Here is a 144,179-nt window from a genome sequence, read left to right as displayed (position 1 = left end):
GTGCTGTTTTCAACTTGCTCCAACCTAAGGCTTCCCAGCCACGCCCCGAGGGAGCGGAGATGCACACCCGTTACCGGCGCATTGCCCTTGAAGCTAGGTAGCTGCTCAGTCCCGCCAGCAGTTCCGTGGCCCGCAGGAGCAGTCCCTGGGGTGTGTCCCATGACCGTCCAGCGGGGCTGCCTCTAAAAGCCTCCTCCAATCATGTGCCCCTAATTCCTTTGCCATAGTCCTGTGCTTGGCTGTGGGCTTCATTAACCCTTGAACCTAAACTAACTGCTTCAAAAGTTGTTGTTTTCTTTCTCAAAGGCAGCTTTCTGTTATCGCGCGCGCGGCTGCTTCGCGCAGTCGCCTCCACTAACTCTGAAATAAGGACCCAAAGCAGTTGTACCTAGAACACAAGAACGCTTTTTATCTGATTTCAGGATCTGCCCGTAAAACCTGAGCCATTGATTCTTCAGAACTTTCTGCAGTTGTTGACTTCATAGATTATGGTGGTGTTGTTTTTTTTTTGTTTTTGGTGTTTTTTTTTTAAGTTTTTTTTTAAAAAAAACATGTTGCAGAAGAGCAGATGCCAAAAATAAAATAATAAAATAAAATAAAGCATCTCCCTGCGAGTCACGTACAAGTGCACCGCTGTAATGTGGCTGGCAGAGGGCTTGGCCACGCACCCTGAGCTGCTCTGCGCTGGTGTTGTCCGCATTAAACAGCAGCTCCCTGTGTTCCCCCATCTAGCCATTTCGGAAGACACCGAGGAAGAGGAGGAAGACGAAGATCAGGACTACAGCTTCCCCATATCTTCCATTCTAGAGTGGTAAAGCCGCCAGCAGTGTTCAGTGTTGGCCTAGCCTCTGGGCAGAAAACAAAAAGGAAAGAAAGAAAGAATATATATTGTCCATACTGTACATACGTGTATGCTTATTTATTTGGGGGGAAAGTATCCACAGAGGACCTTGGTCCTCCAGCTCTCTCCCAGGCCACCTGTCACTCCTCGCACCCGGAGGGGCCGCCTCGTGAGGTCTGCTGGATGAGGCCCGTCGTCGAGACGTGTAGACATTATTTATACTGTGTCATGTTTTATAATTTATACATAAAATGTCTGGTTGACTGTACACCTTGTTTTTGAAGAAATTTATTCGTGAAAGGAAGAGCAGTTGTTATTTATTGTGAGGTCTCTTGCTTGTAAAGTGAAAGCTTTGTTTGCCTTGTAAACCATCGAACCATTCCTTCCTGGTCACACTCTCCCCCGCCCGCTCCATCGCGCCGTCGGCAGGCCCTGCTCCACTTGAACGCACTTGCATGTCGGTGTGTCCTGTTTATTTATTGGATTCTCTGCTGCCTGTTCTGTACGTACATGATCCCTCGGGTTTTGTTTACAAGGAATCTTGACTGACCAAACGGCATTGTAACTGGCTCCGACCGGAGGTACAGGGGCGCCAGCTTTGAGGAAACTCCTGCTTCAGTTCTCCGGTTGCGACAGAGACGGTTGCGAGACTGAGGTGATGGCGACCTGAGACTTCCAATAATCAGTACTTTTAAGATGTTCCAGATCCAAAGAAATGGAGTGATGGGTGTCGGGGGACTGCCGGAGGGGGTGTTGCACACTCGTCTTTCGTTGGGTGTTTCCTGGAAGCTGGGCTCCTGTACCTTTAAATGCGTTCTTTTTCAACCAGTGTGTTATGGCAGAGCTTTCTCAGTTCAAGTTTCTTGCTTTTCATAATACTTTTTTTCTGATGCAATTTTATATTTTCAAACATGGCAAGTTAAATAAAAATTCATTTAAATATATAGTTTTGTACTTTTCTACCATGTAAATGTGCAATGTATATAAAAGTTATAATGTGTATTTGTAAATAAATGATGAGTGAAAAAATAAAAAAATTTTAAAAAGCCAAAGGGTCTCAGTCGCTGATGATGTCAAAGAAGTCATTTGGGCTTTGGGGTGAAAAGGTATGGAATGCATTTGCTGAGAAATAGAGAGATCGCCAGAAGTGAGCGGCCGGGGCAAAGTGAATGACAAGCACCCCCTCCCCCCCCCCGCCCGCCCCCCCGTGAGTGTGAAATGGAAAAGGGACCTGAGGCCCAGCAGCCCCTGTGTGAGAGCAGACGGGGCTGTCCCTCTGAAGCACCACTGAGCCTAAGCCTCCTCCTGAAACACGCCCTCCTGGCTGCTCCTGCGGCGGCTCCCAGACCCGAGGTCCGAGATCTCGCCGTACAGCCGCGCAGGGAAAGGGCAGATGGGCCACGCGCACGGCAGACACGGGCCTGGCGGTGCTGGCGTGAAGGGGACGCTGCGAGGTGAGGGTGGGATGATGGGAGATGTCTGTGTGTGATGGGGAGGGAATGATGCCGGGTGAGAGGATGCAGCATGTCACAGTCAACCTTCGAAGTCACGCCGAGAACCGCAGGTTGGCCTGGGGGCCACAGGCCCCCGTAACGCATGATGCTACATAGTAATAAGGTCATCAACATGCGTGTCTGTGTTTCTGATTCATCGGGCGTTAATTCCTTTTTAAAAATATATATATTTTTATTGATTTCAGAGAGGAAGGGAGAGGGAGAGAGAGAGAGAGAAACATCAATGGTGAGAGAGAATCATGGATCAGCTGCCTCCTGCATGCCCCACAGTGGGGATCGAGACAGCAACCCAGTCATGTGCTCTGACCACAGAATCAAACCGTGACCTCCTGGGTCGTAGGTCAATGCTCAACCACTGAGCCCTGCTGGCCAGGCAGGTGTTGATTCCTTGACTAAGGATATTAACAATATCAAAAGTGTAAGATGCAAGACGGGACCGGGAGGGAAAGCAAAGAACGGTCAACATTGCCAACATTGCTCAACAATAACTATTCAAAGTGACTAGGTCTGATTCCAAAAAAATACGTTTGTTCTTTCCTAAAAATAAATAAATGCATCGATAATGATGATGCTGGTACAAGACTGTTGGCTCTCAACTGTGGTCACCAAATGAGAACTGTGGACACCGGGGAGGAGGGGGCGGGGGGCCCTCAGGGGAGGCGGAGACTGTACGATGGATGGTTCGCAGCCTGAGGGTTTTGTCAGCCTCCAGCCAGATCCCACAGAGAAGGGGCAGCCAGGAGAGGGACAGGCTGCCGTTAACCTAGAAGACGCGTCAGGACAATGCCTGGGAGCTCCGCTGCCACTGGGAACATCTCCCGGGAACGGGAATGGGAACGGGAACGGGAAGACAGCTGGCAGCCACGGTTTCACGGCCCTCCCTGGAGTGGGTTTCTGACTGCCCTGGGATGCTACCGACACTGGAAAGCTCAGCATTGCCATTGACCATGAGGGTAAAGCTGTCACTGTTAACAGGCACCCCTGTGTGTCCTGGCAGGAGAGAGTGATAAAATCAGCAGCTTGCCTGTAAAACAGCACTCAGATTATTTAAGAATTTTCTTTCATATTTGTCAGCATCAATCATGCCTCTCAAGCAAAAAAAAAAATCTAATTTTCTCCCTGGGAGTTTCCTATTTTTCCAGTAATCCTGCATTATGCTAGTGAGTATCAAGAAATAGAAGTCTCCTTTAAAATTAAATTAATATCATTAAGCTATTGTTAAAATTTCAGCTGTGGCCCAAAAAAGTAATTCACTTAGGCATATAATGTAATTAATAGAAACCATCCTAGTAACTAGTTTTCGTAGGAATGTGTACATCTTAATGATCAGGAATTGCAAAATATCAGGCAATAATGAAAAATATCAGAAGTCTGATTTTCATGTCCACTTGAGATTGCTCTAGGTTAGGTGGGTATGTTGCCTAGAGTATGGCAAAAGTAAAATTGGGCATAATTAGAATCATTCTCAATGCGGTGGCTGGCCTTAGGCGGATTCTGCGCCCGGGGACGGGAATGCCACATGCGGACAGAACAGGGCCCGTGCTTAGATCAAACTACTGCACCGATGTGAAATGTACTGAGAGTGATTGCTGTCATGTGGTCACGTGAGAGAATATCCCTACACTTGGGAAAAACACGCTCAAGTTTGTATTTAGGGAAAATGGCCAAAATGGATATAACTTACTCTGAGATGATTCAGAAAGAAAAAATGCAGCTTTATATAGTTTTCCCCCCCATATACTCAAAGGGAGTCACACAAAGGTTAAAAGAAGTAGAGTGAAATATAACAATAAGTGAATTTGAACAAAAGGTATATGGGTATTTTGTTTTGTTTGTGTTTTTTACTCCTCACCCGGGGACATTTTTCCATTGATTTTTAGGGAGAGTAAAAGAGAGGGAAAGACAGAGAGAAACACCGGTGAGAGAGAGACACATGGGTTGGTTGCCTCCTGTAGCATCCTGCACACACCCCGACCAGGGCCCGGCCGGGGAGGAGCCTGTAACCGGGATACGTGCCCTTGACCAGAAGCAAATCCTTTGGTCCTGAGGCCGACGCTCTATCCATTGAGCCACACCGGCCAGGGTGCATATGGGTATTTTTAATACTATACTGTGGCAACTTTTCTGTTAGTTTGAAATTATATCCAAATAAAGAGTTTGAGATTTTAAAAGCAAGTCTCATAAAGGAGGGGTGCGCAGCAATGGCTCCCCGTTCTCTAGGAAGGCAAAGGCAATAGCTGTCCTTTAACAAAAGCTCTTAAATGACCAAGGGCTCCAGAGAACAGTTCCGGTGACTTCACCAAGCGACTGACAGACTCAGAACTGGCCAGGAGACTCGCTGCCACCCACGCCACACCCGCCTCAGCAGCCGCCTTTTCTTTCCTGTGATCCGCTTAAAATGCAGAGTGGTGGCGAGCTTTGTTAAAACGCTCCAAACACCCGACCCCCGCTGCTCCCCCCGCTCGCTATCTGCTACGCGGACAGGTCATCGCGCCTCTCCGCGCCGTTCCCACGCGGTCATCAGAATCGTGCGAGTGTCTGCTTCGTAACGGTGCCGTGGAGATTGAAAGACGGGAGATGTGCAAGCGCTGAGGCCAGGGCCTGGCACCTACAACGGTCGGCAAGTGAGTGTCTCCTAGGCTCATAAGCATTGTTATTAAAGACAAAAAGGACGGAACTGGGGCTCCTCAACCAACCCCTGCCTTGCAAATGCAACGAGTGAGGCACCCAGGCCGGAGGCTCGCACAGGAACACGGTGTGTGCTGGGAGACAGCGTCCCTGAAAGGCGCGCTCGCCCAGTTAACATTTAACACGTTTCCGGGGGTGCTGGGAGCTGGAGCAAACGTGCAGTTCAAAACAACAGGCCCAGACAAATGACTCCCCGCAGAGATCTGGAAAAAGCTCACTCGCCCACCATCATTCCCAAAGCCACACACACGCCCTTTGCCCGGGCAGTCACACACCCAACACAACCCCGCAGTCAGCTACACGAAGTCAACCTTCCTTCGTTCTCACACGACTTCCCACATGAGGACGACAGATTCCTAAAGAGGAATAAACTATCTCCAAACTATCAGAAACCCTAATGTAAGTGATACAAGTGCCAGGTATTTTTTAAAAAATGGACATGTTATTTAATGAATAAACATGTTTATCAAAAGGCGTTTTTCAAAACCTGGGTCCTCATGTGCCCCCACTCACGTGCCGCTTTCCGTTCAGACCGGCACGCCGCCCTCCCCCCGCCACGGCTGCCGTGTAAATAGCCTGCCCCGGGCTCGGCGGACCTGCCCGGACACGTCCCAGGCCCGGCTCCGAGTCACTGGAACCCCCCGTGAGGACGGATGGTCCCGGGCTTGGCCCTCCTTGGCCCTCAGATGTCTTGGCTGGTGCCCTCGGGATTCCTGTGGCTGAGTCCTGCAGACACTTCAAAACATATCCTCTGGATCACACCAAAGGCAGCCCTGCAGAGCTGCACTTGGTCATTTTTCTATTTTAAGAATATGGCCCTGGAACCAACTGGTACTGTTGGGAGCCAGACACATTCCCACCCGAAGTCTCTTGTAGCCATTCGCGAAGGACTCGGGTCTCTGGCTAAAGAACCAGCCTAAGTTTTTCTCAAGAATTTGGGGCCAGCAAGAAATTGGGAACAAAGGTACAATGCTGGTGAGAAAGAGAGGCTCCGTGTCTATTCCAGTTCCAAGAAGGGATCTTGGTACGTCTCTGCCTTTTCAGCACCAAAAATAAATTGGGGGAGGGGGATGATTTTTATGGTCGGGATGCGTCCCGTAAACAGTGGTGTCCGTGAAAGAAGGCCAGGCGCTATGGTTTCTTGAGATTGCTGTGGGCTGATGGCCCAATGGCAACATGGAGCCGAGGGATTGGATTACGAAAAGGCCAGCAATACTTGGAACCTCTATGGTAGTCTTTTGTGGGATCCGTGCCCCAAAGCTATCAACATGGACTTAGGGCAATTTATTCCCTGGGTTGTGGAACCAGGACCCAGTCAATAAAATTCCCCAATATAAATGTTCTTCGTCAAGGCGGAGTGCCCTGCCAGCAGCAGTAGCAGCATTACCTCGGAGCTTGTTAGAAATACAAGTTCAAGGACGACCCCGGACCCCGGAACCAAATTCACTGAGGGCAGGGTCCCAAAGCCTGTTTCCCCAAGCACTCTAGGTAATTCTCGTGAATGCTGAAGTTTGAGACCTCCTGTCCTAGAGGCATCCAAGCTCTGCGGGAGGCGTGGCCACCTGATGTTCTGAGGGAGGCGTGGCCACCTGAACACCTATGCGTGGGGCTCTGGTAGAGCTCCCTGTGCCCCGCGCCCGACCTGGCCAGGATCCCCACACATAATCTGACCGACCTGGCCAGGATCCCCACACATAATCTGACCGACCTGGCCAGGATCCCCACACATAATCTGACCGGGGCCGCAGGGCTGTACTCGTGGTGGCAAAGGCATTCGGCCATAGACATCACAAAGCAGATGTTTCCTGAGAATGTTCTCACCCTCTGTTATCTTCAGGGAGATCTTCCCATCGAGACTTAAGCGTTGCTGCCTGGGAGTGTGGACTTGCCTCCCATCCCTCCCAGCCATGTGCACCGAGAGGGAAGCTTCTCAAGAAGAGACTTGACTGCTGGCTGGAGCGAAGTGGCGTTCCAGCCCTGGCCCTCTCCTGGGTTGACATTTGGTTCACTTCTCTTCCCCGAACGTGCCTGCAACTTCTTCCAGGAAAGCTGCACTGTCTTCCTAGAGGAGCACCTCGGCTCCAGCCATGGGGCAGGGAGCCAACCGCTACTACCCGGCTGACCTTCGTCCAAGGACAGGGAGAGCTAAGCAACCGCATGCAACAGACACGCGGGCTCGAAGCCACTGCACCGGAGGGAAGTGGTATCCTCCACGGACGCGCCCAGGAGTGGCAGCGTCTCAGGCCCACGGCCTGAACGGAGGCTGAGAGCGCCATCCTACCCTCCTGGCCTCATAGCATTTCCTACCTCAAGCACCTCAAGTTTCTCTCACCAGGCCCTGACTGGTTTGGCCCAGTGGATAGAGCGTTGGCCTGCGGACTGAAAGGTCCCAGGTTCGATTCTGGTCCCAGTGGGAGGTTGTGCAGGAGGCAGCTGATCAACGTTTCTCTCTCATCGATGTTTCTAACTCTCTATCCCTCTCCCTTCCTCTCTGTAAAAAATCAATAAAATATATTTTTAAAAAAAAAAGATTCTCTCACCAGATCTGTGGCTCTGTAAATTACCATCTATTGATCTCCCCACACCTTCTGGCCAAAATTCTAACTTTGGCTCAGTGCAATCCACCTTCTCCACACCTGCACCTCGGCTGCCGAGCAAGAATGAAATCCTCCAAACATACCAGCTGGCGCCCCTGCACAGGTGTGAGACGTGATCTCAGCCGGCTTCTCCCACCTCCTGAGCAGTATTCCACATCCAGCTCTTCCCCAGCCCCTCTGGCCTGTCCACGCCCTCACCGCCTCCCCGAGCAGCAGGCCTACGCCCACTCTCCTCACTTCAGGGAACTTGAGCTCACCTGCTTACCTGGAAAGCTGCTCACATCAGGAAAGAATGACCTCAGCTTCCTCCTGCCAGCATTCACCATGTCTGCCCAGGTCCCTTCCATTTCTAATTACCTTCCCTCCAATCACAGAGAATCTGGTTTGCATATCTGTGCTTTTCACCACGCCCCTTCCACCCCCTCCAGAAAGTCAATCAGCAGCTTTCCCTCCATCATTTTTAATTCCTCCCTCTGTGATGGTTTTAACTTGAGCCTTAAAAAAACGCTTCATTCAAAATTTTTAAATAAGGTTATCTAAAATTGAAATAATATCATTAATAAAACTTTCCTAACTCAAAGACACACACACACACACTCAACACACACATGCTTCAGCCTTGCCTAGTGGCCCCATGGTCAGCAAACTGCGGCTCGCAAGCCACATGCGGCTCTTGGGCCCCTTGAGTGTGGCTCTTCCTAAACCTTAGGAGTACCCTAATTCAGTTAATAACAATGTACCTACCTATATAGTTTAAGTTTAAAAAATTTGGCTCTCAAAAGAAATTTCAATCGTTGTACTGTTGATATTTGGCTCTGTTGACTAATGAGTTTGCCGACCACTGGCCTAGCCCATACATTTTTTTTTTTTAAAAGCCTTGTGACTCGTTCCAGACACAACTTGTGGAGTAATCTCCACTCTGTCTACTGCCTCACCTCACCCTCATTCCTCAACCCTCTGCAATTTGGACTCATCTCCTATTAGTCATCGGAAGAGGTTTAACAAAGATTATCAATGACTTTTAAGCTCCCAATACAACGGACATTATCCTGTCCTTATCTAGTGGACCTCTCTTTGATTGGTACCCTGTGGACCAGACTCTGGGACTCCCTCCGGGCATGTTCACCCCCACTCCTCCTATCTCACATTCTTATGTGGCTTCTTGATGACTCGCGTCTTCTTCCCAGTGAAGCAGGGATCAAAATCTGCCAATCCACACACTGTGTCTGACTTAGATTTTATTTGATCACACAAACCTGTGAAATAATTTTGAATTAGTTGACACTATTTAAAATGTAGGAAATTCCAACAACAACAAAATCTACTTTCTCTTGAAAAATCAGAAAACCAGGTATCCCTGGGTCTTTGAGTCCACATGAGCACAATCACCAGAAACAGAGCAGACAGCAAGCAGCTCCCTCATCAGGCGGGGCGAGCCTCCCTGGTTCACAGCGTCTAGCCGCCGTCCTTCACTTGCTTCAGTCCACTCACCTGCCTCCCCTGCCTGCCCTGGGCACAGTCTCCCATGTAAGTGACAGAATTCCAGCATCACCATATCTTCACTACCGTCCGTCGCTAGAGGCTGCAGACCTCTGCGACCAGCCCTGACACACTATGAAGCTTGGATCATAGCTCCTCCCTGTGATGGAGAAATCTCCTCACCTGCTTGTTTCCGGACACAGATTCCTCCCACACCGGAATCTGGTAGGAGAACATCTGATTGGTGAAGCCAAGTCCCGAGCCAGGGAAGCTGGGAAGTGCAGAGTTCAGCTCTGCATTGGGAAGGTGGAATTCAGCATAACGAGGAATGAAATTTAGAGGTGTCCTAAAGGGCGTGGCAGCCACAGTGACAGGTGGAGACACTAGAAATCTAGACAAGGCTCGGTATAAAGTTGTTACAACGGGACCTGCACGTGGCCGCAGCCAGAGGGACGGTATAGACTTCCTCACCCGCAAGCTTCAAGAGTATTTTCTCAGAAGCACTCAGCAACCCAGGAGTCGTCCACCATCTACTACCCGTCCAATGCTCCATGCAATTTGACGGCAGCTTAACACTCGGCATTGTCCCAACACAACTGCGAGGACCATGGCAAGGGCAGAGAAATGGAGCAGAGAACAGCAAGCGAAGCAAACGCAGAGAAAAGCAATTTCCCAAATAATGAACGGCTGTTTGCAGTTGGCAGCATGTTTTTAAGGGAAAGTCCTTGACCTCCAGCGGCTAGTGGGCCATACAGGAGCCTGTGGAGGCAAATACTGACTGAGGAGAGGAGCCTGAGCCCTCGGGCAAAGGCCAGTGGACAATCAGTAATTCTCTGACAGCACCAAAGGCCCTTCTATGGGAGTCAGATGCCCGGGGCTAATGATGGGGGCAGATCCAGGTGACCAAGAAGGACCAGCTCAAGGTAAACCATATCCTATCCAGGGGCAGCAGGAATGAATGGAGGCTGATGGAACATTGGGAAAGTTGTTTTGTCTGATTGATTGATTGATTGATTGATTGTTCATCTGTTTAAAATGCTCCTGAAGCGCTTCGCTCTGTGCCCCAGACGTTGAGCCCTAAAGCAGGGTCTCTGGCCCCCATGGGGGCTGGTTTCCCTCTAGGGCTGGCCAGGCCCCGGGAAGGGAGCAGAGGATGGGAGGAGAGAGAGGGGAGGTACATACCCCCTACTCCCTCCCTGTTTCAGCCTCAGCTGCTTCTTCCCTCCAGGACCGCCCAGGAGAAGCGGGGCAGCCCTACTGGTCCTTCCTCCCATAGGACAGTAGGGCTTCCTCCCGACCGTGCTGGCCCAGGTGCCTGCCCTCACCTTCTTCCTCCCTCGCCTGCCCACCCTGCTGCAGAGGCCTGGCCCGAAGGTAGTTCCCACAATTGTCTGGGCTGAATTCTCTCTTTCTGCCAAGAACCCTGACTGACAGGGGCCTCTAGACTTCCTGCTCAGACCTGATTTAGGGTTGGTCAGTCCTTAATTCGTACACAGAAAGGGAACGAGAAGACACCCGGGGACAGAGTAGTTCCTACCTCAGCTAATAGGACTGCTCCTCGTGTGGTCAGCCTGGTTTTGTACCATTAAAAACACCGCTACTGCCCTAGCATTTTGGCCCAGTGGATAGAGCAGCGGCCTGTGGACTGAAGGGTCCTGGGTTCGATTCTGATCAAGGGCATGTACCTCACTTGCAGGTTCCCAGGTCCTGGTTGGGGTGCGTGCAGGAGGCAGTCAATCTATGTGTCTCTCTCACATCTATGTGTTTCTCTCTGTCCCTCCCTCTCCCTTCCACTCTCTCTAAAAATCAATGAAAAAATATCCTCGGGTGAGGATTAACCAAAAACAAACAAACAGAAACACTGCTGTTGCCAACCCAGCTCCTAAACTTTGGATCCTTACCCAACACACCTGAATGCATGCGTTAATTTTTGTGCCTAATTTAGTGAACATGGCCCTTTAATGCACTCACTAGGCAGCAAAGACTGGCAGCTTCCACTGAAAACCTGGACTGAGCAGGCCATCTAATCTACCACGCTCTGCTGAGACTTGTCTCCAAGGACCGTGGTGCCCATGGGTGTGAAAGCACGCTTTCCCGTTGTGCATTTGACAGTGAGTGTGCTACAAGCACTCTTGTCTTCCCTTGCACACTGAGGAGAAAAGTCTCACCTCAGAACCTGCTACACGTGTGAATGAACAAGGGAGCTTATTCTATTCATACAGCGGAGAGGACCATTATAAGACCTGAAAGATCCTAGCCAATGGGTGCACTACCACATGGAAGCCAATAAATTCAACTTCTAAAGACAATATATTTATGGCTTCAAGTGAGTAAATGTAGTTTCATATAACAAATATTGAAGTACATCATTTCTTCTAGTAGGCATACTTAAACACGCTTTAAGAGTACATGGCCTTAAAATGCTAGGTTACAATTGTTAACCAAAAGACCTTTAGGTTTAGAAGCTACATATCATAGAAGACTTTTATACATAATTATGTGTAAAGGAGACAAAATTTGTACAAATTTAAAGTGGAAACCCAGCCAGCGTGGTTCAGTGGTTGAGCATTGACCTATGAACCAGGAGGTAATGGTTCAATTCCCAGTCAGGGCACATACCTGGATTGTGGGCTCCATACCCAGTGTGGGGCATGCAGGAGGCAGCCGATCCATGACTCTCTCTCATCATTGATGTTTCTATCTCTCTCTCCCTCTCCCTTCCTCTCTGAAATTAATCAACCAATCAACCAATATACATTTGTATATATATACTAGAGGCCCGGGTGCATGAAATTCATGCATGGGGGGAGGGGTCCCCTCAGCCCAGCCTGCACCCTCTCCAATCCGGGACCCCTTGGGAGATTCCCAATCCCTGGGATCAGGCCTAAAACGGCAGTCAGATATCCCTCTCACATTCCTGGACCGCTGGCTCCTAATCGCTCACCTGCCTGCCTGCCTGGTCGCCCCCAGCTGTCCCCTCCCTGCCAGTCTGGTCACCCCATGCAGCCTGCTCTTCAGTGGTTTGGTCTTCCCTCATTAACCCGCCCTGCCAGCCTGGTCGTAGGGTTAATTTGCATATTACCTCTTCATTATATAGGATGACTTTAGTAAAAAATAAATAAATAAATAAATAAATAAACAAACAAACAAATAAAGTGGGAGAGCTTTGCTCTCCCTCCCTCCCTCAGCTGTGAGATGTTTATGTGCCCTGTTCTTAAAAGTTCCTGAGAAAGGCGTGTTTGCTTGGCTCAAATGGGAAATGCCTACACATCTATAAAATGCAAAGAGAACAAAAGGGCATCCACAGAAGAAAATGCTTCCCCCACCATCCTGCCCTCGTCCCCAGCTCCCTTCTCTGAAGTCACCAATGTGATTCGTTTCCTGTGTATTTCTCAGGAATACTTGGTGCGTAAGCAAGCAGGTACCTGTATTTTCATTTTGTTTTGTTTTTTGCAAAAATGGTGCCAGACTAGAAATTCCATTGTGCGGTTTGCTTCGTCCATCTGTTATATCTTATCTATTGCTCCACGTCGCTATGGCGCAGGCTCACTGTTTTTAAGTGTTAAACGGCATAGATGGAACACAGCGTGGTCTGTTTTATAAGACCTTCCTCGCTGTGGGGCCCTGGGCTAGCTACTCGTCAACCGTTCATCTCTCCCTTACCTCTCAGTCATTGGGTACCTTTTGTTCGTTTGTCCTCACGTATATAGCAGGGAAGATAAAAACCAATGTGATGATGGTGATGGTGATGGTGATGATGATGATGAAGGGGAGAGGAGATGTAGAAGGAGGAGGAGGAGGAGGAGGAAGGGGAGGAGGAAGAGGAGGAGGAGGTGGAGGAGGAGAAGCAAGAGGAGGACGAAGAGGAGGAGGAGGAGGAGGGGGAGGAGGAGGAGGAAGGGGAGGAGGGGGGAAGGAGGAAGAAGGGAAGGAGGAGGTGGAGGAGGAGAAGCAAGAGGAGGAGGAAGAGGAGGAGGAGGAGGAGAGGGAGGAGGGGGAGGAGGGGGAGGAAGGGGAGGAGGGGAAGGAGGAGGAAGAAGGGGAGGAGGGGGAGGAAGGGGAGGAGGGGAAGGAGGGGAGGAGGAGGAGGAGGAGGGGAGGAGGAGGGGGATAGAAGGCTATATGAGTGTGAGGAGACAACTTGCTCCCGCTGAGGATCTCCCAGCAGTGCACTGGGAAGTGCGACACGGCAACCAGCTCTCCAGAGAGAAGGTTGGGGGCGTTTGCTGATCATGGTATCACAGTCAACTTCAGGTTTCCAATGTGAGGTCACTGAGCCGACAGCTGGGATGGGCCACGCCCCATTCTATAGTGTGTGCACTGAACAGATACAGACTTAACCTTGTCATCACAGAAAATGGTAAAATAATGAGGAAGGGATTTGTTTTTAAAAGTGCACTATTTTTGTTTTAGTATAATTCATTTCATGCACTTTGTGCATTTTTTTTATCATTTTCTATTTTTAAAATGTTTCAGTTACAGCTGACAAGCAATGTTAAATTAGTTTCAGATGTACAACGCAATGATTCAACTTTATTCATTTTTATAGCTTATCTTTTCACCGACAGTTTGTTAATTTTTAACCGCTGGCTCACAAAATTCCTGCAAACGTAACGGTCGGCGTTTGAGATCTGGTGTGAGCCAGCTCTCGCCCACCTCCCTGTGCTTACCTCCCTGAAGAAGTACCTGCATTCACACACGCCTACAGGCATCGTCTCTTGACTGATAATTCAATGGGTCCAACACCACACTCCTGATCACCCCATCCCGAAACCCTCCTTCACGGTCTTCTGTGTCCTAGCAAACAGCAACTCTGCCCTCCCGACTGCTCCCACGGAGGCCCTCGGGTCATCCTTCGCTCTCTTCTTCTGCACTCCACGTGGACTCTGTCCATGAGCCCTGCTGTCCCTGCATCCAAACATATGCAGACCCAGCCCCTCCCCTGCACCGCCACTGCCACCAGCCTGGTGCCCGCTGTGTGCCCAGCACAGAACGTGCCTCGCACAGAGCAGAGACTGACAGATATTCAGGGACAGAACAAAGGTCTGACCGCGAGGCAGGGTGTTGTGAAAAAGTCTTAATCTTATTTTCATAGGGTTTAACTTTCCTATGACTTTATCCAACCGAACACCTGCAGTGGGTCCTTATTTCCTAGAAAAGTGTTTGCAGTTTGTAAGTTAGAGAGTCTTCAAAGGGCCCACAAATCCATGTACATGCCAAACATTGTAATATGTCTGGTCACATGTGAATGTCCATTTTCTTCTATGTTTGTAGATGCTTTGGTGATGCATACAACACAAACTGATTTTAAAATATCATTGAATGTATAGTAGCTTTTTGTCATTATACATTTTTTCAAGGAAGGCATCATGATTACAATGGAGTGCCTCTACTGGAAAAAAAAAATGGGGAAAAAAAAAACTAACCTAGGGAAACAAGTCCAAACTCAGTTGCATTTAATTTTAAAACTCACTAATTAAACTTGTGCTGGTTGATACCTATAATGCAAAGGTGTGTACTTGGCTTTGTGAGGAATAAATGTGAATAGGACACGGTCTTCGTCCTACAAGAATTCTAATCTACTTGGGAGGTAGGCACGACTCTCAATAATTCTCCCGGGAGTTCTGTTGTGAAACGAGTGAAGTGTGGGTGAAAGTGCGCAGTGGGATCAGAGAACCACAATAGAAGGGGTTTTGTGGCGTCTGGCTGGAAGGCGGAGTGGCAGGAGACACTGGAAAGGCACGTTGCCATCAGATTGTCGTAGGTGAGGCTGATGAGTTGGTCTTTGTTCTGGAAGCAAAAGGCAGCCTCTGACGTTCTTCAATGGCATTCAACAAATGCCTATGGCACCTACAATGTGAGCAGCAGGGCACCAGGTACGAGAGATGCCATGGTCACCAAGGAGGTGAGATGCCGCTGATCCTCATCTGCAAGCAGGAGGATGACATCATCTGATCTCTGGTTTGGGAGGTCAGACTTCTTGTAGAAAAGATTGACTATCTTCTTAATTCTTGATCACTTGTAAGAGGACATTATCTTGGACACATAACATGTTGTTGTTAGGAATAATTGCCCTCACCCGGAATTCTCTCCAACCCCTTCGATAGGGAAGATAGGGCCTAAAGAAAGAGTCACTTCATTCTGAAGAAGGATGGGAAGCGGGAAGATTGTTAGGGGGTAGAATCATGTCCTCTGAAAATTAACACATTTAAAGTCCTACTCCCAATACAGTGGGGCCTTGACTTACGAGTTTAATTCGTTCAGAGACGGAGCTCGTTAAGGAGCTCGTTAACTCAAATTACTCTATCAACTCAATGCAAAAAATCCCCAGAGAGACAGCTGGTATCTCAAAAAACTCATTAGTCGGGACACTCATAAGTCAAGGCCCCACTGTACTTCAAAATATGACCTTACAGAATTATTCATATATAAATATATATATATGAATAATTCTGTATGAATATATATATATATATATATATATATATATATTACATGAGGCCATTCAGGTGGGACCCTAATCCATTACGACTGGTGTCCCTCTAAAAGGGGGAGATGTTATAACATCGCCGGGTGGCCTTTGCTGGAGCCTAGGACCTACTAGGAATAGGTAAATAAACCTCGTGTGATTGCACACTAATTCTGTCTTGTGTATTCATGTGTTCTGGTTCGGCTCAGCTGTCTAGACATTGAAGTACCAGGGGATAGGCTGTTATTGCTGATTCCTGGTCACCTGTGTTTGTCCCACTAAGTCTAGACAGATAATTAGTTAATTGGGGCATAATTGGGACAGGAGATCTGGATGTGGTTGCCCACACAGGGAGAACACCATGAGAAAATGAAATTGGACATCGTGGAGATGGTCTACCCACCAAGGAATGCCAGCGACCGCCAGCCCACCACCAGAAGCTAGACGAGAGGCATGGACAGATTCTCCCTCGCCCCTCTGGGAAGGACCCAGTCCTGCCAACACCCTGATCTTGGAGTTGTGGCTCTACAACTGTGGGACAACACCTTTCTATTCGAGAACCACTCCATTTGCAGAACTTCGTTATGGCGGTTCTAGGAGGCTGATAGGAAGATAAAAGCTAAAATACTCTACACTTAGAAAGAATAGAGAGACACCCTCGGTGCGGTGAAATCAGCCTGAAGAAGGCTGAGTCTGTGAAGCCGATAGGTTGCTTGGAAGGTCAAGGGGAAGACGGGAAGTTAAAAAGGAACTCTAAAGGGGAGAACAGAAATGTCTAATAGGAATTTTCAATTAAGCTTTACTGTGTGGTATGTGATAATCATTCTCCAGATCCCCCAAAAGTATTCAATGAACTACGTCAGTGGTTCTGAACCTTTTTCTGGCCATGCCCCACCTAAGCATCTTTAAAATCCTGATGCCCCTCCTGTGACATATAATTCTTATTATTCAAAAAGTGAGCTCCTGTTCACGTGGAGGAAGCCTAAAAGGCCATTAACTTGGTCTCAAAAAGCTTCCAAAGTACATGGCATCCACGAAAGAGAAAAACAAAAGAACAAAGGGACAGTGGAAGTCCTGAGGAAGAAATCACTAAGAAATTGTTTTAAAAAATAATAATATGGCCCTGACCGGTTTGGCTCAGTGGATAGAGCATCGGCCTGCGGACTCAAGGGTCCCAGGTTCAATTCTGGTCAAGGGCATATACCTTGGTTCCGGGCACATACCCAGTAGGGAGTGTGCAGGAGGCAGCTGATCAATGTTTCTCTCTCATGGATGTTTCTAACTCTCTATCCCTCTCCCTTCCTCTCTGTAAAAAAATCAATAAAATATATTTAAAAAATAATAATAATGATATGAAGTGATATGAAAAAAATAGCAAATAAAGTTTCAAACATATAATAGAGAACTGAAATGCATAAATATGTCACAATATATATTTTTATACTGTATATGAGGTCCCTGGAACCATAAGACATGCAAACAAATTCACTGTTAATAACTCATTCTCAAATTGCCCCCCTTAAAAATCAAATTGCCCCCCTGTGGGCGTGTGCCCCGCGTCGGGAACCACTGCTCTACCTCACTTGCTTCCTTAGGTGATTGAGACTTGAAGTTTTTGGATGAAACAGGAAGCCGAGTCCTGGTTCAAGGCACACATGGAGGCAATGACAAGGCTCCCACGGAGCCCTGTGGCATCTATGTTACACTCTTACCCAACCCATGGGCATCTGGTCAGCACCAGTTGTGCCAGGCACATGTCCGGTGTGTAGGGCTACGTAATAAACTAGACGGACACAATCCCTGCCCTCCTGGACCGTCAAGTCTAGTGAGAAAGACAGACAATAAATACACTTCTATTTAAATCACACTCCTATGTAAATGGTTATTGGAGTGAGTAATTTTACTTATGCAAGTAATATGTGTAAAGGCTAAGAATAGAATGCTGTCGCTGTGTCACCTGGACTGGAGGGTCTCTGAAGTTGAGTCTCAGAGGTTGAGGAAGGCTAGCCGATGGCCATGACCTTGCGTTGGGATGGGTGGTGATGAAGGTTTTCCCAGAGAGACAGGCAGTTGGTGTTAATACTCTGAGGCAGGGGTCCTCAAACTATGGCCCGCGGGCCACATGCAAATACAAATATTGTATTTGTTCCCGTTTTGTTTTTTTACTTCAAAATAAGATATGTGCAGAGTGCATAGGAATTTGTTCATAGTTTTTTTTTTAAACTATAGTCCGGCCCTCCAACAGTCTGAGGGACAGTGAACTGGCCCCCTGTTTAAAAAGTTTGAGGACCCCTGCTCTGAGGGATCACAGAGCTTGGCTCCTTTGGGAAACAGCCAGGAGGTTACCGAGCACTCGGTAAGGGAGGCAGAGAAAGGCAGACCGTGAAGCTGGAGCGGGGACAAGGGCCAGAGCGCGCAGAAAATAGCAAAAGATGAGATCTTCAAAATAGCATGCACTTTCCCTAAGCCTCATTGAGACAGTTTTGTAAAAAATCTATTACAAAATCTTACTAGTATTTAAACTGAAAAAAAAAAAAAAAAAAAAAAAAAAAAAAACCCAAACAGAACGTCCAGCCGTCACTCTGCACTGGAAACACCTCCATCAGCCACACCCTGGAGCTTTATGCTGCCTTTGCTGTGACGCGAAATATTCTGGGTTGTGATTCACCAGACCCAAACCTGGCATCCGCTACCAGGAGATGAGAAAGGCCACGGCGTCAGTGCTTTGCTCGCCGTCACTCTCAGGAGCATCGCGTGCACCAGCAGGCTCCTGTCACCCGAGGTGAGAGTCAGAATCCGTTCAGCTCACCCATGCTGCTACCAGTGTTCCTATCAGCTGGACTCTAAGCTCCCAAGTCCAAGAGCAGCATCTGCCTAGTTCATGGCAGCTCACCCGTCACCCAAGACAGTGCCTGACATGGAGTAAACCCTCGATAGATGTTTGCAGAGTGAATCGCCGCACTCGGTTTTAACATCATCCATCATTACGTAGATTTTTGTCTATAATTCTTCACTGCAGAGAATCCCATGCAGCTGCCTAATCTACTAGCCCATGTGACTCCTCATCACTGGGCCCACAGAAGGAAATTCCTTAGCTCACCTCACTCCTCGCGCCTCTGAGAAGCCCTACATTACATCTGTGGGTCTGTGGAATTCAGTCATGAGACTGACTGTTTCTTTGACCAGTTACAATGCCCTTTGAACTGAAGTCCTCAACCAAAGTACAGAAGCCTTTCTGGTTAAAGAATTCTTATTTCAGCACACACACCACGACAAAGAGCATAAAGACAATGTCAATGATAGCATACCATAATCAAAATTCTCGAGATAGACAAAAGAAAGAGCCACGTGCCTGACAAATGTTTAAGGGCTCTGATTAAAAACAAATGATCAGCTCGAGGTTTTGCAAAGTCATCCAAAATCGAAACTGGGGCCCTAACCTCCCTGAGGTATCTTTGTTATCTCACAATGCGCCAGAAGAGCTGAACGACTCCCCGGAGGCCGCCAGCACACTCCTCTGAGCCCTGCCTCGAGCAGCCCTGATCTGTGGCAGCGCTGTTGTTGCTGGAGTGTTTCACGTTGGAGCTGTGTGTGTGTGCGTGCAGGGAAACACATGGGGTACTGCTTGGTTAGGCATTTTTCTCCTGATGAGTCAATTAGCAGCAATACATCATCACACACCAGACTGACTTCGCCTCCACGTGAGGCCAATCTGTCGCTTTCCTTGCACGTGGGAAAAGTAAAGGCCAGAGAAGTGGGAGTGAGCCTGGGCGGCGTGTCGTGGTGAACAGTGTCAGCCCTGGTCACTGGTGAAAGGGGTGCCCCCTGCAGAGCTGAAGGGGCTTCAACAGAGCCCAGCCCCAGAACCGCTTTGGGTGGAAAACACAGGTGGTGAGTAGCGGAGCCGTGTCGAGGGGCTGACCGTCCTCTGTGCTCCCTGAACCCGAGATGCCATGACCAGCAGCTGTATGAACAAGTGGTTGGAAGGACAGACAGTCAGGAGCATTTCTCAACTCAGGATCCTGGAAGAGGATAGAATCAAAATGGTCAATATAGCCCAGTCAGCGTGGCTCAGTGGTTGAGCATCGACCTATGAACCAGGAGGTCATGGTTCCATTCTCAGTCAGGGCACATGCCCGGGTTGCGGGCTCGATCCCCAATAGGGGGCGTGCAGGAGGCAGCCGATCAATAATTCTCTCTCATCATTGATGTTTCTCTCTCTCTCCCTCTCCCTTCCTCTCTGAAATCAATAAAAAAAATATTTTGAAAAATTGTCAATATAATTGACACTCCTCTCTCTGTAAATGCATCCTTGTGCTAATAGAGAATTAGTACATTAAAATGATTATATTTGACAACTTTAATTTTCAAAATGAATCATCACAGACTACATATGTACTTGATTCAATTCAAGCAGCAGTCTTTTGTGAGGCTTACCCTCAAGCCCAGACTCTGCGGAATGCATCAGGTTTATAAATGAAATACAAGTTTCTTTCCATGGGCCAGAGCACAAATTCACTGGTGAGATAAGGAACTCGCAAAGAACACAACTGGAAATAATACAAAAGAGTATACAATTAGAATAACAAGAAAGGCCCAGAGTAAGTAGAAGGAAGGAAATAATAAAAATCAGAGCAAAAATAAATGACATAGACATTTAAAAAAACACACAATACAAAAGACCAATAAAACCAAGAGCTGGTTTTTTGAAAAGATAAGCAAGATTGATGAACCGTTAGCCAGACGCGTCAAGAAACAAAGGGGACTCAAGTAAGTAAAATCAGAAACGAAAGTGGTGACGTAACAACTGACACCACAGAAATACAAAGGATTATAAGAAAGCACGATGAACCACTATATGCCAACAAAATGGACAACCTGGATGAAATAGACATCTTTCTAGAAAAATTCAATCTTCCGAAACTCAGGAAGAATCAGAAAACCTAAATAGGCTGATAACAACTAATGAGATTGAAGTAGTCATCAAAAAACTTCCAGCAAACAAAAGCCTGGCCCAGACGGCTTCACAGGGGAGTTTTACCAAACATTCAAAGAAGAACTAACACCCATCCTCCTCAACCAATTCCAAAAAATTCAAGGGGAAGGAACACTGACAACCTCTTTTTACAAGGCCAGCGTTACCTAATTCCAAAACCAGGTAAAGACACTACAAAAAAGGGAGAATTACAGGCCACTATCCCTGATGAACACAGATGCTAAAATCCTCAACAAAATATTTGAAAATCAGATCCAGCAATATATTTAAAAGATCATACACCAAGTGGGATTTATTCCAGGGATGCAAGGCTGGTACGATCTCCGCAAATCAGTAAATGGGATACATCACAGAAACCAGAAGAAGGATAAAAGAGGAGCATATCCATGGGGGGGGGGGGGGGGGGGGGGGGGGACAGGAGGAAATTAACCAAAGAACTTACAAGCATGTAAGTCTGGGTGGGGCGGGGGCCAGAGTAGAGAAGGGTGATGGGGAGAAAGCGGGGGACATATGTAAAACTCTCAACAATAAAGATAAACTTTTTAAAAAAGAAAAAGGGGGGGGGGGGAATTGTATATAATTAGGAGCTGAGCCATTTAATGTGAACCACACAATCCATTCTACTTACTTATTTTTAATTTTTAGTGTTTTTAAAACTTGTATTTATTGAGAGACGGAGAGGGGGAGGGAGAGAGAGAGGCAGAGAGAAGCGTTGAGTTGTTCCACTTACGTATGCATTCTCTGGTTGATTCTTGTATGTGCCCTGACTGGGGATCCAACCTGCAGCGTTGGCGTATCTGGATGATGCTCTAACAAGCGGAGTCACCCGGCCAGGGCACTATCGGTTCTATTTAAACTGAACAAGTCCAGGCCCCGTTCCTAGCCAGCCTCGGACTTAATGCTGCTTTGTGAAGTGTGGATAGAATGGGTATCAGAAAGGAGGATGAAGGTATTCTCCATAGAGGAACATCAAAAGTCAAAGCCGAGCCCGGCCAGCATGGCTCGGTGGTTGAGCGTCGGCCTATGAACCAGGAGGTCAAGGTTCAATTCCCGGTCAGGACACATGCCCGGTTGTGGGCTCAATCCCCAAGTGTGGGGTGTACAGGAGGCCCCAATCCATGATTCTCTCTCATCTCTGATGTTTCTATCTCTCTCTCCCTCTCCCTTCCTCTCTGAAATCAATAAAAATATATATTTTTTTTAAAAAAAGTCAAAGCCAAGAAGTGAGAGCCAGCCTGGCGGTACCACACAGCAATGAGAGCAGCTTGGCGCGGGGGTGGGGGGGATGGGGGGGGTGGGGGGGGTCCTACAGCCCTGCCTTGGTGCTGACATCAGGGTGGAAACCACACCAGTTATGGAGCTCTTTACCCCAAGGTACCCCGTTCCCAATGATGGTGACCTATGGGCACCCTGTGGTCTTGGCTTTAGGCTACCGGCACCTGCGGGGGTCAGGCCATTCCCTAGCGACGTGCCTCTGTGCAGCGAGGTGAGCAGTGACCTACTTTATCAGCGTGCTCCGCGATGGCTCGTTCCCTCAGTCAAAACAACCCGCCACGCTCCTGCTACATGGGTTGAAATGTGTCCACTCTCACTTAGCTATGCAAAATATTATACCTTTATTTATTTTAAATAATCTGCTCCTGTCCTTGACTCCGCACCGCCGCTGATAACGGACGAAAAACAGGGCCTCATTAAAATTAATCGTCCCCTCCACTTAAAAGTCTCCTCCTCAATCCATCACGTTAACTCTTCCTCTCGCTGCTAGCCCGTCCTCGCTGCTGGGAGGGTCTCCTCGCCGCCTCGTCCTTGTCAAGACTGTGTCTGACTCGGAGGGGAGCTGCTCTGTCACGTACGTGCGGGTGGGAAGGAGAGGGGCCTTCGGTCGATCTGCTCTTCTCTCCGTGTGTGGGGTCCAGTACAGTCTCACCGGCCACACAGGACTCTGCACCCCGGAAATGTGGCTGAGCCCAATGAAGACGTGCTGTAAATATGAATATACACCAGCTTTCCACAGTTTAGTAAAATATATATAATTAATATATTCTATTGATTACAAGCAGAAATGAAAATACTTTTAATATATTGGGTGAAATAAAATATGTCCACTATTAAAATTAATTTCACCTTTTAATTTTTTACCTTTTTAAAGGGGCTACTAGAACATTTTATTTTTTTAAAATATATTTTTATTGATTTCAGAGATGAAGGGAGAGGGAGAGAGAAACATCAATGATGAGAGAGAATTACGGATCGGCTGCCTCCTGCACGCCCCCCACTGGGAATCAAGCCCGCAACCTGGGCATGTGCCCTGACCAGGAATCGAGCCGTGACCTCCTGGTTCATAGGTAGATGCTCAACCACTGAGCCACGCTGGCCGGGGCAACTAGAACATTCCAAATGGCCTGTGCAGCTAGCATTGTAGTTTCGTGGGGCAGCACTGCTCTGGGCCCTGTCTCCCGTGAGGCGAAGCGGATCTGCCCGCCACAGTGGGCACTACGGGTGCTGGGCAGGGTCTGGTCCTGCGGGATGGCGCCCTGATGGCGCCCCGATGACGACAGTCCCCAGTGTGGCCGCCGCTGTAAATTCTCCGTCAACTGCAGCTTCCTTTCCCGACGTCAGCCACTCCCACACGTCCATCTGTGACACGGTGATTTGTAAGCAATATATCCAGTGTTTGGTCTTCCCGTTTCCAGCCCAGAGCTCCTAAAAACCTTGGAATTTCCTGTGATGTTGCAGATAAAGGTTTCTCTTGTTGTGTTGAAGAGTGACCTTGGGAGCCCACCTAAGGGTGGGGGCTGGTTGCCAGGAGAACCAACCAGGGATTAGAGCAGCGGTTCTCAACCTTCCTAACACCTCGCCCCTTTAATACAGTTCCTCATGTGGTGGTGACCCCCAACCATAAAATTATTTTCGTGGCTACTTCATCACTGTAATTTTGCTACTGTGAAGAATCGTCATGTAAATATCTGATATGCAGGATGTATTTTCATTGTTACAAATTGGACATAATTAAAGCATAGTGATGAATCACAAAAACAATATGTAATTATATATTCAATATGTGTTTTCCGATGGTCTTAGGCGACCCCTGTGAAAGGGGTCTCGACCCACAGGTTGAGAACCGCTGGATTAGAGGCTTGGAATTTTCTCTCCAACACTCTGACCTCCAACGGACTGGACCTGGAAGCTGAATGGATGAGCAGTGGTCAAGGATTTAACCAGTCACCTGTGCCAAGGTGATGAGGCCCATAAAACCCCAAGAGAACAGGGTCAGAGAGCTTCCGGTGGACGCGGGGGGGGATTTGGGAGTGTGGCATGCTCAGAGAGGGCATTGCGGCTTTGAACCCTCCCTTGTGCCGCCCTTCCCTCTCCCCTGTCTCCTCCATCCGGCTGCTCCTGAGTCGCATCCTTTTACAATAAACTGGTGACCGAGTGAGTAACAGGGTCCTCTGAGCTCCGTGAGCCGCTCTAGCAAATTCCCTGACCCCAAGGCGGGGGTCATGGACGCCTCTGATCCACCGCCGGTGGGTCACAGCACAGGGGACAACCTGGACTTGTGATTGGCATCCTAAGTGGATGGGGGAGGGGACAGTCTCACAGGATTGAACCCTGAACCTGACGTCATGGGAGAGAGGGGCAGACTTCAGTTAAATGGTGGGACACCCAGCGGCGTCTGCGACTTGCAGCTGGTAGCCTGGGAACGCCACCACCTCGTCCCACACGGCACCTGGGTCTCACCCAATGCTTCCCACCACCAAGCAGCATCAGGAGCGCAGTCCAGGCCGTGGCTCCAATCCTCCCTGCCTGCGGCTGGCCGATCCAGGGCTGCGGCTGGCCGATCCAGGGCTGCGGCTGGCCGATCCAGGGCTGCGGCTGATAAAGCAGGAGGAGGCCAGCGGGAGCTCTCAGAGGCCCCTGCACCATCGGGCCCTGTCCTCTGGCCACACCCTCCTTTGCCCAAGGCCCAGAGTGACGGTGTACCGAGTCCTGTTCTGGAATTCAGTTCTGCTCATCTGGCCTCCATGCATTCCTGCCTAATCTGGCTCCTTCGCTTGCTTCCCTCGCAGAAAGCTTTCTCTTCCCTGTTTCTCCTGGGGGTTGTGTCCCCTCCATCACCTTCTCCCTGCTCGCTGAGGAGGGTGACACTCTAGGACAGGGCTGGGCAACCTTTTTGTGAGTGCGTGCCAAAACCTAATTTTTTGAGAACATGTCACGCCTACTTGATATCTCTTCAGGTGTACGTATGTGAAGAACCTTGAAGAAATAATAAAATTCATTCGAGCGACAAAAACACAGTATATGATGATGAAAAATACATTTATTTTTTAATGTATACATGGACACTGATAGTCCGACAGAAAACTTTATGACTCCGTTTGATCTTATCAGTGGGACTTTTGCTGCCGCATCACTGATGACAGAGATTTTACATCAGGTTTATATTTTGTGACCTTCAGAGATATGCACGAGCTACTACTTTCATCCGTCAGGCTACTCCTATTACGAGACTTAACAAAATTCATCACTGAGAACAAAGATTCACAAGCGTGTGTGGATGAAACCAAAACACTGGTCGGATCTAGGAAGGCAGGGAGAGTTAGGGCAGAGGCATAGAAATTGCTCTTCCCCTCTCTCGTCCATCCATGTCTATGGTCTTTAAGATAACTTGTTATGTAAAATTATTTATTTATCTAAGATGCACCTACACTGAATTTATCTGAAAAATAAAAAAGTCGATTTTAAGAAAAAGATTGTAAATGGAAGATTATAAGAGAGGGTTTCGCGTGCCAGCAAATGTTACTGGCGTGCCATGTTTGGCACGCGTGCCAGGGGTTGCTCTAGGATCTGGGTCATGAGACTGGATCTTGGTATTGACAAGAGAGCCTGGACGGTGGCCTCCAGAGCCATCCAGCTCCACCGGAGAAGACGGCAGCACCGCTAAGGCAGTGACACAGATGCACTTTCCAGCTTCAGCCGGACCCTCAGGACCTCCTGAAACCCTGCCCTTCTCTACAGAACAACCACTCGGTCTCCACTGAACTGTTCCACTCCTTCCTCTGACATGTGGTAGATAACAGATGCATATTCATGTTTTAAAATGGAAAAAGGACAAAAAAGGCCAAATCAGAAAGACCCTGTGTCAGAGGCGGGCGGAGCGGACGTGGGGGCTGCTGGGGAGACAGCGGCTGAGAAGCAGGAAAGTGGGAAGAAGGGGAGCAGAGCTTGCCACCCCCAAACTCGCCCCCCTGGGATAGGAGGGTTTCAAGCTGGTGATTCTTCAGCAGCGAGAGCCTCGGGGGAAACCTTTGATCTTCCCCAGAATCGCCTAAAAGATTCCAGATCGCGGCCTGGCTCCAGGGAGCTATCATCGCAGATAAGTGCCGTTGAATGCGAGCGCGTGTCACAGGCAGGGGAGCCGCGCCAGGCCTGCGATCAAAGCGCTCGCTGTCCCGTCGCTACAGATGGCCCGTGGGCCTCTGTTTACCAAACACGTGCCTTTCCAAGTCCCCGGGAAGTCCCCTTCTCCTCCGCTCGGCTCGGGGTGGCACGGAGCCCCTCTTCTCGGGGATCCCCCCAGGCACATGCCAGTACAGCTGGGTGTCCTCTCTGCTCTCTCTCTCTCTCACGTCCACTTGACTGTTAGACCAGCCAGAGGCACGAGGAGAAAAAGAGGAGGGCGTGTCCCCTCCTGGCCAGGAGGACGCAGGATCGGGGCATGAGAAGCCTTCGAGGGTGACGCCAACCTGGAGGTTTGGGATCCAGCAGGAAGCTGTGGGCAGAAGGTGCTTGTGAAGGGAGCACTGGCGGCAGGTGGGCCCCCAGGCTGCTCCGAGTCGGGTCCTGCTCCTCCCTGGCTGCGGGCTGTCCAGGGGGCTGTCCAGGGGGCTGCCCAGGGGGGCTGTTTAGGGGGGCTGTCCAGGGGGCTGTCCAGGGGGCTGTCCAGCGGGCTGTCCAGGGGGCTGTCCAGGGGCCTGTCCAGGGGGCTGTCCAGGGGGCTGTCCAGGGGGCTGTCCGGGGGCCTGTCCAGGGGGGCTGTTTAGGGGGGCTGTCCAGGGGCCTGTCCAGGGGCCTGTCCAGGGGCCTGTCCAGGGGGCTGCCCAGGGGGGCTGTTTAGGGGGGCTGTCCAGTGGGCTGTCCAGGGGCCTGTCCAGGGGGCTGTCCAGGGGCCTGTCCAGGGGCCTGTCCAGGGGGCTGCCCAGGGGGGCTGTTTAGGGGGGCTGTCCAGTGGGCTGTCCAGGGGCCTGTCCAGGGGGCTGTCCAGGGGCCTGTCCAGGGGGCTGTCCAGGGGCCTGTCCAGGGGGCTGTCCAGGGGGCTGTCCAGGGGGCTGTCCAGGGGGCTGTCCAGGGGCCTGTCCAGGGGGCTGTCCAGGGGCCTGTCCAGGGGGCTGTCCAGGGGCCTGTCCAGGGGGCTGTCCAGGGGCCTGTCCAGGGGGCTGTCCAGGGGGCTGTCCAGGGGCCTGTCCAGGGGGCTGTCCAGGGGCCTGTCCAGGGGGCTGTCCAGGGGGCTGTCCAGGGGCCTGTCCAGGGGGCTGTCCAGGGGGCTGTCCAGGGGCCTGTCCAGGGGGCTGTCCAGGGGCCTGTCCAGGGGGCTGTCCAGGGGCCTGTCCAGGGGGCTGTCCAGGGGCCTGTCCAGGGGGCTGTCCAGGGGCCTGTCCAGGGGGCTGTCCAGGGGGCTGTCCAGGGGCCTGTCCAGGGGGCTGTCCAGGGGGCTGTCCAGGGGGCTGTCCAGGGGCCTGTCCAGCGGGCTGTCCAGGGGGCTGTCCAGGGGGCTGTCCAGCGGGCTGTCCAGGGGGCTGTCCAGGGGGCTGTCCAGGGGGCTGTCCAGGGGCCTGTCCAGGGGGCTGTCCAGGGGGCTGTCCAGGGGGCTGTCCAGGGGCCTGTCCAGCGGGCTGTCCAGGGGGCTGTCCAGGGGCCTGTCCAGCGGGCTGTCCAGGGGGCTGTCCAGGGGGCTGTCCAGGGGGCTGTCCAGGGGCCTGTCCAGCGGGCTGTCCAGGGGCCTGTCCAGGGGGCTGTCCAGGGGCCTGTCCAGGGGGCTGTCCAGGGGGCTGTCCAGGGGGCTGTCCAGGGGCCTGTCCAGGGGGCTGTCCAGGGGGCTGTCCAGGGGCCTGTCCAGGGGCCTGTCCAGCGGGCTGTCCAGCGGGCTGTCCAGGGGGCTGTCCAGGGGGCTGTCCAGGGGGCTGTCCAGGGGCCTGTCCAGGGGGCTGTCCAGGGGGCTGTCCAGGGGGCTGTCCAGGGGGCTGTCCAGGGGCCTGTCCAGCGGGCTGTCCAGGGGGCTGTCCAGCGGCCTGTCCAGGGGGCTGTCCAGGGGCCTGTCCAGCGGGCTGTCCAGGGGCCTGTCCAGCGGCCTGTCCAGGGGGCTGTCCAGGGGCCTGTCCAGGGGGCTGTCCAGGGGGCTGTCCAGGGGCCTGTCCAGGGGGCTGTCCAGGGGGCTGTCCAGGGGGCTGTCCAGGGGCCTGTCCAGGGGGCTGTCCAGGGGGCTGTCCAGGGGCCTGTCCAGGGGGCTGTCCAGGGGGCTGTCCAGGGGCCTGTCCAGGGGCCTGTCCAGCGGGCTGTCCAGCGGGCTGTCCAGGGGGCTGTCCAGGGGGCTGTCCAGGGGGCTGTCCAGGGGCCTGTCCAGGGGGCTGTCCAGGGGGCTGTCCAGGGGGCTGTCCAGGGGCCTGTCCAGGGGGCTGTCCAGGGGGCTGTCCAGGGGGCTGTCCAGGGGCCTGTCCAGGGGCCTGTCCAGGGGGCTGTCCAGGGGGCTGTCCAGGGGGCTGTCCAGGGGCCTGTCCAGGGGCCTGTCCAGGGGGCTGTCCAGGGGGCTGTCCAGGGGCCTGTCCAGGGGGCTGTCCAGGGGCCTGTCCAGGGGGCTGTCCAGGGGCCTGTCCAGGGGGCTGTCCAGGGGCCTGTACAGGGGGCTGTCCAGGGAGCTGTCCAGGAAGGTCTGTCCTCGGCCCGAGAGCCTGGGAGCGAGGAGGGTGCCAGGTGCTACACGCTGGCCTGTCCACACAGCGCTGCTGGTCACTCTGGACTCAAAACCATGCTTCTCCGACTCTCCCTGGCTCCTCCCCTGGCTTCCCCTCAACCGAACGGGAAAGGGGCTCTGGCTCAGACCGCCCCATGTGGTCCTCCGGGCTCAGTCCCCGCCTTGTCCACTTGTGTCTGTTTGTTTGTTGGTCAATATCCTTTTGATTGTTGTAGCATCTCCCTCGCCCCCTCTGTGCAGGCGCCCTGCACTGTCTCACCACCCTGCGCCCGTGTCCATGGCTACGGACATAAGTATACGAGGCCTTTGGTTTCTCTCTTCTCGTCCCCCTGCCCCACATGGAAGTATGTTGGTCTGTTCCCTGCCTCCTGCTTCGGGTCAGCCTCGTTCATGTTGTAGCTCAAACGCTGTGTCTGGAACAGTCCCCGGGGCTGGGCGCTGCGCAATGCCCGTGCCCGCCTCTGCCTGGCCACACCCGGGGCCTGTCCTCCGCTGAGACACTAGAGCGGCAGCCTCGGGGCCTCTCACCCACGGGCCTGGGGCACCTGCCCGTATCCCGCCTGACTTCTGTTTCCCGCCACGCCCGCTTCTTCCCCTTTGGTGTTTTCTGTCTCAGTCCACGGCAGCCACCGTCCTCCTCGCTCTCCGCAACCTCATGCAGCGAGTCACCAGGTCTTGTCTTGTGAAACCTCAGCCGCCTCCCGATCTGCCTCTGCACCCTCACTCCCTGGCCTCTTCCAGGCCCTGGCGTTTCTCTTCTAAAATCCTGCAGCGGCCTCCGAGCTATAGCCTCTCCTTTCAGCTTTGTGTCCTATTTCCATTCACTCTTATGACCAATTAAGTAAATGAAACGTTAAATAACCGTGTCTCTGGTGAGGGAAATGCAGATTAGAGCAACATGGAGATGTAGCTTTACCTGTTGTATTTGTTCCCTGTGGCTCTATCATCAACCACCACCACTCGGTGGCTGAAAATGATAGAAATGTGTTCTCTCCAGGTTCTGGAGGCCTGAGGTCTGAAATCAAGGTGTTGGCCACGTTCCCTCTGGAGGCGTCAGGGAAATCTCTCTCCTCATCTTGCGTCTCCTGGGGGCTGCCGGCCAGCATCCCTGGGCTTGTGGCCCCCTCACTGCCATCTCTGCTTCTGTCCTCACATGGTCTTCTTTGCACGTCTGCCTCAAAACTCCCTCTGCCTTTCTCTTCGGAAAATACATGTGATCGGCCTGGCCAGCGTGGCTCAGTGGTTGAGCGTCGACCTATGAACCAGGAGGTTGCAGTTCAATTCCTGGTCAGGACACATGCCCAGGTTGCAGGCTTGATCCCTAATGTGGGGCAGGCAGGAAGCAGCTGATTGATGCTTCTCTCTCTCTCTCTCTCTCTCTCTCTCCCCCCCCACCCCCCGCCTCTCTAAAATCAATAAAAATATATTTTTTAAAAAAGAAAGAAAATACATGTGATCGCATTTTGGGCCCACCTTAATCCCAGATAAAGCTGCTCTCAGATGTCTGCCTTAATCACATCTTCCCCATGTAAGGTGATACTCACAGACTCCAGATGTCAGGATGTTGACTCATCTTCTTGAGGGAGCCACCCTTCAGCCCACCACGGCTATCAAATTAGCAGAGCTTTCCATACAACAAGCACTCCGGCAGGCAAGAGAGCCGAGAAAACAGGCACCGCCTGCACAGCCCGCGAGGCCGGGAGCGGCGGTGGCTCTCAGAGCAGTGTGGCCCGTGAATTAAGACCATTCAAAATAGTGCTACTCTCACCCAGCAATTGCACATCTAGAAATCTGCCTTAGACAAATACATTTTAATGCGGACAAACAGAAAATTCACATTTATATATGTATACAAATTTATATACATACAGAGAAAAGACTAGAAAAAAATGCAGCAAAATAGGACATAGGCATTCTTATTTATACTTGTTGATGGTTTTTGAACATTTTTTGATGAACATGCATTACTTTAATAATCAGTTAAGTCTGTGTTCAAGTGTAATCATATGAGTTGTGGATGGGAGTTTGATTCACAATGAAAGAAGAAATGACTAGTCAGAGAAGAGTTGCAAATAACTTTCCAAAATATTTACAATCCTATTTGGCTACGTCTCCAGAGCCAAAGCAAGACAGAATAAAGGACTGGATTCTGGAAATCAAACTTCTGAGACTTGGGATGGAACCCCCAGAGGTGCCAGGATCCATCTATCTCTGGGGAAAATGAAAAGTGAGAGATGAGGGGAGCTGGTGTGGGCGGCTAAGATCACCCTGGTCTGCGGCTCAAGGGGACCAGGGAGATGCCTCGTTTATTGAAGCATCAGTGATCATTTCAATACCTAAAGGCAAGCAGCTGCGCTCTAGAGAAAGGTGAGCGAGAAGCCCAGTCTCTCAGCTGGGCTTCCATGTTTTAAATATATCAACCCTATTTGGCCATGTTCTGCAGGCCCAGTAACCGGAGGGGAGGTGTGAGTCTGTGGGTTTTCTTTGAAAGAAAATTAAAAGAATTAAATAAACAAAGAAGAAACTGCTCCTTGGATCGTATGTTAAATCGAGCTGCATCCAGCACACTTGATGCTTCTATTTATAATGCCCCTGTCTGAATTCTGGTTTAACATCAAGACATTGGTAACACTTACTAAGCAAGTGGCTATCTCTATGTAAAATATGGTGTGTGTGGGGGGAAAGGCGGAGGGGAGATTCCCCCTATGATGAGAAATTTTTTAAAATGTGCCAAATGCAGTTAGGACTAATAATGTTCAGCCCTCAGAACTGAAGACATCACGTAGTTCAACAAAACAGATGCCTTTTTTATGAAGAAATGCTATCGCATGTGGTTAGATAGAACCCGAAGGCACCCATTAACCTTAAAATATAGTCAAAGAGGATTTATTGAGCCTGTGCGTCCTTAGCAATTATTAACTTCATCTATTCAGTGCCTTCCTCGCAATCCCCGAGAAGCAAACATCGTGCAGAGCCTGTCTCAGGAAGCCTTACAAGAACTGATGGCTTCCCCATTCAGGACACACAAAACATCTTGAGGATTAAGACAATTGTAGTCAAAGGGCTCTCCTCTTCCATTGTGTACACGGATCCCCAAACCGTTAACCTCCCGAGATTATGCAGAAATGTGCGCAGTTTCCCCAGAGGATGACTAACCCCATGAGAAGATGAGCACAAAGAAAGGGACCAGGGAGACAAGCTGGAGGTGAGCCATTACCCTGGCAATTAAGATCCCGTTAGGGCCTTCTTCCTCCAGCCAGTGGCTACGGGTCCGAAAAGCGTCCTTCAAATGCTGCTGGATTTGCAAGTGACCTGTTATTGGAGGCATTTGTTTGGTGAACATATTTGTGTTTTGTTTTCATAATCTGTGGAGGGAATACTTTCAAATAGAGAGTGAGGCAAAAATGAATGCATACATTATGTCAACATACACACATATTTCAAACACACATACATACATGGACACACAAACTCAGACTAGGTTTAAGGTCTGTCTTTTGCGTTCTTCGGTCAAAAGAAATGATGAAATGACAGAAATAGCCATTTTTAGAGTAAACTCGAAAAGGCTTCGGTCTCAGGAGATTGGTGTGGGGGTAAGAACTTAAGAAAGACCACAAGAGCGGCTAAGTAAATAGTCCAGCACTGCATGAAGCAACACTAGCCCACCAGCAAAAAAGACGACATAGACGTATTTCTTGTAACATTCTTTATTATAGAAAAGCATGTAATAGAACAGAAAATACAGTATGTCTGTGTGTGTGTGTGTGTGTGTGTGTGTCTGCATGCACGCGCATGTGTGCATGCACCAGTGTATGTAGAAAGATGTCTCTCCATTCGGTGAGCATCGAATTAATGCTTGTTAACTGAACAGGATTAATCACCGGGTATTAAGACCTGAGTGAATTTCAGTTTCTTCTTTTTCTATATTGTTTTGTTTTTTCTAAATTAAAATATATCTAGAAGTAGGAAAACATTTTTAGTATTTTTTTAAAGGGGGAAAAACAGACAAAAATAATAACATGATTGCTTCTCTACATGTGACTCAGGCATGCAATATCCTAGAAATACCACTCATCACTCCATGTGGACGCCAGTGGAATTCATTCTGCTGTTCCAGGTCTTGTCTTGTTCAACAGCCCTGGCTTCTGAGCCCTGGGTTCCTCAGAGATGGAAGAATTTGGATGAGGAAACCTCATTGAAGGTAATGGTGTGTGTCTGAGCTACCATAAAGTTAGGAAAAGATTGCACGTGTGTGTGTGCAGACTCAGCATTTCTCACACTTTCCTGCTCGGGCACCCTAACTCTAGGGAGAGGCATCTGGAAGGCCTTCACAATCTTGAAATTTCCTTAAAGTCTTCTGTTGATCTAAAAAATTATGCGGCTTTTGCATTGTATCTCATAACGTGTCTGTAATTTTGACACAGCATGAGGTGTAAACGTATTTATCCTAGAGTAAGATCGATGCTCCGAGAAGGAGCTGGCCACCCTGCTTGTGGGTGAGTGAGCGCTGCTGGTGGGCTGCAGGGGTGGGATCCCCCATCTGTGGAAGCAATAGCGTCAGCCCCCAGAATACACTGGGTTGCATCAGCGTTGCCCGCAGACCAGCTGTTTACAGGTCTCTTCGCCACTCAAGTCCTAACCGTCAGCATCGTCCTGTCAGCAGGAAAATATGGCTGGCAAGGCAAGCAACGCATGGTTACCGAGGACTCACCTCAGCACATCAAAACGCCAGGGGTGAAATTGATAGGAATTCTTCATTTCAGAAGGTTTTGTATCTGTAATAGTCTTATTGGTGTTCTGATAAAATTATACCTTTGCTACAGATGTTTTGTAAAATTTAATGTTTACAGATGTTTATGAGAAAGCGAATAAGCCCCAGGTGCTCATCAGTTACCCATACTGTCAACTTGAGTTTTAAAACGAGGTACAATTTCCTCCTCTTCCAGGACAACCAAACAAAATGTACAACACACAGAAATCCTCCAGACGATGGTATCCCCACAGCCTGCCATTCCTCTCTTAAGGAAACTGTTCGCACAATCCTTGAGATTAGAAAAAGTAACTTTTAATAAAGCATTTAATCATCTTTAATTTTATCACTCTTCTTGTTTGGAAAGGAAAAATATAATTACCTTTTATCACTCTTTTATCACTCTTCATGCCTAGAAAGGAAAAATATAATTACCCAGTGTATCTCAATAAGAGGAAGGGATGGGGTAATAAAGATACCAGTGGATGAACATTAAATTAAAACCATGCGGAAACTTGGCGAGAGGATCAGAACAACCAATTACCATTAAAAAATTAATCTTTTTTTTGAATGTTTGGTAACTGAGCAATCAAGAAAAATAAATTCTGTGTTGTTATGAACAAGTTACTGCTCAGAAACTCTAAAATAACAATATCCTCTTGCAAGAGAATGAAATAGAGCTGACCGGCCGGGGGAGGTTTGCAGGATGACATGGAACTTCAAGGGTCCTTTTTGTTTGTTTGTTTGTAATTATTCATTTCTTGCGTTCAGTGAAACGTGTGGGGTCACAAAGAATGATCTTATTTTGTTTTTCTTTTCCCCACAAAACGTAGTGTTATACAATAAACATGACAGAAAGGGGATTAATCGACTTCTGGCAAAAAGGGGCATTTAAATAAGAACGCCAGGGAGGTGTTTTTGTTGTTGTTGTTTGTTTGTTTTTTTACATTGAAAAAGCAACTCCTCATAGTAAATGACTGTATCCGAATATCCTATTTTTGTCACACCTTTAAATTGTTGAAGCCTGAAAAAGTGAATGCCAGTGCTGATTCAAAGAGATATTTATCGCAGTCTCTCAACTGAGGGAAGAATACGCTGCCACAATGGGGATTACAGGACTCTTTGATGAAGCCTCCGGATTGGAACCTGTTTTTTCCTCTTCCTGGGAACCACAGATCATCTCCCCGACCTAAATATCTCCCCCTTCTGAAACATGGCTCAAACAAAAGATAATTGAACCAAAGGAGGTAGTGAACACACAGTGACGTTGGGAAATAATAAATAAATATAAACACAAAACACTAACATTACATCTCTCTCCACTCTGTTTTCCAGAGAAGAAAGGCACGGAGCAGGCAGCCGCCCTCGATGGAGGAGCTGAAGAGCCGGGCAGCCCAGGGGTCCATCCAAGCCCTTCCGACTAGTTTTGATGTGTTAATGTGTGAGCTCCCCCCTCCCCCTTTCCGAGGCCATGGCTGCGCTTTCCTGCCGGCTTCCCACAGCATTGTTGGTTGTCTTCTGCTGCAGGCTCATGCTCATACAAGGTTACTTGTGGCCGTGTCTATACACAGGAAACCAGATGATGTCCCACTTTAGCTTCTCACCGTCCTCTACCTTCCGCAAGCCAAGGAAAGGGAGCAGATGCCTGCATCCTGACCTGTTCTTCTCTTCGATAGCTGCAGGTGCCATCTTTAAGCGATACTTACAGATGATCCAAAGAGAGCAGGGGGCCACCTCCCAATTCCTGTGGGCTGTTCACCATCACCGACCCTCTCCAAACCCTTCACCTCAACCTGTCGCAAGGCTTCGCTCTGCCGTGGAGGGGCGGCCGGTGAAGAAAGGCTAGTTTAGATTTGTGACTAATTCCCTCCACATATGATGGACGCCAAGGTGCCTCCGTTTTATCTGACGGAGTTACTGTCACGTTGCCTCCTCGTGCTTTCTGTTGGGGGTGGGGGCCTCAGTCTGACTTGAACGGCTGGCGGTGTCCAAGGGTCAGGAGGGCGCTAAGCCTTCTGGTGGCCTGGGACAGTTCCGTCCCGCTCTCCCAGTTGTTGCCACGGGGCCACATGACTGGCTGATGGCTTCAAGGCCAGCTCTGGAACCCTGACATCTCCCAGAAGTCAATGTTCCTCCTGCTGATCTCCTGCACGGGCCCCTCCGGCCCCCCCTTAATGCCCGGGGAGAGGCAAGCGGGGAAGGCGAGGAGAGAGAAGGCTGGGCTCGCTGCTCTCAGGGTGAGGTCTGAAGACTTTCAAAGGACAAGTCTAATCTGTTTGGGAACACCGCTAACAGCTTTTATCATGGTCTTCATTCTAAAATTCTGCAAAGAACGGTGACAATCAGACTTCGAAAGCAATTTTTCAAAACTGAATTAACTATACACGTTTATAGTAATTCGTGTGTGAGTGTGTGTGTGTGTGTGTGTGTGTGTGTGTGTATGCACCCGCGCTCATATGGTCGACTCTTCCTTACCCAGGACTGATATGCCTTCGGCATTTCTTAAAAGTATTCTTTCCTTGTTTATTAACGGCCAGCACCCACATATAGCAGCATAAGCACAAAGCTAACCTGACGAGTAAAGGAAGTGGCCGAAGGATTTCCGAGGCTGCTGACTGGGTACTTACTCGGCGGTGCGCCCTAGTCCACATTCCGCCCGCGACCCACAGGGAGGCTCGTGGAAATAGCACGTGTGGCTCCGAGGCTGGCTTGAAAGATGGCCGGCTTCAGGGCCGCGGGCCTGGCTCCCGAGGGGGGCGACCAGGGACACGGGGTGACCAGACCCCTCAGCCTCTCGGCTGGCAGCCCGGCCCCTGCAGGGCGTGCTCTTTGGCTGAGGGGTGTCCCAGGTACCCCCCTATAGACGCACATCCAGAGCGGAATCCCCCCGAGGGCCGTGCAGATGTCCTGGTTCCCCGCCTGTGCGTTCTGCACAAATTTGCACCTAGTCCTCAGGGTGGAAACTGAAAACTAAAGCCGTCTTGTCACTCAGGGACTTAGGGTGGCAGGGACTGCCTCGCTTCCAGCACACGCATTACTTTTCTTTTCTTTAAAAAAATATATTTTATTGGTTTTTTACAGAGAGGAAGGGAGAGAGATAGAGAGTTAGAAACATCGATGAGAGAGAAACATCAAACAGCTGCCTCCTGCACACTCCCCACTAGGGATGTGCCCGCAACCAAGGCACATGCCCTTGACCGGAATCGAACCTGGGACCCTTCAGTTCACAGGCCGACGCTCTATCCACTGAGCCAGACCGGCCAGGGCTCTTTTCTTTTTCACATTGTATTTCCCGCGCACACAGCCAGCCCGCACATCCCAGCCTCCCTGCAGTATTCTTCCCTCAGCAGGCCGAGCCCAGCTAACAGTCCTGCAGCGGGAGAACGCAGCCTCAGGTCCTCAGCGGCTCCCGCATCTGCTCCTCTGTGCATGTCCCCCCTCCCCCGGCCCGACCAGGAGCCTGGAGAGGGAACGCACCTGAAGAGGAAGGGCCACCAGGTGGACCAGCCGCCTTTGCTTGGAGGGGAGCTGCCCCAGGTCAGGGGCGCTTGTTCTGTGCGTCATGTGAGTGAGAAATCAACTCCTTGGAAGCGGAGATTCGCTGAAAACAGCAACGCCAGATTCCTGACATTGGCCCATGGCTGAGCATCAGGTGAGGAAGCCAAGCGGCTGGGGAGGCGCAGAACCAGGACATCGACAAAGAAGAGACACGGTAGAACCATCGCCTCGAGAGCCCGAAGGAAGGCGGCTGAGCGCAGACCTGGGCACGCGGACCCCGGGCACTCGCGGACCCCGGGCACTCGCGGACCCTGGGCACCCGGACCCCGGGCACTCGCAGAAAGCACCGGAAAAGTCAGGTGGCCGCTTTCGGCAGCCACCACGGAAGCTGATGTGCGTAGAAAAGAACTGCAGTTGGCAAACAGAAATGAAAGGGGATAAAGAGACTCCAGAAATTTAGTTCCTTGAAGGGTTGGAAAAGTCAACCCCTTCTAAGCCCTACAGAACAGGAAAAACTAAAAAGGGAAAATGTTTGACAAGAAAGGGCCAGTGTGTGCTGCTTGGCCCGGGACAGTCATGGCTTAAGCCTATGTTCCTGCCTAAAAAAAATATGACTCATTCTGAGGCAAAAATAGGATTATAGGTGTGGCAGGAAAAGTCACAGTATAATGTAGTCTATCAATTGCTGTGTAACAGTCAGCCCTAAACTTCGCTTAAAACCCAACCATGTATCTGCTCACGCTCATGCCACTGGGCAATGGCTCAGTGGGGGTGTCTCACCCGCACCCACAAGGAATGAGCGAGGGTCACTCGGTCGCTGCATTTAACTGGACTATTTTCATAAGAGACTAGGAAACAAATAAGTGAGGCTTGGGACTGATGTCCAACAAGGACCTTAATGACTGTTGCATGGAATCAACTGAAAAGCACACAGATCAGAAACCAACTATGACTCTGAAGGAATTGAACTAACAACACAAGTACGAGCCCGAACTCGAGCACCAGGAGGCAGCAGTAAAACGGGCAGCCCCCAAGAAGGGCGCGCGTCGGCTGTGTCTATGGAGGGCGCTGAACAAGGAGGAACCTCCAGAGGGCAGGGTCTGGAGCCATCGAGGACGATGGCCAAGGGACTTCCTGCCAGAGAGGAATCAGGGTCTCATCCAGGTCAAGGCCTTTGTGATGCGGGCTCAGCAGAGCTTCACAGTTGTGATGACCCACCGTGGCTGTGCCTCCCTGAGGCTCTCCCGGCCCCAACACGAGTGTTCATTACAGCGCTGCCCCCGTTCCACCGCTGTAACTTGTGTGTATGCTGATGGACGTGGGGGACAAACAACTTGTCTTGGTTCGTGTGGGTGTGCGACACGTGGGTGCATCCGTACGGACTTCACATGGATGCAGCGTCTGCATGAAACTCTGGTTGGTTTTGCTTGGGAAGGAAGCGAGCGTTCCCTGTGTGCAAGCAGAGACGAGAAAGAAAAGGTTTGGTAATCAGAAGAGCGGGCTGTGGCCCTAGCCGGTTTGGCTCAGTGGGGAGAGTGTCAGCCCGAGAACTCAAGGGTCCCAGTTTGGAATCCGGTCAAGGGCACATAACTTGGTGGTAGGTTCCCTGGCCCCGGTTGGGGTCCATGCTGGAGGCAGCCCATCGAGGTGTCTCTCTCACATCGATGTTTCTCTCCATCTCTCCCTCTCCCTTCCAGTCTCTCTAAAGATCAATGGAAAAATATCCTCGGGTGAGGAGTAACAGAAGAGCAGATTACGTGTTGACCCAAGTCCATTTCCTTTTCCTTCAAGGCCCACCGATTTGCCACTTTTCCCAGAATTCTTCTTGCAGGTAAGCGTTGCTGTGTGACGGAATCGTGGCCAGTGACATGAGGGTAGGAGTGATGCCTACCATCCGAGTCCAGAACTTCCCAGTCATCGACTGGGTGCCCCCTCTCACCCCCGGGCACATGGAAGGCCTCCAGGACCTTGGCCGCTGGAGTCCGGGCCCTTGGCCTGATGGACACCCTGGTTCACTGATGTGAGCAATGCTTTGTTTGTGTTCAGGAGCCACCGAGGACTGAGGGTTTATAGTTAGCATTACCTTCACTAGCATAAGGAAACTAAAGGACCGAAGAGAAACATTATCTGATGCACAAATTACTATCCGGTTAGTCGTGCTGATGATGAGTAAGCCCAATTCTGTTCATTGTCAATAGATATTTTAACGTCTTTTATGGGTTCGGGAGAAAAGGGGAAACTAACGCTATTTCTCCGAGTGGTACTTCTCTACTCCCCCTCTCCAGCGTGGGGGTGGCCTCCGGCACTTTTCCCTGAGTCTGTGCGACTAACTCGCCCCTCCTCCCTGGTCCCAGCCCCCACTCGGCCTCCCTGCTCTGGTTGCAGAGCCCACCGGAGGACCCCCGCTCTGGGGGTGCCGGCCGCTCCTGCTGATTCTGTTATCTGAGTTGTCTCCTGAGCCCCCTTGTTTGGCTCCTCGGCAGCCCCGTCACCTGTGTAAACAACTCCCTGAATTAAATTTCCTCCGTTTGAAATATCTGAAGTGGTGTCTGTTTTCCTGCCAGGACATTGACTGATATGTGTGTATGATGTGTGTTTGGGAAAGCCTGGTCCCAAAGGTGACATTTGATCAAAGACTTAAGAGAGGAGGGAGTGAGCTATGTGGGTATCTGGGGGGGAGTGTCCTCCAGGCCAGGGAGGCCCCTTGGTGAGAAAGGGCCTGGCCTGTGGAAGACAATCAAAGACAATCACCGGGTAGGAAGGAGACAATAGCAGCTGAGGTGAGAGAGGTGCTGCAGCCAGGTTATCTCCGATGGGAGGGCCCCCTGCAGGGTTTGAGCAAGGGGACCACAGGAATTGCCTTATATTTTAAAAGACCATTGCGGCAGCTGCGTTAACACATACTCTGCAGGCAAAGATGGGAAAAGGAAGCCTGTTAACGGATTCGAGCAGCATTCTAGGCAGGAGATGGTGGCAGCGTTGACCTGTGCGCGGGCAATTGGGGTAGTGGAAAGTGGTCACATGACAGCGATAACTCCAAGGCAGAGTCTAAGGAATGTGTTGGAGTGAGAGGTAAAGAGAGGCATTATGGGAAGGGGCCCAAAGTCTGTGAGTGTAGTGAGGAGCCTGTGTTCCTCTGTATCTGTACAGATTTTATTTCCCCCCGTGTTCTTCTGGACATCTTCCAGGGCTGTTGGTTGAAAGACATTAAGGCCCAAGCTGGTGTGGCTCAGTGGACAGAACATCGGCCCTCGGACTGAAGGGTTCCGGGTTCAATTCTGGTCAAGGGCACATGCCTGGGTTGTGGGCTTGATCCCCAGTAGGGGGCATGCAGGAGGCAGCCCACCAATGATTCTCTCTCATCGTTGATGTTTCTATCTCTCTCTCTCTCTCCCTTTCTCTCTGAAATCAATAAAAATATATTTAAAAAATAAAAAAGAAAGTCATGAAGGTGGTTTCTGGTAACTGTGTTTAGGTGTTTAACTGACTGTTGTCTGATCTCATGTGCAGGGACTCTATGAACTCTGCAGGATGGAATCATTCCTCAGAAACACCCGCGTGTGTCGGAACTGGTCTAGCAAAGAGAGGGAGTCGAGGCTAACTCAAAAACTCGAGCAACCAAAACAATGGAGTTCCCATTAGTTAAGACGGGAAGGCTGTGGCGGGGGGCAGGTTATGAGGAGATCAGGAATTCAGCGTGGGACAGGTTACGTTTGTTTTATCGATTAAATATCCACGTGAGGGAATTCAGCAAAAAAGTGGAAATAAAGGTCTTCAATTCATTAGAAAAGAAGGAGCTGGAGATAAAGGTCGGGAGCTGTTGGTAAATAGATGACATTGAAAAGCCATGAGGCTGAAGGAGGCTGTCGCGGAAGAAGAAGGCCATGCAAGGATCTTGCCCTGGGCACCACCCCTCTCTCCAGCACCCCCCCCCCCCTTTCTCCAGCACCCCCCCTCTCTCCAGCACCCCCCGGCACTCCTGAGCACTCCTGGGCACTCCCGGGCACTCCCGGGCACTCTGGCTGTGGAGCGGAGGGGAGCCAGTATGGAGGCTGATGAGCAACTTGTAAATGAAGGAGGAGGAAAGCGAGGACAGCATGGAGGCCTGGGAAGCAAGTATTCTGAGAACTGAGTAATCAGTTGTGTCAAATGAGATAAAGTCTGTGAACTGACCGTTGGATTTAGCAGCGGGAGGACGTTGCTGATCCTAAATGAGCGGGTGCAGAGGAGCGGCGGGAGCATGGGGAGCTGGGCACAGTGCACACCGGCAGCTCTCTAGGGTTATCATGGCAAAGAGACGGGGCGGTAGTTGGTGGGATAGATTGAGTCAACGGAAGTTACCTTTTCATGTTTTTTAGAGAGAGGAAGGGGGAGAGAGAGAGGCCAAAATATCAATGTGAGAGAGAAACATTAATCAGTTGCCTCCAGCATACACCCCAACCCGGAATCGAACCTTCAATCTGAGCATGTACCCTGACCAGGAATCAAACTCGCCACCCTCTGGTGCAGGGATGATGGTCCAGCCAACTGAGCCCCACCGGCCCCGGGCAAGCTTTGCTTTCTGAATGGGAAAGTGGCCCTGGCCCGTGTGGCTCAGCTGGTTGGGCCTTGTCCCACACAGTGAAAGGTTGCTGGTTCAATTCCTGGTCAGCCTGTGTGCAGAAGGCAGCCTCATGTTAATGTTTCTCTCTTTCTCCCTCTCCCTTACTCTCTCTCTAAAAAAGTCAACTTAAAATCTTTTTAAAATTAATACATAAATTGCCCTGACTGGTTTGGCTCAGTGGATAGAGCGTTGGCCTGCAGACTGAAGGGTCCCAGGTGCGATTCCGGTCAAGGGCATGTACCTTGGTTGCACGTACATCCCCTGTAGGGGGTGTGCAGAAGGCAGCTGATCGATGTTTCTCTCTCATTGATGTTTCTAACTCTCTATCCCTCTCCCTTCCTCTCTGTAAAAAATCAATAAAAAAAATGTTTTAAAAAAAAAGTAATACATAAATAAGCCACATGCTTGTGAGCTGAGGTGAGTGTCCCAGGGGCTCGTGAAAGAGGCATGCTGGAGGGAAGAAGGGGTAGAGGTGCCAGAAAATGAGCTCAGGGGGGCGGCTCTCTGGGAGGGCAGGTGCTGGGGCTGGGGCCTGGCCAGGCCTGGCGGCTTCCCTTTCATCCGCAGCAGCGGAGGGAAGGCAGTCTTCGAGCGCAGTGGCTGGTGAGTTACACGGTGGTGCTTCTGATTAATTCCATTTCCTCAGGGACGTGGGAAAGTCATCAGCAGGAAGGGGGTGTGGGAGAAGCGGCAGGCGCGGTTGGAGGAGTGAGAAGAAAGTGCCAGTCATCTAAAGAAGTGAGCACATGAATGGCTCAGAATACCTGCGTGTAGAACAGAGGAGGTTTAATAGGCTGTCCAGGTAGCATGAAGGACCACTTTGAGGTTCCTGCCCCGTGAGCCCCATCCGTGTGGTTTAGGGCTCTTCCCAGGCGTGTTCAGATGCACGGGGGCAGGTGCAGGCGAGATCGAGTCCGACTTGACGGAGGTGGCAGTTGCACGGAGTATAAGAAAGTGAGGGGGCAGGGGAGCTGGGAGTGTGAGCAAGAAAATGAGGATGACATTGGCCACGGGATTTCATCTGGATAAGGTGGGGAATTCTCACCAAGAGAGGGAACAGGGAGATGGAGGAAGGACGAGAGGATCGCAGCTCTGAGGGGACCCGAGGATGGATGGCAGGTCCGGGCTGGTCCACCTCATTCTTTGCTCCTCGTGGGCATCTTGTCTGGAAGACCCAAGTCTTCACCTTCACATCTGGAGAGCAGGGCGATAGAGGAGGTAGACAAAAGGGGGAAAGAAGGGGGTGCAACTGCTCTCTTTGTTTAAAGAAGGCTTCCCAGTTGTCACATGACAATTTTCCTTTTATTTCATTGGCCAGAACTGGTTGCAGGGCTATTTCTAACAAGAGAGAGGCTGAAAAATAAAGTCTTTATTCCAGAGACCAATAAATAATAAATAAGGACAAAGGAAGGAAAATGCATTGGGTTAGGCCATGATTCTATTTCTTTGCTCCTAAAAAATGTGCATTTCCGCACATCGTGCCTCTCTGAAATTGGGATATATGATATATAGTTGGTCGTGTGTAACGGTTTGTTGCATTTTTTTTATTTGTATTTAATAGTCCAGAAAACAATGATGCATTTTACAGTCGACGACATCTCATACTGGAAAGAAGACGGTAGTGTTTTGCCAAGACAGAATTCTGGAGGGAGGAACAGAGTTGCTGTGGGTAAGAGAAAGGGAAGGAAGATAATTGGTTTGGTTTTCTGCATGTGAAGTTTGAGAAGTTAGGATTAGGATGCCAGACTGTGATGGGGCATGTGAACAAATTTATGTGGGAAAATTCCACGAGTTCTTCAGTATCCTGACTGCTTGTACCCTTTTTTTTTTTTTCAAAAATAATTTGAAGTGGCAGTTCTTCACTATAGGTAGAAATCATTTCACTTGTTGCCAAAGACTCAACGGCCCTGCCAAATAAAATAATAATTTTATAAGATGATAATGTATTAATTCAAGGTTTTCAAAGAAACGAGCAGTGAAAAATAAAATGCGATTTAAAATATTAGTTTGTAGCCAAAAAGTGATGGTGAAATATTTTCCTGCCTCTAGCGATTGCATGTGAAACTTCTGATAGAAATGTCTGGTTTTAATTTATTTTCTTCGGGATGCTTTATTGAAGACCCATGTGCAAGGGGAAAAAATTAAAACCAGACAACTTCAGATCCACTGTAAATTTCACATGCCATCAGAAGGACTAAACTAAATGTTTCTCTTGGCCACCATGCTTGAAATACAAACAAAAAGTTAAATGAATTCACATTTTAATACTCCTATTTGAAATATTAAAATGGCATTGAGACCTAGACATCTATGAAGCCTAGTGGTAGGATCTATAATTTGGGTGAAATTGTAAAAAAAAAATAAATGCACATAGCAAATTATTGCTATTCCTGAAAGGCCTATATCCTGTATTTGAAATGTGAGGAATAAGGAAATGAAAGGGATTATTAAATTTTTTTTTCCTAAAATGCGAGTCTAATAAAAGGTAGATTCACGCTTTCAGGTCTCTTGCCAGCAACACTGGGCCCCGCTCCCCAGCATCCCACCAAGGCCTTCAGAAATGGCACATGATCAAAGATGAAATATGAGAAACCAGTAAGATCTGTAGACCTGAGAGAACAATCACATTAAAAATAATTTGTACAACAAATTGGTAGCTCCAGAATCGTCTCGGGGATGTGAACGACAGCACAGGGAATAGAGGTAGTAATATTGTACTAAGCACGTGTGGTGTTAGGTGGAGTCTAGACTTACTGGGAGGATCACTTTGTAAGTTACAAAAATGTCTAACCATTATACTGTACATCTGCAACTAATATAATATTGAATGTCAACTGTAACTGGAAAATAAAAAAAAATTGGACGAGCTTTTTTTAAGCAAAAATAAAAAAAGGGCACTTTCTCCAACTTAATTTTTTAAAATCTATTTTTATTGATTTTAGAGAGGGAGAGAGGGAGAGAGAGAGAGAAACATCAATGATGAGATAGAATCATCGATCGGCTGCCTCCTGCACGCCCCCCCCCCCCCCCCATTGGGGATGAAGCCCCAAACCTGGGCATGTGTCTTGACCAGGAATTGAACCGTGACCTCCCTACTTCATAGGTCAATGCTCAACCACTGAGCCACACTGGCCAGGCTCCCCAACTTATTTTTGATGGTTAAAAAACTTCAGTTAGATTCATTCGCTCATCCAGCCACCCATTCACTCATTCTACACCTTCCTGGGAGCCTATTATGTGTCAGGGACGAGGCTAGGTACTGGGAAAATGATCAGCAAAAACATACATGACCTCTGTCTTCAGAGAACTTACCTTCCATTTTGCAGAAAGAGATGATGGCATTGCATTAAAATGCAGCGTGGGGCGGGGGGTGCTCTGAAGGAGAAAGACAGAGCGCAGGTGGGTCTACAGAAGAGGAGTGGACGTGGGCAGGAGAAGCCAGAGAAGTATTCCTTGTGTAAGAGCATCGGTGAAGACATGTTTGCTGCAGGATATCTAACAAATAGAGGCTTAGCCAACCAAGCCCCTCATTTCTTATAACAAGGATCCTGGAGGTATTTTGGTCAGGGTTGGTTCAGAAGGTCAACGCTATCATTAAAGACCTGGGCTCTTTCCCGCTCTGCTCTCCCTGCCTTTTCTGTTGGCCAAGCTCTCATGCTTGCGCCCTCCTGCTGAGAAGATGCCAGGGCTCCGGGCATTGTGTCCTCACACAACTGCGTCCTGAGGCAGGACGAGGCATTTCTCTTGTGGGCCCCTTTTGTTCTGAAGCATAGCTGCAAGAGCTGGTGGGAAAGCCAGCGTAGGACATGTTTAGTGTCTGTAGAAGGAGTCTGGCCCTGTCAGCAGGGAAGGGGTAGGTGGGAAACAGCCTGCCTATAAGATACCTACAGATTCTGGGAGTGGCTCCCAGCTGTGATCTTCAGGGCCAGGAGGCTAAGTAGATAAGAGACCTGAAGGTCCTGCCAGCAGGCAAAAGCTGCGAAAGGCTCCAGGGCAGGACAGAAAGACAGTCAGTGGCTAGAGAGAAGGGGGCGGGGACAGACCACATGGAGCCCGGCAAATGAGGTTAAGGGACTTTGTCCTTATCCCATCGGCTTTGTTTTTCTGGGAAATCCTGATTAACATACCGTGACATGCTCCTCAGCAATAAAAAGGAACGAGCTGTTGATACATGAAATAACGGCGGATCTCAGGCCATTATGCTGAACGATGGAGCCAATCCGAAGAAGTCACTCTGCGTGCGTCCACTGACATCTCCTTGAAATCTCAAAATTGTAAAAATGGAAACAGCGTACAGTAGTGGACTTGATTTCAACATCAGGTTCGCGGCTTTGATATCCTAGTAGAGTTAAGATGTATCCATGGGAGAAACTGGGTGAGCACACCTCTCTGTACTGTTCTTGCAGCTTTTTCATGAAATCTATAATTTATTTCAAAATAAAAGGTTTTAAAGAAAATCCCCAGAGACACCTCTCCCTCGCCTTCCTTTATCTTTCTGTGCATTTTAACCTCCCCAGGACGTGGCTTTCTGTCTTTGGTGCTATGTTGCTGAATCTCTTTCTTCCCCCTTTTCCTGATGTACTGTTTTCTTTCAATTGGCCACACTGGGGAAGCCAGTCATTCCCCTCCTGCTGTTAATCCTATTCTTTTAATAAAGGTTATGTTTCTCCGGGCTTAATTCTAAACGCGCAGCAGCGTTCTATTTTTTTTTTTTTAAAGATCTCTTTGAAAACCCCAAACAAACCACAAGCGAACCTGCTTTTTATTTTATATAATTATCGTTCATAAGGTCAGTAGCTCATGCGACAAACATGTTTCCAACACGTGTCTCAGAAGATAATTTTTTTTATTTTATATGGATGGAGCATTAATATTCTTGGTGTCTGTGGATTATGATCACACATTCAGAAATTACTGGGAATACGGTGGCATCAAACGTTATGTTCCATGAGGTTTTCCTATAAATCCACGCATCAAACAATCGTAGTCATAATAATAATAAGCCCGTGCCAGGCCACGTCTGGAAAACTAGGACCGTCACGATGACTGCCCATCACTCCGAACACAGCCCGGGCCCTGGAGCCTGCGAACTCAACCTGGCCACACTTTGCAAAGGTGCTGCTTCAGGTTCTCAAGGTCAAAAAGGGCCTTCTGGCTCTGCCCCAACTATTCCGTGCCCTTTCAAAAAATTATGAGTTGCAAGTGTTTAAATTCAAGTATTTTCTTTTGGTCTTTTCATTAAATACAAACAGTTGTACTTTCAGGGGGTACTGTCCACACTTGAAGCAGCTGTGCATCTTCCTCCCACCAGCCTCCCACCTCGGTTCCGACCCGCACCCAGCGGGAGACCCCACCCCAGCGGAGGGCTAAGCCCCGCCCGCCGCGCTAGCCCCGCCCACAGCGCCAGGCCCCGCCTCAGCGCTAGGCCCCGCCCACCGCGCTCCGCGGGCCCGAGTCGGAGGAGGCGTGTCCCTCGCGGCGCCCCGTCCGGCGCTCGCGGGCTGCAAGATGGCGGCGGTCTCAATGTCAGAGGCGCTGCGGCGCGCGCTGTGGGGCCGCAGGGCCGCGGCCGCGGCGGCTGCCTCCGCTCTCCGGGCTCCAACCAGGTAAGAGGACCGGCGGGCTCCTTCTGCCGGCTTCTCGGCGTCCCCTCCGCCGCGGCGGGTCTCTGCGGCGGGGCCCCGGCCAAGGCCTCGGGAGAGGCGGGCGCTGCGGGGAGGCCGCGGGAGGCCGGGCGGGGCGGGGCGGGGCGGGGCGGGCGGACGGGGGCGCCCGGGTTCCAGGGGGCGTGTATCTTGTGGTTGCTGGTCTGGTCTGCGGAGCCCAGAGAAGGGGCGGAGGCTCCCCGCCTCCCGCACCTCCGTTTCTCACCTGCTGGTCCTCACCCCGTCCTCACCTGGGGGTGACGTCACCCGTTGGCCGTCACCGCGTCCTTACCTGGGGGTGATGTCACCCGTTGGCCGTCACCCCATCCTTACCTGAGGGTGACGTCACCTGCTGGTCTGTCACTCGGGTCCTCACCTAGGGGTGACGTCACCTGCTGGTCTGTCACCCCGTCCTCACCTGGGGGTGACGTCACCTGCTGGTCTGTGACCCCGTCCTCACCTGGGGGTGACGTCACCTGCTGGTCTGTGACCCCGTCCTCACCTGGGGGTGACGTCACCCGTTGGCCGTCACCGCGTCCTTACCTGGGGGTGACGTCACCTGCTGGTCTGTCACCCCATCCTCACCTGGGGTGACGTCACCTGCTGGTCCTCACCCCGTCCTCACCTGGGGGTGACGTCACTTGCTGGTCTGTCACTCGGGTCCTCACCTGGGGGTGACGTCACCTGCTGGTCTGTCACCCCGTCCTCACCTGGGGGTGATGTCACCTGTTGGCCGTCATCCCATCCTTACCTGGGGGTGACGTCACCTGCTGGTCCTCACCCCGTCCTCACCTGGGGGTGACGTCACCTGCTGGTCTGTCACCCCGTCCTCACCTGGGGGTGACGTCACCTGCTGGTCTGTGACCCTGTCCTTACCTGGGGGTGACATCACCTGCTGGTCCTCACCCCGTCCTCACCTGGGGGTGACGTCACCTGCTGGTCTGTGACCCCGTCCTCACCTGGGGGTGACGTCACCTGCTGGTCTGTGACCCCGTCCTCACCTGGGGGTGACGTCACCTGCTGGTCTGTGACCCTGTCCTTACCTGGGGGTGACATCACCTGCTGGTCCTCACCCCGTCCTCACCTGGGGGTGACGTCACCTGCTGGTCTGTGACCCTGTCCTTACCTGGGGGTGACATCACCTGCTGGTCCTCACCCCGTCCTCACCTGGGGGTGACGTCACCTGCTGGTCTGTCACCCCGTCCTCACCTGGGGGTGACGTCACCTGCTGGTCTGTGACCCTGTCCTTACCTGGGGGTGACATCACCTGCTGGTCCTCACCCCGTCCTCACCTGGGGGTGACGTCACCTGCTGGTCTGTGACCCCGTCCTCACCTGGGGGTGACGTCACCTGCTGGTCCTCACCCCGTCCTCACCTGGGGGTGACGTCACCTGCTGGTCTGTCACCCCGTCCTCACCTGGGGGTGACATCACCTGCTGGTCCTCACCCCGTCCTCACCTGGGGGTGACGTCACCTGCTGGTCTGTGACCCCGTCCTCACCTGGGGGTGACGTCACCTGCTGGTCCTCACCCCGTCCTCACCTGGGGGTGAATTCCTCTTTGCCGTCAGTGGTGTTGATGAGGTTTCTGAACAGAAACAGTGTTATGCATCCTACTGCTTGGGAGGGAGGGACATCTGGTGGGAAGCCGATGTTGGTAAAAATATCAGAAGGTAATTTTTCCAGTCAACTTCCAGTGGTCACGCTGGTGGTCACGCTGGCAGGTTTCCCCATCCAGAATTTCATGAAAGCCTTGAAGTGATTCAGAAGTTTCTGTTATTGTTTTGTCTTGAAGCATTTTTTTGTGATGGTGATTTTTTTTTTTTTGAGACTACAGACTTCATGACTTACTCCTCCATTTCCCGAATTTTCCTGAATTTATTGCAGCCCTAACAGGACAGCACGTACACATACTCAGCATTCTTATCTGCGAATGATTATTAGGTTTTCTTGCTGTTTCGAGCTTGTTAGTCTAAATGTGAACAGGGCTCACATAGAGTGCGTTCTGCCTGAGGCTAAGTGCTGCTGGGAACCAGGACGGAAGGACTGGGTGGACTGATGGGCAGGGCATGGGGCGAAGGGGAGAGGTTAGGATGCCAATCAACTTAGTGTTGTAGTAAATACGTGCAAAGGGAATGCAGGGGGTTAGACTCCAGTTAGGAAGGATTTGGGGAGATAATTTTTATTAAGGTTTTAAATAGTGGGTTTGGGCGGGGCCATTGGGTTACGGAAAGGCTTGAAGGCGGTAGTCCAGAGATATACAGGGTGTCCCAGAAATGTATACACACACTTAGAATACAGGCAGTCCTCGGGTGACGTCGGACTCGACGTCCGTCGTTTCGTGGTTACGTCGCCATCTCCCAGTTATTTATAAAATAAAAAGTTCCGTCATTTCGACGTACGTACATATGTGCTTTATGTTTTTTATTATTTGTTTACCACAAGTAAAAGTCAGGAATTGTTATCTTTTAAATTTTTTTTTACTGTTTCCCTTCATTACTGCTGTGTCTATGCTCCATGTGAGTGACGTAGGTGTTTATGTAGGTGGGTTCCGACTTACGGTGAAAATCACCTTACGTCTCGCTGTAGGAACGGATCTCCGACGTAACCCGAGGACCTACTGTAATTATAAAAGTGGTGTTTATTTTTTTTATTTTTTAAAAAATATATATATATTTCTTTATTAATTTCAGAGAGAAAGGGAGGAGAGAGAGAGAGAAACATCAATGATGAGAGAGAATCATTGATCGGCTGCCTCCTGCACGCCCCTACTGGGGATCGAGCCCGCAACCTGGGCATGTGCCCTTGGCCGGAATCGAACCTGGGACCCTTCAGTCTGCAGGCTGACGCTCTATCCACTGAGCCAAGCCGGCCAGGGCAAGGCGGTGTTTATTAAAATACATTTCATTTTCAAAATTGAGCTGTCAGCTGTTCCAGTGTGTATACGTTTTGGGGGGACACCCTGTATGTATAATACAGAATCATTGGAAAATAGATGCTAAGATGGGGGGAAGGTAAGTAAGTCTGCAGTTAACTGTTCTGCATATGGGGGACTGGAGGAATGGAAAGCATTTATCTGAGGTCAAGTACTTCCCAGGGTGACTCAGGGCTGGGCTGGAGGTGACTCAGCTCAGCCTTGTTCTCCTAGACATAATAAGGTATCCACAGTTGCCCTAGACTGAAAACAGATTTGAAGGGCCCCCTGGTGCATGGCTAATCCAAACATGGCTGTCTGCCAGCCATTAAAGTAGCCGAAGTGAAGACGTTACATTTTGGAAACGTTGGCGATAATTAATACTGTTTACCCAGATTTAAAGAGTACCTGCTTGCAGATGTGTCAGATTTGGAAGGAAAATAAAAATTTAGGTCATATAAGATGACTTTTGTTTCACACGATTAAAAAACCCTAAAAGTCAAGGAAACAAATTTTAAACACAAGTCAAATGACACATTTATTTGTTTTGGTGCCACTTTTTTACTCAAAGAGCTTATGATGTTCCTCTCGTTCCCAGAGACATGGATGGCCCTTCTCCTTTACAGATGACTTGCTGTTCATCCTTAAGCACGGTCCTTCCCTTGGACTTTGAGGGTAATGAGGCTCTGAAAAGGTTGGATGTGGAAAGAGAACCAATAATGTTTGGAAAGCATTTGCAAATGGTGTACATTTCAGATGACATGAATAAAGTGAGGGGTAGAACCAGTAAGGCACTTGTAAGGAGGAGGGTAGTGAAAAAAAAGATATTGGAGAACAGGAACTATCAGTAGAAGGAAAGAAGTAGTTAACGGCTATTAACTTATGAACGTAATTATCATATATTAGAAAAAAGAAAAAGGAAACAAAATCAAAACATACACACAAGCAAGAGAGAGAACACTTACTTGAACAGTAGATGACTCAGCTGATCCAGTAGCTGAGCTCCTGCTCTGGAGAGAGTCTCAGTTTCCGGGGGCGTCTGACGCCCCAGCTGGAGAGGGGACCCCGATAACTGCCTGCAGGCACCCCTACTTTTCCTGACTTTCCTAGGGATTGTCCCCAGTAGGTTTAACTCTTTAGCATATTAATCTGGAAATGGCACCCTGTTTCAAAATAGCAATTCCTAGGACTCCAGAGGTTTGACGCAGTGGTTTTTGTTTGTTCCTTTTACCTATTCGTGTACACTTATCTCATCCAGCCTGTCTCCTCACTTCTGAATTTGGACTGAGTTGTGCTCACTTCAAACATAGCTCCTTAGGGTCTGCAGCAGCTGTTAATGACGGTGGGGTGACTAGGGATCTGGGGCCTTGTCTTCGGGCCTGTTTGGGGCTCCAGTCTCCAGTCCACCCCGTGGCTCTGTTTCCTTGTTTTGGGCGTTAGGTAAGCGGGGTAAGGTTATGAGTCTGCAGGAACCTCTGATGAGTAAGAGGTCCTAAGGTTGACAAGAGTTCTGTGGTTATCACACCTTTACTGAGAGAACGGCTCAGCTCAAATTTGAGATACATTTAGGGCCAGTAGGTTGGCTGTACTTCAGATAAGCTGGGTAAACATTCCTCTCTGAAGGGCAGCTACTTTTGCTGCCTTTGGAACATATCAAAGCCAAGTTTTGTGAATTTGAAATGGTTTTTAAGTGCTTTCTGGTAGGTTTCATTGTTTGGCTTATTTTCCTCATAAAAAATACTCATAATTAGTTGGTTTGTTTCATCAGTAGCAGTATTTTTGTTGAATGATTCTTAGGAGAAGTAAACATTTTAAGACTAATAAATATTAGAATAGTGTCTGGCACATTGTAAATCTTACCTGAATAAAATGTGAATTTATGTTAATTCAAGCCTGAATATTTTTCTTGAATCTTGGTGACAGATTAGAATATTCACTTCCGTTCCCTGTGACAGGATCATACATCAGGGCCCCATTGGCCGGGGGCTTGTTGTGGCCAGTGCAGTGTTATGGAGATGCAGTGCCTGTCAGGCAGGAGCCTGAAGCGGCCCCTGTTCTGCCAGGTCTCGTTTCCCTTTGCTGTGAGGGGGACACACTAGAGTCGGGTCTCCTGGCCTAGACCCTGCAGTGCAGGCGGCACGCAGAAAGCAGAGGCTGATTCCCGTCGGCCCGTGAAGCATCCAGTGCCCAAGAAACAAGCCGCTGCCGTCTGCCACCGAGGTGTTTGGGTTGTTGGTGGCCTCAGCATAACAACCTACACTGACTCTTTGTACACACACATGGACTGATGTACCAGGAGTGAGGTCACAGGAAAACAATTTTTATACTTTTATTTATTGTTGTATACTTCATGGCACCCAGTGTGATGGCTCGCACTTAACAGGTAAATGCTTATGGGATATAGATGAAAAAATACATATTTAGAGATGTGTGATTGTGAGGAAAAGGAGGAAGCCATAAACGGTATTTCTATTAATAGCCACAACAGTGAAAGCCACGTTAGGTACTAACCTACATAAATGTGAATACGAAATACCAAGAACACCTACTCTTTTCTAATTATTTGTAATGGTCTAAGTTTACTGGGTTGAAGTTGTCTTATAAATAGACTTTTTTGTACTCGTTCATTTATTTCCTTTGGCAATGTCCTAACTCCTCTTTTGTATTCAAATTAAAAGAGGTGCAGATGAACTTATTTGGAAATGGGTACTCATGAAACATGAGAGCTTTAGGGAATAATAGTAACTACATTTGATTATTAGACTTGCTCTCTGCAGGCTACTGTACCTGAAGTTCTTAAACTTTTCTAACCCCTGGGCGTAGCGGAGAAAGATGGAGCACCTCCGTTCCCAGGTCATACCCATCGGCAGAGGTCTGTGCTTGGTGTGGGTGGACACAGAGTCACGTCATTTCAAATGGAAACGCTTCTAGAATACATCATGTGCCTTAGTGACAGTTGAGAATCATTTTCATGGCATTTATTCTGAACACAAATTAATAATAGCAGCTAACATTTATTCCTCTCTCACTGTGCATTAGCCACTGTGCCGAGGACTTGACCTGCCTTATCTCCGTTTCTTCATTTTTTTAGATGAGGAAACATACCGGCGAAGCAACAGATTTTCCAGTTTACAGGCATACTGTGTTTTATTGCGCGTGGCTTTATTGTGCTTCACAGATGTTGTGCTTTTCACAAGTTGAGGCAAGGCCTTCCACCAGCAGAACGATCACGACTCGCTCATTGTGAGATTGGCTTTACTGCGGTGGTCTGGAACTGAACCCACAGTATCTCCCAGGAGTGCCTGTACATTACTTGGGAATAGTCTGAGTTAGCAGTCTGAAGGAATATGTGGACTTTTGCAGTGAGAAATATTATGTCTGATAATGGTAAATTGCAATCTCAGTATCTCCCCTGATTTCTTTTCCTTTTCAGTAAAGCATGTTCAGTAAAAATGCCTCTTTCAGAGACTATCTGCTCTTTACTTTCCCTCCACGGTTCCTTTTTGTACAGCGAGTCTCTTTGTTTGTTTGTTTTCCAGTTAGGATATTTCCTGTAAAATTTGTAAATATTTTTGGTGAGAGACTTTCTATAGGTGACTTGAAATTTATGCGTTCTCACCCTCTTAACCAAAATCCGTAAGCGGTGCACTAACAAGGTACACTGACCACCATTTCCTGTTGTCCTGCTCGGGTCTCGTGAAGACAAACACTCACTGTCCTCTGCTGCCTTTCAGCCTCTCCAGTCTGTGTTGTGTTCTGAGTTCTTGCGTCTGCTGTTTAATAGTGTTTCTGGGTCCCTCCTTCACTGGTCTGCTTCCCTCTAGCAGTCTCACTACCCTTTTAATTGATCATGGGTTTGGATAGCAAGCAAGTAACCCTGTTAGAACTGTGTGTAGAATGAAGTTGATCGCCGAAATTTACCTGGGGATTAAAGCCTTGGGCTTTTTTAAGGTTGTCAGATAATTACATATAGCACTTACTCTTATTATGACTTTTCTTTTTAGTTACCCAAGAGTCTGATGGAACCTTATTCTACCTGAATTATTCAGTGGCCACATTTTTCATAGCTACATTCATCTAAATATTTAGGTATTGGAGTGAACTGTTTTAGGCCTTTTGTCCTTTAAGATTTAAAGTTTTAAGTAATGGCATGAGAGCAGAGTTCTATTTCAAATCCTCCTTCTGCTGTCTGTTAGGAGTATTTTGATGAGTGAATAAAACCTGAGGTTCTTTAGGACTAGTTAGTTGGTCAGATGTGACTCTTTCTTCCTCCTTACTCAGCAGACTGACTTTTTCCTTTATGGGAATCATGTCCCATTCGTCTTTAAACCCTTGCTGTGCATCACAGCCACCTGTTGTGTGCGTGAAAATCCGGTGCCTTGGCCCTGAGATGTGTATCTTGGTTCAGGTAGTCTAGGTTGAGGCTTAGCTTTATGGTGATTCTGATGGGCAGCTGGAGCTGAAAACTACGATTTTTCTTTTTTAACAGTGTCCATGCTGTATCTTGAAGGACCTCAAAATGCATTTTTCCTTTGGAGAAGGGTGGAGATTTCCAGAAACAAACAAAAATTCTACCATTTTTGCATACTTTCCTTGTCTAAATTAAGTTTTATGCTTTTCATCCATGCACTGGATAGAGGCTTTTTCTTGGAGAAATTTTCCTTTGAGGCAGAGCAGGCATTTTGAGAATTTTGGAGAGAGCAGGCCATGTTACTCTCTCTCCAGAGACTCTCGTTCTTCCTTTTGGAAGGGCTCAGGTTTAATATAGCGCAGCTGTTGAACTCTGCCCTTCGAAGTTGTAAGAAGAAAGTGTTTTACCCTTTAAAATGGAAATGCCTCTTTTAGGGAGGTGGTCTTTGGTGGATATAGTTCTCTAAGAAAGTTTCATGCTTTTCTAGAGTTCTTTTGTTTCATTGATTTCTTAGAATTGTTTCTCATGTTGAGAGCAGAGTCTTTGAAAGTAAAGATCTGGCTGCTTTTGTACTATGTTTTGCTGCCTCCTTAACAAAGCTAGTTGAAGAGTTTATTTCTTTGTTTTTTCTAGGACTCAAAAATATGTGTTTTTCCTTTATTCAGCCACTCCATACATAAGTAAATGGACCTTGAATAGGGTTTACTAGACAAAAGGTTCTGTTCTAGATGACTGTTCAGCAAGCCATATGCTTCTCCTAAAAACGTCAGTCTGTCTTGATGAGCTTTAAAGTGAATGCAGATGTTTTGGCTCTTTTGAGGACTACCACTCTTTGTGTGAAAGAGCACTTCTTTTTCCAGAGATTTCTTTAAAATGCTTACAGAAATTTGCATGAAATTTACTTTTATATCTTTTGTCTTTTAAGTCTGATGAAATGAGATTTAATTAAACATTAGTAATTTAAATTGAAATTTAATATCCTTAGTACAAATGTGATGTAGAGGTTTAAATAGGTCTCAATATGTTTTTTGTTAAGATTTTATTATTTACTTAGTCTTTTTTAAAATTGGGAACTTAAAGTGCTTTATAATATTTACTTTTACACAGTGAAAGGTGATGTTTTGGCAGGAAAGGATACCTTTTATGATGTTCAGTGTTTTCTACTTTGGTAGGTTAACCCTAGAAGTTAGAGTTGATAGATTCATATAATGTTTGAAAAATTTAGGATCATCCTGTTCCACCTTTATTTAATGCAAGACTCTCTAGAAATTCCTGCTTCTTGATTATCTAGCAGAGGAATATATGGTAAATTTCTGGTAGCCCTAGAAATCTCTCTATACCTTTATACTTGTTGGCAAATGATGTTTCCTTTTAATATTACATAGAACAATTCTGACACACATCCCCCCCCCCCCCCCCCCCCCCATGCACATGTCAGCCCTTCAGACAATGGGAGACACTAGTCATCACTCATTCTTCCTCCAAGTCTGGGCTCCAGACTTAGCATGTCCAGCTCGTTTACCCTTTATTAATGACCATATTTCTTAATGCTGTATCTCTTGGTAGTCCTTAGAATGTGTTCTATGTTGCCAGTATTTTTCTTTGAACTATACATATAATTTTCTTGTTGAGCTTTGTTCTGGATACAAGTCCTTTGTTATATATATATGGTTTGCAAATATTTTCTCCCAATCTGTTTTTTTTTTAATTCTTTTAACAGTACCTTTTACAGAGTAAAAGTTTTTAATTTTGATAAAGTCCAGTTTACCAGATTTTTTCTTTTATGGATTATACTTTTGTTTTCATAGATAAGAACTCTTTGTCTAACCACAGATTTTTTTCTATATTATCTTCTTGAAGTTTTGATATATTATGTTTTACAGCCAGATCTATGATCCATTTCAAGTGAATTTTTGTATAAGGTATGCTATTTAAGTTGAGGCTAATTTTTTTTTGCATGTAGATGTATACTTGTTCTACCATTTATTGTAAAGACTGTCCTTTTTCCATTGAATTGCTTTTGTATCTTTGTCAGCAATCAGGTGGCTACATCTGTCTGGGTCTGTTTTTATATTCTCACTCTGTTCCATTGATCTAGATCCCTTTGGCAATACCACACCATCTTGATTACTATGGTTTTATAGTAAACTAGAGCCCCGGTGCACGAAATTCGTGTGTCGGGGTGGGGAGGGGGAGTCCCTCAGCCCAGCCTGTGCCCTCGGGGGATGTCCAATTGCTGGTTACCAGCAGGACACTCACCGGCTGGCCCTGCCCCTGATCGCCATCACTGGTCACCTCCCTGTGTTGAGTGTCTGCCCCCTGGTGGTCAGTGCGCGTCATAGCTGCTGGTCGTTCCCCTGTTCAGTCGATTTGCACATTAGGGTTTTATTATATAGGATGTGTATTGTAATTGAGTAGCTGTGATTCTTCCAATTTCCTTCTTGTTCAAAACTTTTTTAGCCATTCTAGCTTCCTTGCCTTTCTATTATGTAAATTTTAGAATAAGCTTATCTATAGCTATAAAAAAAATCCAGGTGGACTTTGAGTGGCATTGCTTGAAGGCTATAGATTAATTTGAGGAGAGTTGTCATTTCTTAAACTTTTTTTTATTGATTTCAGAGAGGAAGGGAGAGATAGAAACATCAGTGACCAGAGAGAATCATGGATCGGCTGCCTCCTGCACTTCCCCCACTAAGGATGGAGCCTGCAGGCATGTGCCCTGACCTGTAATCTAACCATGACCTCCTGGTTCATAGGTCGACACTCAACCATTGAGCAACACTAACTAGGCGAGAGTTGTCATTTTTACTATGTTGAGGCTTCCAATCCATAACATGGTATGTCTATGGACAATTATATTGTTGTTTACTCTATTCCTAGGGTTATAAATAACTCATTTATTGGAGTTTGCTTTATTCACCAATATGCTGAAGCCCACAACAACGGATCAGAAACTGAGGTCTCACAACTCCCGTAACTGTAAATAATAATAGAAGCACTCTAAGGAGGAGGTGGTTCCTTCTGTAGGATTCAGTGTTAAAGGATTCATGATGGCCGAACCGGTTTGGCTCAGTGGATAGAGCGTCGGCCTGCGGACTCAAGGGTCCCAGGTTCGATTCCGGTCAAGGGCATGTACCTTGGTTGCGGGCACATCCCCACTGTGGGGCGTGCAGGAGGCAGCTGGTCGATCTCTCTCATCGATGTTTCTAACTCTCTATCCCTCTCCCTTCTTCTCTGTAAAAAATCAATAAAATATATTAAAAAAAAAAAAAGGATTCATGATGGCTGGGTACTTTTGCACTGTGTAGTTGACAGGGACTGTGTGTGTGCAATACCCAGCAGACAGGACCTCCCTGCGGAGCTTGCTTTGAGAATGTAACCGATAAGGCTAGCGGCCCGTAGCCTGGATGATCTCCTGTGGGCGAGCATATAGTCTCTCTTCACTGAGACTTTTCCCTACGGCTCCCTTGTAGGCTCTTCCTCCTGCCCCACGTCTGACTGACTGCTGTGGTGTCGCCTTGTCTTCTGTCTTGTCACTGTGCTTCAGCCATTTCACTGCATGGGTAGCCCTGGGATGGGTGCCGCTGCATCTGAGGGTATCTCACAGCTTTCAGCTTCCCTCTCCCTTCTTGAGACGCACATGTTGTTACTCTGTCGCTGATGAAGTTCATGATTTAAGTATACCTAAGGTACTGCTTGTAAGTGGTCCCTCCTTAGGGCTCACGTTTTAATTTTGGTCTCAAATATAATCTTTTGGCTTTGAGTTCAAACTGTTGATGTGGCCAATTCCCTTAATAATCTCTTACTATTGTCTTTGACTCTAGCTTTGGGAAAAACTGTTTTCAGAGATTTTCTATGAACTCCTGATATTAGCCATGGCTGCATTAGCTTTCTCATCCTTGAACTACTCTATTGGATCCTTCTATCAGTATAGCATCGTAGTTAGGAGCACACGTTTTGAAGTCAGCCCTACCAGCATTTGAGTCCTAGCTCTGACACGTCCTATCTCTCTGCCTACTTTGAGTCTGTTTTCTGTTTTATAACATGGACATACTAATCTGTTTCATACAGTCTATACAGTCCTGAAGGCAGTGCCTGGCAGAGGCTAAGTGCCTAATAAATTGTAACAATAACATAATCATCACCACCACCACTACCACCACCATCATCATCCTTTCTTTTGTGGCTTTTTTTTTTCCTTTTCCTTTTGTTCCTTTCTTCCTTCCCCACCGTTTCTTTCCTAATTCTTTTCTAGATTCTAGTTCCTTTTTCTGGATTATCAGAGCATCTTGGATTTTTTTTTCTACTTATTAAAAGTATTTTATTCATGCGTCTATAAAAGAATGATCCGCACCTGGCTTTTTCCAGATTGTGACCTCCCGTGCACTCCGCAGTTCCATGCAGTCTATTTTCAGCATCCATCATTCCACCGAAATAGCTTTCATCAAGGTTGACAGTGACCCTGTTGCTAAATGAATAGACTCTGCTCAGTCCTTCTCTGGTGTGACCTTTGCAGTCCAAAAAGATGACTTTCTCCTTCTTGAGAGATTCTTCCTCTGACTTCTATTTGTTTTTCCTCCTTCTCAGTTCCCTTCGAATGTCCATCTTCTTTTGCCCACTCCTTGAACTGTCAGTGTTGGAGACTGATATTTAGCTCTTTGTTTTAAAAAAATGTTTTGCATTACATGAAGTCTATATACACATGAATATATGTAACATATAAACATATATATGTTAGGGAGCATAATGGCAAAATGAGTTTGTGTGGACCCAAGCAATCTGAGAGCTTGAGAATTACCGATGTCTTTATTCTTTGCATACTCTGTGCTGAGTAACCCACCCCAAATGTTCATCCGAACCCCCCAAACCTGGGGGCTTTGCAGATTAATCTGAGTCTCTCTTTTTAAAATATATATATATATATATATATATGTTTTTATTTTAGAGAGGAATGGAGAAGGAGAGAGAAGATAGAAACTTCAGTGATGATTGAGCCCGCAACCTGGGCTTGTGCCCCTGACCAGAATCGAACTCGGGACCCTTTAGTCTGCAAGCCAACGCTCTATCCACTGAGCCAAACCAGCTAGGGCAAGCTGAATCTCTTGAGAGAGGTTACCCTAAATTATCCCATGGGCTCATGTAATCACAGTGGTTCCTCTGAGACGCATGTGGGCGGAGTCAGAGGAGAGGGAATGCCAGCATGGAAGCAGAGACCCAGAGCTGTGCCCTGTGCCTTGTGCTCAGGAATGCCAGCAGCCTCGCAACGCTGGCAAAGTCGAGGAGCAGGTTCTCCCCAGAGCCTGCAGAAGGATCAGCCTGGCTAACACATTGATAGGAGCCCTGAGACTGGCTTTGCACTAAGGACCCCAGAATTCTAAGAGACGAAATCGAGTTGTTTCAGCCAACCAGCTTGGTGGTAATTTGCTGCAGCAGCAATGAGAAACTAAGGGACTCTCTGTCTCCCATCATCTACCATGACTTTAGCTGCCCCTAGTTCCGCTGAAGCCACAAAGTGTGTAGTTCATGTGCATTGAACTCACTGTTCACTCAAGGAAGCCAGCACATATACATGGCAACTGAAAGAGTAGAAAATATTTCTAAAAACATTTAGAAATCCAGGTTAATTCTCTCATCATTCTGCCTACTGATCATTTAGCACTCAACCAAAGAAACAGCAGTGTGTTCCAGTGCTAGAGGATTGGATGATTAAGAGATGGGATGTGGGTCTCCACTGGGGGGTAGTGGGGCTTCCTAGAGGGTTTAGAAAGAATTTTTCTATTTGCAATTTTTGCCTAAGGCTCTGACTGTAGGACCTGGTCTTCATGTAAGATGTGACTCTATATCCTTTTCTTGAACCTTCTACCCTGAGAACTAACCAGGACATCGCCTCTGGGGTTTTCCACAGGCGCGCCCATTACAGCATATCTGACACAATTTGATGACCATCTCCTCCACCACCACCAGGGACTCAGCCAGGAACCCATGTAGCATTCTCGTCTCTTCTCTCTCAGGCCTTCCGTCAGTTAGCATCCAGTCCTAGTACTCACCTTCCTGACGCTCATTCCATTTCCATCCTTACTGCCTCGCCGGCACTGCCGTCTGCTCCCTAGCTGCTCTGCAGGCCATCGTCTTCTCTTCCTCTCCTCCAGCCTGTGGGCGCAGGCCTCAGCGGCACAGCGCCCTCTCCTTCCGTTCCTCCCCCGCTCCTCCGTCCCTGTGGGTCTCAGTCGTCCTCAACTACTTGCCATCCTGGCCTTGCTCGCTCTTACAGTGCAGGTTCTGTCTGTGGGGACAGTTTCTTCTGCTTCCCCTCTGCTTCCCCTGTCCCTCCGCCCTCCACACCCTTCATCTGTTTTAGTTCAGCCAGCCTTCGTGGCACTTTAAACATCGCCGTCTCTAAGGAGCACTATTTGAGGTCACAGCGTGGGTTGTGATCTGGGAGCCCCGCTTGCCTCTGCCAGTGCTCATGCTCCTTGTGATGGCTGTTTCCTTCTCTGTTTCCCGTAGACTGAAGTTCTGTGAGAGCAGGAACTGTTTCTTCTTCACCTTTGTTTTCACAGCATAACACAGTGATCAGCATGCAACTGACACGCAGTAAACATCTGTGCACACATTTGATTATGAAATAATATAGAAATTTAAAAACTATTTTATAGCATCTTAAGCAGGATAGCATTTGAGATATTGGCTTTCCTTATTAAAGGTAGCTGTTGTGCACAGTGATGTTACAGACCACTGAAAAGTGATGACTTTTACAGTTTTATGATGTGCCCGCTTCTTCCTTATGTTGAATAATAGTATTGGTGACTTTATCTTAAGGCAGTATTTATTAAAATGTATAAGTGGAATACTGTCAGAAAGCTTTTTGTGTGATCTGGGATTTTACTAGAATTTAATGTTTTTCATCAAAAAAATAATGGGAAAGATGGAAATGTATTGCAAATTTAAATAATTACCAGTAGTCAAGTAATTTTTTTTCTCTGTGATAAATAGCTGTGTAGCTATTATACTACAGATATTGGAATGGCAGAGTGCTTGATATACAGAATAAACTCTGACTTTTGAGATTGAGGATTAACATTCTGCTGTTATAGTCCACATTAAACAAATGAAATGATTTTACTTAATTAGTTAAATTTGTTCTGTTTTATTTATGTCTATTAGAGATAAAAGCAAATACAAAATGGAATCTATTAAGATTTAAGGCATTTGGAATATTGTAGATATTGTTAAATTTTACCATTTTGTTTAATTTACTGGGAGGGAGTTGGGAAGAGGCAAAATAAGTATTGGTCGAAAAATAAGCTTTTAAAAATAAAGAAAGAAAGAAAAAATTCATGACTTTTCAACCAAAATCTAAATTACTGGTTTTGTGGTGTTATACCTAATTTAAAAATAAGCTATGAACATGTTTGTCAAGACTGTACCACACATAATAGGCACTAAATGTGTGAATTAATATGCAAATGTTTTTTTAATTCCTTTCTCAATCCTGTAATATTGGATGCTCAGTGAAAACAAAGTAACTGGGCAGCACAGGCAACATTAGGGAAGTTTTCCCTGACAGTCCTGCCACATGCACACCCCTCCATCCCCCAGGGCACAGTTGCTCCTCCTTGCATAGCAAAGCACCTGGTATGTATCTTTATCATAGAAATTACCATCAGCATTCAAGGCAGTGACATTGGAATTATTGCTTATATGTTTGCTTTCCCCCAGTAAAATCTTCAAAGCCAGCTCCTGGGTGTAGCATTGTGCAGAAGATGTAGTAGATGTTTTAATAGATGTTTGATGAATTGGGACTAGGAATTAGAATCTTGGTATACATTCTCAAATATATATGATCAGCTGAGTACACTATTTTGTAGTCAATAAGTATTAACTCTTCCAGGTCTTTCAAACTTCTCTTCAAAGAGTATTTTATTGACTGGATTATTCATCAGCATAGCCAAAATATCTTAAAAAGAAAACATCTTTTTTAGGTACAGCATAGTAATTATAGTTAATAATATTGTATTGCATATTGCTAAGAGAGTAAGTAGTTCTTAAAAGTTCTCATCACAAGAAAAAAATTGTAGCTATATGGTGACAGATGGCAGCTAGACTTATTGTGGTGCTCTTTTCACAATAGTTACAAATGTGCCATCCTTATCTACACTTGACATTAATATACTGTTATATATCAATTATACTTTAATTTCTAAAAAATCTTTAGGTGAATATATTTTTAAAAGGTGAAATTTTTTTGGAAAGTCAATGGAAAAAGTACTAGTTTCATGTCTCATTGTCTTGTATTAGTTTTGTGATTGAAATCAAATTGCAATATATATATATTTGAGAATGTATACCAAGTATTGTCTAATTCTGACAATACTTAAAAGTTGTAAAATTAGGTGTTTTAGTTAAGTGGGAGCTTTAATTACTCTGTTCAGGTCGAGTAGTCAACAGTTTTATGACTGTATTTGGATAAATCTTAAGTTTTTCTTAAATGGTATGAAGGCCTGTAAAACTATTAATTAACAAGCAAGCTATTTTCTTCATTAAGCTAAACTACTGTGAAGTGTAGTTTGTGTGTCTTTGCATTTATGTGGCCTTTTGTGCCCTTGTCTGTATATATTTTGTTTTGTTACATTTGTGAGGTTTTAAAGTCTAGATTGTATTTTATACTTATTTTTAAAATGCTTTATGAATTTTATTTAATTTAAATGAAATTAAATAAAATTTAAACAAAATTTTAAAAATATTATTTAAAGAAATTAATAGGTCTCCAGTTTATAGACATGAAATATTTTTTAAAAACACTGTATTTCAAAGGGACACTGCTTTGCTAACTAGATTTATTACTAAATCTTTCCTTGGTTTATGTCTTATTTCAAAAAATAATTGCTCTAAAGTAGGTCATAGGTAACAAACATCTACTGTAGCTATTTAGGGAAATGAATTATTGTTTAGTTATTTTTAATTTGAACTTTTTTTGTAGTTGAATCTGTATCTTAGAATTGGGATCAATTTCTGGGTTAAACTAATAAACACTTAAAACATCTCAGTGGAATCTAATTTTTAGTTTAACAATATTACTTTCTCAAAAATAATAATGATTGGTAATAATTTTACCTGGAATATATCAGGACCAGTGCTAGTAGCTCATCATTTATATCTCATTTAATCTCAGTAGCTCCATGAGGTGATACCTTGGTAAACTATAAAGGTAGGTGATAAATTTTGATAGACGAATGGTCTGTGGTCAGGTCCGTTAGCAGGGCCTCCATGACCAGGTGGCTCCCAGGCCCTGTGAAGAGAATATTGTTTCATTAATGGTGATCAATAGCGGTAGGCAGATGGCAGGACTGGTCAAACCGGGCAACACTGTCTTCCTTGCGGTGGAGATCGTAGGCCCGAGAGGAGCTTAGACCGTGGGTTCTGTTCGGAAAGGCCAGCAGCGGAGCTTGCTGGGTTGTAACCTCGTTCAGTGGTGCTCATGCGGTTGTTCAGATACCACTCATTCTATCGAGGAAAAATACTTTGTCTTGATTTATGCCAATAAAAAAAATCTTATGATACGAATTTTGATAGTGGTGTTTGAAATTCATGTTCGTAAGTCACCTCTTCTGGAGAGGGCAGCTAACATCCCAGGAGTGTGGATGAAATTAACTTGTACGCATTAGGTGGTGCCACTGATACTGAAGATTTTCTTTTCTTACTTCAGCAGCTGGACTAGCTGACATTTATTGAGCCTTGACCAAGTGCCAAGTACTTACTAAAGCTTTTATATGTTGTCTCATTTAATCCTCATAGTAACTATATGCAGTGCGTAAAAATATGGTCAGTGTTACTTTTCAGTGTAATATTTTGAATAAATAATACAGCCATAGAGTCTTATGTATATAAATTATATGCACAGATCTTCCTCTCATCTTTGACCCATCTGCTCATTTATCACTGCTCTCCCCACCCCGCAAGAAGTCACTGTTACTAGTTTCTTACACTTGGAGTTTGTCTATGTATGTTCAAGCAAATTCATTCTTATTCTTTTTCATTTTCTACAAATGAAACATGTTAATCATCATATTTTTCAGTTTGCTTTTAATTTTACAACTTCTTATTAAAATCTTTACACCTGGAAAAAAGAGTACAATGAATTTATAAACCCACCACCACCTAGATTTGACATTGTTAATATTTTGTTGGTTTTTGCTCATTTTGCCTTTATGCATTAGATGTGTAATAGATAAGCAAAATGCATGTATCTGAGCATATATGCATATATATGCATGATATATATGAGCAAGTTGCACATATAAATATATGCTTTTTTACCTAAGCTATTTGAAAGTAAATGATAAATATGGTACTTGCTCCCTAAATACTGTCAGCCAGTGCAGGCTTTGAAGCAGAGTGGCGGCGTGCTTGGCTGTAACGACTTGGCGTGTGGAAGTGGGGCCATTCAGCTGTCTGTTCGGTGGTCCAGGGAAGAGGTATCTACAGAAGCAGAGTGGGGTAGGGGGCTGGGGGCGAGTTGGGGGTTGGGAGCACTTTGTGGTTAATTGGACAGAACAAGGAAAGGTGGCTATTCACATTTTTTAGAGAAAATCTGGAAAAGAAGTGTTTATGAGTTCATGTTTTGTAGGGTTCCCTTTTCTCTCTTGCCACTAAACGAACTGGTCCTGTGTGTTACTCGAAAGGAAGAAATGGACACTCCATGCCAATTACTTACCAGGCTGCTTCACTCCACCAGCCGTCCCGGGAGGGATTGTTAGCCTCCTTTTTGCAGACGAGGACGTTGAAGTGCAGAGTGTGAAGTCATTTGTTCGAGATCGCATTGCTCTTCAGTGGCAGATCCGGAATTTTAACCTGGGTCTGACTGACTGCAGTTACTGTGACCATTTTTCCAAATTGTTTCATGAAGTTTAAAAAAGTCTATGCATGTTGGTGATTTTTTTCTCCTAAATATATTTTTAATCATGTAATCGTCAGCCTTTAAAAAACAGTATGCCCCCGAGTGCTAGATTCATTTGCCCATGGACAGATACTCATTTTTAAATTGAAGAACAAATACCTATCAGCTGGCTTCCTCTTTGATGTAACATTGCTAGATGGTGAATGCTGGTCTGTCCACCTCTCATCTTGTATAAATTCAGCATTGTTTTTGTGATAAAATTTATTGTTTATTTCATTTAAAATATATTTATGAGACAAACATGATTCCAGTGGTTTTTATGGCAGCTAGAAGTTTTAAAGCAAAAGATTTTAAACTGAAGCAAATAAGCAACAAGTTGGGATAATTGAAAGTGAAGATGAATGAAGATAAAATGCATAGCCTTTAAAAAAATTAGGTAAGCTGTCCAAGATGAAACAGTAGTATTAAGTTGATATGAAACAAATTATCTAATGGATTTTGACACACTCTAACCTTTGAAGGCATAAGAAAATAAATTATGTTGCCCTTAAAGACCAAAATGTAGCTTTTTAAAAGTGACATCTTGATTCACTTGAAAGTAGTAAACTCTCCATCTATCATACTCCCAACCTCACATGGTCAGTGTGAAACAGACATCATACAACTTCAGTTCTCATACGACACTCCCTAGGGAAAAAGCACATGGACAGAGAATTGCGTAAGAAGCTACATCAGTCAGGATAGAAACCCCAAAATACCTGTGGCTGAAAATAACAAAAATCTATTTCTTGTTTATGCCGCAGTCCCTTCCTGGGAGCTCTACCCTTCCATTTGCCTCACTGGGGGCCCAGGCTAACCACTGTTACTGGGACAGAGGGAAAACAATAGGCAATTATGCAGTGACTTCTGACACTTCTGCTAGTGTCACTTCTTCGGATGGCTGACCTAAGTCACACGCCCACAGCAGGCTGGAGAGAGAGCAGAGCATATGCATGGTGGGCGAGCTGGAATATTGGTGCACAGCCCTAATGTCCAACACACCTTTTGGGAGCATAGAGACTGTGAATCAGTGGAGTCATTTTTAACAAGATGCTGAATACCTCTGAGGTGATCCCACAATGATTAAATTAAAGATACTGATTCTGAAAGAGAGACTAGATAGACAACTAACAAATGTCCAGTAGTTTCTTATTTGACCAGGGGAGTAGACTGGTTCATCTGGGCTTGCTTTTCCTTCTGTTTTGTACATTTTTATAATATACTAGAGGCCCAGTGCACAAAATTTGTGCATGGGGGGGGGGGGGGGAGTTGCAGGGGGTGTGTCCCTCAGCCCAGCCTGCACCCTCTCCAATCTGGGACCCCTCGAGGGATGTCCGACTGCCCATGGGGATCGGGCCTAAACGGGCAGTCGGACATCCCTCTCACAATCCAGGACTGCTGGCTCCCAACCGCTTCTGCCTGCCAGCCTGTTCGCCCCCTAACCACTCCCCTGCCAGCCGATCACCCCCTAACCACTCCCCTGCTGGCCTGATCGCCCCCTAACCACTCCCCTGCCAGCCCGATCGCCCCTAACCAATCCCCTGCCAGCCTGATCGCCCCTAACCACTCCCCTGTCGGCCTGATAGCCCCCTAACCACTCACCTGCCGGCCTGATTGCTCCCTAACCACTCCCCTGCCGGCCTGATCGCCCACAACTGCCTTCCTCTGCCAGCCCGATCGCCCCCTAACCACTCCCCTGCCGGCCCGATCGCCCCCTAATCACTCCCCTGCCAGCCCGATTGCCCCCTAACCACTCCCCTGCCGGCCCGTTCGTCCCCAAGTGCCTTCCCCTGCCAGCCCAGTCTCCCCTAACTGCCCTCCCCTGCCGGCCTGGTTGCTCCCAACTGCCCTCCCCTGCCGGCCTGATCGCCCACAACTGCCCTCCCTTGCCAGCCATCTTGTGGTGGCCATCTTTTAACACATGGGGGCGGCCATCTTGTGTGTTGGAGTGACGGTCAATTTGCATATTACTCTTTTATTAGATAGGATTAATGGTTTGCTCTTTGTGCTTATTTATAACATAAATCTATCAGTGAAAATTCAAAATTCTCAACTATTTTTGTGTAAAACGTGTTGAATAATGGTGCAAATGCAACAATCTTGTAATTGGTATTAAAATAGATAACAAAGTATCACCTATTTTGTATTACATACACATGCACTAGAAGTTCTTAAAAAGTGTATAATTTGGGAAAATATGCTACATGAGTACAAATAATCATATTGAAGTTTAACACCTTCAGTTTGGTCTTCTAAAAGTTTATGAAGAGTGATATACACACACACACACAGAATACTTCTACATGCATACACGAATAGGCTTTTTCTAAGCAAAGTTATAAATCTTTTTCATTTTTGACAAACTTTTGTGTGTTCCTATTTATTGGTGGTGTATACCAGGGCTTAACAGTTTCTTCGTAAGGCATATTGTTTTCAATTTTATTGGTAAGGTAGACATAATGAAAAATTTACCATTTTAATCATTTTGAAGTGTAGTTCAGTACAGTAACATTAAGTATGTTCATATTGTTGTGCAACCATTACTACTATATATTTTCAGCACTTTTTTTTATCTTCCAAAATCGAACCTCTGTATCTGTTAAATAATAGGTCTCTGTTATCCTGTCCACCCAGCATTCTACTTTCTGTCTCCATGAACTTGACCAGTCTAGGTGTTTTATATGTGCGTGTGTAGAATTACTGTGTGTGTGTGTGTGTGTGTGTGTGTATGTGTGTATGCATGCGCGTGTGTGTGCTGTCATTTTTATTTTTTCTTGATTGCCTTAGGTTTATATTGCTCTCTTTTCTGTGGTTTTCCATGATGGAAACTTAGGTTATTAATTTGGACTTTTCTTTTCTAACACATGCATTTAATGCCATAAATTTCCAAATGCTACATTTGCTGTATCTCACACATTTTTTAAAGGTTGTATTTTTATTTTCATTTAGTTCAAAATATTTTAAAATTTCTCTTGAGGCTCTTTGACTCATAAGTTATTTAGAAGCGTGTTTTTTAATCTCCAAGTATCTGGGAATCTTCCAGTTTTCTGTTACTGATTTCTAGCTTAATTCCGCTGTTGATTGGGAGCATGCATTGTTTGATTTCTACTCTTTTAATTTGTGAAGATGCATTTCATAGCCCAGAATGTGGCCTATCTTGGTAAATGTTCCATGTGAGCTTGAGAAGAACATGTCTTCTGCTGTTGTTGGATGAAGTATTCCATAAATGTCAGTTAAATCCAGTTAATTGATGGGCTGTTCAGTTCAGCTCTGTCCTTACTGATGCTCTGCCTGCTGGCTCTGTCGGTGGCTGTTAGAAGAGTGTGCAGTCTCCAGCTCCAGTGATGGATTTGTTTGTTTCTCCTCGCACAGAGTTCTTTCAGTTTTTGACTCACATATTTTAACATTCTCTCGTTTGGCTTGTGAACCTCAAGGATTGTTAATGTCTTCTTGGAAAATTGACCCTTTATCTTGATGTAATGCTGCTCTTTATTCCTAGTAATTTTTTTGTTGGTTTGAAGCTCACTTTGAGAATGATATAAGTACTGCAGTAAGATTTGATTACTGTTAGCATGGTCTCTCTCTCTCTCTCTCTCTATCTCTCTCTCTTTTAATCTATCTGTGTCTTTATATTTAAAATGGAATTCTTTTAGGCAACATATAGTTGCGTCCTGATTTTTTTTTAATCCACTTTGATACATTCTCTCTCAGTTAATTTATTTAGACCATTGTCATTTAAAGTGATTATTGATATAATCGGTATTAATATCTGCCATGTTTATATATGCTGTTCTCCCTTTTTTGGGTGATTTCTGTCTTGGTTTCTAAGAATTCTTTATATACTCTGGATATTAGTCTTTTATCTGCTATGCGTGTTATACTTATTACCTCTGATATTTCCTTATTTAGTTATAGTGCCTTTTGTTCAGAAGTTATTTTTCTTTTTCATTTTGTGGGTATTATTTCTTATTAAGAAAACTTTTCATCCTAAAACTTATAAAAAATCCTTATATTTTATTCCAGTAATTGACACACACAACACATTGTGTTTGTGCATCTATCAATCCATGTAGAATTCTTTGGTATCTGATGTAAATATTTTTTGAGATTCAAACATTTTTCTTCCATGAAAGAATAGCCATTTATCTCAGTATTATTTCTTGAATAGTCTAGCCTTTCACCACTGATTTGGAACTGGAATATTATTGTATACTAACTAGAGGCCCGATGCACGAAGATTCATGCAAGAATGGGCCTTCCTTCCCCTAGCTGCCAGCACCGCCTTCACTTTTGCCTGAGCCGCCTTTCCACCTTTGTTCCTGCCCGGAGCCACCTTTCCACCTTCCCACGCTGCCCAGAAGCCCGGAGCAGCTGGGCGGTAGGGAACACCTGCGTCATCCCCATGGCGACAACGCAAGTGTCCCCCCCCCACCCCTGCCGCTTGGCGCCTGTGTATGCAAAGTAACCCGCCAGCTTTGTGGGGTTAATTTGCATACCACTCCTGATTGGCTGGTGGGTGTTGCGAAGGTATGGTCAATTTGCATCTTTCTCTTTCATTAGTGTAGATGTACAGATCTATAGAATCTGACCTATACTACTTATTTGATATGTGTTCTGACCTGTACTACTTATTTGATCTGTGTATCTGTGCCTATGCTCATACCATATTTTAATTATTGTATTATATTAGCTGGCAAGGCAAATCTTATAGTTGTTCAAATGTTCTTGGTTATTTTTGTGAATTTTTTCTTCTCTATGACAATCATTTAATTTTATAAAAATTCTGCTGGAATTTTTGTTATTATAATTAATTTGTAGATTAATAACTGACATCTTTGTGGTAAATTTGCTTCCAGTTATTGAGAAGACATGCCAAAGAACAAGCAGCTCAGTTCCTTCCTTTAAGGCAGTGGTGCTCAACCTCGGCTGCACATTACAATCACCTGGGAATCTTTTTAAAATCCTGGTTTCTGGGCCTCATCCTCCGGAAATTCTGTTTCTTTGTTACTAATGTTGTGGCCCCACCCCATAACAAAGAAACAGAATTTCTGGAGGACGAGGCCCAGAAATCAGGATTTTAAAAAGATTCCCAGGTAATTCTAATGTGCAGCCAAGGTTTAGAACCACTGCTTTAAGGCTTTCCAAACCAGGATCGCTCAATAATTTAGCCGTTAGTAAGTGTGAACTTGTCATATGCTTGTTGTGTTTTGTAATATAGTTACTATCATCACCAGAACATTTATATTCCTCATTCCCTTTATGTTCACCTTATTTCTATTTATTTTGATAACCTAGTGCTATAAACTTGGATGTGTTTTTCTCTCCTTTACTTGCTATTTTCCATCATGCCCTCCAGTTTCTGTGTTACCACCCTCGGAAACCTTGCCCACATTCTCCTCCTTATTACTCCTCAATATCATTTCAAAGCCTGGTATGTGAGCATAATTACCCTTATCCTCTTGCACAAATTTTTCCTTCGTCTGTTGGATGACTCTCAGAGGATTAGTTTACGTTTTTGGCTTGGGCTGTGTCCAGAGGCACAGTTGCTATTAGTCCTGCTGCAAGTTCCACCTGGCTCCGAAGAATGGGGAGAAGGACATCTCTGAGCAGGAGATTTTTGCTTTTTACTGACTTGGCCAGTTGGACACTTAAAGTTTTTAAGTGCTGTGCATGAAGATTAGAAGTTATTGTGATAAATGAGTGAGAATCAAAGAACTTATTTGTGAATAAAGTATCTTCAGTTATTTCCATTGAACTTAACTAAAGTAATTGTAGGGTCTCTTTCTTTCCCTTTACTTCACATTATTTCCAGAACATTAAACTAGATCCTTGATCTCTCCTCTTTAGTTTTCCATTAACAGTTAGTTCTTTCTGGTTTCTCTCTAGTGAGTACAATATGTTGAAGACAATTTAAATTTTCTCTCTTGTTTTAAGATATTGAAAAGCTTCAAGATCAACATGAAGATACTTGACCCAGGAATCAAAAAAATTTTTTAAATACATTTTTTATTGATTTGAGAGAGAGAGAGAGAGGAAGGGAGAGGGAAAGAGAAACATTGATGAGAGAGAAACATCGATTGGCTGCCTCCTGCATGCCGCTTACCAGGGATTGAGCCTGCAACCTGGGCATGTGCTCTGATTGGGAATCAAACCTTCCACCTTTTGGTGCATGGATCAGTGCTCAACCAACTGAGCCATACTGGCCAGGGCAAGATTAACATTTTTAATTTTTATTTATTGATTGATTTTAGGGAGAGAAAGAAAGAGAGGGATTTGTTCTATTATTTTAAAAAATATTTGTTTTTTTTTAAATGATTTTTATTTATTTATTTTTTAATTTATTGGTTGATTGATTTTAGAGAGAAAAGGAGAAGAGAGAAACATAGATTTGTTGTCCCACTTATTTATGCATTCATTGGTTGTTTCTTGCATGTGCCCTAACCAGAGATCAAACCCACAATCTTGCCCTATCAGGAGAGCTACCCGGCCAGGGCCCTATGTATCAACATATTTTAAGCCTGAGGTAATTATTGTGACATAGAGACTAAGTATATATTATTATTTTATTATTTTGGTTAGAACAGTGGTTCTCAACCTTGGCTGCACATTAGAATCACGTGGGAATCTTTTTAAAATCCTGATTTCTGGGCCTAAGAAACAATTTCCAGAGGAGGAGGCCCAGACATCAGGATTTTAAAAAGATTCCCAGGTGATTCTAATGTGCAGCCAAGGTTGAGAACCACTGGGTTAGAACTTTTAGTAATATTTTCTTACAGTTTAGTATGGAACTGAACACTTGCTGATTTAATGTGAATTTGGGTTCATTCAATTTGCAATAAATTGACAGCAAACATAATTGGCTTTAATGAAAAGGCTAAGGATTAATTGATTTCTTAATTTCTTAGGATTAAGAATTTTACTCTGTCTAGAAGTCCAGCAGATCATTTCTGGTCCTTTGAAGTTACTGGTTCAGTTTTAATATTTTTAAAGCCATATTCATATATTTATAGGGATGTTTTTGCTATCTATCGTTCAACACAAACTACACCGATACTCACCTTAAAACAACAGCAACCATTTGTTTTGCTCACACATTGGCCACTTGGGCAGGGTTTGGCAGGGAAGCTTATCTCTGCCCCACGTGGTGTCCCTGGACGGCTTAGCCTGGGCTAGTGACCCCCAGGTCACTCACAGCCGGCCACCAGCGTGTGCTGCTTATTCCTCGGCACAGGTCTCTCCGTGGCCAGTGTGGACGTCCTCCTGATAGAGCGGCTGGTGTAGGAGGAGGATATCCCAGGAAACAGTGTTCCGAGAGATAGGAAGTGGAAACTGCCAGGTGTGTTACGGCCTGAGCCTGGGAACACGCATCGGCTCACGTTTGTATTATATTGATTGAGCAGTCCCAGAGGGCAGGTTTTAGGGACCGGGAACATGGAACTCTAGCTCTTGATAGGACGGAGGAGTATAAACAATTTTGGAGCCATGCTTTCAACTGCTGTAATAATAGGGGAATATTGCCATTCTTAATTGATAAGGTTAATTTGCTTCAAGGGGAGAATAGTGTTGAAACTTGGAGACAGTGATATTATTTCTATTCAGATATTATTTTCCAGTACAAATGTGTGTGTTTTTTTATTTTTTCATGACTTTTTGAAGTATTAAAAACAGTATTGCAAGATATATGTGAGGAAAACTAGAAAACTCTGATGAAAGAATAAGAAAAGACTAATGAATGTATATGGATAGGAAGACACGATATTCTTAAGATGTCAGCTCTGTTAGCTTGATCTGTAGGCTCAGGAGCAACCTTTGTCAGAACCTCTGTAGATATTAAGAAACTTATTCTAAGTTTATATAGAAAGTCAAGTGATACCAAATATGGAATATGATAGTGAAGAAGAATAACAAAGTCAGAGGAATGACACTAACTTCAGTATTCAGTGCAGAGCCACAGTAATCAGGACAGTGTGGGGGGAGTGAAGGAGCACAGGTCAGTGGGCAGAATTGGTAGCCCAGAAACAGACTCTGAAATAGAGTCAACTGATGTTTGGGAAAGGAGCAAAGGCAGTCCAGGGGAGGAGAGAGCGGAGGTGGGACTGGGACTTACCCACATGCCGAAAATGAATCTACACACAGGCCTCATGCCTCCACAAACATGAACTCAAAATGGATCTTAGGCCTAAATGTAGGAAACAAAACTACCAAACTTCTGGAAGATAACATAAGAGAAAATATAGGTGACTTTGATTTGCTGCTGAGTTTTTAGCTATAACACTAAATGCACGATCCATGAAAGAAAAAATTAGACGAGTTGGAATTCATTGAAATTATAAATTTCTCCTCAGTGAAAGACAATTTAATAAAGTGAAAAGACCTGCAGAGAGAATGTTTGCCAAACACATATCTGATAAAGAGATCTAGCCACAATATACAAAGAACTCTTAAATTCAACAATAAGAAAACAAATGACTTAATTAAAAAATAGGCAGAAGGACTGAACAAACACCTCACCAAAGAAGATATGTAGATGGCAAATAAGCATATGAAAAGGTACCTCAACATATGTCCACAGGGACCTGAAAATTAAAACAACACTGAGATGCCACTACACATCTATTAAAATAGGTAAAATCCCAAACAGTGACAGCACCAAACACTGGCAAGAATGAAGTGTGACCAGTAAGTCTTTTTTTAAAAAAATACGTTTTTATTATTTTTTTTAGAGATAGAGAAAGGGAAAGGGATAGAGAGGTAGAAATATCGATGAGAGAGAAACATCAATTGGCTGCCTTCTGCACATTCCATTCCAAGGATCGAACCCACAATCTGGGCATGTGCCCTGACTGGGAATCCAGATGGTGACCTCTTGGTTCATGGGCCACCGGCCGGCCTGACCAGAAAGTCTTATTCATGCTGGTGGGAATGCAAAATGTACAACTACCTTTGAAGACAGTTTGTCAGTTTCTTATAAAACTAAACAGTCTTTTTAAAAAATTTTTTATTGAATTTATTGGGGTGACATTGGTTAACAAAATTACACAGGTTTCAGGTGCACAATTCCACAACACATCATCTATACCAGTGATGGCGAACCTTTGAGCTCGGTGTGTCAGCATTTTGAAAAACCTTAACTTAACTCTGGTGCCGTATCACATATAGAAATTTTTTGATATTTGCAACCATAGTAAAACAAAGATTTATATTTTTGATATTTATTTTATATATTTAAATGCCATTTAACAAAGAAAAATCAACCAAAAAAGTGAGTTCGCGTGTCACGTCTGATACGCGTGTCATAGGTTCGCCATCACTGCCCTATACGCTCCCCCACCTTCCCCTGCGCACCCTCCCCCAGCAATCACCAAATGCTATCAGTGTCCATGAGTTTTCTCTCTTTTTTTTCTTTTGTGCTCAATCCCTGCACCCCCCAACCTCCCCCCCAACAGCTGTCAGCCTGCTCTCTATCTCTGAGTCTGTCTCTGTTTTGCTTGTTAGTTCGTTTTGTTTATTAGAACATACAGTCCAGCAATTGTGTTCTTAGGGATTTGCCCAAATGAGTTACAAAAACCTGTGCCTGAGTGCCTTTAGCACAAACAACCCCAATGCCCATCCGCAGATGACTGGGTAAACAAATGTGGTAGATATGTTTTTGAAAGTTTAAACTCCTTAGATTTTTAAAGAAAAACAGATTATGAGTTTAGAAATTATTATGTAGCATTTTCCATAGGGGATTATTAAACTAGGACTATACTCATTTTCATTTATTAGAATCAAACTCATCACTAGATGAAACTTTAGAGCAACAAGTTCTCATTTTACAAATTTACAAAGAGTGAAATTGAGATGCAGAGCGGTTAAGTGATTTGCTCATAGATGCAACTAGTAAATAATAAAACCAGAGTTAGAAATAAGCTCTCTTGATATCCATATCATTTTCTTGCAGGAAACTTGACTGAAAAGTACATATAATAAATGGCTTGTACACTGCAGTAATGGTCATTGATAATAGCAGTCATAGCCCTTAGGGTCTGTAAGAGACCTGGCTTTGTGAACAGGCCAGCTGACAAAACCAATAGTGGACAGAGGTAAACTACTGAGGCAAATAAAGTTTCTGATTTTCTAAAAAATGGGAACTAAATAGCAAAGTGAAATTACCATTTGTTTACTGATGACTGCAGATTAGTCATCCCTACATGTACACTTAACTTTCTAGTGTTATGATACATTGCCCAGTAAAATATGATTACTAACATTTTGGCAATGTTTGCTTTTGGCTATTGTGAATAATGCTGCAATGAAATTGGTGCACAAATATCTGTTTGAGTTCTGCTTTCAATTCTTTTGGGTATATACTCAGAAGTGGAGTTGCTGGACATTATGGTAATTCTGTTTAATTTTTAAAGAACTGCCATACTGTTTTCCGTGGCAGCTGCATGATTTTATGTTCCCACCAGTAATATACAAAGCTTTCAGTTTCTCCATATCTCACCAACACTTGTTTTTATAACCATCCTAATATATGAAGTAGTCTCTCACTGTGGTTTTGATTTGCATTTCCCTAGTGCTTAGTAATGTTGATCATATCTTTCTGTATTTATTGGCTATTTGTAGGTTTTTGGATACATGTCAATTCAAGTATTCTTCCCATTTTTAATTGGGTGCTTTGCTTTTTGTTGTTGTTTGATTCCCTCTTTTGAAACCTAAGAATTATCCCTACTTACTGATTTGTAGAAGCTCTTGTATCTATTTTGGATATTGAGCCTTTACTTTCTTATTTTGAAAATATTTTCTTCTTGCTATGTTTTATTTTTCATTTACAGTACCTGTGGTTTAGAAGTTTTTATGTAGTAGCTTCTGTCATGTTTTTCCTTTATACTTTCTGGGTTTGGTATCTTAATAATGTTTTTATACTCTAAATTATTAAAAATATTGCCTTTACTCCTACCATTTCATTGATGAGACTTTTTATAGGCTAACCAGCAAGTAGATATTTGCTATATAATTCACATTTAATTTGAATTTAACCATAGATTATATTTTGTAGGTATGACAAATTCAGTGCTGTGTTCATAATGAACTCTGGATCCTTGCTGCTACTTTAACTATCTACAATTGGAGGAAAATGTTTTCCCACAGCTGAGATTTGATTTTTTTAAAATAATTGCTGTCTTCATGTTTAGGGATTAGTTACCTAAATGACCCCCCCTTGTCATACATAAATTCATATATGTACGCACATGTTTTGTGTGCTTTTTTACTTACGTAGTTTTTTCCTGAAATAAATTATATGAATATATTGTTTCAAATAATAAAAATCCCTATATGTGCTCTCTTTGCAATCTAACCTATCTTAAAAGGTTTTTTTTCTTATAAAAAGTTTTAATTGTGACATTTAATTCTTTCTGCTAGATGTTAAATAAAAACATTTTTCATCTTTTATTGTGTTACCTTTTAAATATAGTCTGATTGAAATATGAGAATATTTTGTCTGTGTTTTGTTTATAATAGCTGTCTGTTTATAGATAATGATATAATAGCTTTATTTTATGATTAGTTGGACATTAATTTAAAATTATGAAAGATCTATATAGTACATATACTTTTTAAAAAATATATTTTTATTGATTTCAGAGAGGAAAGGAGAGGGAGAGAGAGATAGAAACATCAATGATGAGAGAGAATCATTGATCGGCTGCCTTCTGAATGCCCCACATTGGGGATCGAGCCCGCAAACCGGGCATGTGCCCTGACCAGGAATCAAACCGTGACCTCCTGGTTCACAGGTCAACGCTCAGCAGACAGAACTAATGGGGGAGGAAAGGGACTCCTGTGACCTCCTCTCTTCCTATTTCTCTTTATAAGGTCGTGTTGTTAGAGTAGCTTGTCTCTGTAATGTTCGTCTGCCTCTCTTGTCCCTGTGCATGGATCATTTTTTAATTTAAAATCTTGCACTGCAGGTCGTTGAGCACTTCCACATGGAGGTTGGCACAGGACCAAACTCGAGACTCGCAACTCATAACAGTTGATGAAAAATTGGTAAGAATTTTTATATACGCTGCTAGGATTCTGCCTTCAGGGTTATTCTTATACAATAGATTTTAAGAGGGGTGTTTTGTGGGAAGTGATGTGAATTTGACTGTCCAAATTGTATGTAAATTTACTTTAAGAAATATTTGTCACAAAATGATAAAGATAATTTATGTTAAGCATTATACACAAATATTAAGTCATACAAATATTGAGAAATTAAAATTACAAAAGGCTTTCATTTTTTGGTGTTTGTAAGTAGCAATTAGAACATTTTTTATTTTTATAATGCATGCATTATTTTATATTTTTCAGTTATACTATTTAATTAAGTTGTAAGGTACCAGTACTATTTAAAATTAAGTATATTGAGTTTTTCTGGAATCAGTTGTTTTTGTGTGTATACATTCCATTTTACATTACACATGAGAGATTACAACTAGCAACAAATAAATAATGTTCTTCACAACAGAAAGAGTTTTGGTAACCATGACATAAAATTTTCCAATGTGTGGTGGCATTTCAGATGCAGCTTGTTATTGATGCTTATATTATATGATAGCATACATTTTGTAAATGTCGTAAGACTTCCAGTAAAAATGTGTAGTCGTATTTTCATTTTTATCTGGCTTACCATTATCAAATATATGGGTTTGTTTCTTAACTACTCCCTTTCTAATCGTTGTATATTCTTTTATTGCTCAATTTTGAGCCTGTGAGCATAATTTAAATAATAGGTCACACTTAAGTTTCTATTTGCACCATTAAAGATCTAAATAGGAAAATTAATAGATAAGGAAACAGTAAGGAAATCCCTAAATATTTTATGTTTAAGGCTGGTTGATTTGAACTTTAAAACCAAAGGATAACCAAAATAGTCTTTTTAAAATGCTGGTTTTGTCATCCTCTTCTGAAAAATCTTATGGTGCTTCTTATTGACCTAAGAAGAGTAAACATTAAAATCCTGACATGGTCTCTGAGGTCGTCCTCTCTAGGTTTACCTGGTCCCACTCTCTCTATCCCCTTTGCTCTGTGCCTGTGACTTGCTGTTCCTTTTCTGCTTCAGGGCATTTAGATTCCAGTTCAGTCTGCCCAGCTGCTGGTACCAGCCCCCCAGGTTTTCGTTCAGGGCCATGTGCTTATGCTTCACATGTTCACCTCCTAGCCCGTGCTTCCTCAGGTGTAGACGAATTGAGGCAGGAATGGAAGAGGAGGAGGACTCACCGTGCCATGTGTTCATTAATGAAGGAGGGTCCTCTTTTAATGTTTCTACTGCATCTCTTCTAAGCCCCAAGAGATTGCCTTCTTGTTCCAGTACATGGGGTTTACTCTCTATAAAATTTCAAAGTTTACGAGTGATGCTTCTAAGTTCTGTTCTCTCTAGTTTGGATGCATAAGTCAGAACAGACACCCCTCTGTTGCTCTAGACAAGGTGCTGTGAAGCACACCAGGAGCTGTGGGCTGCTCTGAGTGTTACGTTTTTCATTGTCTCACAAATCAGTTGCATACTTTTAATGAATTTTGTTGCCCTGTATAGATTTTCTCCAGCTTTGTTATGTCTTTCTTGAAGTGTGTGCTAGTCAAAATATAGGCTTGATATTCCAGCTAAAGTCAATTGAGGTCTTATGTGTAATTATTCATAGTTATTGAGTAATATTTAATATGGATAGCTGAAACCCTTAGCCATTCATTTAAGTTTATATTAAAACAGAAGTATTAAATAATCATGTAGGTAACGCAGTGCTAACAAGGGTTTCGGCTTTTTTTGCTCCTGCGTACAATCAGATGAAGGCTTCAGTGAGTAGCATAATGACAGGACCGGGGGATGGAGGGACTTACAGCAATGCTGAGCAAGTGGAATTGATTAGATTTGCATTTTGAAAAAAAAGATTCTAAAAATATATATCAGTATTAATGATGAAAATATTTCAAAAGGTGACGTAAAAGAAGATGTGGAAACCGCATTTTATAGTATAGAATAATAATACTATAAACCAATTTATTAACTTAGGATACCATTTTTCTTAACCACTTAACAGCCTATATAATAAAAGGCTAATATGCAAATCAACCAAACGGCCCAATGACCGGTTGCTGTGACGAACACTGACTACCAGGGGGCAGACCCTCAATGCAGGAGCTGCCCCCTGGTGGTCAGTGCACTCCCACAGGGGGAGTGCTGCTCAGCCAGAAGCCCTGAGCCAGGCTCACAGTGGCGAGAGGGCGCAGGCTGGGCTGAGGGACTCCCCCCAGCCCTGACTTCACAAATTTCGTGCACTGGGCCTTCAGTTAGTTATATTTGTACCTGAAATTGGACAGAAACTAGAATTTTAATTGTGTGGTAAGGGAATTAGCCATTCTCATGATTTCTATTGGATATCTTATGGGATGTAGTTTTAAAATTAATACAGGTGATGCATGTGGACTAGGTCTTAAGCATGTGGACTAAACTTAATTGGGGGTTAGTTTTAGTGTTTATTTTCAAACCGGAGGATAACTTTAGATGTTACCTAGTTACATTATTGAATCTATTTTTCATTTAAAATATTTTCAACCTTTTATTCAAGAGAAATCTTATGTGGGACTCCAACAAGTAATCAACTAGATGAAAGCTGAATTTGCTGGAGGGTGAGGGCTGGGAGCCCGAGGGACGATGCAAGCTTTCCTTAGGACAGTGGCTCGCGGTGTGGTCTGGGTGGGAGCCCAGAGCCCTTGTAGGAGGTCGACAAAGTCAGACTATTTTCCTAATCAGACAAAGGCTTTTTAAAGTCAGTTTCACTTAACATTCTTGATGAAGCAGTAAAAATGATTAATATTTAAAAATCTCCACCCCGCATACTCATCTTTGTATTTCCTGTGTGGCAAAACAGGAAGTATTGTGCATAAGACACGTCTGCTGCATGTCCCCAGGTATCACTGGGTCTAAGGATAGCTACTTGTGTTGCTGCGCTGCTGTTGCACATTGAAGCTGGCCACTTTCTTCTTGGAGCACCTCTAATTGCAAAAACAATAACAGGTGACACAGTGTGGTTTTCCAGTCTTCAGCACACGGCAGACATTTTCTAGAAAATAAACCTGCTGCTTCAAGGAAGCATTACCCATGATAAACTTCAAGCTTCCAAGTAAAAATGAGAATTTTTGAACTTGATTCTGCCACTGATCTGATTGAGCCTGACAACTTCCCAATAAAGACTGCTGTGATGGTACTGGTGGTTATGTTCAGGAATGTGATTTAGGAGACTAGGTAGTGAAATGTGCTAACATTAGGAAGATGGGCATACCTCCTGTGAACCTGTGTTTTCCAGATGAGCAATGTATGATGTTATAAAATCATGCCTGGGTAAAACTTTACAGTGCAAGATAAAACAATGCTTTTAATGTGAGTATGACAATATTAAGGCTATTAAAATATTGCTCCCTTTTCTAATTACATGTCTCTTTTAGGATGAATTTTCTTCATATAGTTCAACCAAGATAGCTTAGTACAACAGTTTGAACAAAAGAACAGATGTTAGAATTAACCTGTCTTGTGTTAAGCTATTCATTAGAGATTTTCAAAAATGCCTATCAGTTGTCCCTCTTCTCACTAAATTCTTTAGCTTTTGAAAATACACATAATAATATTACCCTATATAATAAAAGGCTAATATGCAAATCGACCAAATGGCGGAATGACCGATAGCTATGACGCACACTGACCACCAGGGGCGGATGCTCAGTGCAGGAGTTGCCCCCTGGTGGTCAGTGCGCTCCCACAGGGGAAGCACTGCTCAACCAGAAGCCGGGCTCATGCCTGGCGAGCGCAGCGGCGGTGGTGGAAGCCTCTCACCTCTGCTGCAGCACTAAGGAGCAGCAAGCCGAGCGGTAAAGAGCAGCGAGCAGGTGGGTGGTAAGGAGCAAGGGGTCTTGGACTGCAAGAGGGATGTTTGACTGCGAGAGGGCACAGGCTGGGCTGAGGGATCCCCTCCCCCCAAGTGCTCGAATTTCGTGCACTGGGCCTCTAGTTTTTATAATAATGTTCTATTAATATATAATTGGTTTATTATCATTTTAAACTAAGTGTATATTTAAGTTTTTCTCCATTTAAATTTCTTATGGCAAATATCTGCAGATATATTTATATAAACGAAACCTTTTTGGGTCCAATAATTTTTATTTTTATTTCATATATTTTTCAATTAAATGTATTGGGGTGACATTGGTTAATAAGATTATATAGGTTTCATGTGTACAATTCTATGTTCATCATCTGTATATTGCATTGTGTGCCTACCACCCAGTAATTTTTAAGAGGGTAAAGGAGTTCTGAGACCAAAGTGTTCGAGAATCGTTCTCCCAAGTCTTCTTTTTCGGTTTAAACATCCCCAGGGCTGTGAGTCACATCACATGGATCCTAGTTCATTCATCATCGTGATTATCTTGCAGTTGAACTGAATCCCTTTTACACTGCTGTTGCCGGGATTTCTTGTGATGCTACAGACGTGTGGCAGGGCCTGCGGGGGATTATGACCTCCATCCCTGCCCATCCAGCAGTCCGAGGAAGGCGGCTTAAAGCTCAAGAGAAACTTTTTCCCTTTACCCCCACCCCCACCCCGGTTTCCTTTCAGCACATTTGATGAGAGCATGTTGTCTTTTTATATTCACGTGGACTATACAAAATAGAGACGTTAACTGTTCATTGTTCTTTAAAGATTTTGAGCTTCTTCCGTAGGTGGAGCTCATGGGGAGCTAAAACCCAGACCTTTTTTATTTGTACTGTGACCAAGTCATGTTTCATTTCTTCCATCTTATATATATGCTGTTATTCTCAGATAGTTCAGAGGCCATGCTACCAAATAAAAAGTTTACTTTTTTTTATTACTACATTTAACAGGCAAAATTTAATATATAGAACATAAGAAATTAAGGGAATTTTTATAGTATTTCATAGATGTCAGTACCCTTATAAGTACAAAGAAAAAGATGTTTTATTTTGAGTATCAATTGTGTATTGATAACAGGTACCTTATCTTTTCTGGCATAAAATGTAAAGGGGAGAAGTCTGCCTAGTATTTTCCAGGGTAAAGAATCTATTCTTTCATTTTATTTTTGCATTTCTTTTTTCAAATTTATTTGAGAGAGAAAAAGAAACAGAAACATCAAGAGAGAGAGGAAGAGGGAGAAACAGAAACATCGATTTGTCATTCCACTTATTAATGCATTCACTGGTTGTGCCTTGACCTGGGATCAAACCCGAAACCTTGGCGTATCCGGACCATGCTCTGACCACTTGGCGACCTGGCCAGGCATTGTCATTTTCGAACTATATACAATGTTGGCAAATAGAGAAGAAATCTTCAGAGAATAAAATCGTAGTATTTCCTAATTTCCTAGATTGCTATTAATGAATCTTATCGCTCAGCACATGGTACATTTCTAATCAGTTTTAAGAATGTCTTCTCTGTTGTGTATAAACTAATATCCTTTTCTTTACTGTCAGAATTAATAAAAATTTAAATATCAAAAGAGTAGATAGAGGACAGCATCTTAAAATAATCTTGTTAATTGATGTAGAAGCACAGTGTTTAAAAACCTTTTTGTGTTTGCACCATTATTTCCAAATCCATGATACTTCCTGCACATACTAAGGAAAGCTCACCGCTGACCGTTTGCTTGGCCCTTGGTTTTTGTTGCAGGATTGCTGTGCTGTGGAGGTTGGGGGAAGAATGCCTTTGCCTTTGGGCTTTATTAAGAGAGAAACTTTTTCCCTTTACCCCCACCCCCACCCCGGTTTCCTTTCAGCACATTTGATGAGAGCATGTTGTCTTTTTATATTCACGTGGACTATACAAAATAGAGACGTTAACTGTTCATTGTTCTTTAAAGATTTTGAGTAAGCATTCCCCATAAAACAACTACAGCATGAATGAGACCTACATGAGTATGTTTTTGAAATGCTTTGTCATCATTTTTATTTCCTATTTTTAAAATACTAATTTCTGTTTGTCACAATCACCTTATATTAAGTATCTACTACCATAGTTAAAATTTAAATACAAAAGATAGAAAAATCCCCTCAAAATGTAAGAATTATTTTAATGTAGTAGTAAAAATAAGGTGAAATAAGCCTTAATAGTTTGGACATTAGTATGTTACTTTTGTAAAATTAGTTGGCTGCCATCTATCCTTATTTATTTATTTATTTATTCAATAAACATGTATTGAGCACCTATCTGTGCCAGGCATTATGCTTCAGTGTTTATGTTGACACTTTCAATCGTTTATTTTCAGTTAGATGCCTAGTCATTTTGTTTAAAAACTATTAAGCAGCGGTTTTGAACTAATGGTGGTTATACATACATCCTCAACATAAGAGTATCAGAAAGGAAACTGTCGCAGTCTGTAAATCTCAGATAGGTGGAGTGGGAAAGGCTGGCTCTCATTCCTAAGTTGTTTTGAGAAATGATAGTAAGCACTTTAATATAAAGCCTATCAGGATTTAAAACGATCTGTGTGTTAAAATTAGGTGTGCTTGTGAAATAAAGAGTCAGGGTTTCGAATGCTGCCGATTCGTTGTTTTACTGCTTGGCAGTTTCCTCCCAGCAGCAGCACAGCATTTAAAGCTTGGTCACTTGTTGATACTTGCAGTAAGTACTTGCTGTTCGATCAGGCAGTGGTGTTAGCGCACACACATAGCCGACTGGGCGAGAATATTGCTGTTTTAGAATGTCTGCAAGCAGCAACAAGTTATTTAATATAATTTTTTTGTCACTTTTGTTGGTTTTACAATTTTTCATTGTTTGAACTTGCTCTAAGAAATTTGTAGAAATGAGTGATATTTTTGCAAGCCTTCTAAAATAAAACAATTATATTTGCTACACCAGTATTAGTTTTATGTTGTTTTTACTTCCTAACATACTAAAAGTTTACAGATGAAAACTTTTTATAAGTCTGCAAACCCGAATTGAAGATTGAACATTAAGAGGTGACCTGCACAAAAAGATAAAGCTAAGTGAAAGGCTTGCATTTGCTCTGATGCTTGCTTTTTGAAGGGGTCAGTTTTCTTTGGAGAGATTACTTTCTTTTGGTGGATGGCGGCGCTATCTCTGCTAGATTATTGGAAGGCTAGTGTCTGTGATTGGGTTATACAGCCTCCTAGCATCTCAAGTGTCTGTTTTGTCTGGACTTTCCTCACGCAGCATTCTTGTGCAAAAATTTCAAGGCTTTAGTCTGGAGCACTGGGTCAAAGGATATGTCTCTTTGAAGGGTAGACAGGAGTTTTTTATGTTTTATTCACTAAGTAGTATTTCATTTTACATCAAAGAATAGCAGCCTTTGAGAGCCTTTCAGGGTGGCAGTTGAGCATGTGGGCTTTTTTTTTTCCCAAGACTTTTACTAAATATGGAATGTTTCTTCGTGTTTCTCAGTCTACAGATGCTTATTTATATTCTTGTATTTAGATGAGACTATTAAAATAAAAAAAAAGCATTGATTATAGAAGTTAGTTTGAGGTAGAGTTTTATTTTTAAAAAAACTTACAATGTACTTGTCTCTTTTGGTTTTTACACTACCTACAAGCTACTGAGAAAAAAAAATTGTTAGATAGCCTTTAAGATTGTAGCAATACTATTGCTTAAACTTCTAAGGAAGAAGTAATGACTAATGATTTTGGAAGTGTAAATTTTATAGTGAAATGGCCTTTTATTGGCTTTTTTTTCAAGTCTAAAAGGGGGAGATACTTCTTTTGAAACATAACAAAACGCAAGTAATGAAAAATGTTAAGACTTAGTATAGCTAGAAGTAAATGTTCTTTATGTGCCTTTGAGATAAGTTAATAACTACTATGAACCAATAAAATAATTATACAATATATGATTGCTTATGTTTAGAAGATTAAATTGTATTTAATATTCCTATCACATGACATATATACCTGAGCATATGAACCAATATTAATATAGCTTATTTTTATATTTATGGGTAAACATGCTCTTAAAATGACTGAAAATGTATCTAACTAGAATTGGTTGATCATTTAAAATAGAAATATTTGTATTCATTAATAACATATCATTAGTATTGAAATAACTTCAGATAACTTGCATTTGACATTGAGTAAAACAAGTCAGATCATTTATTATATACAATTGTTTAAAATAAAATGTATTGATAAGTACAGAACTTTGTGTTCCAAAATACAATCCCATTAAAAGAAGTTATTTTCACATGTTATCTCCCTGTAAAAAAACTTGTACTTATTAAATAGTTATAGAGGAAATGAATGGTAATGTGAGGTTTCATATGCAGACAGGGACCATTGAGACTTAAAGTAGAGAATGATCTTTCTATATTAAAGTTGTTTAAGGAACAAAGATCTTTTCTCCGAAGGGCTCAGCCATCTCCATTCTCTGCGATTCTTCAGCAATTAAAGCCAATTTCTTTTCCTCTTTGTTCCACGCAGACAACTGAACAGGACTGGAGAATCAGACTGACGACTGTTTTATCTTTCAGACGCTTTAAGTTCTGTGTACCAATTAGCCAAGTACAGTAAAGGTTTGGACTTAACAGCCACAGCATCTCTCATGCCTAGAAGTGTCTGGGCTGGTGCGGTGTCGCAGCCCATTGTGTCTCTGTAAGGACAGTCACTGGGTCACCCCTTCCCCGCTCTCCTACCTGCTGTGGGTGGTATTGTGTAGAGCACTCGGCACTCCTCACAGTATCCTTTCAAGGGTTGGAAATGTTCGTGTGTTATTATCGAGGAGCTTTGGCTCTCAAAGTAGAATTGATAATATTTAATCATTTGAATGTTATGTTTTTTGTCCTTTTAGTGTTTCTACAATTTGTATGCGAAGATACATTATTTTTCTTTAATTAGTTCCAAGTACAAAGCTGTATATTCTCTCCTTGGAAATTGTTTGTGTAATTTTATTCATTTAACTGGATATAATTATAAATGAGTCATCAGAGTTTATATCCGAGTATGTGATACCTGATGTTTTCTTTTAGACTGTATTTCAATGTAGGTTGGTGGGTTTTTTAATTTTTTAAATTTTTTGTTTGGTTGGTTGGCTTTCTTTTGTAGGTTGGTTTGTATGTTGTTGTTTCTTTCTTTGGTAATAGAAAGAGAGTATTTTGCTTTTAATTGGCCGGCTTGTCAGATAACTTCAAAACTCAAGAATTCATCCAAATCCCACCTTGAACGTGTGAAAGCCTCATGTCCATCACCTGACAGCGACGTGGTCATGAAGGCAGGGGAGAGGGAGTGAAGGGACAGGAGGCCGTTGCCCGGGACAAGTGCTCTTCTCTTCCTGTCGCGCGTGTCTGGGAAGAGGGGCCGAGCGCAGGGAGGAGAATGCCCAGCTCGGAAGTAGAGGCTGGAGACGCCCATCCCGCCTCTGTGCCAGGCGCTCGTCTGCTGTGGCTCAGTCTGTGCTCTGACTCCCCCTTCACAACGCCGCTCACAAGCTTGCAGATACCGTCCGTGTCCTGCCAAGGGGACGTGTAGAAAAAGGGGTGCTACTGTACGCGGTGTGCTATGGCTCCCCAAACTGCCTCTCGGTCAGGCACACTGTTCAGAAATAGGAGTAGGCTTTTTGTTCAGTTCTGTTTCATGGTTAATACTTTATTTCTTGCCGTTTTGAGTATATTACATATCAGTTATTGAAGGTTTTTTATTTTAATGCCTCTAATGAAATAGGCATTAAAAATGGTCGTGTCTTTCTCTGAGCAGCGTGTAGACACGGGTATACCAAAATGTTGGGCTGAAAGCGCTCATTTAAATTTAAGGCCTGAGGATCGGATCAGTATACTGACTTGCATGTATTACGATGACTACTGAGTTTATATCATTATAACTAACATCTAACAATTTAAAAGATTTTTAAACCTTGTGGTAGGCTGTTTCTGTTTTCCCGCGACCCGCACGGGAAAACGACAGGTTCTTGAGCGGAGGAGCTGGGGATTAAGAAATTAAAGAAAGACCAAGACGCAGAAATAGATTTTAAGCTGGGGCCAGGTGGGCGCCATCCTCTCTGATGGAGAGGTGGCAAAAAGCGGGTGAGCCACAGAGCAGGTTTATTTTAAAGGCCTAGATTTACATACCTAGTTCCGCCCCTGCCTGATTAACATGTCCAGCCTTATTGGGGAAGCATGTTCCCAGGGCGTGGCTGCCTATGCTCTGAGTTCAGCTGACAATAATAAGAAAATGCCTCGGTGCCTCCCAGGCCGCCCTCTACAAAACCTAGTTGAGTAGTTTGAGATTTAACATCTGAAAAAGTAAAATAAGGTTCCTGGTTTAGTTAGGATTTTAATGTATTAAATATTCAAACATGGCTGGTTGCTTGGAGTTTGTCTCTGTGTCGTGGGACTCCCTTCCTCTGCCTGGAGTGGCAGAGGCCAGTGGAGGAGAGAGGCAGTGCAGAGTGCAGGCTGGCTGAGAGGAGGAGGCTGTGGCCAAGGAGAACGGGGAGCAGCGTGAGGTCAGAGAGGTACGCAGGGGATTTGGGTGAAATAATTCTTATAGTTTTCTACAAGGGATTACATTTTAACAACTACTTTTTTTCTAAAAGAAATATATTGTTGAAAGTATTACAGATGCCCCCTTCCTCCCCCATTGGCCCCTCCACCCTGCACATCTCCCCCTCCCCCAGGCAGAAGGATCCCATGTTTTGTCCTTGCATTTTAGATTTTACGGATGCTACGGGATAGCAGGTCAGTGGTTTTCCTGTGAAACTTCTGACTTTGAAGTTGCTTTTTGATAAAGGCATATTGGGAGCTGGAATCTTGAATTCATCTACTTACTCTAATCCCCCAGTCTCCATGGCCCCGCACCGCTCACCACCACCACCACCACCCACACGGGAAAGTCAGTGGAGATGGCTGAGCTGCTGTCCGCAAGGTGGTGCTGACACAGGCACACGCATGTTTAAGCTTCTGGCCTGTTTCAGTGGGTGTCCTGGCTGGGGTGATGGTTATGCCTTTACCTTGACTGGACTCTGTTTGCTCTCCCTGCCTCTCCTTTCTCCCCTGTTCTCTCTGTTGCTTGGAGTTTGTCTCTCTGTCTTTGGGACTCCCTTCTCCCTTTGCTGACAGTGTAGCTGACTGTCATCATCTTTCCTTTGCTGGCTGTTTGTGTTGTTCCCCATCCCTTCAGTCCTCCCTTCCGGCGACTGGCTCCTCCTTTTCCTCTCCCCCGCTGCCTGTCGGCCTGGTTTGGGCTCTCTGGCCGATTTTTGGACTGTTATCATTTTTTTCTTCTTGGTACTCCTCTATGTCTCTTCCACTCCCCTGGTTGTTCTTCCTCCCCTTCTCGCCTTTCTTCTATACTTTCATAGCATTTTCCTCTTCCTTCTTTCTTTCCTTCTTTCTTCCTCTCCTCTCAAAATGATGAGAGAGCTACATCAGACCTAGGGAGGAGAGACAGAGCTGGCCCTACCCTCCAATTGCTTTTTTCTCTTAGGTCTTATCTCCCCGCCCCTCCTCTGGGGAATATACAGGACTTTGGAAGACATTTACTAACTGGAAAGAGAAATGCTATGATTTAAACATTATATTATAATTATCTTTAATTGAATCTGAATTAATTGAAAAGAATACTGTACTGACTCACATTTGCTGTTCAGATGCTGAGTTCTAGGGGATCTTGGAGCTAAATATTGGCCCTGATTGCAATGGTCTTACATTAGGTGTGTTCATTTGTGTATATTTGCGCATGTACAGTCGGCATTTAGCAGTTTCTGTTGTGTAACGCCTTTCCTAACAGCAGTTTACTGAGTCATTGAAGATATTACTCTGCGTAGATGCTGGTAGTCATGTGAATGTATTGCTGAATGACTGTCATTCCAATGAGAATTGTTTTAGTCACTTATAACCTCTTTTTAAAAAATATATTTTTATTGTTTTCAGAGAGGAAAGGAGAGGGAGAGAGAGGTAGAAACATCGATGATGAGAGAGAATCATTGATCGGCTGCCTCCTTGCACACCCCCTACTGGGGATCGAGCCTGCAACCCGGGCTTGTGTCCTGACCGGGAATCGAACTGTGACCTCCTGGTTCATAGGTCGAAGCTCAACCATTGACCCTTTTCAGTACTGCACAGGCAAGTGGTGGAGCTTGGGTTCCTCCAGGTTTGTCTGAATCAGACATAATTCCTTGCTCCTAGCCAGTATTGTATTTCATAGTATGATTATGTAACGACCCCCCTCCCCTCCTCCAGGTGCACAGATAAGAAATCTCTTGAATTCAGGGGTAGTCTTTATTCCCTCCGCAGCCCTGGCCTGGATAACTTGGCATAGCAGGATCTTTCCATTTGAATTGAAGTGAATAAAGGTAAATGATACCTATCCCGTCACTGTTATGCGTGTCATAGGCTTTTCAGGATATGGTTGTAACTTAGTCAAACACATTTATTTAACATATATTGTGCTCAGTGCTTTGACATACACAAGAAATGGAATGGTCAGCCCTTACTTAGAAAGAAAAACTATGTTGTTCTCTCCTTTAAACTTGAAGCAGCTTCCTGACTCTAATTGCGTAACCCTTTGTTGTATTTTAATGTCTTACTCATTTTTCAAGGAAGATTTTCTGCATCTGACACCCACTTTTTGCTCACTCTTTCCTTTGTAAAAAGTTCAGTAGTGATTTTTAAGAGACTAGAGGTCATGTCTGTACTGTTGAGCATTGTGTCCAGCGTCTAATGCATACAGGTTCTGAAATATATGTTGAATTAAAGAGACACATTCTTTTTATTGTGCAGTATAAGCACTTTACATACATTACTTAGTCCTTGTTCTACTTCACTTAATTGACTTTATAGATGCTGAATTAGGAGATGTCTTCATCTGCCAACGTTGCGAGTTGGGATTCTGACCAGTTTTGACTCGGCCCTTTGGTTTAGCCTTTGCTGCACCGTCCCCTGCAGAAGGGCCACCTGGGTACTGACAGGAGTTTGGGATGGAGACACAGCTCTTAATTTCTTAATTTCCTACTCGTTGTATGATTAGCAGTGTCATTTGTGTGATCGTTTTCTATCTTAACAACATTCCATTTAAAACTTTACTTTGGGTTCCATGGTAGCTTACAGTATGCAAGACATAATGGGGTCACATTGCGACTCTTGTTTCCTTCCTGGTGGGACTCCCACAGTGTGTTGCTCTGGCAGACAAAGCTGCTTCTCCTGGCACCTCTGTTTTCAGTCTGATTGTATCTGAATCACTGTGGCCACTCATTCTCTGCAATGTTTAAAGTTCCGCTGTGGTGAGTAAATTCACACAGCATGCTGTCAGCTTTTTGTATTTTTCAAACTGTAAAATTTATTTTATAAAATGCCCTTTATTGTTTATGAGACCCTTTAATGAGTTTCTTGGGTTAGGTATCTGTAGGGTACTTAAAGATTTTGTTACAGATCTAAGATGGTTTCTCTTTTAACTTCTTTCATGGTTGAAGTAGAATATAAACACAATCACCAAATTTAGATCAGTTCAGCTCTAAAATAAATTTAAACACGTAATTGGTAGCCAGTAGCCTCCAACAGAGCACGTTTCTGTAAGCAATATTTGTAGTGTCCCAGTATGTGCTCTATTAAAACGTTTTCAGCATTGATCTATAATAACAAGCAATTTAGTCACACTTATTACCAAAAAAGCCTGGTAAAAATTTTGGTTCTTTTGAGTATACTGAGAGACCTATCAAAAATTTACCCATTGGCAAAACCCTTTTCATCTATTTCTCTTTATGACAAGTGTAAACTATTAAGGTTAAGTGGGTGGGGCAACCGGAAGTAATTACGAAAGCCAGTGGCATTTTTGTGGTTTAATAAAGGCAGAAGCTAATTATTCAGTTTTTATTTAAGTGAAATGGTGCCAAAAAGGAGGTTCCTGCGGAGCAGCTGCACTCCCTCAGTGTTACCCTAATTTACCAAAGACTCGACTGTCACAAACAAACCTTTACACTTGATATGTAGCCACAGAGTACGGAGGCTTTTGTTTGGGGTGCATGCAGGAGAACTCCTTTATACAGATCAGCCGCCAGATGATGGACAATGATGAAAATTTGATTCTTTGAAGTCATAATAGTCATTGAAATGTGTGAAATTCTGGTATTGAAAAGAGAGAGGCCAGCAAGACTCTCAATCCTGGGTGGTTGCAGGAGGCTTGCTGGGAGGTTTGTCGGCATTTTGACACCAACTTCCCATTGCTTGTTCCCTGCTTCCTTTGTTTAAAAAAAAAAAGAATTCACACAAGATAAATGGGAACAGTTGATAACCGAATCATACAGTTTTTATGTGGAAAACTAATATTTTGTAACGAAAGTTGGTATTTGAAAGAATAAAGTTCATTTACATATGCTGGCATATACTTTCTTAGTGATTTTTAACATTTCTCTTTCACTGAAGCACACTTGTGGCGGGAAGGTCAGGCTTTGCTCACAGAGTTAGAAATTGTGGCAGATGCCCTGAGAGAGTAGGACTTTGGAACTGGGAGATGCATCTTTTCAGTAGCAAATTCTGTTTGAATGCCTTTTAATCTCTGAATCATGATTTTTCACTATTTAAAAAATGGCACATTTACATGAGATTGTGTTTCTGAAACTTTATTCTATTTAGATAGTAACATTCTTTAATAATAGGAATATAGGTTTCATATTTGACCCAACCGCTTAAAAATTTTAAGTTTTAAAATTTAGTGTGTGTATATTATCTATAAAGTAACTTGATTTATTAGAATTTACAGATAATTATTAACTGGTGAGTTTTGAGGTTCCTAAAGAGCCAACTTGAAGGCTTCTCATACCCTATCTGACGAAAGGTTTTGTAATCCTAGAAAACGTATGGATTATTTATGGTTTTCTGTTTTACCAATAAAATGAGAACTCTGTGAAAGGCAATATTGACATCTTCAGAGCACTTCCTTCTTTTCTAAGTAGCCTTTAAAAAATGACAGATGATCTAGTGCAACACAGAAGTAGAAATCTACACAAGAGAAAAGAGTATCATTAGTTCAGCAGAGTTTAAGGCATTTACAGATTGTATTTATTTATTTGTTTGTTTGTTTGTTTATTGCAAAGGTTGAGTCACAGGTAGGCCATTGAGAACTTGAGGTAAAGCAACGCATTGATGACACAAGTAACGAGTTCAACACAGTGCCTCCCGGTTCTTTTCAAGGATTGCATTGTTTTAATAGAATCTTGGAGTGGGAGTTTTCCCATTGAAATGTCCTTAAAGGACAGGTTCTTCTGTCACTGGCTGAGCTGTGTGGATGAAATGGCAACAATAGAGTGTCGTAATGCATTTTACAAGTGTGAGAAATCAGTTTGTCTAGACTGAGAGCGTGCCTGCGGGGACTAGGAGTTTAGGGCTTCAGGGCCTCTCTGTGTCAGCTCAGTGCACAGCCCTACATGCAGGCCTGTGTGTCCGACACTGCACTTCAGAATTCAGAAACCCATTTGTTTCTGCTTTAAATTGGGGGAAGATAGCGATAAATAATTGCCATAATTTTTGGAAGCTGGTAGTCAGGAGTTCAAAATATAAAGAGCTTAGCAACATTTGGTAGTTTCTTACTTTAAAGGGGTTTTCCATCCTAAAAAATTTTGCACTTTAGTAGCTAGTACAAATCAAGAAATACTGTTTCCATTTTTAAAAGCTTTATTGTTTTTTTAATTACTGTGTAAGTTCCTATATAAACTCACTGAAGTTTATGAAGAAAAAGCCTGTTTCTGTGATCCCACCTTCCTGAGGTGTCTAGTGCACAGAGTAAGTGTATCGTGTTTCCTTTCCTGGAGATCTTCTTTAGAGAACAGCCAATGGATCGTTCCAGTTCGTACGAATTCAGCTCATACTCGAGAGGTTGCTGTGTAATTTGGTAAAGAATCCTCACTCCATAATTTTGTAACTTTGTTTCTTTATACCCAGTTTAAGCTTAAACTGTAACTTTGGAAACAGAACATCTATCTATACTAATAAAAGGGTAATATGCTAATTAGACCAGATAGACCCTTCCGGATGTCCATCGTGACAAAGCCGGGGGCGTGGCCAGCCTGCAAACTGCCCACAGCCCCTCGCCCAGGCCAGCCCCACCCCCCCAGTGGCGACCCCCACCTGATGGGGGTGTGGATGGTCTACAAAGCGCCCGAGGCTCCTTGCCCAGGCCAGCCCTACCCCCAGTTGGAACCCCCACCCCAATCTGGGGCCCCCTTCAGGGCAGGCCAGCCAGTCCCCACCTGTGCACCAGGCCTCTATCCTATATAATAAAAGGGTATTATGCAAATTGGCCCTAACAACAGAACGACTGCTGGACCAGTCACTATGAGACGCACTGACCACCTCTTGGTCCCTTTCCCCAGCCGGCAGGCTCCGATCGCCTGATGGCTACCAGTGGTGGAGGTGGGGCTGGCAAGCAGGTGGGAACAGCTGACCTCTCAGTCCCTTTCCCTGGCCATCAGGCACTGATCACCCGATGGCAAACAGGGAACCAGGGGTGGGTGCGGCGGGGGGCAGGGCCTGATTGCAGGCCAGGCCTAGGGACCGTACCCGTGCATGAATTTCATGCGCCAGGCCTCTAATATTAATATAAAGGTACAAAATGTTGAATAATAAGTGAATATGACAGATTACAAAACTATACGGAATTCAAAAGTGGAAATAAGTATTGAAGACTCTCCAGAAGCTGAGTCCTTTGCGAGCTCTTGAGTTGAGGAATATGTTTTAGAAAGCCATTAAATGTAATTATACTGGGAATTCCTTTTCTTTGAAGTGAACTTGACAATTAAAATGATCAGTTAAACCCTGGTCAGTGTGGCTCAGTTAGTTGAGCGTCATCCCATGCACCAAAAGTTGCTGGTTTGATGCCAGGTTAGGGCACATGCCAGGGTTGAGGCTCCATCCCTGGTGATGGGTGTGTACAAGGCAGGGTGTGATGTTTCTCTCTCAAATTGATGTTTCTTTCTCTTTTTCCCTCTCCCTTCCTCTCTAAAAATCAATAAAAATGTGTTTTAAAAACACAGTGAAAACATACTCATATCTTTAAAAGTATGTACCAATTGCACTCATTTTGTTTTAATTTTATCCTCTATAAAAATACTTTTTAAAAAATGTAAGCAAGTATTACAAGTGCATATTTGTGTACATATTTATGTGGATCATTTTTATAGTTCCTCCAAACACAAGTTGTGACAACGTAACCACACTTAATTACTGGAGCGGGTAGAAAGGTACTGTGTTAAGCAGAGGATTGGTTCAGAGCTAAAATAACTTTAAAGAATTGTGTTTTTAATCTGTGGGTAGAAAGACTAGTTGAATCAGAGATACACTTACTGTTTCCCAATACATATTGCAGCACTAAGTATTTATACTAGTCCTTTGGCCCATAGCATTGATTAGAGCGGTCCTACAAGTCAGCACTAGCTATCAGAAACGTGTTTGCGTGTTTTCTGTAGGACATCACTACCTTAACTGGCGTCCCCGAGGAGCACATCAAAACCCGGAAAGTCAGGATCTTCGTTCCTGCGCGCAACAACATGCAGTCTGGGGTGAACAACACCAAGAAGTGGAAGATGGAGTTCGACACCAGGGAGCGCTGGGAGAACCCTTTGATGGGCTGGGCGTCCACGTGAGTGCTTTGGTTTCACTTGAATAGCTTTTCAGCTCTTTTTCTATGTAGATTTTCCTTTTAAACATACTGATTTTAACACTCCTTCATGTACAGTGCTTTTTGTGTAGTTTTGTGTAGATATCACTGTGTTCTATGATGTAGACATATCTATCTATATAAAAGCCTCAGTAACCATTATGACCAGTACGACCGGTCGACCGGTCTCATGATGTGCACTGACCACCAGGGGGCACACGCTCAACACAGGAGCTGCCCCCTGGTGATCAGTGCACTCCCACAGGAGGAGTGCTGCTCAGCCAGAAGCTGGGTTCACGGCCGGCGAGCGCAGCTGCAGCAGCAGGAACCTCTCCCAACTCGACTCTGGCGGCAGGCGCAGCAGGCCGGGATGACTGCGAGCGGTGCGGCACCTGGCCCAGCTTGGGCTCCTCCCTGGCAGCCTGCGGGGATCAGGCCTAAACTGGCAGGCGGACATCCCCCAAGGGGTCCCAGATTACGAGAAGGCGCAGGCCAGGCTGAGGAACTCCTGCCCCTCCTCTCCCCCTCTCCTCTGTGCATGAATCCATGCACTGGGCCTCTAGTTTATATATAATATACCTGTTTAATATTCATATATTAAACCATAGACCATTGATGGTGAACCTATGACACATGTGACAGAGGTGACACGCAAACTCATTTTTTTGGTTGATTTTTTCTTTGTTAAATGGCATTTAAATATATAAAATAAATATCAAAAATATAAATCTTTGTTTTACTATGGTTGCAAATATCAAAAAATTTCTCTATGTGACAGGGCACCAGAGTTAAGTTAGGGTTTTTCAAAATGCTGACACGCCGAGCTCAAAAGGTTCGCCACCACTGCCCTAGCCAGTTGTTTTCAGAGTACTCTTTATTAGATAAAAAATGGCTGACATTGTGAGCGTTGTTAGCACACTCCCCAAGCTGTTTGCATTTGTTTAAGATGCACTGGGTATGTAGTGTTAATAATTAGTAACACTTCACTTACTTTGAAATTAAAACTTCTTAATAAGGTATGTTTTTGTTTGTAAGGGGAGGAGACTAGATAAGATTAGGTACTGGCTATTTTGAAGGAAACTTATAAGTTTCTGAGATTTGTGACTAATAAATGCACGGTGCACTGGAAAAAAGTGGTCATAAATTCTGTGGCCCCAATGAAATCAGTGACCTAAATCTCTATTATGGAATGTGGCCCAAATGTTAACCAGCAGGACTGCCTCGAGTTGGATAAAAGCTGCTGCTACTAGAGAAGCAGCCAGATAAGCGAGAAGACTCCGCTCTGCCTGGGCCTCCTAGAATGTCATGTGTGTCCAGGCGCGAGCTGAAGATCCTTATCACCTTCACTTGTCTCACTTAGAAAAGTGTGACATTCAACTTTTCTTTCCTGTCGATGTAACTGGGAGAATGTTTGTTAAAAACATCTCATGTGTGGAAATTTAAATAGAATTACATTTTGCTTGGCAAAGTGAAGTATAGGCACGATTTCAGGGATTTTGTATCTTTAGATTTTGTATTTCATGGAAGTGTTGTAAGTCACATGTTTGTAGAGACTAAAGAAATTTATAAGGAACAACTTTTTCCATACCCAATGGTTGAAATGCTATGATTATCTTTTTTAAGTCACATGAGATTTTAATGTGTTCATCTCTATACAAAATTCATCCATTGCACTGTTTACTGATAGCATTTGGTTAGTTTTTAGTTGGGGCTATTATGCATAAAATAAAATGGAGATTCTTGTACATGTCTTTTGGTGAACCTCTGATTTATTAATATGTCAGTTTGGGGTATAAATGTCATTTTGGAAAATGAGAAAAGGGGGTAACGAGATCTTAGATTTCAAAAGTCAAAATGAGTGATTTATAGGTAGTTGAGGAAGAGTGGAACAAACGTGGAGGGCAAATTCCTGCCAGGTGACCAGCAACAGTGGGACGCGCATGCTCAGCTCCCAGGCCTGCCTGTGCCTTCCCGCCCCCATCCTCCGTTGATTTAGTCTCGTGCAGACGCCAAGCCTCCTCCGTGGAGCAGGCCTCCATCTGCATCTCTTATGCAGAGAAGGAAGGGGGTCAAAGCCTCTGTCTGCGTCTGTGTTGCCCAGGGATCGTGTTTAAAATCACGATCCCAGAAGGCACAGTCCCCTTCAGAATATACAGTCTCATTGAGAGGAACAGTTAGCAATCTGATACTCAACCAGTTAAGAATTTTAAAGAGTTTATTCCAAATAAGATATTTCATCAGTACTGTACTTATTATTATAGCAATTTTTTATATTCTAAACATTTTACTTTAAGTATTGATTGTTTTTTCAGCCAAAATTTAATGTTAAATCCTGGAAAAAAATTGCTTCTTTTAGGGCTGATCCCTTGTCCAACATGGTTCTAACCTTCAGCACCAAAGAAGATGCAATGGCCTTCGCAGAAAAAAATGGTATGTTGGGTCTGTTTTTGTTTGACTTTAACAAGTAAAAGGAAGATAGGAGTTTATGTTCTTAACATTAATCAAAACCAGTCAGGAATATAGAATTTGAGTAGAAAGAAATTTTTCAATGTTATCTAATCCACTGGATTTAAGAATTTTACAGCAGGAGGACACCCCCTTCCAAAAAAAAGAAAAAAATGTAACACGGAATGCCCACAAAACATGGGAAAGCCAAACTGCTCTCATCTGAAGTAGAGGCAGGGAATGCACTGTGTCTGACTCCTGCCCTGCTGATGAGTCCCTGCAAACTCTCTGACGTCTGGTGTTCCATTCTAACTGAACCTTTCAGTGTGACACCTCTCTATGATTTCCTTTCTTACTTTGAGCCAGAATCCCACGTCTCTTACTCCACGTAATAGCTCTTCAGTTATTTCAAAATAGTTATCACTGTCATATTCCCTCTCGATCATCTCTGGTTGCATCATTTTATAACATTAGTCTAAGACAGTAATGTCCACGGCCTCTCACTCGCTCATCCACCCACCCACCCAGCACAACTCCCAGTCCTCTACGCTCTGTTTGTGGTCAGTGCTGTCTATCTTTTATACTGTATTTTCACTGCACCTTTTCTATGTGTAGATACACAATACCCTTGAGTTACAGCTACCAACAGTATCCAGTATAATAACGTGCTGTACAGGAGCAATCGGCTGCACATGCCGCCGAGGTGTGCAGTGGGCCGCACCATCCAGGTCTGTGTAGATGCCTCTGGGATGTTCACACAGTGAGGAAATCACTTCACAATGACACATCTCTCAGAAAGAATCCCTCCCCAGCGTTAAGCGGCTCATGGTGTATGTTGATCTTGCTGTCAAGAAAATACAAAATATCTTTTTGTTTTCCTCATTTTCTTTTGTTAAGCTATGTAACACAGTAGTGAAAAGAGGCTTTGGAGTTAGGCCAGTATGAATTCTAATCCTAATTGTGCCACTTCGAAGCTACACGATTTTGAATTAATTTCATGTTGAAATAGCAGTCTTATTTCATGGTGTACCTAGTCCAGTACACAATAAACACTGGGTAATGCTCTCTGCTGTTGGTCTCTTTAGGATTGAAATGCACTACTATATACTTGTACCTAATGCATTCTGTTGTTCTAGTTGGTCAGGTTGAATTTAATCTAATTTAGTTATCTATGTGAATGAAATAATACCTATTTAAGCAGTCTACTATAAGGGAGTATATATATGTATATATACTATAAGGGAGTGTGTGTGCGTGTGTGTGTGTATGAAAGGCTAATATGCTAAGTGTCTGACCATCTGGGCAATGACGTCAAGTAGCAACGCCCAGCTTCCTCCCCCTAGCAACTAGTCTCCTTGCAGTTTCGTCAGCCCAGGGACACAACTTGCTTTATAGCCAGGTGGAAACACTTTGCACTGTAACCAAATGTCTGTGAAGCGTTTTCCGTGCCTCATCTCATTTGGTCCTCACAGAAGTCCTGGAGTAGGTAGAGAGGAGACTCGGTGAAATCCTATTTTCTTTTCATTAGCCAGAAAACGGAGACTTAGAAAGCTTAGAAACTTGACCCAACTGAAAAGAAGTAAGAAATGGTGGACCTTGAAAATGACTTCAGGTTTTCTCACTGTGCAGAATATAGTCAAACACGGCTACTGTTAAATATTTCACCCTTTGTTCTCCCTGCGTGATCTATAATAATAATCTGCTTTGTATTGATATTTACTGCTGTGTTGCTGACAGTGACCTGAAAGAGAAGTTGGGGTGCTTCACTGGGCTGGAAAAGTTTACCTAAATCACAAAGCAGGTCTGATTAAGCAAGTTTGTTCTATATCTGTAAAAGGCTAAGTTGACTCGTGCATGTGCAATACATATAAAGCTCTCGCTGGCACCAATCACGTGTGTTTCCAAATGTCATTGTCTATTGTGACTTTGGTTGACACTTTTATTATAGAGAAAGGGCGAATAACGATATTAAAATATTTCTTCTAATTAATTTTCTCTCAATGTGCACGAATTTGTGCACCAGGCCACTAGTATAAGTATAAAAGATTATCAGTGTTATCTAACATATTTGACGTGTAAATGAGAAAGAACTACGCAAGTTATTTATATTTGCTTTTCACCCCAAGTTAGTATTATTTACTTATGACCAGGAGTCTGAAGCCACACTGCCTGGGTGTGAATCCATATTGGGTTTCTTACTATTTGTAGACCTTGTATTTCCATTTTCTCCTGTGCACAGTGGGAATTGTGAGGATTGAATGTGTTAAGTAAAAGTAAAGTGCTTAGAACATAGTTAAGTAGCTATATAATAGTACATACATTTATCCTATTAGTAGTAGACTTATAAAAACTTTTAAAAAATCACATAAGTATAATTCATGATTAACAAATTTTTTTGGAAATTTTGACAATTTTTAATGGCATAATTGTTCTCAAAGTGGTCCTAGTCTTTAAAATATCATTTTGATTTAAAATGAACATTGCTCTCTTTATTAAGCTGTTGTTGAGGAGAAAAAAATTTTTTATCTACCTATCTAGGTTCCAATAATAAAATTAACATAAGAAAGATTGACAGGAGGAAAAAGATTTAAACATTATGTACAGGGGTCCATAAGAATGTGAGACCCAAGGACAGGTCATGCAGTTGAGGTTTCTGTGCCGCCCTGAGCTGAGGAGTGGGAGAGGGCCTGGGCTTCAGGGGGGAGGAGGGTAGTTCACAGGACACTAAGAGCAGGTGTCTGCCCTGCCCTGCAGGTAGGTGATTCAGATGAAAGTCGCTTCCGGTAATCGCTGTCTTTCCGGGCTCAGCCACCTACCTGCAGGTGGCTAAGGGGGCGGGGAGTGTCTCTGTCTCTGCTGGGCAGGATGGCCTTCAGCTCAGAATGAGCCCAGGCCCAGGTGGCACATCGGGGGCCATGTTCATGTCCCTTCACTGACTAGAGCTCATCCAAAGCGGTTCTGCTGATGCTCATCCTACTTGTAGCAAGTCATCCCTTGAGGTCTGTAGTGTGAGTTTAATGACAGGGCACCTCGTAACTGTTACGTCTCCTACGGTCTCTCTGAGGGGCGCAGGGCACATGTGATTGCAGGTGTGAACTAGCCACTGCTGCTTTTGGATCAGGTGCTCTTCCAGTCTGATGTGTGTCTCCCCAGGAAAGAAAGTTGGGGAGCATTATTACAGCCAATGACAGAATAACTTGAAAACGCATAATGGATAGTACCTTATAAAACTCCAGGCTCACGGTGGATCAGGAATTGAACAAGGCAGCAGGATTTATATCTGTCTTAGTCACTGCTTTTCACAAAACCTACATAATGGATACTTGTTATCTGGTGAAATTACTGACTTTCTAAAATGTATTTCTCTACTCAAGAATTTGAAGCCACTCTTATCTCTTGGGAAAGTCCTCGATGGTTATTTCACCATTGAATTCACTATAGTACTTGTGTTCTGCTGCATTTAACATTTAGCAACATATATCTTAAGTAGGTAAGTTCTGTTTCTCTAGCTATTATGGCAGTAACTCTAAACAAACATCGTGAATGGTACAGCATCATGGGTGAAGAATCTTTTTCAAATTGCCTAGCAACCTCTCCATTCTGATTTGCTCTCTTGTTTAAGTGGCTAATGGGGGGACATGTAAATGGGTCTCTGCTCTCCTCACACCTCACATCATTTTGTTAATTAACTAACACGATCACAGACCCTTAAGTGGGTGAGCAAATGTTATCTGAGTGCAGACATATTTGTTCATCTGTGCATTGTCTATGACTGCGTTTCCGCTATAATAGTAGAATTAAATAATTGTAATAGAGACCATATGGTCCCCAAAGTCTACAAATACTTTCTATTTGGTTATTTACAGAAAATATTTACTGACCCCTGGTCTGAACTGTTATGTACACGCCTCAGTACTAAGAACTTTTCTTCTCTGACATTTATATAAATCCAAAAATGCTCTTTTTTCAAACATCTTGAAGGGTCTATGCTTACTAGACCAACTCGGCTGATTATTCAGAGTTCTTCACAACATAAGCGGTAACTTGTCCCCAAAGCACTAACGAGCTTTATCTTACTTTGCCCCAGATCTGCTTTCCTCCACCTGTAGCCTCACGTTTCCCTCCTCACCCTGTCCCTGCCCGTGACCGCCAGCTCAGTCTTCAAATACATTGTGTGATCGCCTTCCTGACCCTTTTCTTATCCCCTTCCCCACCCTCACTGGGTGCGCGCTCTCCTGAGTCTAGCCTCCTCAATAACCTGTTCCTTTCTTACAGCTGTTAGTGTGGTTTTATACTTTACATATTGGCATTATATTCCGTAAGGCATGGTGAGCCCCTGTGGTAGGCCGGCAGCGGTGGCTCGGCTCTGGGGTCAGTCGTTAAGGGTGGCATAGTGCTAGTACTCAGCTGGAATATTTTATCCTGCCGACTGGATTATAAGCACTGCCAGGGAAACACCCTGTCTGGCCCATCTTTGTCTTTTAATGTGCTCAATAAATATTAGTGATGTCATAAATTATTCTCCGGATCATGTTTTAAGATTTTGTACAAGGTACTTTAATTTGGCTACTTGTTATATCTTTTAGAAGAACTGTTAATTCCCTCTAGTTAGAAATCTGAGAAAAGAAAATTGTAGGAGAATCATTAGCAATTTCTTATAGGTTAGTGTGTTTGTAAAATACAACCACAGAGTTTTTCTGTTAAAATTAATTTGTAATTTTAATAATTTGAGTGTATTAAGGGTTCTCACCCTGAAGTATATTTCAGTGTACTTACTAGTGAGCTGATCATTTTATAACTTTAGAGTTGTTTCCAACCTGTTATTTGTTCCAAACTCTTGTAAGTATACTAAAACCTGGGAGTTAATACAGCAAGACCAAAATCAGTCACCTCGCCTAGCATAGGGCCACGTTTCTATATTTCTAGCACAATGTTTTTTCTGTGATACTGTGGGGCTGGTAGATCTTCAGAGTTAATTGTGTAGATCTCTACTGTCCAAAATGGTAGCCACATGTGACTGGGTAGCACTTGGAATATGACTAGTTTTAATTGAGATGTAAAATTCATACTGGGTTGCAAAGATTTAGTATTAAAAAGCATATAAGATATCGAATAATTTTTATATTGATTACATAATAAATGATAATATTTTGGATATATATTGGGTTAGGAAAGTATATTAAAGTTAATTTTACCTGTTTCTTTTTAGTCATTTTTTAATATGGCTACTAGAAAAGTTTAAATTATATGTGTGGACAGCACTGATCTAGAGTACTTAGCAATATACAAGGATATACATTACTAGTATATGTACATTCTAAATATTTCATTAATATATAATCTTTGGTGAATATAATAGGAAAATCTATTCAACCTAGAAAAATCTACATTTTATACTAAAGAAGTAGATGTATTCTTCAGGCACCAGTATGAATCAAAGTGGAAACTCATATAATAATGAAATAAAAGACTTAAAGTGGCTATTTAGTTAACGTTAATAATGGATTTCAGAAGTCAGATGTGTGAGTTCATAAGAATAATGCAGTGTAAGTCATTCAAAAAATATATGGACAGAATATCTGCAAACAATCATTTAAGCCTATTTTCAAAGAAGACTGTGAATGTCATCTAATTTATAAAAATGGATGAACATAATTTTTTAAATATATATTTTTATTGATTTCAGAGAGGATGGGCGAGGGAGAGAGAGAGAGAAACATCAATGATGAGAGAGAATCATTGATAGGCTGCCTCCCGCACACCCCCTACTGGGGAGCAAGCCCACAACCTGGGCATGTTCCCTGACTGGGAATGGAACTGTGACCTCCTGGGTCATAGGTCAACGCTCAACCACTGGGCCACACTGGCCGGGCAACATAATCTTTATAGAAAAAAAAAATCCTTGAGATATGACATAGTAATCCTGAGACATAATATACCATAAATATGCCAAACATACAGGGTGGATATTCCAAAAATATATCAAGAATACCAAGAAAAGAAATTAAGTGTGGAGTAGATCCTAAATACCTATATATTATTAAAGCTCTATAAACTCTCCCCAGTCAGAATGGCTATTATCAAAAAGTCAACAAATAACATGTGTTGGTAGGACTGCAAATTGGTGCATCCAGTATGGAGAGCCCTCAAAAAACTACGTCTGCTCTACCTCTGAGCATTTATCCAAAGAAAAGAAAAGCACTGATTCAAAAAGATGTGCGCACCCTGCACTAACTGCAGCGCTTTTATAACAGCCAAGGTATGGAAGTAGCCCAGGTGCCCATCGATAGATGAATGGATAATGAAGATGGAATATTATGCAGCAATAAAAGAAAATGAAATCTTACCATTTGAGACAACATGGATGGACCTAGAGGATATTACGCTAAGTGAAATAAGTCAGACCGAGAAAGACAATTATCTGTTTCACTTGTGTGTGGAATCTTGGGGAAACAAAGCAAAACAAATGAACAGAAACAGACTCATAGAGACCAAAAGGACGGCTGCCAGAGTGGAGGGGATGAGGAAAGGGTGGGAGAGGTGAAGGGAATGTAGTCGATAATATTGTGATAAGTTTGCATGGTGACAGGCTTACGAGACTTAGTGGGGTGATCACATTGTAAGGTATAAAAATTTTAAATCATAATGTTGTACATTCGAAACTAATACAACTAATGTAATGTTGTATACTAACTATACTTAAATAAAAATTACAACTAAAAATAAAACTCCATCGACAAGTGATATTTATTCCCCTTATTGACATATACTGGCCTACAAGATACGTGATCCAAACTGAAGGAGTAAAGATGCAGCCACGTTAATGTTTTTTAAAATCACTGAAGCTGTGACTATATTGTGACTGATAGCTATAGTGTTGTCTGATGCCAGGAGAGCAGCGCCGGGGCTCTGGTGTGAAACCGTCCTGGGCAGGAAGGGCACGGCCAGCTCCCTGCACTCGGCACAGAGCACACAGCGTCCAAGCCGCTCGTGCTAGCATGTCCCCCACAGGTTAGCCTCGGACGGCTGGCGTCTCCTCTGACCGGAAGCTCTTCCTTCCCGTGCAGCTCATCCAGCCAGGTGTCCAGTTACCTAGGCCAGTGGACAGCAAACCGCGGCTCGAGAGCCACATGCAGCTCTTTGGCCCCTTGAGTGTGGCTCTTCCACAAAATACCGGCTTCTGTGAATGGGCCACGAAGTCTCAATCACACTGTACGTGCACGTCCGCACGTGGTATTTTGTAGAAGAGCCACACTCAAGGGGCCAAAGAGCCGCATGTGGCTCACGAGCCGAGGTTTGCCAACCACGGAGTCCTAGGCACTTCCCGCACCGCCTGCTTAGCTCGGCAGGAGACACCTGTGCGCTTTCTCCAGCGCCCTCGGGGAGTCCCAGATACTCGAAATGTTTCATTTTATTTTACATTGAGGATGAGATTTGGGGGAGACAGAAGATTGTCAGTAGATTGAATCCTTAGGATAGGAATAGGGCCATGGGTCTCCAAAAAACAGTGTTAGGCTGCTCACTTCAAAGTGACAATAAAACCGACATATAAACATAGAAGGTATTGTGACTGTTAAGAACCTGAACTCTTTTTTTAAATTGATTTGTGAGAGAGAGAAACATTGATTTGCTGTCCCACTTATTTATGCATTCATTGGTTGATTCTTGTATGTGCCCGGACCAGGGATTGAACCTGCAATCTTGGTGTATGGGGACGACACTCTAACCACCTGAGCTCCCTGGCCAGGGCAGAACCTGAACTCTCACACAAGTCATCAGGGACTTAAAGTTAGCACGTAAGGTTATCCTGATAATTCGCAAAACCTTTGCAATCCAGGCAGAGTAGACAAAAAGAATAGCCCTTCACATTGTAGTTGAAGGCAGGAGACAGTAAAGTAGTAAACAAGCCCATCAAAATCGAGCCAATTTTGCTAAAATTTTTACATAATTCATAGCTTTTCACACTTTTAACTTCCTATAATCTAAGACAAAAAGTTTCCTTTTTGCAACTTTCTATATCCATTCAGGTCTTGTCCTGAGTGTTCCTCATTCTGGAGCAGTCAGTCACCTCACGGCCTTAAGGTTTCTCCCTTGTAAACAAAACACATTCCATGACCTCACATGCAGAGTTATACCCCGTTGCCACTGCATTTATAGATTAGTTAGGAAGTGCAGCCTTATGAAACCCACAGGGCCATGCTGTAGAACTGTTCTCAGTGAGTACAGATTCTTCATTTACTGGAGCTCAAGTAGACAGAAAAGATGAACAAACCCGATGTTCTGTTTTCTTCTCACCCAACAGAGAATGAATCTTTAAAACCATTAATCTATTGGAAGGAATCATCAAATGATCAGACTGTAAAACCAATTCCCAAGAGTAGGAGAGAGCAAAATTCAAGTTAGAAAAACAGAGATCAGTAAAGTTCTCCTGTGCTCACCTCCTGGAGCCGGGGAAGACGGGCCTGGGCTTAAACGGGGCCCCGCACTGGTGAGGGCTGCCTGGCGCTGGCCGGAGACTACGAGGCATCTCCACAGAACCGCCAGCTCTGTTAACAAAGAATGTTCCCCGAGATAAAACCACGACTAACGCAGAGAGAAATGAGCATGTGCTGAAGAATTTATTTACTCATGGAAAGGGGAGCCAGACAGATGCTAGTCTAGCCGGTTCAAAGGAGAAGTCAGCACTCAGATTTATACAGACTTAAAGAATGTTTAGATGAATCGCAAATGAAAACGCAGCTGCTTTTAAGGGCGTGGGGAGGGGAGAGTTGCCTGACAGCACAGAATCTGTAGGTCTATCAGTTAGAGTTATTCCTGTTACTCATAGTGGCTGTATCCTGCACGTCACCATGAACTCCATTAGCGCAGACCGAAACACTGCTCCTGCGAAAATACAGGCTTACGTGCCTGGGAGCCTCGGATCACAATATTTTGTCAAACAGTCAATACATTGTTTTCACGTGTTTCTGTGTAAGAGCGTATTGTTGACTCAGACATTGAACTCGTGGCCAACAGCCTGTCACTCGCCCAGTGAAGCATCTCCAACGCGGGCTCCTCTCAGCCGCCCGCACTCGGGCTGAGAAAGCACTCGGGGGGCAGTTGAAACGGCGACATCGCCGGCAGGCGGCACAGAAATGAGAGGCCATGCGAGGACACTTGTCGCAGTGTGAGGGTGACCCAGGCAGAGCATGACCTTGCTTGACCTCATCTGGGAGTGTGTGCGGGGTGACAGATGTGTCACTGCCCTGTGCCTGCCGAACGGCCAGGGAAGCACGGTCAGTCCTGGGCTTGCAGGGCAGTTCTGGTGAGAAGGGGACCCAGCACCCGCTCTGCGACCAGGGGAGACAACCGAGAGGCCGGGCGGGCTGAGCTCAGCAGGCGTGAGGCCGTGCCTTGTTCATGACTCTCCCAGCACCCTCTGGCCAGGGAAGCGTCCGGTTCGGCTGTCGGGCTCCGGGGAGAGGGGAGTCTGAGGCCCTCCGCTGGGAGCCTGAGTAACTGCCTCGGGGGACAGGGTCCCCACGTGCTAGGGAGTCCCGGGGTCTGGGTTACCAGGGTTCTGGGGACCCACGCACACACCGCCCCCAGACCAGGCTCTGAGGGAGTTTTGGGCATCGTGTTGCTGTATAGTTTTTTCTCTAGAAAAGTGTGTTCAAATTTCTGTTGACTGAGTTTCAGCTGTACTTTTGGAGCACAAACCGGTTTGTTTTTGTGGCAAATCCCTGATGGGGAAGTAAGAGGAACAATACTGTGTAGCAGCCATATTGGGGAAGAGTGAGCGTCAGGCAGGCCGTGCCTCACACCCGAGGCCGGCACTTCTTTTGAGGGTGCAGCTGTGGCAGGCGTGGGAGGTTACTAACCTCATATTTCTGGTGCTGCCATTTTCACCTTATTGGCTTGTTTAAGTCATTTCATATAATTTTCATGGAGAAAATTGTTTTGCCAGTAAATGCAGAACACACATTTCTCCTCCACTGTGTTTTCTAAGAAGATCTAAGATACTTCCCAGTTATTCTGCACCTCACCCTCCACCACCCCAAATACTAGATACGTGGGATTTTAGAGTGAAATTCCTGAAAAGTTGTTCTCCACTCCCCCCCTTAAATTACAGTTTAAGTTGATGCTGCTTCACCCGAGCATATGTGCGCACCCAGCCTGGCGAGGAGGCTTGAACCCTCCCAGGTGCCCACATAGCTCGCTTGGTTCCCGAGTCTTTGCTGTCCTGCCCCCGCCTGTCAGCAGCGATGCCGGGTCTGTCGCTTGTGCCAGACCAGGCAGTGCTGTGCTCTGTACACAGATGGGCGGTAGGAAAATCACTGAGCTGCTCACTTCGAGCTGAAGTCGGGTTTGGGGTTCGGTTATTAGAGGAGAGAGACCTTTCGCAGGCCTGGGACCAGGGTACTAGAGGTGACGTATTTCACAAGTAGTAGACGCGCTGATGGATGTTTCTCTGTATTTCTGTGTTACTGAACCAAATATAACATGGGTTCTGCAAATGAAAATGAATGGAATTAATTTCCCTTTTCTGTCTCATGCCTCATACTTCACAAGCTAATTGTTGTGGTCTGGTTTATTCAGAGGTTTTTGTTGGCATTTGAAAAGAATACACCAACATTCCTGTCATAGGAAGTAGAAAATGCCCACCTCAGGCTGCAGGGCCGATGAAATGCTGGGCGTGCTCGGTGGGGACAGTCCGGGGCTCACAGACGGCCTTCCCGCTCCCAGGGCTTCTGCAGGACTGCGCCCCTGAGGGAGGCCGACGCTCCAGGCATCCTGTGAGCTGTCAGGGCTGCAGGGCTGGCGGGTGGAGCCCTGTGTCTGGCTGCTGTCCCAGTGCAGTGGCCGCAGTGCTGCCTGGGGGGGGGGGGGGGGGGTGGCTCTGGGCGCCCGTGGAGCTCCCCCCGCAGGCGCCCCTGGGGGAGGGCTGGGACCTGCGCTGCGGGGGGAGAGGCCGGTGCGCAGTGTCCCAGGGAACACACGCAGACTGGGCGCCGCAGGGTCTGTCGGAGCCTCTTCAGGGTGTAGATGGTTTCACCTCCTCAGTCCCGCTCAGAAAATCAAGTTTGACTTATTTCTTTGAAACACCCTTATCTTAGGGCAGAAGAGACATTCTCACAGAAACTTAAACATTTCACAAATAAAATTCCACTCTAACATTTCTGCATGATATTTCATGCAAGTTGTATTATGTTTTTTCTTTTTGAAAAAAATACATTTTTATTGATTTCAGAGAGAGAGGGAGAGAGAGATAGAGAGACATCAGTGATGAGAGAATCATTGATCTGTTGCCTCCGGCATGCCCCTCCTGGGGATCGAGCCCGCAACCCGGGCATGTGCCTTTGACCAGATTTGAACCCAGGATCCTTCAGTCCGCAGGCCAGTGCTCTATCCACTGAGCCAAGCCATCCAGGGATGCTCGTTCTTTTTAAGAACAGGTTTCAAATGGGAAGTAGGAGAGATCAGCACAGTTTGTGTAGCGTCCCTTTCAGTACAAGCCTGTCATGTCTTTTCCAGTGGCTGAGCCCACTGCTCGCTCCAGAAGCCTTCGTGTTCCCCAGTGGTGCAGAGCGCAGCCTGGGAGAGGCTGGCTGTGGAGTGTGGTGGGACCACACTCTTGTTCATCCGGGCACTGGGAGGTAGACCCTTTGGTCAGGTTCCTGTCAGAGCTCAGAAGAGAGCAGCAGGAGATGGATGGAGACGGTGACTTCAGTTGTTAATCATCCTCATCCCCTGTGCAGCATGGGGAACACAGTCGTTGTCTAAGGAAAATGTGAGGGAAGGACCCTCCCCGCCCATCCCCCATGTGGCTGTGGCATGGCCTGTGGAGAAGGCAGGTCTCCTCCATGGTCTCTGCCTGTTCTCCCGGCACTCACCACCACCTCCCAGGCCCTGGAATGACGTGTGTGTACCGTTGTCACCGGCAGCAGCGCTGTAGGCTGTAGGCTGGCCCACAGTCCCGAGAGCCCTAGGAGAACACCGTGCCAGTGGCTCTCTGGGGACCAGCCCGCCTCTCCCAGCAGGGACCTCACGGCATCTGGCTCATGAACAGAGCAGGGCGCAGAGCTGGGTCCGCCTTCTCATCAGTAAACACAATCCTTCTCCCTGGGGCTTGGCAGGCTGGTGGCCGCCTAAACCAGAAAGTGACTGTAGGGTATGTTTTGCATATAATACCCGTTCCTCTCATTCCTTCAGCTCCTCTCACAGCGCCCTTGTGGGGCAGGAGCGTGTGTGTTGGGAGGCAGACTGGGACAGAGGGCACAGGCCCTCTCACACACCATTTGGAAGAAAAGAATACAGAGCAAGGAGAAATTGAGTTCTGAGTTACACCTTTAATTTAAGAGCTGGTAAGTCATCCTCAGACAATATTTTGAATCCTGTTGTCACAGGAACAAATTGCTAAGCAGGTATTTATATTTCAGATGTGTTGACATGTTCTCCTGATGATAAATGACCTTGAATTTATGAGCATCCGCTTCTGCGCACAGCGTTCTTCAGGCACACTGCTTAATTCTGTTCCTGTGAGTCTGTTTTTTGTTTCCTAGGATGGAGCTACGACGTTGAAGAGAAGAAGGTTCCGAAACCCAAGTCCAAGTCTTACGGCGCCAACTTTTCTTGGAACAAAAGGACAAGAGTATCCACAAAATAGATGGGCCTGCCCATCTCCGCTTGACTGTGAATGAAGTCAGCTGGGCAGTATTTACAGTCCATGCTGCCACTTCTCTTACTCTCCGAATAAAGTTTCCCTTTAAACTGCAGGTGCATTCTGTGGTGTTTATTTTTAAGCTCAAGTGGAACATGTTATAATTTTTTAATATAGAGACATTGAGATGATTATACCTCTAGGAAATTTCAGTACTTAAAGTCTATTAAAAAGGAGTGCTTGAAATTAGCTGCAACATTGAGGTTTTGCACATGCTTTTTATAGCCATTATCAAGTTAATGGTATTTATGAACTACCAGCCATCGTTAAAGTGCTGTCTTAGAAAACCTTTTGTTTTATCATGGGTAGAGAAATTCATGATTACATTGCAATCTCATAAACCCAAATTTTACTATTGGAGTTCTCTTCTTTAATTAGAATTTTATGTTCTCTAAGCTTCTTTGAACCTGAATCAATCTACAAGAGACACATAAGAAAGAGAAAAGAATCCAAACACGAAACTATAAGTCATCAATGTGCGAGAGAATAAGAACAGAGAAAACTATAAAAACAATCAGAAAACAGTTAATAAAATGGAAATAACTACATACCTATCGATAATTACTGTAAATGTAAATGGACTAAATGCTCCAATGGAAAGACAGGGTGGCTAAATGAATAAATAAAAGACCCATACATATGCTGCCTACAAGAAAGTCGCATCAGATTGAAAGGCACACAGACTGAAAGTGCGGGGAAGGTATGGAAAAAGATTCATGCACATGTAAACCAAAATAAAGCTGTGGTAGCAACACTCACATCAGACAAAATAGACTTAAGGCAATGGCTATGACAAGAGGCAAAGAATGGCATTTCATAATAATGAAGGGATCAATCCAACAAGAAGATAGAACTCTTGTAAACATCTATGCACCCGACATCGGAGCACCTAAACATATAAGCAAATATTGATGGACATGAAGAGATCAACAGTAATATAGTCATAGTGGGGGACTTGAACTCCGTATTGACATCAATGGACAAGTCACCCAGACAGAGAATTAACAAGGAAACAGTGGCCTAAAGTGATGTATTAAACCAAATAGACTTATTTTTGTGAAGTGCACATGGAACTCAAGTATAAGAGACTACTGACATCACAAACAGGATTATCAGGAAATACTATGAAAAATTAAATGCAAACAAGTTGGACAACCTGGAAGAAATGGATCAATTCCTAGAAACATACAATCTTCCAAGTCTGACTCAGAAAGAAACAAAGTGTGAACAGACCAGTAATTACTAATGAAATTGAAACAGGATTCAGAAACTTCCAACAAATAAAAGCCCTGAACCAGATAGATGGCTTCCCAGGTGAATTTTACCAACATTCAAAGAGTAATTCCTACCTATCCTTTAAGAATGTCAAAAATTTTAAGAGAAAGGAAGGCTCCAAAACTCATTGTATGAGGCCAGCATTACCCTCATATCAAAACCAGACAAAGACACTACAAAAAAGAAAATTATGGGACAATATCCCTGATGAACATAGATACACAAATCTTCAGCAATGTATTAGCAAACCAGATCCAGCAATACATTAAAAAGATCATACACCATGATCAAGTGGGATTTTTTTCCTGGCATGGAGCGTTGGTACAATATCTGCAAGTCAATTAATGTGATACACATAAATAATGAAGAATAAAAATATCAATGGATATAGAAAATGCATTTGACAAAGTCCATCTATTTTTCATTAAAAACTCCCATCAAAGTAGAAATACAGGGAACATACCTCAACATAATAAAGATTGTATATGTCAAACCCACAGCTAACATATTCAACAGTTAAAAGCTGAAAGCTTTTTTTTATAATCAGGAACAAGATTAGATGTCCTCTTTCATCACTTTTATTCAACATACTATAGGATGTCTTCGGAACAGCAATCAGAGAAGAAAAAGAAGTAATATTTGAATTAGAAAGGAAGTAAAGCTATCATTATTTGCCAATGACATGATACAACATAGAACAGTAAAGAAAAACTATTAGAACTAATAAATGAATTTAGTAAAGTAGGATGAAAAATTAATACTCAGAAATTGGTTGCATTTTATACTCTGATAACAAACTATCCAAAAGAGAAATTAAGACAATCCCATTTACATTTGTATCAAAAAGAATAAAATACCTAAGAATAAATTTAACCACTGGGGCAAAAGACATGTACTCAGAAAACTAAGACATTGAAGAAGATACAAATAAATGGGAAGCTATACAATGCTCATGGATAAGAAGAATTAACATCTTTAAGTGTCCATACTACTCAGAGCAATCCAAAGATTCAATGCAATCTTTTCCAAAATGCCAATGCATTTTTCACAGAAATGTAACAAGTAATCCTAAAATGTACATGGAACCACAAACACTGGAATCTCCAAAGCCATCTTGGGGAAAGAACAATGTTGAAGGTATATTGATATCAAACTATACTACAAGGCTATAGAGACCAAAACGGTATGGTACTGGCATAAATACAGATGCATAGATTAACGAAACAATAGAGAACCCAGAAATAAACCCATTTGTATGTGGTCAGTCTGTGACAGAAGAGGCACGAATATACAATGGGGTAAAGACAGTTTAATAAATGGTGTTGGGAAAGTGGACAGATACATGCAAAAAACTAACTATACCACTAATTTGAAAAGATATATGCACCCCTGTGTTCTTTGCAATGTTGTTTATAGCTAGTAGCCCTGCGCACAAATCTGTGCACCAGTAGCTTGCTGCCGCCCTCCAGTAGCTCTCTGCCCACTGCCCCGCCCTCCTGTGGCTCCCCTGTCCCCCCTCATAGCTTGCTGCCCTGCCCCCTCCTGTAGCTCTCCGCCGCCCACTTGTAGCTCGCTGCCCCACCCTCCTGCTGATCCGTGATCCTGTCATTACGTGGCCGGTCGTTAGGCTTCACAGCATATTACATCTTTATTATATAGGATAGCCAAGATTCAGATGCAAGCTAAGTGTTCAATAGACAAATGGATAAAGAAGTGTTACATCTGTATAATGGAATATTAAGTATTAAAAAGGATGAAATCTTGCCAATTGTGACATGTTAACATGGATGGACCAAAGGGCATTATACTATGTGAAATAAGTCAGAAAAGACAAATACCGTAGGATTTCACTTATATGTCAATGGTAATTGAAATTTAAAAAAAAATTTAATTGGTACTTTTTAGCGTATGGAAATTATATGTCAAGAAAATTGATGCTTTACCAATAAGACAACCTCAGTGTTATGTCACAGCAATTCTTTCTGATGTGCAGGATTAATGAGCATTTGGTATGACTTATGGATAAAAAGACAAATGTAAAGTTTTTGATACTTGGCTGAGAAGATTGTGTTGTTATAATTCAGATACAGAATAGTCTGAAAGTCAGATTTTCCACTCCTGCAGTCATTTTCACCAAGACTAGGAAGGTCCACGTGGAACAAGGCAAAGTGAAGAAATTTTGGAAAGAAATATTACTCAAAATTGACATTTGTAAAAACCAAAAAAATAAGATACTTCTCTAGTTTTCCATTATTGTGTAAAACAAAACACAACAAAATTCTTTACATACCTTATTTGATGAAGCATTCATTTTCTGGTGTGATTTGGTTTTCTGTTTATAAATCTGTGCATGGGAAGATGAATTCATTTCTAGTTATACTGAATGCAAGATGCCAGGGAGCTACCCAGCTGAAAAATTCACAGCAGACCATTGGAAATGTGGGTCTGGAACCCAGCCTATGGGCTAAGAACGTTGGTGGTTGGGTAATAATTAAAGGTATGGCAATGAATACAGTAACAAGAAAATGAAGAGAAAAGGTGGTAAGGAATAGAGAAGCCAATAAAGGATTCTTTAAATGAAAAGGGTATCTTTAAGCACAAAGGCCACATCTCTCTTTTTCCATTGCTTGGTGCTTAGGATCAAGATTACTAGAATATCAGAAATGGAAATTGAGTAAAGCTAGATGCATAACAGTAAACTACTTTATAGATCCACCTATGTTGTCACAAATGGCAAGATTTCCTTTTGTATGGATGAATGATATTAAGGTATATATATGAATACATACACGCCACACTTTCTTTAATTCATCTATTGATGGACACTTAACTTGTTTCCAGATCTTGACTGTTGTAAATAATGATGCAATGAATATGGGGCTACATATATCTTTTCCAATTAGTGTTTCCATTTTCTTCGGATAAATACTCAGGAGTGGAATTGCTTGATCATGTGGTAACTCAATTTTTAATTTTTCAAAGAACCTCCACACTTTTCCATAGTGGTACACCAATTTACGTTCCCACCAACACTGCACAAGGATTCCCTTTAATAATATGTCATTTTGATTGAAGTGCATAAAGAAAATCTAGCCTTGTACAGATAAGTAGTTGGGAAAGGAAAAGATATTTCTAATAGCATTTTCAAATAATTGTGATTGGTCATATGTCATTTTCTTAAAGTTTAGTTGCAATGTTAGGTTAGAAACCCTATCGATGAACTTTTCTGTTGCATTAAAATCCATTGATTTATCTTGTACTTTGAATCTTATGCATGCATGATTTTGTAACATCATACGTTGGCCATTTCTATATTGGTTCACAGAATTATGCCAATTTTCCAAATTTTAACACACTACATCAGCTGTGGGCAAACTACGGCCCGTTTGAAATGAATAAAACTAAAAAAAAAAAAAGACCGTACCCTTTTATGTAACGATGTTTACTTTGAATTTATATTAGTTCACACAAACACTCCATCCATGCTTTTGTTCCGGCCCTCCGGTCCAGTTTAAGAACCCATTGTGGCCCTCGAGTCAAAAAGTTTGCCCACCCCAGCGCTACATCATATAATATCCCCCCAAATCACATTTATCAAGAGCAGTACCAATCAAATTAAAAACATCTAAAAGATGTTTGGGAAACTAATAAACTAAAAAAAGTATTGGGAAACTAATAAGCCTACAGCATTAGGACAAGTTTTCCAAAAGCACAAAGGATAAAATATTTTAGTTGTATCCCTCCTTTAAGTGATAAACTCACTCCATTCACTTTTGAGAAAATGTTTGCCAAATATACCAGTCTACGTAACCATAGTTTATCTGTCAGTGTTTCTTTCCAGTGAAAATTGTTTCTCTGGGGGCGGTGGGGGAGGGGAGGGGTGGGGGGGGTGGGGGCGGGGAGTGGCTAGTTTAGCAAACAATTCACAGCTGGCACTTCCCTGGAGGCAGCCCTCCCAGGTCACTTTGCAGCAAATGTGTTTCCGATTTCATCACACACCATATCAAAAGCCGGACTCGGAGCTAGTGTTCCCATAAAGTCATCGAAGGCATCTCTGAGCAAATCGATTGGCTTGTTTTTTTACTGTGCATGAAGACGACAGTAACTACTGGCATGTTTGTTGCTACTGCTCTCACTGATGTTCAGACACCAGTGATTTTTCTCTCCATTAAAAAAAAAATACATTTTATTTTACTTACAAATGGTACAAAAGGGTTTTTCTTATGTTTAAGAAAATTGCCAATTGTGATAACTATGCGAATGTGCCTCACAATGTGGGAAATCTGTTTTAACACTTTGTCAAACAGCAGTTTCCTACCACTTTTGTACCATCGTGCAGATAACACAGTGAAAAGGCAAACAACATTTTACTTTTGTTATGAAAAGGGTTTTTGTCTTACAGATTTCCTGAAGGGGTCTTGGGTAACACCAGGGGTCCATGGGCCACTTGTTTCAAGAACTGCTAGTTACAATGACGCTCTGCATCTGTCCACATGGGGAGCAGAGTAAGACAGAATGAGTATGGCCCTACCCAGTTTGGCTCAGTGGATAGAGTGTCAGCCTATGGACTGAAGGGTCCTGGGTTCGATTCTTCTCAAGGGCATGTACCTTGGTTGCAGGTTCCCTAGCCCTGGTCCAGGTGCGTGCAGGAAGCAACCAATCGATGTCTCTCACATCGATGTTTCTCTTTGTCTCTCCCTCTCCCTTCCATTCTCTCTAAAAACCAATGGAAAAATATCCTCGGGTGAGGATTAACACAAAAAAATTTAAAAATGGAACAAGTATGAAATGTAGGGGACATAAATTCTAAGTAAAGGAATTAAAGCACGAATCTGAAGAAGATTGTAGAGTTTTTTCCATGTGATTTGTTTTAATTAGGAAAATGCTCAATTATGAAAGTAGACTGGGATTGTGAGTCCCTGTGTGCTCTGTTTAGATTAAACGGGTATTATTTTGACATCCTGGCTAGCGTGTTGCCCAAGCAGTTAAAACTGGTTTCAGACCATATGCCATGTGACCACTGCACTCTAAACCCAGTGCATGTTCAGATTCCCCAATGCCACCCTCCGTGTTGTTCCGCAGTTAATGTGGGTGCATTTTAATTTAAACAGAAAGAGGCTTACCCACGGACTTGGCTATTATGAATTAGTAAAGAGACCAGGTCAGCCCTCAAACCCGCTGTCTCACATTCTGGATTTGTCTAATTGCTTCCAAATGTTGTTGTTTATCTCCTTACTCAGGGGGCCCCCACGTGTCTATAAACAGAGTTTGATCTTAAGTTTTGGTGAGACTCAGGTTCAATGTTTTTGGCAAGGCTACATCGTGGCGGTACCGCCATACGACTTTCACAAAGCCAGGCAAAGCTCATCTTTCTGGAAGGCTTGAGTGCAGCTCTAACCGCAGGCTGGGTTACGCGGATTTGCGTTTCCTTCTCCGGGACGTGTACAGCCCTGTCCCGGAGTTGGGAAGTTAGGAAGGAGCCACGAGCAGGTCACCAGTTAGAGCGGGAAGGTACCTGCCCCATAGAGATCTAAGCTAACTGGTCTACCCACAGGCACGCAGCGGTGGGGAGAAGTTTCATTAGCAGGTTTGCTTAGCTGCGGCCATTTAAAAAACACACACACACTACACACAAATACTGATGTTCAAAATTAGCGTTACTATTTTCTGTCATCATTGCCCTGCCCAAGTGTCCTAAAACAGTGGTAATTTGCTGATTTTCTACTTCATTGGGGAGTACCTTTCAAGTATCTCTTGGTGGTAGATAAATTGAGAAATGTGGATGTTTATAATTTATTCAGAGTGTTGCAGAAGCACCGAATGAAAATTCTTACCTCTGTTGTGACTTTGGTTCATTGTGGGTGGGTGTCCACAAGGTTCTAAGTTAATGGCCTTCGTTAAAATAAACACAAATAAAAACCAAGACGTGACCCCAGGAAAGGGGGCCAGCGGCGTGGGGTCCTCCCAGCAGCATCGGGACCCTGAAGAGCCCACGCGTGTCCTCAGAGGCTACAGCCCCACGGTGAAGAGGCACTCGAGGCCGGCACGCACATTGCTAGCCCCGGGCGACATTCGTAAGGAAAACCCAACGGAGGAGGGTTCGAATGGCCGACCTGAAACCACAGACATTGTTTCTGCTGTAGAGTCTGTGTCTGGCAGTGGTGAGGTGGCAAGTCAGCGCTTTGGAATTTATTATTTTTTTATATATATATTTTATTGATTTTTTTACAGGGAGAAAGGGAGAGGGATAGAGAGATAGAAACATTGATGAGAGAGAAACATCGATCAGCTGCCTCCTGCACACTCCCTACTGAGGATGTTCCCACAACCAAGGTACATGCCCTTGACCAGACTTGAACCTGGGACCCTTCAGTCCGCAGGCCAATACTCTATCCACTGAGCCAAACCGGTTAGGTCTGGAATTTATTATTAAAAAGGAAAGCAAGCCCTCCTCTCAGCCTCCGCTTGCTGTCCACCTGTGCCCTGGTCAGTGACACCCGTCACCACGAACACTTTTCCCGGTTGATTTGCGAGGCCCCGGCAAACCTTGACCGGGCCCGTGTGGTGCATCTATGCAGGTGAACGTCTGGTGTTTAACTTGAAAGCTGCATTTTGTACGGAAAAAAGAAAGATCTTCATCACACTCATCCCAGATCAACAAGAACCACCGTTCGAGACCGGAAAGGTGCCGGCCTTGTCCCACGCTCACTCTAGCCGGCAGCTCCCCCGAGCTCGGGTCTGGAGCGGAATTCTTCTGCAGAATTTCCCTTCTAGGACCGGAGACCTGCCTCTGTGGCCGCCGTGAGATGCAGCCCGGGCTCCGTCCCAGGACCAGGGGGAGGCGAGCTCTGGCCCCCTGGGCTGTGGGGAGATGGGTGCCCTGGTGGAAACGGAGGGTTTCTGTCTCATCTTGCAAATCTTTGATCTGGATGCATCGGCCACAGACACATGGTTCCCAGGAAAAAGGGAGGCTTTCGGCCCCTGCTTTGCTGACGTTCTTAGTAACCCATGCCGGCTGGAATCAGCGGCAGAAAAAGCTTACGCCAGGAAATGAGAAGAAGTCCCTTTCTGAAAAGTTTGATGTGCTTTTATCTGCATCATCTCACCAGCAGGTGGGATGACATGCCCGGTGCTGTGGATGGAGAGAGTCCAGCACAGAGAGAGACAAGGGGCGGGAGGAGCCGGAGCCGGACACCACGCGGGGCAGGACCAGGCAGCAAACACTGGGCGGACATAGACCGCCCGGGCCTCCGTCGGAGGCCGACCCACCCGATGGGCACAGGAGGGACACAGGCTCCTGCGGCTCCTGGGATGTGAGGCGCGTCTGTTGAGGACACAGTTGCAAGCGGCGTCCTAAAGGCAAAACTGTCGTGAACATTTCATGGTGACAGCTGTGGCTCACGGCCGGGAAGGAGGCCCCAGTCAGGAGGAGTGGGCCGCTGAGCTCACCGCAGCCCTCCTGGCCGCCACCCGTGCCCTCCTGAGCCCAATGCCGTGCCCTCCGGGGCCCGATGCCACGCCCACCTGAGCCCAATGTCATGCCCACCTGAGCCCAATGCGGTGCCCACCTGAGCCCAATGCCGTGCCCACCTGAGCCCAATGTCATGCCCACCTGAGCCCAATGCCGTGCCCTTCTGGGCCCAATGCCGTGCCCACCTGAGCCCGAGTCCCGTCCTGATCTCCTCAGCGGCGAGGAATGACGGGCGTAAAGCAAGGGCTGCAGCTGACATGGAGCCCGGCGTGTGACTGGACAGAGTCCTGAGAGCCAGCGCCCAGGGTGGACAGGGGCAGCCGGAGGGCTCAGGACATGGGAGAGAGGTCAGGATGGCGAGGTCGGGGTTCGCCAGGAGCCCCACACCGACTGCAAATGGGGGAACTCAAGCTCAAGCTTTACACGCTCTTTACAGGTAAACACCCTCCTGCATGGAAATGCTCCACGAGGAAGCGCATCTCCACCCGCAGCCACTTACCCGTGGAGCCGAGGCGTCTGATTGGTTCTGCGCCCCCGCTCCCTCGTGGTCTGCGCCCCGGCTCCCTCGTGGTCTGCGCCCCGGCTCCCTCGTGGTCTGCGCCCCGGCTTCCTCGTGGTCTGCGCCCCCGCTCCCTCGTGGTCTGTGCCCCGGTCCCCGTGGCCTTTCTCTGTGCATGACTCCCGGGCCTTCTCTTTATAAGGACTCTGTCTTGCTGGGTTAGGGCCCCACCCTCTCCCACCTTCTGACCTCACTTAACCTTAAGCACCTCCATAAAGTTCTGTGTCCAAATGCAGTCACGTTGGGAGTCAGGGCCTCAGGGTGTGAGGGTGTGTGTGTGTGCGTGTGTGCAAAATCCAGTTCATGCAGAGCAACAGTAACCGGAGTGTTGGGGTTCCACAGCAGTCACAGAATTTAAGCTGCATGCTCCATGCCCTGACTGCGGTGCTTTTGCAAAACTAAACCTTGATCTTAATTCACATGCCTTAGCAGTGGTTCTCAACCTTCTGGCCCTTTAAATACAGTTCCTCATGTTGTGACCCAACCATAAAATTACTTTCGTTGCTACTTCACAACTGTAATGTTGCTACTGTTATGAATCGTCATGTAAATATCTGATATGCAGGATGGTCTTAGGCGACCCCTGTGAGAGGGTCGTTCAACCGCCAAAGGGGTCGCGACCCACAGGTTGAGAACAGGAAGCTGCCTTAGAGCCAGGCTTCCATGAGAGAGGACTGTGTCCGTTATCCAGGGAAGAGGCGGCTTCCCAGGGGAGGAGGGACCCATGGTGCTGACAACAATGAGCACAGTTTCCGCTCTCACTGCTTCACTCTCCTCGCTGCGGCCGGACACACCAGACAGGCCTGCTTCCTGCTGCCTGGGCCCCGCTAGGCGGGCTCGGGCCTCACAGGTGGACAGCCACACACGGGCCACGCGTTCCCCAGAGCACCCCCGCTCACGGACCAGAGCTAGCACACCGCTGAACAAAGGCAGAGTGCAGGGTCGGGCTGGCGGGTGGTATGGTTTTTAATACATAGAACATAATTGGCAGATTGTTTTTCCTGTAAGTCTATTGCTTCCCAAGACTCTCTGAGCCGCCTTCTGTGCTTTGCCTGAACATTTCCTGGAAATCTGGGCTGAGAAAAGGGCAGTGCCCTTTGAAGTCTCCTCCCCTCTCTTCACCTTCCAGCCACCCAGACAGGGTGCCCACTGCTGAGCACTTCAGGGCCCACGCGGAGAAGTGAGGGACTGAAGGTGAAGTCCGTGCCCACCTCCCCGGGCGCCGGCCGCGCTGCTCAGCCCCAGGCACACGTCCTCATGTGCGGGGTGCGGGGGGCGGGAGGGGGGAGGTTCAGCAGCTTCCCCGTCGTCCTCCCAGCGTTTTGTACGTTTACAACCCAAGAAGCAAAAGCAAAGGGCAGTCACACCAAGAGCAGGCGGACACCGAGCTGGACAGTGACCTGCGACACCGAGTGTCCACGCTGGGAGGAACCTTCCAGCCCATCTCTCACGCCAGGAGCCTCCTCTGCGGAGACGAGGGAGCAGAGCGGAGGCCCTGGGGTCACAGGGCGTGGGGTGCACGGAGCAAGGGCGGGTTGGCAGAGCGAGAAGGAGAAAGGCCACAGCCGCGCTCACAGGCAGGGCCGCCCGGCCACAGCCGCGGTGAGATAGGCGCTCTGGCGGCAGACAGCCCGGGCGAGCCCGCCGCCCTCACCCAGGAGCTGTGACTGGAGTTGTCCTCCCCGGGCCTCACCGTCTTCATCTGAGGAGCAGGCGGCGGTGATACGAGCCCCCAACGCTCGGCCTCTCTAAGAAGGAGACGGAGCCGAGGAGGGAGGAGCGAGGAGTGCGGGGGAGCCGGTGTAGCTACCAGCGGTGTGTCCGAGCGCCGGCGGTCCCACCCCGACAGCCGCGGCGGAAGGACTGAGGGCAGAGGGCTGAGGACGCGGTGCTGGGCCACAGCGGAGGCTGGTGACAGGGGCTCGTGCTCGGGAGGAGGGCGGTCGTGCTCACGTCGCTCTGGTAACTCGAGCTGCAGCTGAGACACGCACACGCGTGTGAGCAGGCGCTGGCTTTGTCCGTGACCGAAGCGGAGGTGGGACCCACTGTGCTTCCTTCAGTGACCCCGAGAACCCGGGCAACCAGGTTCATCTCGAAGGACCGACCCAAAGACACCTCGAGGGGCAGAGTTGGGGAAACTGTCAGAGACGAGTGGGGCTCTGGGACCTGCGGTTCCATAGGAAACGCATTGCCCGGCCCCGGGCCTCGGTCGGCTTTGCTACGTGCAGGGATCAGGCAGGAAGGGAGCCAGGACGGGCCAGCGCGCTTCGTCCGGGGCGACTTCTCTTTTGGGGAGGAAACCCCCGTCTCCCCAGAGCTGTGAGCACCAGCTGGGGTCCCCCTGCCTTCTCTTCCGCAGGGAGAAGGGTGTGACATAAACCAGTGTGGGTTTGCTGGTCCGAGGGCCATAACTTACATTAGTTGCCATGAGAATGCCACTTCCTGTCACTGGACGGGCGGTGCAGACCAGCCCGAATAAAAGCTTCCACAGAAACCTGAGTGCAGGTGGCCAGGCCCCGTGGGGTCACCCAGAGGTCAGCGTTCTCCAGGAGCCGGATGATGGTTCAGACCGCCCCCCTCTGCCCCCCGCAAAAAAAAATCCCTATGGAGCTGTTTGACGAGAGCACAGTGTTCCCGTCTCCAGCTCCCCGTGTCCCAGCGCCCACTTCCCTGAAGAACATCAGTTCCATTTCTCTGTCCCCCACTGGGAGCGGGGAGAGGCGCTCAGAGACCCGAAGCTGCGTGGACAGACCCTTCGAGCTGGTTTATTCCAATTGTTGGGCAACGATCGCTCGACCCATAAACCCCACCCGGCCCACGTCTTCTCCCTGGCTCGCCAGGCAGCGCCGCCGGGAGAGTTCCAGAACTTCCCGTGACTTTCCAGCAACACAGAAGCCCAGCCTGACCCCAGGACTGCCAGGAAGCGGAGGAGGGTCTCACTGCCCGTCTATCCCGCTCTCCCTTGGTGCAACCGCTGTGCATCTTAGTAGCCTCAAGTTGCCTCAGTTTCTCTATCTGCAGAATGGGAGGGCACTGTGCCTCCCTCCGGCTTAGTGGGCGGGTCAAGTAAGAGAATTATCCCAATGGCCACGTGGGAAAGGCCAGGCACGGCGCCTGACATGCGCCTCTGTTCAATGAGCAGACGGATGAAGGGAGAGTGAGCGTGTCTCCCCGCCCCTAGGGAGGCCCCAGTCCCCGCCATGCCTGGGCCCCCCTTCTGACTCCTGGATGGCTGCATAGGGAGCTTGAGTTTTGATTCAAGCGATGGGGTGCCCAGGCGCCTACCCCCAGCCCAAACCCAGACTCCACCAAGCAGCCTGGCCGGCAGGCTGAGGCAGAATTTGAGCCAGTTTCCGCCTCCTTGCCCCACTTCTGAGAACTTCCCACCTTTTAACCCCAACTGGAAGCAGCATCCCTGTGGAGGGATGGCTAGCAGTTCACCTCCTGGGGAGCACTGGCCCTAGTACAGTGGTCGGCAAACTGCGGCTCGCGAGCCACATGCGGCTCTTTGGCCCCTTGATTGTGGCTCTTCCACAAAATACCGACTTCTGCGCAAGGGCCACGAAGTTTCAATGGCACTGTATGTGCGCACCCACACGTGGTATTTTGTGGAAGAGCCACAATCAAGGGGCCAAAGAGCCGCATGTGGCTCGTGAGCCGCGGTTTGCTGACCACGGCCCTAGTAGACTGTTAGGCCCCGGCATGGGCACCAGGCGGCTCTGGATCGGGGAGGAGCTGAGGGACTGGGGGGGGGGGGGGGTGACTCTGCTTTGACCTGTGGGCCTGTCAGCAGGTGCGGCCCTCAGGCGTAGGGAAGGGGACACTGTTGCTCCAGTAGAGCCCGGCTTCTCCAACAGGACGGCCAGTGCGAGGGGCGTCGGCAGGTTGCTCTTCCCACCCCCGAAGTCTGCTTTTCTCTGTGACACAGGCCTGGCCCACAACCGGTGTGGGTCTCAGAGGGTAAGGCCCTCACCCCTCGCCCCTCGCCCCTCGCCCCTCGCCCCCCACCTCCAGACTCTGACGGCCCCAAGCCGCCCTCTCCCTGCCCACGCCCCGCCGTCTCGCCCTCCCGGGTTGAACCCCGAGGTGTGGTCACCTGCTTGCTCCTGTGCCGGCCCAGCCAGTGTCCCAGCCACGCCCTCCCTCCTCCCCCTCCGCGCTCCTCCCGTGGTCCCTCCTGTGGTCCCTCCTGTGGTCCCTCCTGTGGTCCCTCCTATCGACAGACCCGGCGTGGCCTTGGCCCTGGGAGCCGGGCCTGGGCACGAGAGTCTGATGCAAATTGAATCTGATGTGAACTGTCGGGTGGGGCGGGGGGAGAGTGAGGGGCCCTGGTGCCGCCTGGCCCGGAGCCTCACTTTACAGCAGCAGAGCGACAGCTGGCTGACACAGAAAAGGGATGTTTTCCGGGGGTCCAGCAGCTCCCACACTCCCGGAACCGCGGTCCCAGAGCCGCGGGCAGAGCCAGCAGCCAGGCCCCGCTCCGGGCTGGGAAGTGGATGCATGCGGTGTGCCCACCGCCGCCAGACGCTGTCTCTTCTGCTTCCGGCACCCCTGGCTCCTGTTCAAATGTCGGGGCGATGCCGCTGGGGACCCAGCCAGGTCACATGCCAAACCCTGGCGGCAGGGATGGGCAGGAGGGGTTCCTGCCTCTAAGAAGGGCGTCTCCCAAAGGCGGAAAGGAATGCCAGTGCCAGTGCGGCCTCGTGTCCGTCCCCTGCCCTGCTCAACCCTGACTGCAAACCAGCCACCAAAGCGCCCTGCCCGCCCCGGGGCGTGCGGGGCCACAGGCTCTGCGTTCAGCGGCAGCCTCGCCGCTCCCAGCACCCCCCTTCCATACATCCCCTGCCCCCGCTCCCCCCAGTCCTGGGCTCAGCTGCCATCTTTCCCCTCTGCCCTCCAAGCTCCTCACGCCAACCATGGCCACGGCCTGGCTGCAGGGTCCCACAGCTCCTGGCTTACTTGGTCTCTAGTCACTGTTTTGGGAACCCCCAGGGGCCAGGCCAGGGCGCCAGGAGCCGCGGGCTCATGAGGACAGAGGACCGTGCCCGAGTCTGCAAACAGCAGCCCTGGAGGAGCGCACGCGCCTTTGGGGGACGCTGTCCCCGGGGTCCCCTGATGTCTGTGATGCTCATGGAGATGGGCTCACAGGCCCTCGGCGGAGGGAGGAGACGCCGGCGCCGCCTGGACGGCCACCAGGGAAGGCTCTGTGCCAGCCGCCAGCATCGCTTCCCAGCCTGTGCCCCGTGTCTGTCTGCCCAGGTCCTGGCCCGCGGCCAGCCTCCCGCTGGACAGACGGATGCGCGGCAGCCCTGCTGCGGGCGGGTGGCAGCTGCCGGAGGAAGTGGGAGCTGCGGGCGGGAGCTGCCTCCAGACGCCCTGGGCTGCGCAGGTCACTTTATTTTTTAAAAAATATTTTTTATTGATTTCAGAGAGGAAGGGAGAGGGAGAGATGGAAACATCCATGATGAGAGAGAATCATGGACCAGCTGCCTCCTACACACCCTCCACTGGGGACCGAGCCCGCAACCCGGGCCTGTGCCCTGACCGGGAATCCAACCGTGACCTCCTGGTTCCTAGGCTGACGCTCAGCCCTGAGCCGCCTCGGCCGGGCTCTAGTCATTATCTTTAGCCGACGTAACGAGCAGACATATCTGTACCGTCCACACCTTATTTCTACTTAAAACACGTATTAGGTTCAGATAAGCGCAGTCAGCGATGCCCGACACTCCAAATGGCACTTGCATTGGCTGCAGCTCCCGGACCAGCTTCTCTTGTGCATCAGCTGCACCCAGAAGGGTCACCCGCCACCCGGGGTTTTGTGACTGAAGGGGAACCAGCGGGAAGCGTCGGCCTGGAGCGTGGGCACAGGGTGCGCGGCGGGTTCCTCTCCAGCCTCTCGGGTGCCGGGCCCGGACCCCTGCTGCCCGCGGCTGCCAGCACGTGCTCTCTGCACCTGCTTCTATAAGATCCTCCCAAGCCGACTTCCACCAGAAGTGCTCTCGTATCTCGCTTGGGTGCTGTTCCAATAACTTACATGACTGTAGGAACAAGGACCAGACACAGGCTTAGCTTTACAAATGTCCTCTCGGTGAGCCCACCACTCAGCTGTCGACTGACCCAGGCGTGGAGAGGGCAGCCTCCAGCCGCTGGTGGTGGAGGGAGAATAGCCTCCATGGGAATGTGCGCAGGGAATATGCAATGCTCTGTGGGTAACACCGTCATGCCATGGCTGTGCCTTATACAACGCACGGCTCTCGCCGGAGCTGTAGGGTAGGGTCTGAATGGTTGCACAGAAATCAAAATCGCAAATGATTTCATATTTAAAGGAGATCTTTGCAGAACCCTTCCTTCTACAGCTGCATTCCTCCAAGCCGAACTGTAAGAATTTTCACATGTGGATTTTCTGAAGCAAATGCCTAGGGCCTGTTTCAGGCAAAATCCTGGAGTTCGTCAAGACTGTCTTCAGTCAGCCCCTTCCAGTACCCCCTCACCTGCCACTGCCCCCGCCACGCAGACCTACTGGGTGCATTGGCCAAGACCCACCTTCCTGGGTGGGTGTGATCCTCAGGGCACCCACTGTGCCCTTCCCTGCCTCCAGGTCTTCCGTTCCTTCTTCCTCAAACATCCCCAGCATCACCGCTCAGCTGCACCCGGGCAGCCCTGCTCGGACCCCTGGAGCACCCCCTCTTTCATTCTTCAGACTCACTGTTCGACCCCACACCTGACACCCTCACTGGACTTCAAAATCCCTGAGGCAGGAGCCATGCTGTGTGATCACTGCTGTGTTTTCAAACCCAACAGGTGCTAAAAGTTACATGTTGAATCCATGAATATAGACTAGAGGCCCGGTGCATGAAATTCGTGCATGGGTGCTGTCCCTAGGCCTGGCCGGCGATCGAAGCGTGAGTATCTGCCATGGAAGGGCAGGTCCCAGCTGACCTCTGGGCCCTGGGGCCCCCACGCGCCGCCCTCCACCTGAGTCATCGGGCCCCTGCCCTGCTCCCTCAATGCCTGGGAGCTGGGCAGCGGCCCCACCCATCCTCCGCCGCTGCCACTGGTCGCCGTCTGTGGGGCAATTGGCGGAGCGATCGGGCTCCCACCTGGCTCCCTCCGTGCCTGGGAGCCCCGCTCGCACCCACCTCGGCCTGGCACTGCCCACTCACCTGCTCTCTTTGGGGCCTGTCGGTGCCGGCAGCGCCTCCACTGCTGCCTGCTGCCAGCGCCACGCTGCCAACACCCTCCATGTTCTGCACTGTCCCCTCGTGGTCAGCACATGTCATGGTGAGCGGCTGAACTCCCGGTCGAGGGGACAATTTGCATATTAGGCTTTTATGGTAATAGGGCAGTGGTCGGCGAACTCATTAGTCAGCAGAGCCAAATAGCAACAGGACAACGATTCAAATTTCTTTTGAGAGCCAAATTTTTAAACTTAAACTATATAGGTAGGTACATTGTTATTAACTTAATTAGGGGACTCCTAAGCTGGCCTTTACTAAAAACGTCCTCAATCTGATGGAGGTACGTTCGCTGAGGCCGACCCCTTCCAACTCTCCCATCCACACTCGTCTTGTGTACTTGTTTTGTCCATCTCCTTTCCGAAAACCGACTTCTGTGCATGGGCCACGAAGTTTCAATCGCACTGTACGTGCGCGCCCGCACGTGGTATTTTGTGGAAGAGCCACACTCAAGGGGCCAAAGAGCCGCATGTGGCTCGCGAGCCGCGGTTTGCCGACCACGGGTCTAGGATATGAAACACCCTCCTGGGCGTTGTCTTTGAATGGGACTCTGGGTCACACAGAAGCGTGGCCCGAAGGCACCCCGTAGGCTGGTGGGTGAGGTAATGGGCAGGGAGCCTTTCACGGCTTCTTCGTGTGGTTTGTGTTTAAACCTCTTGGCTCCTCCTTAGTGTGGGGACCCTATTCCACCGCTGCCTCAGAGAGAACCTGGGCCCAGGGGCTCCAGCACCAACCTCGGGTCCGCGGGCGGGTGTCCTGTTGTGCAGGCTCCGCCGGTTCGAGGCCACAGCCGCACACCTGCCCGGGGAGGGATGGCCGCGCTCAGGACTCGAACACGGGGAGGCGACAGTGTCTGTGCAGCCCGTTCATCCTGGTGTTTGCTGACGCATTTCCTTCCCTTTCACTTCCTGAGGCTCAGAATCCTGCACCCACCGCCTTCGGTCTGTCCCGTGGGCGCAGCCACACCCGGGAAAGTGAAGGGAGCGCTGGCCCCCTCCCTGGGCACAGACTGGCCTGGGGCTCCCACGGGGCTCCCGGCAGCTCCCGTGTCTCTAAAGGAGAAGGAAGCTCACGGCGGGTAAACGACCTCGAGTTTGAGATGAGCGCGGGCAGGAGGCCTCGCTGGTGAACTGAGACGTTATCCAGTTTAGGCCTCATCAGTAACTTTCCGTCTTTTTTAAAAGCAGACGCCGTTGGCCAGGGAGGAGAAGCCGGGAATTTCAAACTAGCCGGCGAGCTGGTGGCATTTCAAAGGCCTGATGGAGAGGGCGACGCGTTGCCGTGGGCTGGGCCGAGCTTACATGTCTCCTTCCTGGGGGGCGGGGGGCAGGGTCCATGGGGAGTCCTGTGTGTTTATTGGAGAGAGCTCTGCATGGAGGCTCTCACCCCAGCCACGCGCGGGGAGGCCCCGCAGAGAGAGACCCACACCCGGGACGAGCAGAGCTCAGGCCGGGGGTCCTGTCCCCCTAACGCCCGCCGGGGGCAGTGAACGTGGGGTCTGCTGGCTCCCGTCACCTCGGGGCAGCTCCTCACTCACTCTTGAGGCCACCAACCTGCTCCTGGGCTGACACACCCAGAAAGGGCGCCTTCCTGGGGGACGCCCTTCAAGGCCACTTCCCGCGGGGCCCGGGCCCAGGTAAAGGGCGTGGTTACAGAGAAGCGGCGGCCCCTGCACCGCCCGCCGGCCGGGCCTCACCCGCTGCTGACAGCGACCCCTGATGAGACGGAGATGTGAATGAGCACACAGCGTAAGGTAGACGTGCGATCAGGCTCCCGACACCGGAGAGAACAGATGTGCCGTGAATATTAACACCCTTCTCCAGGCGATGTCTGTCTCCACGGAAACAAGCCGGAGGGCGTGCATGTACTGACTGCAGCCCCTGTCAGCATCGCACACAGACACGGATCAGGACTGAGCACGCTGACGAGGACGCATCCACCACTCGAGTGCCCAGCCCAGGCCCACCGTGCGCTGACGTCCAGGGATTGCACAGCCATCACGTGCATGTACAGCCATCACGTGGGTGTACAGCCATCACATGTATGTGCAGCCATCACATGTGTGTACAGCCATCACGTGGATGTACAGCCATCACGTGCATGTACAGCCATCATGTGTGTGTACAGCCATCACGTGCATGTACAGCCATCACATGCATGTACAGCCATCACGTGTGTGTACAGCCACCACATGCATGTACAGCCATCACGTGTGTGTACAGCCATCACGTCACGTGCGTGTACAGCCATCACATGCATCTACAGCCATCACGTGGATGTACAGCCATCACGTGGATGTACAGCCATCACGTGCATGTACAGCCATCACGTGCATGTATAGCCATCACATGCGTGTACAGCCATCACGTGCATGTACAACCATCACGTGGATGTATAGCCATCACGTCACATGAGTGTACAGTCATCACATGCATCTACAGCCATCACGTGGGTGTACAACCATCACATGCATGTACAGCCATCACGTGTATGTACAGCCATCACATGTATGTACAGCCATCATGTGCATGTACAGCCATCACATGTATGTACAGCCATCACGTGCATGTACAGCCATCACGTGTATGTACAGCCATCACGTGTATGTACAGCCATCACATGTATGTACAGCCATCACGTGTGTGTACAGCCATCACGTGTATGTACAGCCATCACATGTATGTACAGCCATCATGTGCATGTACAGCCATCACGTGCATGTACAGCCATCACATACATGTACAGCTATCACATACATGTACAGCCATCACGTGCGTGTACAGCCATCACGTGCATTTACAGCCATCATGTGCGTGTAAAGCCATCATGTGCATGTTCTGACCGCCTTCCTACACGGAGCGCCTGGTGGAGGTGGAAGGCAAATGGCTGGTCGGTCTGGCCCGCCCTCTGCGGTGACAGGGGAGGCGCAGAGAAGGCCCCAGGGGAACCTCAGCCCCGCGGTGCCGTCCGTCTAGGTCTAACAGGCAGGCTGTGTGCGGCCGGCGTCTGGAGGAACGGCCAGCACCAGAGCTCGTAACCACCCTGCCCGGCCCGTGGCTCCAGCTTCTCGCACCCTCCTTCGCAGCCACCGAACCTGAGGATGCAGGGGGTCCGCACTCGTCTCTGTTGGGAAATGATCACCTGACACCCATCTCCACACACAGGAACAGTTTCCCCCTTTTCTTGTGATTAGAACTTTTAAAATCTACTCTTCGCTGCTTCCAAGAGCACAACACAGTGTCATTAGCTTTACTTTCCATGCTGTGCGTTCCACCCCCAGCACTTACTTTATTCACTGGAGTTTTGTGCCTTCTGACCCCTTTCACTCATGTCGCCCACTCCCCCCCACCCCCCACCCCCACCCCGTGCCCTGCCTGTGGGCGAAGAAAGGACCCCCCCACCCCCCTGACTATATCCTCACGTATTACAGACAAGGATGCTCTCTCTTGGGTGAGACACCCTTTTAGGCTAAAGAGGGTGGCGAGGAAGTTTTACATTGCAGCTCGGCATCTGTACCTTAATTGATGGATCACCTGTGTGTGTACCTTCCTGTCCCCATCCCCACGCTGTGTGTGTGTGTGTGTGTGTGTGAGTGTGTGTGTGTGTGTGTGAGTGTGTGTGTGTGTGAGTGTGTGTGAGTGTGTGTGTGTGTGAGAGTGTGAGTGTGTGTGAGTGTGTGTGTGAGTGTGTGTGTGTGAGAGTGTGTGTGTGTGTGTGAGTGTGTGTGAGTGTGTGTGTGAGTGTGTGTGTGTGAGTGTATGAGTGTGTGAGTGTGTGTGAGTGTGTGTGAGTGTGAGTGTGTGTGTGTGTGTGTGCACGTGCACGACCATGAGCCCTCAGACCCGCAGGCAGCCCGCCAGATGCCGAGGCTAATGAGCAGCTCTAACCTCCATTGTTTACACACTTCACACCACAGCAGCCCCTCCCGATGGCTCCAACCAGCCGTGCAAGTCTGGCGGCGACAACCCCTGCGAGCATGTGGGTGAAATGACATGTCGTGGGTAATTTTTACTATTTCCTTGGTTGTGAGTTTAGAAAAAAACACAGTGACTGATGGGAAGAGGCAGCGTGGGTTTGCCTGAGGAGACTAGACCCCGGCGCCCCGGTCCCCCTTGGGGTGCCCAGGAGCGGCCTGTCATGAACCCCACCCCCTGCCCACCCCCCCACCCCCCACAGGCCATGTTCCTCGGAGGCTTGCATTTAATTTGTGGGTGTCTTTTCCTTTTTGAAAAGTAGAGTTTAGCGCAGGGAGGAGTTTTAAGGGTCTGGGATGCTGTGCTGAGCGGTGGGCTCCCCGGGCGGCTTTCAGGGGCCTGTGAGGACGCTGTTGACCAGGAACACCTGGGGGGGGGGTCCCCAGTGCAAGATGGCAGCCTCGCTCCCTCAGCAGGTTCTTCTCTTCAGGAGCAGGACGGCTCCCAGGAGGAGGATCTGCTTCGGACCACATGGCGGCACCCACGCCGGACAGTCCCCGGGTGTGGGGGGGCGGGGAGTGGAAGCACCCCAAACCCTGGCTTGGCCAGAGGCTCGGCCAAGTCCCCACCGGGGCCGGGATGGGACCAACGCTGCCAGCAGGAGCCCAGGAAAGCGGCTCAGCCTGTGCCCACAGCCGCCTGTGACTTGGCTGCGGACACTGTGCTGGGTCAGCGAGTCCAGCCTGCCCGGCCCGTGGGCTCTGGCGGCCCCATCGGTGAGCGTGGCGTCTTCAGCCGTGGCCCGATGGGGACAGGAGTCACCCCTGAGCGTCCCCGAGCTGGCCAGGCCCGGGGGGAGGGGGAGGGGGGGCGAGAGGGGGGCAGACACATGCGCCTGGTTCCAATCGCTGGGTCTGTGGTTCTCAGCAGGCAAGACCCGGGGCCCTGCCCAGGCCACAACCACGGGCTGGGTCCCAGCCCTGCTCCCCGACAAGGCCAGGGAGCTTAAGCTCCGAATCAGGGGCCCGAGGGAGGGCAGGCCACAGCCCAGGGGGGTGGGGCCGCTCCAGGAGGGAGGGCAGGTGGGCGGGCGGGCACTGGGAGGCAGCGGACTCCAGCCCTGTAGGCAGCTCGTGGGACACCACGCCCTGTGACTTTGCTGCGGACACTGTGCTGGGTCAGCGAGTGTACGTGTACGCGTGACATACGTGTACACCCGTCACTCGCACACCCGGACCTTGGGGCCTGGTGGGTATCAGTCTGTCACTGTCACATGGTCACAGGAATGGGAATAAATCATAAAAGGGAGAGAGGGATGCAATTCCTGGAAGAGCTAACCCATCTGCTGTTACCGCCCGCGGAGGGCATTAAGTAACTCACTGAGGCCCCCCTGGAGGCGGGACCCACGCTGCCCAGGACTGAGGCCTGGCCGGACACGTACCTCCGAAATGGACGCTATGGGGATCGCGGAGGCTGCTGGCCGGTCACAATCACCATCTCTCGCTCTCTCTCCCTCTCTCTCCCCCTCTCTCCCCCCTCTCTCCCTCTCTCTCTCCCTCCCTCTCTCTCCATAAGGAAATGGGCTGAAGCAGATTTGATCACAACCCAATGAATGCCCCGATTCTGGGGGAAGTGCCACTATCTGTCCTCCCAGGCCCCCGAGGAAGGACCCGCTCCCCCCCCCCCACCCCCCACCACCCCCCCGCCAGCCCGCTGTGAAGGGCCTCCATCGAGAGGGTTAGTGTTAGTGTTAGTGATAGGGTTAGGGTTAGGGTTAGGGTTAGAAATAGAGTTAGGGTTAGGGTTAGGGATAAGGATAGGGTTAGGGTTAGGGTTAGGGTTAGAAATAGAGTTAGGGTTAGGGTTAGAAATAGAGTTAGGTTTAGGGTTAGGGTTAGTGTTAGAAATAGAGTTAGGGTTAGGGTTAGGGTTAGGGTTAGGGTTAGAAATAGAGTTAGGGTTAGGGTTAGGGATAAGGATAGGGTTAGGGTTAGGGTTAGGGTTAGGGTTAGAAATAGAGTTAGGGTTAGGGTTAGGGTTAGGGTTAGGGTTAGAAATAGAGTTAGGGTTAGGGTTAGGGATAAGGATAGGGTTAGGGTTAGGGTTAGGGTTAGGGTTAGGGCTAGAAATAGAGTTAGGGTTAGGGTTAGGGTTAGGGATAAGGATAAGGATAAGGTTAGGGATAGGGTTAGGGTTAGGGTTAGGGTTAGGGTTAGAAATAGAGTTAGGGTTAGGGTTAGGGATAAGGATAGGGTTAGGGTTAGGGTTAGGGTTAGGGCTAGAAATAGAGTTAGGGTTAGGGTTAGGGATAAGGATAAGGTTAGGGATAGGGTTAGGGTTAGGGTTAGGGTTAGAAATAGAGTTAGGGATGGGGTTAGGGATAAGGATAGGGTTAAGGTTAGGGTTAGGGTTAGGGATAAGGATAAGGTTAGGGTTAGGGTTAGGGTTAGGGATAAGGATAAGTTTAAGGTTAGGGTTAGGGTTAGGGTTAGGGTTAGGGTTAGAGTTACGGTTAGAAATAGAGTTAAGGTTAGGGTTAGGGTTAGGGTTAGTGTTAGAAATAGAGTTAGGGTTAGGGTTAGGGTTAGGGTTAGGATTAGAAATAGGGTTAGGGTTAGGGTTAGGGTTAGGGTTAGAAATAGAGTTAGGGTTAGGGTTAGGGATAAGGATAGGGTTAGGGTTAGGTATAAGGATAAGGTTAGGGTTAGGGTTAGGGATAAGGATAAGGTTAGGGTTAGGGTTAGGGATAAGGATAAGGTTAGGGTTAGGGTTAGGTTAGGGTTAGGGTTAGAAATAGAGTTAGGGCGACGGCTAGGGTTAGGGTTAGGGTTAGGGTTAGGGTTAGAGTTACGGTTAGGGTTAGGGTTAGGGTTAGGGTTAGGGTTAGAGTTATGGTTAGAAATAGAGTTAAGGTTAGGGTTAGGGTTAGGGTTAGTGTTAGAAATAGAGTTAGGGTTAGGGTTAGGGTTATGGTTAGGGATAAGGATAAGGTTAGGGTTAGGGTTAGGGATAAGGATAAGGTTAGGGTTAGGGTTAGGGTTAGGGATAAGGATAAGGTTAGGGTTAGGGTTAGGTTAGGGTTAGGGTTAGAAATAGAGTTAGGGCTACGGCTAGTTTTAGGGTTAGGGTTAGGGTTAGAAATAGAGTTAGGGTTAGGGTTAGGGTTAGGGTTAGGGTTAGGATTAGAAATAGAGTTAGGGTTAGGGTTAGAAATAGAGTTAGGTTTAGGGTTAGGGTTAGTGTTAGAAATAGAGTTAGGGTTAGGGTTAGGGTTAGGGTTAGGATTAGAAATAGAGTTAGGGTTAGTGTTAGGGTTAGTGCTAAGGTTAGGGTTACGTTTAGTGTTAGGATTAGAAATAGCATTAGGGTTAGGGTTAGGTTTAGGGTTAGGGTCAGGGTTCTGGTTAGTGTTAGGGTTAGGGTTAGTGTTAGGCCTTAGGTTAATCTTCCTTATTCCCCTTTCATATCCCTCCATTGTTGCCCTGATAGAGCTGCAATTTTGTCTTCAAGCAGATGTAGATTTCCCTCTTCTCAGAGCTTCTGCTCCACATTGAAATGCAGTCCATTGCAGATTCTGTGTGTGGGGTCTGCACAGCCATGGCCCTTGTGTGTGGACACTGGTGCTAGGGGACGGGTTTCATGGAAGAAGGGAACGGACAGGGTGACTGTCTGAGATAGGGTGAACGTCTCCTTCTGTGCCCTTGTCTGCCTGGCATGACAGCCACGGAGCCAGACTCCTGGTGCCGCCCTGGCAGCCCTGGGGCAGGGTCCCCGGCTGGGACAGTCTCCAGGCTGGGGCGCTCTGGGGGCGCCACGTGGGGGGCGCTAGGAGAATTCTCGGCCCATCGCGCTGGTTTGGGCTCAGCCCGGGGCGCTGTGTGTGGGAACTTGGAGCGGCTCTTCCTGAAAGAGGCAGTGCTGGTGCCAGGCAGCTTTCCAGTAACATGGTTTAGGAAATAATGGAGAGACGGCAGTGACGCCCCGAAGAGGGTCCGGTTTTGAAGCAGCCACGCAGGCTGCCCGGCCCAATTACAGAGAAACAATATGGATCAAAGGCCCGTCTTGGCTTTGCCGCCTGGAAACGTGGGTGGGGGCGGGCGGGGGTCAGGGGAGGATAGAATCATTGAGGACAGGGAGTCAGGACCCAGCTAATTGCTGGCGATGTTTTCTCCTTCCTCCGCGCTCCTCTGGGCCAGGACGCGCCCCGGGCGCCGCAGCCTCATCAGCTGGGTTTGTCTCTGCGACTGGGCTTCTCTTTGGAAAGTGGGCAGAAGTCTAGTGATCTGTGGTTTTCAAATATTTAATATTCCTCGAGGCACCGTGTACGTTTCACAAGAATCCGTTTCCTCAAGTCACCAACTAGGACGTGGAGTGAGGTGCGGAGGCCTCAGGCCCCTGCTCGGTGGGAGTCACCCCGTGGGGGCTGAGCCCGGCCTGGTACCCGCTACACACACGCGCTGTGCTGGCCTCGCGTGTTTGTTTTCTGTTCTCTCATCTCTCGGAGCAGACGGGCCTCTCCGTGCCCGGCTCTCGCATCAGATGTGGGAGCTGTGTCTCCAGCAGCCCTGGCAGAGGCCGGGCCGCAGACCAGCGTGCCTGCCTGTGTGTCCTGCAGCGGCTCCCAGATGGTGTCCAGTCGGGCCGCTGACTCACCGCGGCCCTGGCCCTGGGGCCTGGACCCGGGTTCTGAGGCCCAGAGCCTGCAGCGGCCCTGCCCATGGGCGCTCTGTCAGGCCAGGCTTCCTAACAGGGTGGCCCCATGGGCTGTGCCCCTGGAAATGCCGGGCCCCTGAGGTTCAGCGCGCCGTCAGCCGGGCGAACCCAACCTCCTTCCTCTTCGGTCTGTCCCTGAGCCTCACGGGTGTCTCCTAACTGGTAATGATTTCCCCAAATGTGTGCGACGAAAGGGACTTCCCCCGAGGGGGTGTCGCATGCAAACGGAACGGCTGCATCTGCATCTCTGTGCTCGGACCACAGCACTGGGGGGGGCGGGGGGGGGGGTTAGCCAGTGCCAGCCGGGCTGCAGGCCCTGCCGCGTGGGAGCCTGAACACGCCGGAAGCTGCCCAGCGCTGTCACGAGAATCATTCGAAGCCGACGCGGGGGCGGGGGGGGGGGGGGGGGGGGTTGTTCTCAGGAAAAGGGAGGGCGGTGGGGAGAGCGCGAAGGCCTCCATGCAGGTGCGCGTACCCCGGGACAGACACGGGGAAGGCCAGGGCGCGGCTACAGGGTCAAGGGGGAGAAAGGGGGCATGGGATATTTCCACAGTAAAGATTTAATTTAAAAAGAGAAAGGAAGGGGCATCCCCACGAACAGAGAGGAAAACAGTCACGTTCTCGTCCGAGCAGAAATCTGCTTCTCCCCGTGGATCCGCTGGGCCTGGTCCGTCCCCCGATCCCTCTGGGAGGAGCGCTGTGTCCGTGTGTCCGTCCGCGGGGTTCAGGGCCAGGCTGCCCGGGGCTCAGGACGGGCCCGGGGTGAGCAAAGGGACACGCGGAGGAGCGGCCCTCGGGCCTGAGCGTGGACAGGGAGGGGCGTGGGGCCGCCCTGGGCTGGGTCTGGGGCCGGGAGGAGGCAGGTGCCAGGCGCCGGTGTGGCATCGCCCCTGCACGCGTCCCCCCTTCTTAGGATCCGGGGGGCCCTCATCACGTCCTCAGCCTCGGCCACAGGGATGGGTCAGGGACGGGTACTGAGCCTGCAGGGGGGACGGGTTCGCTCCTGGGGCCTCCCCAGCGCGGCTCGGAGCCCTGAGCATGTGACGCTGTGAGGGGCTCCCAGCCTCAGGGCCAGGACACGGGAAGGAGGGTCACGCCAAGGGGAGGTGCCAGCAGCCGGTGCTGGGCTCTGGGCTCGGGGTGGTGGCCGCTGAGGGAGCCACCCGTCCCCCTGGTTGATGTCAGAAGCTCCGCTGCCTCCGTCCCCGGAGGTCCGGCCGCTGTCTCTGCTTCTCTCCCGAGGCCCCGGGGGGACAGACCAGGACCCTCGAGAGGAAGAGGGGGAGCTCTTGACAGTGACCAGGACGGAGCCATAGCTGGGGGTGCGGGGGCCCTAGCACAGGACCCATCTGCAGCGGGGGTCACAGCCCAGCAGGACCGCATGCCTCATGGGGCCCAGGCAGCGGGGCGGGGGGTGGGGGGCCTGATGGGGGAGGAACCAGCTGGGCTGGGGGGTCCCAGGCGAGCAGAGCGGGCGGGGAAGGACGGGACCGCCGGCTGCAGGGCAGTGTGTGAGGCTGCCGCTCGGTCCGAGGTTCGGGGGTCACGTGGGCCCTGGTCCAAGGGTTCCCATCAGCCTCTCCCTCCCGTGAACTGGGGCGATGAACGCTGGTCGGTCTGGGTGTTTGGGGGACAGCAGGGGAGCCTGGGCAGCCACGTGCCCGAGAGCGGCCGCCTGGGGTGAGCGGGGGGAGAGGGGCGGTGGGAGGAGGTTCGAGGGCGGCTGCTCTGGGGTCGCTGGCAGGTCCCAGGCCACGGTTCCTGCCGTGAGCTCAGGAGACCCCCCTATCCTTCCACCGCCCCCACATTGGGGCTCAAATGGATTTCTGCGTCTTTCATCCAAAGAAGCGCTCCCATGTCGGCCAGCAGGTCCGGGCCGAGCGACCCCGATACCTCCTCCCAGCCAGACAGCGCTGCCGCACTGGAGCCGCAGGAGGGAGGAAACGCACAGAACCGGCACACGGAGCTCGGCCCGCTCCGAAGTCCCGGGACCACAGGGGCCCAGCGGCAGCGCCGGCATCGGGTGCCTCCCTCCCGGCGTGGCCCCGCAGGGGAAGCAGCGCCCGGCGGCCAGGCCCGCTGCACCCCCCCCCCCCCCACAGGTGGATGAGCGGAGACAAGTCCTGAGATCCTAGTGGAAAGTCACGGCGCCGGGCCTAGGAGAACGGGGACATATCCCCGCGTTTCTCCCGTTTCCCCCCCCGCCCCCCTCCCCCCAGCCATCTGACGCACACATGCCAGTGTCAGCGACGACGGTCACCCCATGAGGCCGAGTCCAGAGAGGGCAGCACAACTCCAAATGGCTCTTCCTCCGACGCAGACGCCAGGCGTGAGGGGCCCTGGGGGACCCCAACTGTCCTGACAACTCCCCACTCACGCAGAGGCCGGCGACTGGTAAGTCGGGGAGGGCAGGCAGAGGGACGTGTGGGCACTGCTCAGGGGCCGTCTCCAGGGACGTTACCCTTTACCTTTACTTCCTGTTGTGGAGACAAAACAGCTTCAGTCAAAAACTGGAAACGGCACAAGAATAACTGGGAAACCATAGGCTGGAGTGGGCAGGAACCCTCCACCCTCTGTGTGCATGTGTGTGCACATGCGTGTTCATGCACATGTGAACATGCGAGTGTGCGCAGGCATTGCAGATGTGCATGTGTGTATGTGTTACGTGCATGTGTGTGTACATGTGGATGTGTGTTTATGCATGCATGTGTGGATGCGTGCGTGCATGCATGTGTGTGCATGTGCGTGTGTGCATGTGTTTGTGTGTGTGTGGGAGGGTGCACTAAGGAGCCAGTCCTCCCACCGCCCTGCAGGCCTCCCTCCCTCCTCTGCAGCGTCCAGCACAGGGCCTCCTCCCGCCGCTCAGAGCTGCTCAGCCTGGGTGGGCGGCCGGCCACGGTCCCTCCTCCACCGCCTGGCTGTCTAGCAGGAGTGACCACGCTGTGCTTAACGAGCCATCGCCCCCGCGGGGAGCAGCGCTGGAGCCGGAGCCGGAGCTGCCTGCTTGGCCCGCGGAGCACGAGGGCGGGGGCGGACCCAGGAGATCGCCCCGACTGTGCAGAGAGAAGGGGCGCCGCGGGCGGGGTGCGGGGCGTCAGTGTGCAGAGCCTGCGCGCCTGGCTGGAAGGGCCCGCGGAGCAGCAGGGACTGCACACAGCGCGCTCTGCTCAGAGCGGGAGGGGCGACGGCCGGCTGCCCGCCCCCCCGCCGGGAAGGGCAGGCCACTCCTCTGGGCCCGGTGGTCGGTGGCAGCGGGTGAGCGAGGTCAGGGTGCACCTGGGCAGGAGCCTCGGCCCCACGTCCGTGACCCAGCAGTGCCGCCTCCAGCCACTTACCCAGAGGCCTGAGCAGTACCTCAGAGAGGCCCCCCGCTGCCCACCGACAGGTGAACAGACAGGAATGAACACCATTCACCTTAAAGCAGGTGGGGCCACCAGCACAGGCAGCGGGTGCATCCTCGCCCGGGAGGGCGGTGAGCAGGGGACTCGGGGCCAGAGGGCAGCGTGGCGGCCGGGAGGCGCCGAGGGCGCTGGGCAGCGATGTCTCCCCGGCCCGGCGCTCGCTTTCGCAGGATGACACTGTCCCAGAAGCAGTGACAGCAACACGAGCGCAGCCGACACCACCGACGGAGCCGGCACAGATGGCGAGTGGGCCCTGCAGTGTCTTTACCACAATGAGAACAACACCCAGGCTGCTGGGCCGTGCGGGACGGAGTTCCCTTCGCTGGCGGGGCGAGGCCTGGGCCTCAGGCGTGGGGCGTGGGCAGGGAGAGCCATGCAGGCCCCGGGCGCCCCCAGGACCCGGCTGATCGGGCCGGCGCCCCCTCCCGGGCCTCCGCTCACTCCCTGGGAAGTAAACAGAGGTGGGAGGTCCCTGTTCTGGGGAAAGGAATCCAACTGTCCGAGGGCTCCTCCCCCGCGGCCCCGGGAGAGGGGGCAGGAAGCACAGTGTTGGCCGAGGAGCGGCCGGAGCCAGGAGCAGGCTGCCCGGGAGGCGCGCCCTCCTCCAGCCCCTGGACCTCGCCCAGCACAGGCCACAGAGTGGGTGCAGCCAGGACGCCCCCCGGGGGGACGGCCAGCCCTCACGGCTCACCGTCCTCTCCCGGCTGCGGCTGTGGTCCCTGCTTGGGAAGGGACAGCGGGGAAGCTTGGGTCCCCGGAGACGGCACGCCGGGAGGGTGGCCGGGCATCCTGCGCCAGCGGCGACCGACCTATTCATCAAAGGCCCTGGAAGGTTCCCGATGAGCACACTCGCCTGAGGCCGCTGGGGCACGGGACGCGGGAGCAGCTTCCTGTGACCTCGTTCGCTCCCAGCGTGAGCCAGGGCAGAACCCCGAGCTGGGCCTGTGACTCCATAAATCTCCTTTGCTTTTTTCACTTAACACCCTCGTCTCCCCCTCGAAGGCCGTTTTTAGTAACATGTCGGGTCTGCCCGCATCCTGGACCTGATGTCTGTCTTCACACATCCAGGAATTCCCCAGGACGTGGGCGCGGCTGCCAAGCTGGGAGGGACCGCGTGGGACCAGCTCGGAGCTGTGTGAGGGAGAGTGGGGAGGTCAAGGGTCAATCTCTCCTGAGCCCCAAGAAGGAGCCCCCCCCCCCCCGGGTCCTTCCTCCTAACCCTCTCAGCCTCTTGCAATCCCGCTTCACCTCGGCCGCAGGCGACCGGTCCATGCCCTCGTGCTGCTGACGGTCCCCGACGGGCAGCGCCGCCCAGGAAGGCGAGCGTCTGGGACCTCGGTCCCCGGAGGCGCCCACAGGCCCGGCCATGGTGTGGTCCCCGGAGCCTCATTTCTAAAGCCAGATGCAGCCGGCGAGGGAGGCCGTGCAGAGGGGACTGGCTCGACCCCAACGCTCTGCTCTCTGTCGCCTCAGATGGCACCGGGGTCACCTCAGGCCATGGCCCGGAGGGGAGGGCTCACAACAATGAACACTGCCCCCCCACACCCCCAAAATCTGCAGTCACCTCAGTACAGAGCTCGCACGGGACCTTGCAAGATCCCGAGATGAACAAACAGTTAACTTTCGTTCCTGAACGGAGGCAACAGTCAGTTCTGCAGACAGCAGGCTCTTGGAGCCGAGCCCCACTTTCTGCTGCACCCCGAGTGGAGGACGCAGCCATCGCTCCCTCCCGTGGCTCTGGGCCCGCGTGCGAGGCGTGGGCCGCGGTCCCTCTGGCCCCCTTCCTGCGGGGCCCGTGCCGGGGGGTGTCCACCGAGCCTCCTGACTTCACCGCGTGCTGGTTCCAGAGCCTCGGTCCCCGCCACCCGAAGCTGCCGCCTAATCCATCCCGGCCAAGGGCGAGGCTAACAAGCCGGCAGGCAGGCGTCTCGCAGGCAGGAGGCTGCAGGGGGTGGGGGGACGGCGGGGGGGGGGGGGGCTGCGCCCGCTGGCCACGGGGCCGGGCTGTGTCGGCCGAGGCCCTTCCCTTCCGCAAGGTTTGCAGGGCTCCCAGGCGGGATCGGGGCTCCGTCGATGAGGAGATGGGAGGCCCTTCTCTGTGCCACGGATCCACCTGCGGCTGAACAAGGCGGCCCCGGTGCCAGGGACAGCTCAGGCCACACAGCCAGCTCGGGGGGCACAGCCAGCTCGGGGTGCACAGCCAGCTCGGGGGGCACAGCCAGCTCGGGGGGGGCAGAGCCAGCTCGGGGTGCACAGCCAGCTCAGGCCGCACAGCCAGCTTGGGGTGCACAGCCAGCTCGGGGTGCACAGCCAGCTCGGGGGGCACAGCCAGCTCGGGGTGCACAGCCAGCTCGGGGGGCACAGCCAGCTCGGGGGGCACAGCCAGCTCGGGGGGGGGGGGGCGGGAGGAACCTGCTCCTGGGTCCTGGGGAGCCTTCAGCTCAGAGCCGAGACCCACGTCCTCGGGCCGCCGGGGGCTTTGTGCGCCGACAGCTGGCGCTCAGAGAGGAGCGCACACCCACGCTACACGCACACCCACGCTACACGCACACCCACGCTACACGCACACCCACACCCACGCTACACGCACACCCACACCCACGCTACACGCACACCCACGCTACACGCACACCCACACCCACGCTACACGCACACCCACGCTACACGCACACCCACGCTACACGCACACCCACACCCACGCTACACGCACACCCACACCCACGCTACACGCACACCCACGCTACACGCTACACGCACACCCACACCCACGCTACACGCACACCCACGCTACACGCACACCCACACCCACGCTACACGCACACCCACGCTACACGCACACCCACACCCACGCTACACGCACACCCACGCTACACGCACACCCACGCTACACGCACACCCACACCCACGCTACACGCACACCCACGCTACACGCTACACGCACACCCACGCTACACGCACACCCACACCCACGCTACACGCACACCCACACCCACGCTACACGCACACCCACGCTACACGCTACACGCACACCCACACCCACGCTACACGCACACCCACGCTACACGCACACCCACACCCACGCTACACGCACACCCACGCTACACGCACACCCATACCCACGCTACACGCACACCCACGCTACACGCACACCCACGCTACACGCACACCCACACCCACGCTACACGCACACCCATACCCACGCTACACGCACACCCACACCCACGCTACACGCACACCCACGCTACACGCACACCCATACCCACGCTACACGCACACCCACGCTACACGCACACCCACGCTACACGCACACCCACACCCACGCTACACGCACACCCACGCTACACGCACACCCATACCCACGCTACACGCACACCCACGCTACACGCACACCCACGCTACACGCACACCCACACCCACGCTACACGCACACCCACGCTACACGCACACCCATACCCACGCTACACGCACACCCACGCTACACGCACACCCACACCCACGCTACACGCACACCCATACCCACGCTACACGCACACCAACGCTACACGCACACCCACGCTACACGCACACCCACGCTACACGCACACCCACGCTACACGCACACCCATACCCATGCTACATGCACACCCACACCCACGCTACACACACACCCACGCTACACGCACACCCATACCCACGCTACACGCACACCCATACCCACGCTACACGCACACCCACGCTACACGCACACCCACGCTACACGCACACCCACGCTACACGCACACCCATACCCACGCTACACGCACACCCACACTACATGCACACCCACGCTACACGCATACCCACGCTACACGCACACCCATACCCATGCTACATGCACACCCACACTACATGCACACCCACGCTACACCCACACCCACGCTACACGCACACCCATACCCATGCTACATGCACACCCACGCTACACGCACACCCATGCTACACGCACACCCACACCCATGCTACATGCACACCCACACCCACGTTACACGCACACCCATACCCATGCTACATGCACACCCACACTACATGCACACCCACGCTACACGCACACCCACGCTACACGCACACCCATACCCATGCTACATGCACACCCACACTACATGCACACCCACGCTACACGCACACCCACGCTACACGCACACCCATACCCATGCTACATGCACACCCACACCCACGTTACACGCACACCCATACCCATGCTACATGCACACCCACACTACATGCACACCCACGCTACACGCACACCCACGCTACACGCACACCCATACCCATGCTACATGCACACCCACACTACATGCACACACATGCGCTACATGCACACCCACGCTACATGCACACACATGCACTACATGCACACCCACGCTACACGCACACCCACGCTACACGCACACCCACACTACACTCGCACCCATGCTACATGCACGCCCACGCTACATGCACACACGCTACACACATGCACTACATGCACACCCAGGCTACATGCACACCCATGCTACATGCACACCCACACTACACGCACACCCATGCTACACGCACACCCATGCTACATGCACACCCATGCTACATGCACACCCACGCTACACACACCCATGCTACACGCACACCCATGCTACACACACATGTGCTACATGCACACCCAGGCTACATGCACACCCATGCTACACACACCCTCCCACTGCATGCACACCCAGGCTGTACACATACCCAAGCTGCACGGTGACAAGCAGACGCCCGTGTTTCTGGGAAAAGTCTGCCTCACCCCGAGGCCTGTGGACGCCAGGAGGGCTCTGAGGTCACGATCCCGGACGGACGCAATGCCCGCGCCCAGACCCCACCGCCCGGCTAGTGGCTTTCAAGGGGCACGGAGCTGCCCACCCGCCCCGGGCCGGCCAACTGCACACTGGTGAGCACAGGCTGGCAGCGGGGGTGGGACTAGCCCTGGTGACGGACTTGGCATGAGTGATTGTGCTGAGCTGTAGCGAACCCCATGCCATCGGTGGTGGTAAGTCTATGAGGCAGGTGTCCATGTCTCCGTCTTCTAGACGAGAAATAACCTGTCCCCGACGCACGGCCTGGTCGAGGCAGCGCCCAGAAGGCGGGTCTGCAGGCTCACGTCAAGGCCCCGAGAAAAGCCAGCCATCGAGACAAATGTCATTGGTCATCGCTGAGGGCCCAACCCGGAGGGTGTCCCAACGCCCTCCGCGCGGGAGCGTAGACGCCGCTCCTCTCACACCATCAGCCTCCTGGTCTGAGGGAGACACCCCCCCCCCCCGCAGGCTCCCCCAGGCCCCTGCGCAGTGTCCCCAGGACAGATCACAGCACTCCTAACTTAATCGTCTATGGCAGTTGTTGGCAAACTGCGGCTCGCGAGCCACACGTGGCTCTTTGGCCCCTTGAGTGTGGCTCTTCCACAAAATACCACGTGCTGGCGCGCACGTACAGTGCGATTGAAACTTCGTGGCCCATGCGCAGAAGTCGGTATTTTGTGGAAGAGCCACACTCAAGGGGCCAAAGAGC

At 47.7% G+C, this 144,179-nt stretch overlaps 2 protein-coding genes across 4 annotated transcripts in view; both read left to right on the top strand.

Moving 5' to 3' along the window:
- The window catches only part of FST (follistatin), a 6,759-nt gene extending 4,875 nt beyond the window's left edge, over nucleotides 1-1,884 (top strand). For 2 of the 3 annotated variants that reach the window (XM_070411754.1, XM_070411753.1), the window contains exon 6: nucleotides 733-1,884. In XM_070411754.1, the coding sequence (XP_070267855.1) occupies nucleotides 733-815 (83 nt within the window). In that variant the 3' untranslated portion in view covers nucleotides 816-1,884. Of the gene's footprint in view, nucleotides 1-422 lie in introns of all 3 variants that reach the window. The other variant, XM_070411755.1, reaches the window with a different exon arrangement.
- Nucleotides 1,885-46,881: 44,997 nt separating this feature from the next.
- On the top strand, nucleotides 46,882-110,131 carry NDUFS4 (NADH:ubiquinone oxidoreductase subunit S4). The gene is made up of 5 exons (XM_070411752.1): nucleotides 46,882-47,007; nucleotides 77,263-77,341; nucleotides 94,741-94,913; nucleotides 97,288-97,361; nucleotides 109,919-110,131. Exons 1-5 carry the CDS (start codon nucleotides 46,910-46,912, stop codon nucleotides 110,020-110,022), a joined length of 528 nt encoding a protein of 175 aa, XP_070267853.1. The 5' UTR covers nucleotides 46,882-46,909; the 3' UTR covers nucleotides 110,023-110,131.
- Nucleotides 110,132-144,179: the final 34,048 nt, after the last annotated feature.

This window comes from Myotis yumanensis, unplaced genomic scaffold (assembly GCF_028538775.1).
Source record: "Myotis yumanensis isolate MYYU_CA2020_CCGP unplaced genomic scaffold, mMyoYum1.0.hap1 SCAF_4, whole genome shotgun sequence".
Taxonomy (NCBI): domain Eukaryota; kingdom Metazoa; phylum Chordata; class Mammalia; order Chiroptera; family Vespertilionidae; genus Myotis; species Myotis yumanensis.
This window is presented reverse-complemented; position numbering and strand designations above follow the sequence as displayed.

Coding starts and splice junctions, on each gene's coding strand:
- NDUFS4 (XM_070411752.1), top strand. CDS start 46,910: ATGGCGGCGGTCTCAATGTCAGAGGCGCTGCGGCGCGCGCTGTGGGGC. Junction 77,342..94,740: donor TAACAGTTGATGAAAAATTG/GTAAGAATTTTT, acceptor TGTTTTCTGTAG/GACATCACTACCTTAACTGG. Junction 94,914..97,287: donor TTGATGGGCTGGGCGTCCAC/GTGAGTGCTTTG, acceptor TGCTTCTTTTAG/GGCTGATCCCTTGTCCAACA.